The 141,447-nt window shown below is 35.7% G+C and overlaps 13 protein-coding genes, 2 long non-coding RNA genes and 9 pseudogenes across 27 annotated transcripts; 12 read left to right on the top strand and 12 right to left on the bottom strand.

Moving 5' to 3' along the window:
- The first annotated feature begins 2,302 nt into the window (after positions 1-2,302).
- On the top strand, positions 2,303-7,284 carry LOC147947776 (uncharacterized). The gene is made up of 3 exons (XR_015594523.1): positions 2,303-2,998; positions 3,140-4,026; positions 4,171-7,284. It is a non-coding gene; the product is annotated as an uncharacterized LOC147947776 (long non-coding RNA).
- Positions 7,285-12,096: 4,812 nt separating this feature from the next.
- On the top strand, positions 12,097-16,198 carry LOC104778006 (TORTIFOLIA1-like protein 1). The gene is made up of 6 exons (XM_010502361.3): positions 12,097-13,179; positions 13,562-13,753; positions 14,230-14,889; positions 14,973-15,078; positions 15,180-15,781; positions 15,874-16,198. Exons 1-6 carry the CDS (start codon positions 12,316-12,318, stop codon positions 16,063-16,065), a joined length of 2,616 nt encoding a protein of 871 aa, XP_010500663.2. The 5' UTR covers positions 12,097-12,315; the 3' UTR covers positions 16,066-16,198.
- Positions 16,199-16,390: 192 nt separating this feature from the next.
- Positions 16,391-17,511, bottom strand: LOC104778005 (putative F-box protein At1g50880; annotated as a pseudogene).
- Positions 17,512-26,174: 8,663 nt separating this feature from the next.
- Positions 26,175-27,744, top strand: LOC104779287 (putative F-box protein At1g30930 pseudogene; annotated as a pseudogene).
- Positions 27,745-30,985: 3,241 nt separating this feature from the next.
- On the bottom strand, positions 30,986-32,276 carry LOC104779286 (putative F-box protein At1g47730 pseudogene; annotated as a pseudogene).
- Positions 32,277-49,831: 17,555 nt separating this feature from the next.
- Positions 49,832-52,351, bottom strand: LOC104778003 (uncharacterized). 6 transcript variants are annotated; one of them, XR_015594521.1, is made up of 7 exons: positions 51,451-51,759; positions 51,194-51,224; positions 50,916-51,117; positions 50,626-50,730; positions 50,435-50,533; positions 50,188-50,275; positions 49,832-50,098 (listed from the first exon to the last, which is right to left on the bottom strand). XR_015594521.1 is itself a non-coding variant. In XM_010502359.2 (7 exons), the coding sequence occupies exons 2-6, from the start codon at positions 51,222-51,224 to the stop codon at positions 50,219-50,221; spliced, it is 456 nt and encodes a 151-aa protein (XP_010500661.1). In that variant the 5' UTR covers positions 51,451-52,351; the 3' UTR covers positions 49,832-50,098; positions 50,188-50,218. The 6 variants fall into 6 exon arrangements, 4 of the variants coding, with proteins under 4 accessions (XP_010500661.1, XP_010500660.1, XP_010500659.1 ...); XR_766376.2 differs by having other exon boundaries at positions 50,916-51,079; positions 51,174-51,224; positions 51,451-51,631; XM_010502359.2 differs by having other exon boundaries at positions 50,916-51,079; positions 51,451-52,351.
- A 3,053-nt stretch (positions 52,352-55,404) lies between these two features.
- On the bottom strand, positions 55,405-60,773 carry LOC104742609 (DNA polymerase I A, chloroplastic/mitochondrial). The gene is made up of 12 exons (XM_087506942.1): positions 60,376-60,773; positions 59,312-60,197; positions 59,005-59,196; positions 58,160-58,839; positions 57,509-57,980; positions 57,314-57,409; positions 57,012-57,104; positions 56,725-56,919; positions 56,420-56,512; positions 56,113-56,319; positions 55,932-56,021; positions 55,405-55,819 (listed from the first exon to the last, which is right to left on the bottom strand). The coding sequence occupies exons 1-12, from the start codon at positions 60,528-60,530 to the stop codon at positions 55,658-55,660; spliced, it is 3,321 nt and encodes a 1,106-aa protein (XP_087363068.1). The 5' UTR covers positions 60,531-60,773; the 3' UTR covers positions 55,405-55,657.
- A 1,485-nt stretch (positions 60,774-62,258) lies between these two features.
- On the top strand, positions 62,259-66,086 carry LOC104778000 (uncharacterized). The gene is made up of 3 exons (XM_010502353.2): positions 62,259-64,996; positions 65,075-65,296; positions 65,379-66,086. Exons 1-3 carry the CDS (start codon positions 62,446-62,448, stop codon positions 65,771-65,773), a joined length of 3,168 nt encoding a protein of 1,055 aa, XP_010500655.2. The 5' UTR covers positions 62,259-62,445; the 3' UTR covers positions 65,774-66,086.
- LOC104778001 (uncharacterized) lies at positions 65,948-69,688 on the bottom strand. The gene is made up of 3 exons (XR_766371.2): positions 69,525-69,688; positions 66,391-66,931; positions 65,948-66,276 (listed from the first exon to the last, which is right to left on the bottom strand). It is a non-coding gene; the product is annotated as an uncharacterized LOC104778001 (long non-coding RNA).
- LOC104778002 (uncharacterized) lies at positions 67,332-69,830 on the top strand. Of its 2 annotated transcripts, none has more exons than XM_087506946.1 (8): positions 67,332-67,634; positions 67,711-67,940; positions 68,308-68,404; positions 68,511-68,635; positions 68,708-68,792; positions 68,890-69,022; positions 69,095-69,279; positions 69,549-69,830. In XM_087506946.1, exons 2-8 carry the CDS (start codon positions 67,718-67,720, stop codon positions 69,580-69,582), a joined length of 882 nt encoding a protein of 293 aa, XP_087363072.1. In that variant the 5' UTR covers positions 67,332-67,634; positions 67,711-67,717; the 3' UTR covers positions 69,583-69,830. The 2 variants fall into 2 exon arrangements, with proteins under 2 accessions (XP_087363072.1, XP_087363071.1); XM_087506945.1 differs by having other exon boundaries at positions 67,338-67,634; positions 67,711-68,093.
- Positions 69,831-70,936: 1,106 nt separating this feature from the next.
- On the bottom strand, positions 70,937-71,628 carry LOC104777999 (uncharacterized). The gene is made up of 2 exons (XM_010502352.2): positions 71,309-71,628; positions 70,937-71,206 (listed from the first exon to the last, which is right to left on the bottom strand). The coding sequence occupies exons 1-2, from the start codon at positions 71,551-71,553 to the stop codon at positions 71,107-71,109; spliced, it is 345 nt and encodes a 114-aa protein (XP_010500654.2). The 5' UTR covers positions 71,554-71,628; the 3' UTR covers positions 70,937-71,106.
- Positions 71,629-75,144: 3,516 nt separating this feature from the next.
- LOC104777998 (uncharacterized) lies at positions 75,145-83,094 on the bottom strand. 7 transcript variants are annotated; one of them, XR_015594519.1, is made up of 23 exons: positions 82,858-83,094; positions 81,907-82,107; positions 81,762-81,792; positions 81,487-81,668; positions 80,986-81,145; positions 80,692-80,788; positions 80,440-80,609; positions 79,770-79,933; positions 79,370-79,561; positions 79,024-79,284; positions 78,848-78,928; positions 78,620-78,763; positions 78,400-78,482; positions 78,032-78,173; positions 77,854-77,937; positions 77,051-77,212; positions 76,889-76,976; positions 76,420-76,494; positions 76,219-76,285; positions 75,955-76,054; positions 75,710-75,826; positions 75,575-75,631; positions 75,145-75,477 (listed from the first exon to the last, which is right to left on the bottom strand). XR_015594519.1 is itself a non-coding variant. In XM_010502347.3 (23 exons), the coding sequence occupies exons 1-23, from the start codon at positions 82,972-82,974 to the stop codon at positions 75,367-75,369; spliced, it is 2,715 nt and encodes a 904-aa protein (XP_010500649.2). In that variant the 5' UTR covers positions 82,975-83,094; the 3' UTR covers positions 75,145-75,366. The 7 variants fall into 7 exon arrangements, 3 of the variants coding, with proteins under 3 accessions (XP_010500649.2, XP_010500650.2, XP_087363067.1); XR_015594520.1 differs by having other exon boundaries at positions 75,578-75,631; XR_015594517.1 differs by having other exon boundaries at positions 76,166-76,285; positions 79,195-79,284.
- Positions 83,095-85,955: 2,861 nt separating this feature from the next.
- Positions 85,956-86,575, top strand: LOC147947775 (glutathione S-transferase T3 pseudogene; annotated as a pseudogene).
- A 1,608-nt stretch (positions 86,576-88,183) lies between these two features.
- LOC104777996 (uncharacterized) lies at positions 88,184-88,847 on the top strand. The gene has a single exon (XM_010502346.3). The coding sequence runs from the start codon at positions 88,224-88,226 to the stop codon at positions 88,686-88,688; it is 465 nt and encodes a 154-aa protein (XP_010500648.1). The 5' UTR covers positions 88,184-88,223; the 3' UTR covers positions 88,689-88,847.
- Positions 88,848-90,974: 2,127 nt separating this feature from the next.
- On the top strand, positions 90,975-94,317 carry LOC104777995 (AUGMIN subunit 4). Its single transcript, XM_010502345.3, has 12 exons — positions 90,975-91,420; positions 91,529-91,576; positions 91,715-92,173; positions 92,335-92,431; positions 92,567-92,612; positions 92,964-93,057; positions 93,244-93,315; positions 93,391-93,449; positions 93,533-93,601; positions 93,696-93,747; positions 93,857-93,934; positions 94,038-94,317. The coding sequence occupies exons 1-12, from the start codon at positions 91,286-91,288 to the stop codon at positions 94,098-94,100; spliced, it is 1,272 nt and encodes a 423-aa protein (XP_010500647.1). The 5' UTR covers positions 90,975-91,285; the 3' UTR covers positions 94,101-94,317.
- Positions 94,162-97,046, bottom strand: LOC104779284 (calcium-dependent protein kinase 33). Its single transcript, XM_087506940.1, has 8 exons — positions 95,956-97,046; positions 95,725-95,868; positions 95,463-95,615; positions 95,252-95,367; positions 94,996-95,163; positions 94,789-94,916; positions 94,597-94,696; positions 94,162-94,521 (listed from the first exon to the last, which is right to left on the bottom strand). The coding sequence occupies exons 1-8, from the start codon at positions 96,635-96,637 to the stop codon at positions 94,447-94,449; spliced, it is 1,566 nt and encodes a 521-aa protein (XP_087363066.1). The 5' UTR covers positions 96,638-97,046; the 3' UTR covers positions 94,162-94,446.
- Positions 97,047-103,865: 6,819 nt separating this feature from the next.
- Positions 103,866-109,917, bottom strand: LOC104779281 (uncharacterized). The gene is made up of 3 exons (XM_010503641.2): positions 109,803-109,917; positions 104,314-104,360; positions 103,866-104,204 (listed from the first exon to the last, which is right to left on the bottom strand). The coding sequence occupies exons 1-3, from the start codon at positions 109,915-109,917 to the stop codon at positions 103,866-103,868; spliced, it is 501 nt and encodes a 166-aa protein (XP_010501943.2).
- Positions 109,918-113,908: 3,991 nt separating this feature from the next.
- On the top strand, positions 113,909-115,611 carry LOC147947774 (uncharacterized protein At2g29880-like; annotated as a pseudogene).
- A 702-nt stretch (positions 115,612-116,313) lies between these two features.
- Positions 116,314-117,493, top strand: LOC104779280 (uncharacterized; annotated as a pseudogene).
- A 1,158-nt stretch (positions 117,494-118,651) lies between these two features.
- On the top strand, positions 118,652-119,638 carry LOC104779279 (AP2/ERF and B3 domain-containing transcription factor At1g50680 pseudogene; annotated as a pseudogene).
- A 2,255-nt stretch (positions 119,639-121,893) lies between these two features.
- Positions 121,894-122,886, bottom strand: LOC147947773 (uncharacterized). Its single transcript, XM_087507446.1, has one exon. It carries the CDS (start codon positions 122,884-122,886, stop codon positions 121,894-121,896), a length of 993 nt encoding a protein of 330 aa, XP_087363572.1.
- Positions 122,887-127,688: 4,802 nt separating this feature from the next.
- On the bottom strand, positions 127,689-128,604 carry LOC147947772 (uncharacterized). Its single transcript, XM_087507445.1, has 2 exons — positions 128,031-128,604; positions 127,689-127,927 (listed from the first exon to the last, which is right to left on the bottom strand). Exons 1-2 carry the CDS (start codon positions 128,602-128,604, stop codon positions 127,689-127,691), a joined length of 813 nt encoding a protein of 270 aa, XP_087363571.1.
- Positions 128,605-131,267: 2,663 nt separating this feature from the next.
- On the bottom strand, positions 131,268-133,774 carry LOC147947771 (uncharacterized; annotated as a pseudogene).
- A 4,063-nt stretch (positions 133,775-137,837) lies between these two features.
- Positions 137,838-138,830, top strand: LOC104779278 (AP2/ERF and B3 domain-containing transcription factor At1g50680 pseudogene; annotated as a pseudogene).
- The last annotated feature ends 2,617 nt before the right edge of the window (positions 138,831-141,447 follow it).

The raw sequence follows: 141,447 nt of genomic DNA, 5'->3' as shown, positions 1-141,447 counted from the left end.
CTTCCTTTATTCTTTGTATTCTTCTCATTTTTAATTTTCAATTACATATGTATAATAAATTATTTTAGAAATGTAACTTTCATCCCTTGAAATTTTTATAAATAATCATTCTCACATCATCATCCACCATATCTCATATTCTAAATATTATTTGTTTTTTTTATGTTCTTGCATGGGTTCAAAACTCATGGTAAGAGTGTGATTATATACTTTTTTGGATTTCTCTTATATTTTGTTCAAATTTTTTTCTTAATTTTTAGGTATTTCTTCATTCTTTGTTTGTCTTCTTATATTTTTAATTTTCAATTACATATGTATTATAAATATTTATTGGCTGTAAAAACAATTATTCACTCTCTCCTTGGTCCATTTAGCATTTAATTTCTAAAAAATAATATTTATTTTTAATTAAGTAAAAATATAATTATGTACATTAATGTATACTTTAAATTCACAATTTACTACTAAATTGTAACTGAAATTATATAAATATGAATTGACTATTTTTCCATTTAATTTCATTCAAACACACTATAAATTATAAATGTAACTCCTCTAATTAAATTATTTTAGAAATGTAACTTTCATCCCTTGAAATCTTATAAATAACCATTTTCACATCATCATCCACCATATCTCAAATTTTAAATATTTTCTTTGTTTTGTTTATATTCTTGCATGGGTTCAAAACTCATAGTAAGAATGTGATTATATAATTTGTACAATTTTATTTCTTTGTTTTTATGTATTTCTTCCTTCCTTCTTTGTATTCTTATTACTTTTAACTTTCAATTACATATGTATATTAAATTATTTTAGAAATATAACTTTCATCCCTTGAAATCTTATAAATAACCATTCTCACATCATCATCCACCATATCTCATATTCTAAATATTATTTCTTTTGTTTATGTTCTTGCATGGGTTCAAAACTCATGGTAAGAGTGTGATTATATTTTTTTTAGATTTCTCTTATATTTTGTTCAAATTTATTTCTTTGTTTTTGGGTATTTTTTCCTTTCTTATTTGTCTTCTTATATTTTTAATTTTCAATTACATATGTATTATAAATTTTTGGTGGCTGTAAAAAACAATTATTCATTCTCTCCTTGGTCCATTTAGCATTTAATTTCTAAAAAATAATATTTATTTTTAATTAAGTAAAATTATAACAATGTACATTAATCTACACTTTTTTTTTGGGCAAACTGAGAATAATCTATATTATGAAAGATGGCCAACTCTCTCCATTTGAGTGACACATCAGTATTGGAGAGAGTGTCACCTATCTATTCTTATTAAAAGCAAACATAGGTAAACTTAAAGGAATATGAAACATTTTTTCTGTTTTTTTTTTTTTTTTTTTTTTTTTTTTTTTTTTTTTTTTTTTTTTTTTTAATCACAAACAGTTTCAATACTTACATAACTAATTTAGAGAAACTTAGAACATGTCCCAAAAAAATAGATGCATCACCAAAAGACAAAAATGCATCGGGAGTGAATCAAAGCACCACTTCTTCCTTTTGGCGTAAACCATGAATGTATTGGCATATGGTTTAAGCATTACAAATTTGTCAATAGTTTGAAAAGTTGCAATAGTGATAGAGATATTGGTTAGTTGAATAAATTCATGACTGTTGGTTTTCCTATTTTAATATTTAGAAAGTTGTCAAAAATGAAAACTGAATGAAATTCTTATTAAAAACCAAATTCTAGAGTTATATTAAAAAAATTGAAGAGCTGACATAAAAAGAAGATGTCTATCTTAATTATATCTATTAAAGAGTTTAGCCAATCTACAATTCTTGATAAATAGAAAATATTTGTGTATCATAGTATTTAATTGAGAAGCTTAAGTATGAATATATCTAAATACTTAAGCTTTTTTTTTGAATGAATGTAAAATTTATTCAACCAAAAAACTCTTTGTTACAAAATATGCATCTTTAGATCAATCTTTCATTTAAAATATTTTCTTTTGAAGTTTTAGACAAGAATTGTAGAATGTTTAAATCTCTCAAGACAAAGTTGTTCATACATGTATATAATAATTCAATTACAAAATGAGAAAACCTATGTGAAGTATTAAAACAATCAACTTCAAATTATATTTTTCAAGATTTTCACAAATAAAAAAAAAACAAAGATAAACTCTACATAAAAAACAAATTAGTAGCAAATTAAATTATTTTAAAAACGGTAAACCATAAAGCCCGCGCATAGCGGGTATTCATCTAGTATTAAGAAAAGAAACGGAACAGAGTTTACACTCCACGAAGGGAGGAAGAGGTATCTGCCCTAAGGGCACATTTTGATAGAGCATCTGCCACAACATTGTCCAATCGAGGGACAAATTTGAAAACAACAGCATTTAACTCCTTGGAGTATGCTTTTGAGATCAGAGAATTGATGAGGACTTGTGAGTCCGAGTACATCACCAGCTTTTTGATATGCGAGAAGTCCGGATTCATACTAAGCATAAAGAAGACACTTTGCATAGCCAAAGCTTCCGCAGCGAGGGCAGATTGAACAAATGTTCGGAAAGTGGAAAAGAAGAGAGGTGGTCGCCCAGACGGATCATACAACGTCCAGCCTTGTCCACAGATTCCCGTTATCCGACACCAAGCTGCATCAACAAAACATTTATAGGCGTCCATGGGGGCTGGTCTCACAGGAGGCTTGATTGCCTTTGGAAGCTGCTTCGGTACAAGTGCCTGAGCCCTTTCGAATTCCCCAGCTTATCTAATGGATTTGTTAACAACATCCTGAGCAGAGAAGTGACGGCCCTCAAAGAAGAGGTAGTTTCTGGCTTTCCACAGGTTCCACATTATCCAAGGGGGTAACTGGGTGGAGGTGATGCCTGTTGGGGGCAATACAGTTGTTCGGAGGGAAGCAGATAATAGAGAGTGAAAATCTGGGAACGTACCAGAGCCTATTTGCAGATGCAGCGGAGCAGCTTCCCAAACTTTCTGAGCAAATGGACAGGTGTGAAACAGGTGAAGTTCATCTTCCTTTTGTCCACACCGTTTACATTCAATAGCATTCAGTAATCCTCTCTTAGCAAGATTATTGCCCAGAGAGAGAGCTCCGCTTGCCCCTTTCCATAGAAAGGTTTTTAATTTTGGGCTAAGTTTCAGGTTCCAGATATTCTTGTTCCAGTTAAAGGGTTGATCACCACGCATGATAGGTGAATGAGAAGAGGGAGCTTTTCGGGCTAGATGATAACCCGTTTTCGTAGTATATTGACCAGATTTTTCAGGGAGCCATAGTAGGGAATCCTGGTGGTGTCGCTCACTTGTACTGATGGAGAGAATGGTATCTTCATACTGAGGTAAGATTGCTCTAATGGTTGCAGGGTTCCACTCAGTTGAGTTAGGGAACATGAGGTCCTTTACCAGTAAAGAGGAATCATCTCGGTTCGGTGGACCAGTGGGTGCTTGGGGACTGAGACGAGATAACCAAGGACTTGCCATACCCGAACAGAAGCTCCATCACCAATAGACCAGCCAAGGCCTTTCCTAAGGAGGTCTCGGCCAATAAGGATCCCTCTCCACCCATGGGACGCCGCAGCTGGGGTTGTGCATTCTAAGAAATTCACAGAGTGGCAATACTTACCAAACAGGATTTTAGCCAGAAGGGAATCAGGGTTGGTGTGGAGACGCCAAGCAATTTTTGCCAGGAGAGCATCATTAAAGGCTTCGATATCTTTGAATCCCAAACCTCCTTCAAACTTTGGGAGAGTTAGTTTATCCCATGCGACCCAACTCATCTTACTCTTTTCCGGTTTATCATCCCACCAAAATCGAATGAGAGCTGACTGGATTTGTTTACAAAGAGAGCTTGGTAGTTTAAATCAGGACATTGCATAAGATGGCATTGATTGGAGCAATGATCGAAGGAGAACCTGTTTTCCTGCGCCAGAGAGAGAGCGAGAGGTCCAACTGTGGCCCTTTTGTCTGATTTTGTCAACGATACTGGAGAAGATATCGCGTTTTTTCCTGCCAAAGTGTTCCGAGAGACCAAGGTATTTGCCAATACCTCCTTCCTGATTAATCTGCAAAGCTTGCTTAACTTTCAGTTTCGTTTCTCCTGACGTTTTGGATGAGAAGGTTATAGCTGATTTAGCCAGGTTGATGCTCTGACCTGATACCTTTTCATACTGATCCAGAATATGCGAAAGAGCTGCACAACACCTCGGGTTTGACTTACAAAAAAACATTGTATCGTCAGCGAAGAGGAGGTGATTGATGGGTGGACTAGCTCTTCCACTTTTATTCCTGGTAGAGAACCTGTTCCTTGTGCCTTGGAACATAAACCAGAGAGGACTTCAGTGCATAAGATGAAGAGATAAGGGGATAGGGGATCCCCCTGTCGGAGACCTCTAGTGGGTAGAACTTGTCCCTTTGGTGATCCGTTGATGAGAAACGTGTATGAAACTGACTTCACACATGCCATAACCCACGAGATCCGCCTTGTATGGAAGCCAAGTTTTGTAAGAACCTCTTGGAGGAAGCCCCATTCAATGCGGTCGTATGCCTTACTCATGTCGGTTTTGATTGCCATTGAGCAATATTTCTTAGCTTAGGACGTTCGGAGGAAGTGGAGAACTTCATGAGTTATTAGAACATTATCTGATATGGCTCTCTTGGGGACAAACGCCGACTGGTGGGGTGAGATGAGAGAGGAGAGGAATGGTTGTAGTCTCTTAGTGAGGATCTTAGCAATGATCTTATAGTGGACAGTACAGAGGGCAATCGGTCTGTAGTCTCCTACTCTCTTTGGAGCTGTGATCTTTGGGATCAGGCACACATGTGTTTTGTTGTGTCGTTGGTTCAGTTCGCTTGATTCAAAGAAAGATTTGATTTCCCGAGAGACATCATTGCCGATAATATGCCAATACGCTTGATAGAATTTGGATGAGAAGCCATCTGGTCCTGGAGCTTTGCTTGCATTGATGGAGAAGACGGCTTCTTTTATCTCTTTATCCGTTGGCAACACTATCAGAGCTTCATTCATCGTTTCAGTCACCTTACTCCTGAGTACTTCCCCAACAGTATGAAAGTCAGTGTTCCCGTTTGAGGAGAAGATACCTTGGAAAACTCGGGAGAACGTGTTGGCTATGTAATCTTCTTCAAAGAATTCATTGACCTAGTCGTCTTCTATGACAGAGAAGGCATTCACAGCTCGTCTCACTCTGGTGACTGCATGGAAGAAAGCAGTATTTCTGTCTCCACACTGTAGCCAACTTATACGACTTCGTTGGTGCCAATAGTTCTCCTCCTCTTTATAGGCCGCTTCAAGGGTTTTAGTGATTGAGTCAATGAGGTCCTGGTCCGGTACAGAAGAGGAGAGAGCTTTTTCCAGCTCCACTTGGTTATGCTTAATGGCCTTGAAGCTGTTCACATGGTTTTCTTTGAGCCATTCTATATATTTCTTCTACAAGTGTCAAGTTTTGGGATTGTATACGGACTGAGATCTTGCTTCCATGATTCCTTGATTAGGTCTGTGACTGCAGGTTTCTCTGTTAAGTTGCGATCGAATCGGAACATACCTTGTCTTTTACGGTTAGAGTCATTGAAATATGTAACTAAAGGTCGGTGATCCGAGCCCTCAAAGCAGAGGTAACGACAGCGCCCTGATGGGAACGCTTCAGACCATGCACAATTGGCAAGAGTTCTATCCAGTCGAGATTGGATAAAATGATTATATCGCTTCCCTCTCCAGGATAAGGGGTTACCGGAATGCTTGACATCCCAAAGGCCCTGTTGCGATACAAAGCTCCGGAAGACTAGAAAGGAGCCTTCCCATCTCGGCGGACCGCCTACCTTCTCACTGTTATCTAAGATGTCGTTGAAATCCCCAGTGAGCATCCAAGGGCCTGTTTTCAGCTTGTGGGGCACCATAGAGAAAGAAGATGGCCGAGAAATTTTTCTTGAACTTCACATTAGTGTCAATAACATTGGTGGATATGGAGAGAACTTCAATATCAATCCCATTTTTCCACAGCAGTGCCAACCCACCACTGAGGCCAGTGGGAGGGACAGTGAACACATTGACAAAGCCCATTCCGAGAAGAGTGTCTGATACAATAACATCATCGTTTTTATTTTCCATGAGAAACAAAAGGTCTGGGGAAATCGTTTGGTGGATTTCCTTTAGACGATGAACTGTTAGGGTGCTCCTCAGCCCTTGACAGTTCCAGCTCACTATGGCTAAGGAAGAGAGATCTTTAGGGACCGAAAATCCCTTTGTCCCTCTAGGGAGGAAACGGTATCGGTCACTAAAGGTTGACTCAGGGGAGCCACATTCTGAGGGAGGGTCTCCTCTTGTATCTGATCAGAGGAGGATGGAGCAATCCGCAACTTCCTCTTTGGCGGGTTCTGAGATCTAGTAGCTCTGGTCTTCCTTGATTTAGTACCTTGTAGAGGGCTTTTTGTACCTCTGCCTCTTGGTGGAGGTTTAGCTGTTTTCTAGACGGTCCCTCACCTGTTGAGTTTGCTTTGGTTTGTCTTGGTTTGGTTTTCTTCTTTCTAGCGCTAGGCGAGGGTCCCGCTGCAGGGAAGGGTCCTCAATGAGAGCAGAGTTATCCGACTCTGGGATTCTTAGAGGAGAACGTCGTTGGTATTTGTAGGCTCCAGCTGGCCATTTTCCTTTCTCCAGTCGTGAGTAGCGGTTCGACATTGTGGGGTCAGTGGGGGAAAACGATTTAATGAGTGTCAAGTGCTTGTTTTGTCGGAATACGAATCCGTGGTGAATGGGTCCAAGAGGACAGTAGAAATCCTCAACGGTGAGGTAATGGGGGAGCCGGGTCACAAAGCCTGCATAAAGCAGTAAAGAGGGTTTGCGGTCCCTAGAGCCAGTAGCTGAGCACTACTTGACAGTACATGAGTATAACAGTCAAATAACAGCTAGTCTCCAGGGGCTGGGAAAGAATTATGGGGCTTAATTCTCAGGAAGGAAGGAGAGCGGGAGAGGGTGGGGCCACCCCCAGCGAGGGCTGTAAAAAAGGGAGAAAAAAAATTTTTCCGGTGAACTTTTCCTCATAGACACGGCGGAGACAGTGGGTGAATGCGGCTGTGAAAAGTAGTTGCGGTGGAAATGAGTAGAACGGAAAGTACGTGAACTAGCATTGGGAGACGTGCCTGAGAGAAAAAAAGTAGTACATTGTTCTAAATGTTCATATCTTTATTTCTAATAATTTTCTACGTTAATCAATACTCTAAATTCATACTTTACTACTAAATTGTAACTGAAATTACATAAATACGACTATTTTTCTATTTATTTTCATTCAAACACGCTATAAATTATAACTGTAATCCCTGAACATCGTTTGTCAAATATCTAGTTCTTCTTACTCTTAGGATAATATTAAGATATTATGGATTATGTTACTAATTTTTTGTGTATTTTACAGAGAATGTGGAATTCTTTCAAAATTTGAAAAAAAAACAAATATTTAAGAGAGAAGAGAGACGTGTACTGGACCATTGAAGACGAAGAAAGAGGAACTCGATATTTGGATGATTTTATCTTGTAAGAATGGCTGGTAGATTAAAAATGTACGTGAGAGTTGGGAAATAGAAGGAAGGCTGTGGAAGAAGAAGCAAAGAAAATAACGTGAGACAAAAAAGAAATGAATTGAACACCAAATTTACCTTAGATGGAAAAAATAAACATCCCAGAGCCAACGATTAGTTTGTGGATTTTGTTTTGATTTTTATTAATCGTAGAAAATGGTTTTGGTTTTTGTAAAATAGTACTGTAATATATAGTTAAAAAAGTGAAAAGTAGTTATTGTGTGAATATGTAGACGATCATGGAGGTACGGGAAGTTATAAAAATTACTTACGATTAAAAAGGATTTTTTTTTTCATTTTTGCCCCACAATCACTTTTTGTTTTGTATATTTTTTTAAGAAAATAATTTAGTTTTACTGACATGTCAAGTTTTATTGGTACAGTGACTTGTGCTTTATAATATAAATGATTTTGTTCATTTTTTTAATGTATTTCTTCCTTCCTTTTCAATTGCATATGTGTAATAAATTATTTTACAACTGTAACTTTCATCCTTTGAAATCCTATAAATAACCATTCTCACATCATCATCAACTATATATCAAATTCTAAATTTTTTTTTTTGTTTTGTTTATGTTCTTTCTTGGGTTCAAAACTCATGGTAAAAGTGTGATTATATATTTTATTAGATTTATCTTATTTTGTTCAAAATTTATTTCTTTGTTTCTATATATTTCTTCCTTCTTTCTTTGTCTTTTTATTATTTTAAATTTTCAATTACATATGTATAATAAATTATTTTAAAAATGTAACTTCTATCTGTTGAAATCTTTTTAATAACCATTCTCACATCATTATCCACCATATCTCAAGATCGTGAAGCTAAATATGAAGAGATCGTGAAGCAGGTTTCTTTCGTTACCAAAACCATTGTTATTTTTATTTCAGTGAATTTCGTCAAGATAAGACAGATCTATTATATACTGAAGATTATGAAACTTAGGCGGTTAAAATATGTCGATTCCCTGATCTGAACTTTGGAGTAAACAGTTAAAATTTTTAACCATGAATAGATGTTGCAGCTCATTAAAGAGATTTCCGAAAGTTAAAACACGTACTAAGTAAGACATATACTGAGCCTTTGTTTTTGATCTTTTGCAGTTTCGTGAATACAAGGTGTCGTTTGATGCGGTTCTACCAAGCCTCCAAAAAGGTCAAGGCAGTTCTGACTGAAGCTAAATGAAGCATAATGAAAGAGGGGTTCTCATCTCTACGTACCTCTTCTTGTCTTAAGACGTCTTAAGCACTACAATAAAATATCACTTATAGCTTACCTCACAGCTTTATCCATATGGGGGAGAAGAAAGCGATTGACAAGAAAATATCAAAAACGAATGCAGTGCCAATACTTGGGCTTAGACCAATCCATGTCCTTTATTTACAGCAAAATTTCCTTCTGTTTCTTTCCTCATACACACAAAGTCTATAACAAGAAGAAAAGAATCGTTAAAACAGTTCCAGTCCATTACGAAAATTATCACCTACACATGTCTCCTTGTAAGGTGTAGTAACAAATTGAATAATCATTCATTCTTCTTCTGTCCCTAATTTTGATTGACAAGGTCACAAGGCTTACCTCTCAGCTTGTTAATCTTAGATCCCTCCCCAGTCCAAGAACTGCTTCACTTCATCATAAAAAATCCATCTCTTCCACAATGGGTAAGAAGCCAATCCAGCAAATGTAGTCACAGCTTGAGCCCTCCAAAGTATAAGCCACGTACGGTGAATAATCACACCATGTAGAGATACAGGTAAGCCTCTATAGATTCCTCTAACCCCATCTTTCTTGTGAATCGTCGATAAGAAATGATGGATTCCTCTAAACTGACGAGCGTCAAACCAAGACCCAATTCTAATTGCAAAGAGACCCTGTAGACATTCCAATTGTGGATAGAGAAACAAGAGAGGAAGTCCCAATTCGCCGGTGGTGGGATTGGAGCAAAGGAGCGGGGAAGAGTCAGTTCTGTTTCAAATTTGATTTCAGGATAGTAAATAATTTTTTTTTTTTTTTGGTGAAATCTTTTAAAAATCTACCTCAAAAGGTGTGATTTTGAAGGAGTTATTTTTCAACTAGAAAACAAAAAAAAAAGTTTTATAGAATCAAGCCTTTATAAAAAAGTTCTAAAATTTTAAATAACACTAAATTTTAAGACAGTTTTGTAAATCATTGATTGAATAACAAGAGATTGTAAATGATTTTAAATGATTTTACAGAAATCTAAGTTGAATAACAAAGGATTTTAAAAGATTTTACATGAATCTAAGTTGAATAACAAAGGATTTTAAGAATATTCTAAAATCTTTTAAAATACCAAGTTCAATACTCTGTCCTAAGACTTTACCGATTTTATAATTAACAAATTTGATATTGCACACAAACCAAAATAGTAGTGCCGACTACGTGCCAAAATCGGATATGAAATTAAGTAAATTAAATATTTAATTTTATAAATTGTATAAAATAAATAAATTTTCCACTATTATTTTGTAATAAACAAATCCAAATTTATATAAATATTTTCCCTGGTCACTATCTAGTGATGAGTGCAAATTGTCAAAACAAAAGTTTATATCATCTCTTCAAATCTTTGTGAAATAACTAGGTATTAGTCCACGCAATGCGTGGTTGCGTGCATAATATTTTTTTTATTATATTTCTGAAAATTTTAAAAAATAAAATATTGTTCTTTAATTTTTTATTAACAATAAAATTAAAGAATGATTTTTGTTTTTTTCTACTAAAATATGAATCTCAAATTTCTTATAGAAATAATGTGCAAGTTAAACCCTACACTTGTGTCAACATTTTTTGGTATGGTTATTTATTATACCGAAATTAACACATACTAAAAAAGAATTATTACACAAATTGATATATATATATTAAAAAAATTCCTAATATGAGTGAATCTATGTTTATCATGTTTTGTAGTGGTTAATAGCTGATTTAATGAGTTTTTCTTAATGCCATTGTAAAATTTAGTAACTACATATAAAATTATTGTGTATAAAATATTTCTCATTTCAAAGTTTAAAGCAATATATATATATATATATGACTATAGCTAACCAAAATAATTAAAAAATATTAAAATTTAACCAAAAACATTTTCTTTTGAAAGAGAAATAAGTTAGTAGGAGGAATGGATTAATGTAGAATTATTGGATTGGAGTTACATTTGAGTTAAATGTAGAGTTAAATGGAGTTTCATGCCTTTAAAAGTGTGTTAATTATAAATAAATATTTTGATTTGTTATAACTTAAACTAAAAGGAATACCAAGTGGTCCAATCAAAATTCACATGATTTGGTTGTTTGTTGATATAAACTCAACAATCACACATAATATTTCAAAATAAAAAATATTACTTTTGAAGTGACAAACTAAATTAGTTTTCTTATAAAATTATATGAACTTCAATCTCAAGAATTTTTTAAAATCCCAAGGATAACTTATATCTTTTTGGTTTTTGTTTTTGTTTTTCACTCATCATTTTAATTTATAGTGCTAGATTTCATACTAATGATTTCATCTTGAGAGAATTTAGTTAAATGTTATTTTTTAAATTATATTATTTTTTTTATATTTCACTTCGAGTTAAATATGATTTCTTTTTAGGATCATTTTTCATTTTTGATTAAAACACAAAGACCAATTTTTTATTATGTTCTTTTTATTTTCAAGAACCTCAAATCATAAATAAAATAAATATTATATTGATATTTGCAGATTTATCTATTGGATCTCAAAACAATAATGACTTTATAAATAGAGTTGATAGACTTTATAAATGGATAATTATATTGATCTTTAAATATTATATTGATCTTTATAAATTATTAAAAATGATACATGAATATGTGAGAGAACCAGAGACATAATAGATAATTAGATATGGATCTTATTGTGTGGTGAATATTGTAAGAAAGTATGAAAATTATGACTTATAAGATGTTAATATAAAATAGACAATGGAGATAAACCTTTTAAAACATTAAAAAAACAATATAAGATATACATATCATACAAACTCTAAAACTAAGCTTTTACAATGATATTTGATTTGATTTTTTTCAACCCATACAACAACAATAACAAAAAAAACACACAAAAAAAAAAAAAAAAAAAAGAGATTTGAGATATAGTGGATGAAGATGAGAGAATGAAAAAGTGAGAGACTAACAGAATAAGATAATGAGTATTTATAGGAAGAGAAGTGATGAAAAATTACATTTAGAAAAATGAGAGTTACAATTCTAATTTATTGTTTTGTTTAAATATAATTGATTAATACAACTTAGTGGAAAAATAAAGTTAATGCATAATTTATAGGGAGAATTTATATGATTTCAATTTTATCATATTATGTGAGGTAAATGTGATTTTTTTTTTTTAATTTGTGTTTTAATAGAAATATTTTTTTTTGTTAAAAATTGCATTGTCAAAAGGACTAATAAGGAGAGAGTGAAACCTTACTTTTTTATATATACGATTGCTAATAACTTATTAGAATGACACACATCTTTGAAAAAAAAATATATCAGTGTAATTTTTTAACCATTCCAACAATTAAGTTTATTTAAGGTTTGACCATTAAAAAAAAAACCCTCTATTTATTTCGTAATGACAAAATAATAAAAAAAAAAAGTCTTTAAGCTTTTGTGATTGGCTTAAAACTAAATTTAAAATGGAATATTTTCTGGATTAAAAAAAGAAAAAACCAACGAAGCAAATGACATGGCAAAGACGTGGTCTCCACTCTCTCAAGACTCCTCCCCAACAGAAAAAAATATTAGCAACGTCGCCGGAAAAACCAAACGTCTTCTTCTTCTTCTTCAGTTCTTCTTCCTTCTGGTCTATTTCTTCTTCACATCATCATCCAATGCGATCACCAACCTTTATGAAACCTTCAATGAAACCTTCTTCAAATCCATCTTCCTTCTCCGTCAGATCCTCCGTCGCTGTCTCGTCACACTCAGCAACGGTGGAATTGAAACAGAGGATCTTAACCTCTCTCTCTCGTCTCGGTGATCGCGATACTTATCAGATTGCCGTTGATGATCTCGAGAAAACAGTCCTCTCCGTCTCCGATTCTCCCGATATCCTCCTCCCCGTGCTTCTCCATTGTCTCTTCGATTCCTTCTCCGATCCTAAAGCTCCGGTCAAGAGAGAATCGATACGGCTCCTCTCCTTTCTCTGCCTCACTTACTCCGATCTCTCCTCTTCTCAGCTCGCCAAAATCATCTCTCACATCGTTAAGCGTCTCAAGGACGCTGATAACGGTGTACGCGACGCTTGTCGCGACGCGATTGGCTCTCTCTCTGCGCAGTTTCTCAAGGAGAAGGATGATGGAATTGGGTCTTCTTCTCCGTTGGTTGGGCTATTTGCTAAACCCTTGTTTGAAGCAATGGCGGAGCAGAACAAAAGCTTACAATCTGGTGCTGCGATTTGTATGGGGAAGATGGTGGATTCAGTTACCGATCAGCCTCCCGTTGCTGCTTTTCAAAAACTATGCCCTAGAATCTCCAAGCTTTTGAATAGCCCCAATTACATTACTAAGGCTTCACTCTTGCCTGTTGTTGGAAGCTTGTCCCAGGTTTGTGCATTGTGGTTTTTATCAAAAAGTACAATGCCTTTTTTTAACTTAGATTAAGATTCCCTTGCTTGAATTGTTCAGCTGCTTTTAGTTTGTGCTTCGTCTCTAGTTTTGGCTACTTGTGTTTCTATGCTAAGAAGATTGGGAAGGGCCCGAAGGGGTATGCTCAGACTTTTGGAATCTTGATTTATGTAATCTAGAAATGTTTTTGTGGCACTGGACTAAGAGATAAGCTATGTTTTGGTCTCCATTACTAGAGAAATGAGATGAAAGCAAACCTTTATGTGTCTAAAGTTCATTGTTCATCTCTGATCTGCTTGATGGACAAATCTAATGGGTCTTCTCTATGGATTACATATTTTGAGCTATGAAATTGTTGCAGGTTGGAGCTATTGCACCCCAGAGTGTGGCATCACTGCTACACAGCATTCACGAGTGCCTTGGATGTACGAATTGGGTTACTCGTAAAGCAGCTGCTGATGTCTTAATCTCCTTAGCCGTCCATTCTAGCAGTTTGGTAGCAGACAAAACAGATTCCACTCTTACAGTTCTTGAAGCCTGTCGCTTTGATAAGGTACACTCCAATTTCGTTTCTTTTCAGTAAAATTATGTTCTTACAGTCACGTGAATCTCTGTAAAGAAACGGCTTTATACTTTTTTGTGGATTTACCATCTTAGCTTATAACTGTTAGCATAGCTATGGGTTTTTTTCTTGAGATCTTCCTGGAAGAGGAATCATTTGCCAATATTTAAGGTTAGAAAGGAGATTGACACCAGGAAAAGAAATGCAGATTACTCTAATGGTTATGATAAAATAGCTCTCTCCTTGTCTTTAGAACCTTATAAGTAAGCTAATCGTGTTAGCCGTGTTTAATTTTTCTGATCAACTAAACAGTGCCAAAGGTATACAAGCTAGACTTGGATAGTAATAAGAATTGCGGATGTTCTTTATATTCTACAAATCTACTGGGTCTTCTCTATGGATTACATACTTTTTCCGACATTTCTTGCATCATTCTGAAAAATGACTATATTTCCTTTGGCGTGCAGATAAAACCTGTTAGAGAAAGCTTGTCCGAAGCATTAAACGTCTGGAAGAATATTGCTGGAAAAGGTGAAGCTCGAACATCTGACGAACAGAAGGATGTGTCATCTGAGCAGTGTATATTAGAAAGGAATGGAGAAACTGATTCATTAGCAAGCGACGGAGCAGGGATGGTGATTCGAGGCTCTTCTGATGGTTTGAGCAGTAATTCAGATTCCATTTCAAAAGCAGTTCTCATTTTGAGGAAAAAAGCACCTCGATTGACTGGCAAAGATCTTAACCCAGAGTTTTTCCAGAAACTGGAAAAAAGAGGTTCTGATGATATGCCAGTTGAAGTTATTCTTCCCTGTAGGCAAATGAATTCGTCGAACTCAAACACAGAGGATGAATCAGATGCCAATACTTCAGTCTCGAGGAGTAGGTCAAAAGGTTTGTGCAGAACAGCTGGTGTCCATCCCAAACAAAGACATTTTGGAGACTTTGCAAGAGAAAAATGGGTTGATGAAAGAATGAACGGAGGCGAATCACGGTTGAGAGCATGTGATGGGGATCAAACCGAAGTAATCCAGGCAGAGGCATCTGAAAACAGAGAGAATTGGCCACCTTTACAGAGACAGTTATTGCACTTGGAGAGACAACAAACCCACATAATGAATATGTTGCAGGTACTGTTTTGATTTCAAATCAATATAGTGATTTGCTTTGAAGAAAGTTTCACTCTTAAAAGGTAACTCCTTTACCATTGCAGGATTTCATGGGTGGTTCACACGACGGCATGATAAGTTTGGAGAACCGTGTTAGAGGTCTTGAGAGGATTGTAGAAGAGATGTCAAGAGAAATTTCCATACAATCAGGTAAGTAAAACTGTTTGATACGCCCAGTTAAACAACTGCAACTTGTTGCATCCATTTGAAGAAAGATATTTATTAGTCACCAAAACTTAAATTTTCTTCAGGTGCGAGAGGAAAGACGGCAGCATCATGGAGGTCTGATGCAAATGGATGGGATAGTTCTAAGAATGGAGCTTCTTCTAGAAACACTCAGTCCAGTACAAGAAGGACACATGGCACTGGTCCTTCGGACTCTGAGCATTCAGGTAACAGCAGAAGAGCTTGGGACAAAAGCTCTGTACCCATAAGACTAGGTGAAGGACCTTCTGCTAGAAGCGTATGGCAAGCATCAAAAGATGAAGCTACGCTTGAAGCAATACGTGTGGCTGGAGAAGACTGTGGAACGTCAAGGAATAGGCGAGTATCTATTCCCCAAGCAGAAGCAATAATGGACGAAGATGATGATGAACGTGGAGGACAAAAGGGAGACCTTTTCTGGACTTGTTGGAGCAATGCGATGCACGCACTTCGAGTTGGTGACACCGACTCTGCATTTGCTGAGGTATTATCTACGGGAGACGATCATTTGCTTGTCAAGTTAATGGACAAGACCGGTCCTGTTCTTGATCAACTCTCGAGTGATATTGGAAACGAGGCTATCCATTCTATTACACAGTTTCTCATGGATCATACTCTGTTTGATATCTGTCTATCTTGGATTCAACAGGTAACAAAATTCTTCATTTTTTCTTACCAAGATTCATGTTTTTACCTCAGAACTTTTTGAATTAACCTGATCGTAATTAATTAATCTATCAGCTGCTGGAAGTAAGTGTAGAAAATGGAGCAGACTTTATAGAAATACCGTTAGAGTTAAAGAAGGAGCTTTTGTCGAATCTACATGAAGCTTCGTCGACAACAGATCCTCCAGAGGAATGGGAAGGTCTAGCTCCCGACCATCTTTTGGTCCAGTTAGCATCTAACTGGACCATCGAGCTCCAACATTTTTGACCCGTAGGAATGTTTGGAAGACATTTTTCATTGTACAGATATATGATTATTCTTACACTTGTGAAGCACTAAAAAAATAAACATTGAATATGGTACTTTTGAGTCAATGAAAGCAACTATACATCTGATCATATAGAATAATGGTGCTCCTTAGTGCATTTTATGGTTTGCAATATTGCTTACTATTAAATCACAAAAGGACATTAGTAATGAGATAGAAATCCTATGTAAGGAACGATAAAATTATTCGACAAAAACAAAACAAAAAAAATATATAATTAACCTTAAAGTTCCATAGGGAAAAAAAAAAAAAGATCAAATGTTGTTACAAAGCCAAGAGACTCTCAATGTTAAAGCAAGTATGTAACGGATATAGATGTCCGTTTCCAAGTCCATTACTGAGCATAAAGTCAGCACCCGCGACTCCTTTGAATTCGACTTTTCTGGAGCTCTTTTTCTCCGGGTCATAATATATAATATAAAACGATTGGAGACTGTCTGGTGGTACAAAAACAAACTCACCATCATCAGTGATACCAATTATTCCGCAGGGTGATTCAAAAAATGGTTTAGTATAGTGTTTGCACAACCATTTAGCATCCTCCAAAACCCAAAGTGTGATTTTCGTATGGTTCGTGTTAAGACCAACACAAGCTAACTTACCTTCATAAGGTATAAGCTTACCCCACCATTTATTACCCCATGGCATTTCTATCACATCATGGAACTTTTCAGACCTGACATCAAAACTTTTATAACGCCAACATTGGATTTGTCAAGGCTGGCTTTATAATATACAACACCGTTGATGCATCGCCCATCATTGCCATTTAAAAATTTAATAAAAGGTTGATGCTTATGGTTGATCTTGATGCTTCTCCATTTTTTTGTAGCTGATCCTGTTAACGTAAGAACCCGACACTCATCAGAAGCTCTATCACGAGGCATGGACACTACTTTGTGTTCACACGCCACGGGATCGTATCCTAAAAACACTGCTATACGCTTCCAGGTGGTTTTGGGTTTGGGCAAGGTTGAGAACTTTCTAAAGGTAGGGTTCCAAATGACGGGTGTTGCTGCTCTCCGGAAACAGATCAAGCCCTGGACAGATTCCGTGAAGGAGAAGCGACAGTACTTAGGGTATTTCATTTGATAACTATCCACTTGCTGATCAGGCTCGTTCGGGTTCTGAATGGAGAAAACAAACAGCTTTCCTTTTGTTTTGAACAAGAGTAGAAGACTCGATGAAGACTGCTTTGGAAACATGTTGCTAATGAAATATGGATCGGTGCTGATCGAGGACCATTGCTTCGAAACGCAACGAGATCTCAAAACTGATTTTGCTGGCAGCTTTGAAAGTATCTTCGACGTTACATCCGAAGGAATTGATGGCGATGACCTGCTTTTCTCGATTTTTCTCATTTTCTCTTCTCGTGATTGTTCCATCCTTTGCTTAAACCCCTATAATTCGTTCTCTTATTATATATATGGGAACCCTAACAAAGCTGTGATTTGCTCTCTTTTTTTTTCAAAATAAAATAACTAAAAAAAATCCAAAGATATTATTATTATCCTTTCGGAGATTTATGATAAAATTGGAACGATAATGACAAGATTAGCATGAATAACAACAACAAAAACCGAACGATATTGGAGCTAGATTTGAAATACAACTTGGAACCCCTACATGTTAGAAACATAAACATTAATTTGGTTTTTTAAATCTATATATGCTTAATGTTCCCATGTGCATTCATGTTTTGTAATTTTTTGTTTGACAGCTCACTTTGTAAATTATTTTACTCAAAGATCACAATTTTTTTTTGGTAATCTTAAACATATGAAAATAGCCATAAGATTACAACTAAAATGTAAAGACATGAAACCATAGAACAGTTCAGTAACTCATCTTACCACTTTCAAACTTAAAAATCAATCTATATTAAATAAAAGTAAGAGCTATAAGCTCCTAAGACTGTCCACATAGGATTTAAAACATCAATCCAAACTCGACATGTCACTGGTTAACATTTTTTAAATTTCCAGAATTTTCTATATTAGGATATTTTTTAAACGACCAATCAGGATTTGAAATGTCATTCATTAACATTTTTTAAATTTACAGAATTTTTAAGAAAAAGGAAAATTTTAAATTTATGAAAATAAAAGAACTATGTACAATATCCCACATCGGCTAGAAAATTTTTAGACAATGGTTCAGAACCAGTATAAATAAGATTAATATGCTTCTAACAACGAATAAGTAGGAAATCTTGATTTATAAGGCGTCCAAGTTTAAAAGTTTTATTCGGTTTGATCCGGTTTTTTATTTGATCAAACTAAAACTTTAAAAAGTTTCAAAAAAAAATATTATAATTTTTAAAAGTTTAAATATTATTCCTTTCACTGGTGTCAGGTTGATGGTTCTTGGAAAGGTTCGGATCCTTTTCAGGGTTTGGGCTGGTGGTGTTGCAGTGCAGAGGATTCAACGCTTCTTTTGGGAGCACGAAGTCACTGAAGAGGCCTAACTCCCTTACATGTGGAATTACAGGCCCTGATCTGGGCTATGGAGTCTTTACAGGAGGTTGGAGTTGATTGTCAGGTTTTTGAGACGGATTGTGCCGAACTAGTAGAGATGGTGCAATCGCCGGAGGATTGGCCCCCTTTTTCGAACCTGCTGGAGGATTTTTCATCGCTCCGGACTTCCTACCCTTCCTTCACCCTAGCTAGGATCCCACGAGATCTCAACAAAAGGGCTAATTGCCTTGCTCGGTCTTCAAGACCTTTACTTTCTGAATCTATTTTTGTAAACTGTTATCCTCCTGTTTGGGTCACCAATCTTGGAGTTCTCTTTTAATTTTATTAATGTTTGGTTGAAAAAAAAAAGTTTAAATATTGAAACATTTAAAAGTTCTTACTTTTTAAAAAGTTTTTAAATATTATAATTTTAAAATTTTAATTGTTTAAAATATTATAAATATTGAAACTTTTTAAAAGGTTTAAATATTATATTTCAAACCTTTTAAAAGTTTAAAATATTATAAATATTGAAACCTCTAAAAGTCTTAGCTTTTAAAAGGTTTCAAAATATTATTATTTTTAAATTTTAAAAATTTCTTAACATTTAAAAGGTTTTTTTAAAAATATAATTTTTAATTTTTAAAAGTTGAAAATATTATAAATATTGAAACTTTTAAAAGATTCAAATATTAAAAATATTTAAACTTCATAGAATGTTTTAAAATATTACAATTACTTAACCTCCATAGAAATTTTAAGATATTATATCTATACTAATAGAAAGTTGAAGCTATAAACTCCTAAAGGTGTCTATATAGGATTTTAAAAAAACTAATAAGAATTAGATATTTCACTAATAACATTTTTGGAAATATAGTAGTAATCTACATTATTAAGATTTTTTAGAAAAAGAAAGGAAAATCTATAACAATTAAAAAAAAATATGTACAACATCCAACATCGGCTAGAAAAATTTTAGACAATGACTGAGAACCATTATAAATAAAACTAATATGTTTTTAACTATAAATTTATCAGGTTTGCTTGATTTATGCATATTTATCAGGTTTCCAAATTTAAAAGTTTTATTTGATTTATTTTAGCAAATTAAAAATTTTAAAGGTTTAAAGATTTACTATAGAATGTTTAAAAAAATTATAAATACCTCCATAGAAATGTTAAAATATTATAACTATTTAAACTCTATAAAAGTTAAAGTGTCATTAATATTTAACTCTAAAAAAAATGTTACAAATATTTAAACTACATCTAAAGTTTTAAATATTTAAAATATTTAATCTCTATTAAAAATTTAAAAGTTTAAGAATTACTAAATATTATATATCAAATTTATTAATATCTTGAAAATATCTTACTTATCTTCGTTTGTGCTTTTTATCTCTTATGAGCTGTAAAACATGTTTTTGTATATGACTTTACAGATTATTTGATATTTTTGCAGTAAAATATTTATTTTAAAGTCAAAGAAAGAAGGATTGACGTCGCAAGACCTTGATTTGATGTTATTTTAGTTTAAAGAAGAAGGATGGATGAAAAGCACAAATATTGTTTTAACTATAAAATGTGTTCATATTACTTTCTCTGCAAGTAAGAATTTTGGTTTGAGAAGTTTCAATACGTGTGGATCTAAAACCGAATAAGTATATGGATTAAGTTATCAATAATTGGGTGTATGTGTTGACTATGATGGTCTTCATGAATTGCACAATTTTTATGAGAAAATAAATGATTTTGGTCTTGGAGCTTGATGGGTTAACAAGTTGTGTGGTAGACTAAAAAAAGGTTTTCTTTGAAAGAATGTGAAGAAGTTAACGAGGAAGAACAATAAAAAGAGTATAACGAAGAACCGGATGGTAAAAGTAAAGATGAAAATTAATATGAAATTTGACAATGAAAATGACAAGAAAGAATATGAAAAATAAGAAAACATTAAATAAAAAACACGAAAATATAGGTGATATCAATCAATTAAATATGAAAAACAAGATAAATTCATGATTATAAAATTGTTTCGTTTTTCTAAAAGCCAAAGAAATGGTTTAGGATATGTGAGGTCACTAGTTTGATCTGCCTCGCCTGGACGTCGAGTTAAATTCATGACTTTTTTATCAGATTTGATTTTAAAACACAACTAATTTTTATAGTTTTAAAAATTATGTATCTGAAATTTAATATTTTTCTTAATAGTAATTTAAAGTTTTCTATAAGATAATATTTCATTACCGTCAACAATCATATATAATTTTTATCAAAATATATCAAATAAACCCACGCTAACCTAGTTCATGATAAAAGTAGAAGCTATAAGCTCCTAAGGCTGTCCACATAGGATTTTAAACAACCAATATTAATTAGTCATCTCACTAATTAACATTTTTGCTTAAAGTGTCCACATAGTATTTAAAACAACCAATATGGATTAGACATTTCACTTATTAATATATACATATAACGTCCCACATCTGGTAGAAAAGTTTTAGACTAATATGCTAAATAAGAACCATTATAAATAAGACTAATATGCTTCCAACAATAAATGAACAGGAAAGCTTGATTTATCAAGCGTCCAATTTTAAAAAGTTTATTCGGTTTAATCTAATGTTTTATTTGAGCAAATAAAAACATTTAAAAAGTTTCTAAATATTATAATATTTTTAAAAGTTTCTAAATATTATAATATTTTAAAAAGTTTCTAAATATTATAATATTTTAAAAAGTTTCTAAATATTATAATATTTTAAAAAGGTTCTAAATATTATAATTTTTAAAATTTTAAAATGTTTAAAATATTATAAATATTGAAACTCTTAAAAGTTCTTAGCTTTTACAAAATTTAAAAATGAACAGGAAGCATGATTAATCAGGCATCCAAACTTAAAAGTTTTATTCGGATTATTTTGGTTCTTTATTTTAGAGAATTTATAAATTTTTGCCGACCAAAAAAAAAAGAAAAAGAGAATTTAAACATTTTAATATTTAAACAATAATAAAATTTCCAACAATTTAGATTACATATACAATTGATTTCCGGTTCTTTATTTTAGACAATAATAAAATTTCCAACAATTTCCATCAAAAAGTAAGTTGTGTAGTACTTCAAAACAAAAAAATTTGAATGATTATTCAGTGATAAAAAATAAGGAAGCGGACGAGGACGAGGAAGAATAAAAGTATAACGAAGAAGTGGATGAAAGTTATGTGTTAATTTTTAAAAAAATTGTTCTCAACGATTATCCAGTATAACGAAGAAGTAGATGCTGAAAGTAACGATGACAACTACCATACAAAATTGAAAATGAATATGACGAGAAACAATATAAAGAGTAAATGAAAAAAACACAAAGATATAAGTGGTGGTGTTCCATTGAATATGAGAAACCAAAACTGGTTCATGATTCTTCTGATCAGAATTGATTTTTAAACACAATTGATTTTTATATTTTTTAATTGTGTATTTAAAATAAAATTATTGTCTTAATAATAACTTAAATTATCAGAATATAATATTTCATAACTATCATTAATTATATATAATTTTTTCTAAAAATATTTAAAAATACCTACGCTGGGTTCAAAACCTAGTAGTTAAGAAATAATATTTGAATTTGTTACATATTTTTACGCTTGATCACATTTATTGTTACGCTGAATATTTTAGTTTTCAAATAAATTCCAGAACTATTTTTAGGCATGATCACATTTATTGTTATCAAAATCTAATTAAATTTTTTTGCTTAAACAAAAAATCCAACTAATCCCATAATATATGGAATTGCCTTTTGTTTACGATTCCGTTTAAAGAATGTAATATTGCTGATTTAATGTGTTAACTTTTCAAATAAACCCATGAATTAATCTGTTTAGTTATATGATTAATTGTCTTTACTACCTTTAATCATTCTATTTTGTTTGTGCTGTCTCTTTAAGAAAGCGTTAGGCGATATCTGGGCGGTGACCCAGCGCCTAGTGCCTAGAACGCTTAGTCGGAGTCTAAACGGTTTTTAGGTGGTTTAGGCGTTTACAACATAAAATATTATATATATAAGATTATGTAAAAATATATGTTAGGAAAGTAAAAAAATATAAATTATAAACAAAAGTAAAAAAAATACATTTGTTTAAGTTATATTAATAACATATAAATGTTTATAATTACGTATACATATAAAACTCAATAATTTAAATATATGTAGTGAAAAATCAAAAATAAATAATAAAATAAAATTTATGTTATTTTAAACGGTTCATGCGGTCATCTAGGCGTTTGCTGAGCGCTTAGAGCCTAGGCGGTCGCCTAGACCACTTCCGTGAACACTTCTAATGACATTTCAATGTAATTTTTTTATATTTTAAATGTTAGTTTCTTATCTGTAATTAATAAAAATCATAAAAGCTGCATGAATAAAGTGTGTCACTATAAGAAATAAGAAAAAAATATATGAAGACGTGAAGGTTTCCATGTGATTGGGGAAATATTGGATCTCACGCAGGGGCCTCTCTCCGGTCTCCAAGTCCATAGCGTTGTCGAAAATCATAATCTGCAATCCCATTGTACTCGACTCGTCGAAATGTCTTTGTCATTGGATTAATAATATATATGATATGAAGATCAGATTTGAGCGCCGTCCTTCGTAAATAAATCAATTCACTATCACCAGTGATACCTATTAGTTTGAACTTGTTTTTCAAACCCCGACCATAGTGAGAAAGAGGTAACAAAATATGATTCGACCATTCGAATTGTTTTGCATCATTCAAAACCCACAGTGAAACACTATCATGGGTGGAGCCAAGACATACTAACCTTCCTTGATTAGATACCATCATCACAGGCCAATACTTATCCTCCCATGGTAATTTGCATCGTCAAACTTTTCAGATCTTACATGGAACCTCATTATAACCCGATCAGGCGATCATAATCAATATCGGCTCGATAATATAGGACACCATTGACGCATGTGCAGTGTCCATAATCTTCTGTGCGACTGCCAGTGAAAGGGCTGTGCTTGTAGTTGGTTTTGACATCTCTCCATTGTTCTTGAGCTGGTCCCAAAGTTAAAACCCTACACTGATCATCGGATTCTCTATAATCATACGGCATGTACACAGCACACTACTTTGTGACCCGTAGAATGTTCGGAAAACATTTCATTGTACAGATATATGATTCTTTCACTTGTGAATCACTAAAAAACACATTAAATACATATGATACTTTTGAGTCAATGAGAGCTACTATACATCTGATCACATACTGATATAAATATCTTAAACTTCAAAAAAGGTATAAGAATGGTGCTCCTTAGTGCATTTATGTTTTGCAATATTGCTTACTATTATTAAATCACAAAAGAACAATTAAGTTTCAATTCATAAGGAAAAAAAAACAATCAAATGTTACAAAGACAAGAGACTCTCAATGTTTAGGCAAGAACGGACCGGATGTATAAGTGTGTTTCCAAGTCCATTACTGCGCCTAAATTCAGCATCCATGAGTCCTTTAAATTCGACTTTTCTATAGCTCTTTTTCTCCGGATCATGATATAAAATACAAAACGGGTTCAGAACCTAAGGTAAATAAATAAACTCACCATCATCAGTGATACCATGTATTCTGCAAGTTTCATTCAAAAGCTGATAATATGGATCAGTAAAGTGTTTGCACAACCATTTATATGTTTCGTAGCGTCCTATCCAAAACCCACAATGTGATATCCGCGTTGTTGTTCGTGGTAAAATTAACACAAGCTAACTTACCTTCATAAGGTATTAGCTTACCCCAACACGGATTAACCCATTTTCTATAACATGAAACTTTCCAGACTTGACATCAAAACTCATTATAATGTCAACATTGATCAAGGCTGGCTTTGTAATAAGAACACCGTTGATGCATCGCCCATTATTGTAACGATCGAACAGGAAGATGCTTATTTTTGATCTTGATGGTTCTCCATGTTTTTTTAGCTGATCCCAATTCTAGAACTCGAGACACTCATCAAAAGCTTTACCACGAGCACGAGGCATGCATACGTAGTTAGTAGGGTTAAAACCCTAATTCCATGATAAGAAAGGCTGACTTTTAGAGGGGTATTGAACTTAGATTTTAAAGGATTTGGTAGGATTTTAAAATTTTAGAATTTTAAAAGAGAAGAGCATTCTATTCTAGTATTATCTTAAAAAATTTAGAGATTTCATCATCTCCCGTTCATAATATTTAGAGATTTTTTTTTTTTTTTTTAAATGGCTCATATTTAAAAGAGGACAAATAATTCAATTAAAAGGTTTTAATAATTGAATTAAAATGGTGTTAATTTTAAATTATCTTACGTATTTTGTGACGAAATATATATTACCATAGAAATTTTCATAGATTTAATTTGCGATAACCTATATGATTATACATATGAAATATATGGCAACAGTATATACTAATTTGAGATGCCTCTTGATAAAGTACAATATACTTTTAAACACTGTTTATTATTAAACATTTGTTGGCTATTAAATCGTAATTAGACAATATAATTGTTGCAAAAATTATTTCGACTGAAAAATAGTGACAAAATATAGTAAATTTAGTATATCTAAATAAATAATTTAATAAACATTATATATTATGTTTTATGAACACTATGGTTAAAAGAATTAAAAAAATATTTCATCATTAAATTACATATCAAATAAAACGTTAATGACACATCAATCACCTTTATCACAAAGGCATAAAACAGAAAAATAATTCAAAAAGTTTTTCTTATTGTTGAGAATTTAGTGTTATATCATTTTTAATGTTTGGAAGATGGGATCAAATCAACAGAGGCTTACACAAAATCATTTTTCCTGCAAGAAACAAAAAATATATATATTAAAGAATATAGATATAAAATTGGTTAAAACGTAAATCAGAAAGAAAAAAACAGCAGGTTATTGGGGGATATCGGTCGGGTTTTTACAGGATGATTATTGAAACAAATAAATTTTGCAACAGTCCTCACTTAAATGATCATACAGTTTACTACTTTGTATACCATGCATGTCGAGAATCTTAGGTTTGATGTTATGAAGACAACATATGTTGCAACATCTATACACCTACCAGAACAGAGCACATCAACATCATCTAGAGAAGATCATCAAGTGAAGACTGTTCATATATAACACGATCGTCATACTCAAAATTTGATGCTGTATTTTTTTAGAAGATGAATAAAATTTTCATTAATTTAAAGTATTTCTATTGTTCATTACTTATAATTTTCATTAATTTAAAGTATTTATATTGTTGGAGTTACCTTTATAGGTTAAATAGTCTTGTAGATCACGTAACCAGCTATATACATACAGTCTACAGAGATGCTGCACTTGCTTGGCTCAGCGCTATCAGCAAGAGGCACTACTGAATGTATATTTTACTTTTACTTCTAAAAAAGGCCTTAAGAGCTGGGCCTTTATTAGGTTAGTGCCAGCTCCTAATTAGATAAATAAATAGGTAATCTATTTATAGGTCGAACTTTAAAAAACAACTAATCCAAAAACTACACGTATCTCCTGTTCGATCGATCATGGTTAGTGGAAAAACTTTTGATTCCATTCCAGATGAGCTCATTCTCGAGATATTCTCGAGATTGTCTACAAAATCAATCGCTAGGTGCCGCTGCGTGTCGAAGCTGTGGAAGTCCTTGGCTCCAATCAGGTCAGGATTTCACCGTCATGATTTCACCGAGTTGTTAACTAGGTCCTCGGCTCGTCCACGTCTCTTAATTGGGGTAGCAAAAGACCGTGAGTGGAGCTTTTACTCAACTCTTCAGCCTCAGCCTCAGAATTCATATGAGAAGTCGTCTTCTCCCGTAGTAGCCGCCACCGAGTTTCATACCAAGTTCTCTAAAGGGACAAGCGGATACAACTGCAGCTGCAGCTATGCCTCTGAATTGATTTATTTCCATAATATGCGCATCCCAAGGGAAGATAAAGATCTAAAGCACGTGATATGTAACCCTCTCACAGGACAGTATGTGATCTTACCTGAACTTAGAGGTGAATCGTATAGCTATCTAGGGTTTGATCCGATTGACAAGAAATTCAAGGTATTGTTCATGACTAATCCTGAATTTATAGCTTCTAATGGTGCAGATCATTATATCTTGACACTAGGAACTGGGGAATTGATGTGGAGGAAGATCCGATGTCCTTTTACACATGAGCCTTTTTGGGAAAGGATTTGCATCGATGGTGTTTTGTATTACTCAGCTGATATTGATTATTATGATGGAAGAAGGTCTAATGTGATAGTTTGCTTTGATGTTAGGTCTGAGAAATTCAAGCTCGTTGACCCGAATTGCCGTTTTGATGATTTGATAAACTACAAGGGGAAACTATGTGTGATTGATTTGAAGTATGGTTATGCTGGTGGATTTCCCGTTAAGTTGAGGATGAGGTTCTAGAGGATGTCGAGAAGCCTGAATGGTCCAACTATGTCTACTCTTTGTCGGCTGATCAGAGTGAAGTTGTTAAGGTCAAACAGAATCTATCCGTTGTTGGGGTGACTGCTTCTGGTGAAATTGTTTTGTCAACGGGTTATCCATTTAATCCATTTTATGTTTTCTACTTCAATCCCGAAAGGAACACTCTCCAAAGTGTTAAATTCAAAGGTGTTGGAGGAGCTAATTGTCGTTTAAGAGTTAATGTCTTTGTAGACTATGTAGAGAATGATGCAATGCAACTCAAGTCAAGCCCTGTACAACTAGTAGGCGAAAATATTAAGTCTATAGACTATGTAGCGGATCATAGTGTTAATGATGCAATGCAACTCAAGTCAAGCCCTTTACAACTAGCTAGTAGGCGAAGATATAGTTCCCAAAAGGCCAGAACCAGAACGACGTAGGCATACATCTGCTGACCTCTCTAAGTCTTTTCATTCTGTGAAGAGCAAGGAGCCTAACAAGTACGAATTATCAGCTAACCTACTCTTACGCTCTGCTGGCTTAGCTATTTTGTTTGTTGTTTTGTTTTTTTGTTTTTCGTTTTGTTTAGCTCTATCATTCTGGTGGCTTTTATTTAAACTAGGACTCAGACTCCCGCAATATCGCGGGGAAGTATTTTAGAAAAATAAATTAAATTTAAAATTTAAAATTATACATTGTGAAATTATTTGAAAGTAATAGAATAGTTTGAATACATGAATATTAAACATAACTGTTAGTAAAAACACAACCATCAAAATTAAAAATTATAATAAAAAAAAAAGTATTTAGTAAAGAAACGCAACTGTTTAAAAAAACATTTTTTAAGATATTAGAAATATAAAATATTTTATGAAGAATTATGGTAAAGAGCTACAATTAAAAAGCTATTATGACAAAGTTGATGAAGAGATAGAATATATAGAGAAATCAAAAGATATGACTATTTAAATAAATATACCTATTAGAATAAAAAGTTGTGATAGAAAAATATGAATAAAATATAGTGAAAAAATACAACTCTACCATGAATAGATATAACGGTATAATTTAAAAAAAACATATAAAAACAAAGTTTTTAGAAAAAGGTACAACTCTAGAATGAACATATGCATTGTTTGAACTAGGAGTTATAGATGTCGTCTAGCTAAACATCTCTCTTCTCTCTCTAAAAACAACAACTCTCAGATCTAGGGTCCGGAGAGGGCGTCTCTTCTCCTTGTTCCTTCTGTCATCGCCGTCTCTTCCGGTGAGGTGGTCCTCCGTCTTCGTCTGGTCACTCGGGTTGGTGGCTTCCGATGAGTTTCCTGGCGCGTGAAGCCAAGATTCCTCTGGTGGCGGCTGCTGGTGAAGGTTCGGTGCAGATGCTTGAGGACGGCATCGAATCTGTGGTTAGAGCTAGCGGATCTGGTATGGAATCTTAGTGTGTCGGTCTTCTTCTTCCGGGGGGTTTGGTGGCTCTAGATGAGTGGTGAGGGTTCTTCTTACTCTAGCCGAGACGCTGCTTTGTGGGATGGGTTTGGTTTCGAATGACATATAAGGAGGGCAGCGCTTTCATGTAGGCTTTCGATCTGCAAGAGGAAGACAGAGGTGGGTGGTTCTCTACTCCGGCAGCTGAGGTGTGGTTATGGCTCCCAATCGATGCGACTGTGGCTTCGTTTTGGCGGATCCAAAAACTCCTGATCAAGTCGCGGTGACTCGCGGTGGAGTTTTCTCGGGGCTCATCCGCCAAATCCAAGCTGCGGTTTGCGGCGGAAGTCGGCTGGGAGTCAGGAGGGTTGAGCTGCGTTGTCATGGTGGTTAACCATGGAGGTTGGCTTCTGGGCACTCGTGGGATTCCGGGATATGAAGGATGGTTTGAGCCACCATCGTCTGTAAACCGCCACGAGTTTTGTCTCCACCGGACCGGATTGAAGAGTAACAACCTAAAAGAAGCGATGGCCGCCAGAGCTAGAAGGGGGGTGTTAGATCCGAGTGAGCAGGTTGCTAGGAACGGGACTTGACTTCGCGGGACCTGAGATCGGTTGTTTGTACTGGCCGGAAGATTTGTAGTAGGTCAGGTGGTCTCGCCGGAGAAGAAAACCTGACGGTTCTTGGTTGCTTCCTTCATGGGTATCGACCTGGTGAAGCCGCTACAACGCCGTCGATTTTGCAACCACCGGCGATACAGTTCGAGCATCTGTCTTTAGGAGTGTCAGCAGGATCCGATCCACCTTTTTGGCGATGGCCTCGACGTCATTTTCTTTTTGTTGTATTTGTTGGACTCTTGTTTGTATTCCAAAGGCCAAGCCCAATTTTTTTGGGAAGGCCCATTAAGTTTAAATATAAATATAATTAATTTAAAAAAAAAAAAAAAAAACTAGGAGTTATGTTTTCAACTTTTAGTAGTTAAAAGGTTCAACAAAACTGCCTTGTGTTTTTCTTGGCAATGACGTTGGAGTTGTTGAATGCCCTGGAATGGACTTTTCTGAACCTAAAGACTCTTTCTTTGTTGCTAAGGTATCGTTCTGTGCCCACTCTTATGCCTAATTGTGACTATAGACAACTCTGCACTGAATCATATTGATTATTTTCCCCGTCCTCATTGTTTCGACTTTCTAGTCAATCTTGAGGCAACAAACTCCTCATTCTCTTTGTTATCTGTTGAATTTTCTGTAGATTGTTCTTTGTTTTTAATTTCTGAGATGAAACAAAGAGTAAGATACCTTTTTTCTTAAACTTCTCTCATTATAAAAACATACATCAGATAAACATCTTTTTCATACAAGCTTACTGCTTATATTCAAAAGCAAGCTAACAACTCTCTGACACACTACATGTCTTTCTTACACACTAAAAAGGCACTTCTTCTACTAGACAAGTTTATTCTTACACACTAAAAAGGCACTTCTTCTACTAGACAAGTTTAACTTCATACAGTCAAGTTTCACACCTAAAGCAAAAGGTTTAATCATGAATTTTACCAACCACATTGACTTGTAACTACTAGTTTTCTCACTTGGTTTCTCTGATTCCTTTAGTTTGGTTTGCGTACAAAAAGGCATCATTCCCCATTAAGAGCTGTGTTTGCTGGAAAGAAGAAAACTTGGTCAATGAATTAATCAAGCGAAAACAACAGAGGGAGATTGCGAAGAAAACATGTCATGAAGTGACGAAGAAATTCGCAAGAGCAGAAGCTGAGTCTGCAGGAGATTCAAATTAAGAGGGAGAAGCGAGCTTACCAAACAGAGATGCTGGTGGTGGTTTGATTCACAGGAAGAGACGAACGAGGCTTTAGGTTCGTCGTAAAAGAGACTGAGATAAAGTTTCAGATTGATTGCTGATGGAGAAAGAGATGCTCGCTCGAGAAGGAGGATGAGATCACCAAATAGGTCCCCTGGTTGAAATCGGCGGCGGAGACTTCACCGGTGGAGAAGTGGCTGGTGATCGGCGAGAGTTGTGGCTCCGGCAAGAAGAGCTCCTCCGACGATGGAGAGACCGGTGGAAGATGCTTTTTTTTTCTTTCTAAAATCCTTCAAAATTCTACCTTATACCCTATGATTTTGTATGGTTTACATATGTGCTCTAATAGATGTGATTAAATTTTCTAATAAATTAAATTAATTAAAAAGAACCAAACTTTGATGGCAAAAAGCATTTTAATTAAGTTTTCAACCCCTAAATGCTGGAAACATTACATTGTTCGTATTTTTTTGTTTCTTTGATTCAGCTAAAGCTACTAACTACTATACATATAGTATCGTCATATTCAAAGAAGGTATATGCTTATTGTTTCCATGTGCATCCATGTTTTGTAATTAGAGATCGCAATTTCTTTTTGTTGGTAATAATTAATTAGAACTGGATAGAATATATCATAACAATATGAAAACAGCCTCAAAGTTACAACTAAAATGTAAAGACAACACTAAAGATTAAAAATGAATAAAGGTGTCACTACAAAAATAAGAAGAAAACAAAGAAAAAGAATTATTAAGATATGAAGGGTTCAATGTGATTGGGAAAATATTGGATCCCACGCAGAGGTCTCTCTCCAAGTCCATAGCGTTGTCGAAAATCATTATTTGCAATCCCATTGTACTCGACTCGTCGAAACGTTTTTGTCATTGGATTGATATATATGATATGAAGATCAGATTTGAGCGCCGTCGTTGGTACATAAATCAGTTCACCATCACCAGTGATACCTATTAGTTTGAACTTATTTTTCAAACCCCGACCATAGTGAGAAAGAGGTAACAAGATATGATTCGACCATTCGAGTTGTTGTGCATCCTTCAAAACCCACAATGAAACACTATCATGACTGGAGCCAAGACATACTAACCTTCCTTGATTAGATACCATCATCACAGGCCAATACTTATCCTCCCATGGTAATGTCATTGCATAAAACGTTTCAGATCTTACATCGAACCTCATTATGACACGATCAGGACCAATAAGGGCTCGATAATATAGAAAACCGTTGACGCATGTGCAATTTCCATAACCTTCTGTGCGATTGCCAGTGAAAGGTTTGTACTTGTAGTTGGTCTTGACCGTCCTCCATTGTTCTTGAGCTGATCCCAATGTTAAAACCCTACACTCATCGGATTCATACCAATCATACGGCATGCACACTACTTTGTGTTTACCTTCGATAGGATCATACCCTAAAAAGACTGTTATATTCGTCCAGCTCTTGTTAGGTTTGGTTAAAGGTGTAAACTCTCTCTTAGTAGGGTTCCAGACTACTGGAGTTGCTGCATATTGTAAGCAGATCAAGCCATGGACTGACTCGTTTTTGATGGTGAATGAACAATAACTTGGAGAGGTGATATGGTAAAAATCACTGGTCGGTTGAGAAGAGGAGTAATAAAAAGAGTTTGGGTTCCTATTGTGTTGATAAAGAGAGAAAACAAAGAACCTGACTCCAGATTTGAAGAAGAGTAGAAGATTTTGTCGAGTTTCCAACGCGTTGGTGAGTGATGACCAAAGCTTCGAAACACAACCAAGCCTCACAACAGATGTCACTGGCAGCCTTAAGAATATGTCCAAGGTTAGATCGAGAGGTAAGGAAGGTAATGATATTGACGACGACGACGACGACGAAGACGACGACGACGAAGACGACGACGACGACAACGAAGACGACAACGAAGACGATGAAGTTTTTCTTCTTCTGTTTCTTTTTCTTTCGATCTTGTCTTTTGGTTGCTCCATTTTTTTTTTTTTTGTCGAAAACCCTAATTCACTATCTTTCCTCTATTTATCTCTTTGGTGGCTATCGATCGGCAAATTGGCATTAAAGGTTCTCAATAGTCAAGGCTTTAATAAAACAAATCCAAATATTTTTCTAGTTATATATTTTACCCAATCAAATTTTGAAGGATTCTAAAGCCCAAATTCCGTCTCACAAAATAAACTCATAGTCATTTTTTATCTTTTTTTTTTAATCCAGAAAATTACTATATTAAATGAGTGGAATTACAAAGGTCAGAGGAAAAAAAATGTTTAGTGATTTTTGTTATTGATCGAAACTTTTCGTTTGTTTAGGGTTGTTAACTAGATTCGATTGAATTAGATTTGTTGACTCGTCAGAATGAATTAGGTTTAGATCGCTTGACAAGTCGGTTTCCTTCACTCAATACAATCAATTTTTTTTTCAAAATAGTATTGTTGAGACCATAACATTTTATTAAGGGAGAATTTCAAAATTATTTATTTTTTCTTAAACCACTTTCCAAAAATGTCCTATTTATAAATCTTTATAAAAAATGCTTCTAGAAATTAAAAGAGAAAACTAATAATTGTACCATATTCGCAGTAGTTTCTAAAATACCATATTCCTTCCATTCTTTTTTAATATACCACAATAACAAGTTAAAATGACTATTTTATCCTATTAAAGTTGAGCGTGAACGACGAAGTTACGAGAGTTGACCCTATTATTAAAACAATCGCAAAATCCAAAGTAAAAAGAATCTCTCTCCACCATTTTCTTCTTTTTGTTCTCTCTCCACGAAAAAATCAACGATATGATTCCTCTGAACTCCTACGTCGCCAAAATTTTAACGTCGCCGGTGTTGAAAAAATAGTAGAAACAAGAGAACAAAATAAACCTTATAGATTTAAGAGGCCTCATCGATGTCTCATGCAAGTTCATAGATCCAGCCACAAGAAACCAGTAATGCAAGTTCATAGCCTCTCCATCTTCTACAAAAGAGTGTCTAACTATAGTTTAATCCTCTACAAGATTTTTTCTAATAAGAGTACCCTGCTCGACATTTGCGTCGTTGTAGCATGGAATGAGTCACCAGCTACGACCTCCTCAACAATGCCTCAATCACAACAGTGCCTCAATCCCAACATCGCTATTGCAATCTGGGTAAAAAAATTTTAAGGGTCTGTTGAAGTCATAGAAAAATCTAACGGTTTAGATAAAAAGAAAATTGATTTTATGGTTGAAAAAAGTTTATCCTTCTCACCCCTTCGCAGCCAAGGATCGTCCACACGTTCACACTGTTTCCTTGAAGCATCACACTCCTTCGATTTCTCATATATTGTGAACTGCTACGTTCAAGCATCACACTCCTTTGTTCTCTCGTATATAGAGACTCCTAATTAACAAACCCTGTTTTATTCTTTTAAAAACTTCACTTTGCATTTACCTGTCCACTAATTGCTTTGTTGTTCCGGTTATCGTAGTTGTGATTTCCCCTTTGATTCGGTAGAGATACCACTGTCGATTACGATATTCGAAGTGTTCTTTTAGTCTCCAGGTAATTTGTCGCTTTCAATTTCATGGTTCTCCTCTTTGAGTTTTACTGTTGGTCGATAATTGAGTTTTAGAGTCGCAACGTTTTGAAGTCGTGAAGTTTTGGTTTGTGTCGTTTCATTCAAGAGTCACAAGTACAAAGAGACACAACTCATTATGATGTAGTAGTGTCTGTTTGTTTTCTATATACCTCAATTTTATCGTTGATGTAAATAACAAGGTCTAGTTAATTAAAGTTTAATTCTCATTTCTTGTCTTCTCTAAAAAGAAGACACAAACGTCTCTTACTCTGTTACAAATTTCAGGTGAATCCTTGATGTGACGACCTCTCGGTTTTCTAATTTTTCGATTTTGTGGGAAATGCTCAATTATTTAGATTAGATTATCTTAAAGTTTTGATATTTTGCTCCTTTTGATGTTGTTTTTGTAACACTTTCTGGTAATTTCTTCACTCGGAATTGGATTGGTTTTAAATGTAATTTAGCTTGGTCATTGTAAATTTCTCAACTTGCTGACTCTATTTTGATGTAAATGATTGTTCATTGTTACTTGTTTTCTTTGTCTCCCATTTTCCAGTGCATAAGCTTTTGACAGGAACAAACAAAGTCTTGGAAAGATCTTCTTTAGAGTGGTTTCTTGTGTGATCTACAATGAAGTAACAGGCCATTCCCATGGCGACAACCTCTCTTGGAGGAGCTCCAACAGAGAGTGGTGATTACGTTATGACTTTGGATCAAATTCCACGGTGGAGTGTGTTGAGAAGAGGTCATCTTTGGAGGGTGAAACAGGAGATCCAACAAATTCTAAGCCGCGTTATGCAAATCCGTTGAGGATTTAAAGCATATGGAGACTAACGGAGTTGATAAACATGATCGTAAAAATGCCGTTGAACATATGGCAAATCCATCGTGCGTTTTGTTAATAAGAACTTGAATACTCCTTTATTGATAAGAACTTGAATACTACCTCCCATGTATTCTCATGTGTAGGAAGACCTTTCCACTGAACCAAGGCTTCTAACACCCCCTTTTCATTGTATCGAGTTTCTAATACCTCCTCTGGTTCGACTACCAACTCCTATGCATCATTAAATGTCTCTGGTAATGGCATTACTTGATGATGATAACCCAAAACTTTCTTGAGTTGTAACACATGAAAGACTGAATGAATTTTTGATCCATCTGGTAGTTTCAGTCGATAGGCGGCCTTCCCAATTCTCTCCATTACCTCAAAAGGTCTGTAATACTTAGTTGCTAACTTTTGACAAGCCCTTTTTGCAACAGTTTGCTGCCTATATGGACGAAGCTTTAAAAACACCCAATTTTCGATATCATATTCAATATCCCTGATGTGTTTATTAGCGTTATTCTTCATCAATTGTTGAGCATGGATCAAATGGTTCTTGATTTGTGCCAACATTAGATCCATGTTCTTCAATATAAATTCCAACTTAAAAACCTTAGTATACTGCTCCTCGAATCGCATTATAGGTGGAGGGTCTCGCCCATACATAACTCTGAACAGTGTGGTCTTCAAAGAGGTGTGGTACGACGAATTGAACCATAACTCGGCCCTTGACAAGTATTGATGCCAAGTATTCGGATGAGATGTTGTCAAGCATCTATTCAGAACCTCTGTTAGGCCATCTGTTTGAGGGTGGAAAGCAGTGTTGTACTTCAGTTTTCTGCTTGATAATCTGAAGCAATCCTTCCAAAAGGCACTTAAGAAGGTACTTCTTTAATGAATAGTTTAACTACATCAGATGCTTCAAAAGGGTGCTTCAAGCTTAGAAAATGGCTGTATTTGCTCAATCTATCCACTACCACCAAAATGACATTCCTACCTTGAGAAGTGGGTAACCCTTCAACAAAATTCATGGAAATGTCCTCCCACACCTGTTGTGGTAGTGGTAATGGTTGCAATAAACCTTCAGGTGATAGAGTAGAATACTTGTGCCATTGAAAAACTTCACACTCTGACACAAATTTCTGTGTATCCGATAGTAATCATTCTCAATAAAATGACTGTTGGATCCTTTTAATCGGTTTTTAAAACTTTTGAGTGACCTCCTACTACTCCCGTGTGACATTCCTCCAATATCAGTGATTTAGCCGTTGAATTCTTTGGTATTACTAAACTGTTTTTGAACCATAGGCGACCATCCTTCACTGTATATTTCTTAGTCGCACTCTGATCAGACAAACAACCTTTTATTTTCTTTTGAATGTGATCATTCTTGTCGATCTCCTCATAGATATCTTGGAGTTGTAAAATTGTCGGTACTGTGAGTGCCATTAGTAAATGAGCAGATAGTGATCCTTGATACTGAGTCATTCTCGATAATTGATAACTCTCTAATTTATATGTTTTTAGCATCCTTTTTTGTCCATATTTTGCATTGTTCATACCTCTAACTTAGCATTTTTAGGTCATTTACTGTAGGAATCCACTTTTAGACCATTTAGGGTGTTGCATTTCTGCATTTGCATATTTTGGATGAAAACAGGTGCTAAAGAGCCAAAAATGGGAAAAAAAAAGGACAACCTGAGCATGTACCCGAAGGAGCCATCAAGCTGCAAGAACAAGTCCAAACCGCAACACGATCGAGGAGGATCCAAGAGCATGAAGAGCAACCCGAAGATCTACCCGAGGAGTAACCCGACTTCACCCTCTTGTACCCCTTCGATTAGACCATCGGGCAGGTCTGGGAAGCTAGGTCAAAAGGGTTTCCATATATAAATCCCCTCCTCTCCTAGCTCGCAAAGGAGCACGCCGCATACCCTCAAACCAGAGAGCGAGAGCTTCTTTGAGAGAACTGAGCGACTCAAACATTTTCTTTTTGTTTTGCATTTTTATTTTGTATTTTTTTTTTAGATTTCTATCTTGTACTCTTTCTACTCTATTCTATCTTTCAATACAATGTCATTTTCATTCATTTTCGTTGCTTTGTTATTCGTTTCTATGTTTGAGTAGTGTAATAAAGTTTCTATGTTAAAGGGTTATGATGCCTTAGTTGATTGTAAATGATTGATAGATTTCCTTCTAGGTTGGTGTTCTTAATGTTGTCAACAGACCGAAAGGTTGAGATAAGATCTAGGACGTTTACAAATGCTACAGGCCGAAAGGAGTAGATAAAATGCTTGATTTAGCCAATGCTAGAGGTTTACTTGACTCTGAGTAAGAAATTAGATGAGTTAAACTTTACTGACAATAATGAATCGTTCTTAATGCCTGCTTGTTCATATTGCTAGTGTGACGGTGTGGTAATGTGTTCAAGGTTGATTGTTGCTAGTGCGAAAGTGTGGTGACAAGGTCTTAGAGGTTCATTGTCTAGGAAATAATTGCTTGAGGCATGTAAGACATCCGTACTGGTCTAGAATACTTAGGATTCGATTACCCCCATCCTTAGGAACTTTCGTATTTTAATTCTTTGTATTTTTTTTACTTACTCGACTACCTACCCAATCAGGTACACGATAACCTGTATCGAGTAATACCTCGAGCTGTTCATATCTCACTTGCATACTCGATCACCCCACTCGATTGCTTGCATCGAGTGCTTAGGTCGTGTGGTTCCCTTGTTTACATTCTTTTATTTTGTTTATTTTAGGATTGTTAGAACCAAAACCTTATCTGCTTGGCTTGACTTGTATTGTACTGATCATATCCTTCCTGCTAGCAATAGACAACCATTTGGATTGATAACCCTTTGTACTACAACTGCATAGGGGATTGATACCCTGGGTGAAAACCTGTCTATCAATAATCCATATGCTGCTTTGTTCTCTACTCTAGGCTTATACAAAATCTCAAAGTCATAGTTCAGAAATTTAATAAGCCATTTCTGATAGTCTATAGTAATCTCTCTCTGTTCCAACAATAATTTCAAGCTTTTATGTTCTGAATGTACCACAAAATGTCTTCCAAACAGATAATGCTTCCATTTTTGAACTGAGAATACTATAACCATCAACTCCCTTGCATACACAGGTTTCAAATGTTCTTTGGCACTTAAACTATGACTAAAATATGCAATTGGGCGTTTTTTTTGCATCAACACTGCACCTAATTCGAATCCTGATGCATCAGCTTCAACAACGAACACTTCATCAAAATTGGGTAGAGATAACACCGGTGTTGTAGACACAGCTTGCTTCAATGTGTCGAAAGCCATTTGAACTTCATTATTCCAGTCGAAGTTGTCCTTTTTTAACAAGTCAGTGAGTGGTCTTGCCAGGACACCATAACCTTTTATAAACCGCCTATAATAGCCCGTCAAACCTAAGAAGCCTCTAAACTCTTTAACTGATGTAGGAGTGATCCAAAGATTCATAGCTTTTGTCTTGACAGGGTCAATTGAAACACCTTCTTTGGAAATAATATGACCAAGGTATTCAATTTGATTCTGACCAAAAGAGCATTTCTTCTTATTTGCGAACAGTTGGTTCTCCTCCAGAATCGTCATTACTACACATAAATGTTCTTGATGTTCTTTCAAATTGCTGCTATAGAAGAGTATATCATCAAATAACACAAGAATAAACCTCCTTAAGAATGGTCTGAAAATCTCATTCATAAGGGCTTGAAAAGTTGTCGGAGCATTTGTCAAGCCAAATGGCATTACCATGAATTCATAGTGGCCATCATGAGTTCTAAATGCAGTCTTTTCTATATCATCTTCTTTCATTCTTATCTGATGGTAACCAGCTCTGAGATCCAATTTAGAAAAGATAGTAGACCCATTCAACTCGTCTAACAGTTGATCTATCATTGAAATTGTGAATTTATCTGGCACTGTGGCTCTATTCAATGCTTTATAGTCCACACAGAATCACCAGCTGTTGTCTTTCTTCTTCACTAACAAAACTAGACTTGAGAAGAGGCTTTAGCTAAGTCTTATGATGCCAGAGTCTAGCATTTCTTTTACCATCTTCTCCATTACTTCTTTTTGCGCATGCGGATATCTATATGGTCGAACGCTTACAGCTATAGTTCCTAGAGCTAATGTGATAGAGTGTTCTCTTCCTCTTAATGGTGGTTGGGAAGTGGGAACCTCAAATACGCCATCAAATTCTGTTAATAATGGTTGAATGCCTTCCTCCACAAGTTCCAATACTGGTTGAGTAACTTGCTGATTACATAGCTCTAGTGCTACACCTTTCGATTTGAGTTCAAAGCCTTTAGACAATGATTTCAGTGACATTTTGGAGATTAATAAGTCGGATTCTCCTTTTGAAGGCACCCTATTCCCATTGTGTAGGAAGGACATTTCATTCTTCTCCCAGTTCACTTTGCAATCTCCTAAAGTTCTTAACCAATATACTCCAAGAATCACATCAATCTGTCCCTAGAACTATGAAATCAGTTGTGAATTCCAGATTCTGAGCAGAGAATGTCACCTTTTCACAAACTCCCAAACCATTCACGATTATGCCTACCCAATTTGACATTTAAATTTGGGTCTTCTCTACATTTACGTCTCAGCTTTTTCACTGTAGCAGGTGATATGAAGTTGTGGGTTGCCCCACTATCTAACATCATCACTATTCCCTCTCTACCAACAGATCCTCTTACTTTGGTTGTTGTGAGGCTTGAGATCCCTCTGAATGAAGAAAAGGATAAGGACATGCATTCTCCAACAGGTTCCTCGATTAAATCCACTTCATTGTTACCATCTAGCACCTCTACTTCATAGCCATTGAATATAGTCATTATCCTTAGCTCCTTGTTAGGAAATTTATGCTCTCTTGACCATGGACCATCACACTTAAAACAAATCCCTTTTCTTCTCTTCTCATCCAATTTGGCATTTGTACTATGCCGTTGAGGTCTCTGTTCCACTCTATTTGTTGGTTTCTCATTTTGGATAGCTTCGTGTCTATGGTCTTCATCTTCCAGCTATTAGGATTTTAATGAGAGTTTCCTTTATAGTCAGAACAGTAAGTCTCTCGATTCTCTTTATTTGCTAACATCAGTTCTTTCTTCACCACACTTCGCATGATACTTGATTCCATGGCTCTCGCCTCTGCCACAATTTCTGGTAAGTTGCACGACTTCTGCATATGAAGAAGTTATTGGATTTCGTGTGATAATCCATTGAGGAATATTCCTTCAAGTTTCTGTTCATCCAATCCTGATACTTGTGAGGAAAGGTCCTCAAATCTTTGTATATACTCTGCTATAGTTCATGTTTGCTTGATACAAAATAAGCTCTGGATTGGTCCACACAACTTTAAGTTGCCAAACCTCAACATCAAACTTGACTTAAACTGCAGCCAGCTCCAAAATTGTCGTGTGTTTACCACCCAGTTATACCAACTCAGCGCCTCTCCGCTTAAACTCATAGATACCAGGGCCAATTTTTCTGCATCATTATAACTGATAATAGGATTTTTGTCTTTATCCTAGCAGGTTCAATTAACTTTATGCAGTTGTAATACTTAAGGTGTCAATCCAGTTGGGAAACTTTACTAACAATTGAGATGCAATCAAGGAATCACAATTCAAGCCAAGTCAAAGAGTGGTTTTTTGTCTAACAACCCTAGAATGATCAGAATGCAAAACGGAAATGAACTATAGAACTAGAAACGAAAATATATGACAAGAAGTAAACATTAGTGAAAACGAAAACGAGTCTAAGCAAGACCTAGATAGCAAGATCAGAAACGGTCTCAGGAATGCAATATCAATCAGGAAGATAGAAGTCCTAAGGATGGGAGTAATTGATGTTGACGGAGTATCCTAGTCTACAGAGTGTTTAACATGCCACAAACAAACTATCCCTAAACAATGAACATCATGACTTAGCTAATCCAATCTCTTGACAGAAGCTACTCAGACTCAACCACTTCCAAACCTAGCTCTCTCTAGAGAAACATGATCAAGCAGGCATGACAAACAAGTTCATTCATGTCAACAAACATCCTAGACAACTAATCTCTTAGGCTAGGAATGTAAGTCTCTGGCACTAGTTGGTCAGACATTTCATCAAACACTTTTTGGGTTTGGAAATGTCTAAGCCCTAGTCCCAATTGATCAGAGAGAAACTAGTAATTCTAACTCTAATCCAGAAGAGAATCATACAAATCTAAGCTTAAACACCCTACATACTAAACAATCTCACTCAATTGATCGGACACGTCCGCTAGAGAAGCTTCGTGTTGTTCCTCCTCCGATCTACCTCACCATCTTTGCGCTAAGCTTCGTCTTCAATTTTGAAAGCCCCAAATCCTATTGTCGTCGCGTTTGATATTATCCCCATATATTCTTGTCGCATGCCATCAAATATGTTTATATTTGAGTCATGTTGATTTGGTTGAATCTATATATTCATATCTCATTGAATAATAGAACAGTTTGTTAAGTGGAAATATGATTAATCGTCAATGTTTTGATACACGAGATATTGAAAATCTTTTGACGCTTATATTAACAAATTAAAAATTCCTGATCTATAACTATCATTGTAAACCTGTTGTTCCTTGCGGTGGATTTTTTTTACTTCTAAAAGAGAAACTGATTATGTTGCTCTTGGTTATCTTCGTTAAGCTTTGTCATCTATTATGTGTTCTCCCAAACCTTAATAGAGGAAACTGTCACCCCACTGCATGGTGTTGCCATCATTCATTCGTGAGGAAATAAAAGATATTAAGCATTTATGTTGATATTTTTGTTGCCGTGTTATGAGTTGTGTTGCGATCTACTAATAAGAAGGATTATCTAGATTGTTCACTGGAAGGGGCATTCGAACAGAGATGAGGGAAGGTTTAGCCGCAAAGAGATGTGAGAAAAGAAAGAATTTAAGCGGGGTGTATTCAAAATAGGATTTTGGAGGATTTATGATATTTTGGGTTTTAAGAGATTTACAATAAGTTTTTAAGGTAGTTTGGTGGATTTATTATTATTTCTATTTTTAAAAAGAAAAAATTGTTTGTAATTTGATGAGATTTGGTGAGACTTTAAATGGATTTTTGGTTGATTTTGAGAGATTCTCACAAAAAACACATTGTTCATCGATTTCTTAAACACAATCATCATCAGGTACATAATAGTCATATTGGTCTAACAAGTCGTAGTGATGGACAATAATAAGTGAAAGAAAAACAGAACACCTCTTGTTGCTTTCGTGTCTTCTGAACATTCTTATTGCCAAACCCATATTATTTATATAAATCATAGTCCAAGTGTACTAAACCTAACTGTTTCAATTCAAGTCCAAAACAAGAGGTGTTCATGGCCCCAAATTAAACGGGAGGTGTTCACGGTGAGTTTGGTGGTCAACAAGAGAATCTGTTTAGTTAGGCCTGGGCAAAATACCCAACCCGAAATATCTGTATTGGAACCGAACAAAAAAACTCCGGTTCGGATCGGGTATGGATCTTCCCCAATATATTAGTTAGATCTTAATTGCAAATATTCTTGGGTATCGGGTATTACCCGATCCGAACCGATACCCAATTAGTACCCATGTATATCCGAACCTATGTTGTTTATCATTTCACATATATAATCCTTATGTGTGTTTATCAGTTAGATTGCATTGAAGAAGAAGAATCGTATTTATCAGTTCGTCTCCACTCTCCACTACCTATATGGCTATACCTGCGGAAGATTTGTTTTTCTTTATAAATTATATAACTCTAGTCCACAATTTGAATCTGGATTCTTTAAATTTCTTCGCTTCTTCTCCTGAATCTCCTCTTTCAGAGACGTTAAAGACTCATTCAAAGGTAAATCTCATTGCTTAGTGAATTTAGTTCATCAATTGACACTTATATTGCATATGGAGTTAACCACAAGAGTTTGATGCATTTAACCACGAGTGTTTGGTACTTTAGTTCATCGACTGATTCTTTAGACTGTATATAGAATTGGTTTAGTTATTTTGGTATGATAGTTTTAGTTATAACTTCATGAAATTTGATATAGTTATTCAATTTATATATAGGGTATTTTAGTTATATATGGGTATTTTGGTTCTAAATGGGTAAAAAATACTTATACCGAACCGAACCCAAAACATATAAGATATATTTCGGTATTCCAAAAAAATACCCGAACCGACCCGAACCCGAAAAAATCCGAACCGAACCCGAACCGAAATTTCCATAATACGTATATGATTCTATAAATTATAAACCCGAATTACCCGAAACCCAAATTACCCGAACCGATACCCGAATGCCCACCACTATGTTTAGTCATGCAATCTACAAGTATTCACATGAGCCATCGTGATCATCAAAAACAGAGAAATTCACCGTGAATGATTTAAAGATTGAGAGAGAAAGGTACAATATTATTACCTCAGAGGGAGAGTCCAGAATTTGTTTTTCCCTTAAGGAACCAATCCTTCAAAAACACACTCCCAAAGGTGAGATTTTTTTAATAGGATCTCCTTTACAAATATGTATCTAAAGTCTCTCACGATCACTATTATGTTTTTCTAAAAAAAAAAAAAAAATTGGTTTTGAATAACAGATGATTTGTTATGATTTTTGCAAATTGTTGATTGAATTACAATGGATTGTGAATGATTTTGAATGATTTTTAACAAATTTCATAATCAATAACAGTGAATTTGAGATGTGAATTTCAAATCAATAGTTGAATAACAGGGGATTTTTAAAAAAATCACAAATCCTCCAAAATCCTGTTTTGAATAATGTTGAAAAAGTGGAAGTATGTATTATCTTAATCAGCGAATTATTTGAAATTTATAGTGAGATATTTGGCACGCAAGAGAAGAAAATTAAATGGGCGAAAAATACAAGTTTATTTAGAGGTGACCTTGGGATTTTATTTCTATACCTTTTTCTTCGTTTGTGTTCCTTAAACTTTTTCTCATACACCAACACCATCGAGCTATGAGATGTTTACTCTTCACATCCTACATTCTTCCCATGTTGAAGTGATATATCCTCTTATAATTTTTTTCGTTGATAATCTTCAATTATATAGCATATGTTGTTCTCTCTTAAATCTTTCAATTTCCCGTTGTGATTATCATTTTTATTGCAACATCGTTAGCACTCAAAATTTGATATATTGGAAAAAACTAAAGCCAACAAAATATTTGTCAATTTCTTTTTAAGAAGAAAGTCGTTAAAAGGTTATATAATAAAGTTTATCCTCCAATATACAAATGGGCAATTGAGTTCGGGGAAGATATTTTGGGTTGGAGTTTTCTGTTTGGAAACGTAGCATTTGCTCGGGTATATTTTAACTTTCTAGTCGGCTTCGGTTAAACACTCACTGAAATTGGATATTCTTGGATTATACTCAAAACTTTGAAATATATTTTGGGTTTGCATCAGCTTTGGTATATTATTTTTAATCCAAACCAAAGTAAAAAAATCTGAGATCAATCCGAATGCAATGAAAAAAATAAAATCATTCCAAATTGTGAATAACGTATTAAACTAAATAAAATGAATGTAATTATTAATCTATATATAATAGCAATCCGAATAAATGCCACCAAAAATTGTATTTTTTTAATCATATCTTTTGGCTAATTTTCTAAAAAAAATTGTAAAACAAATAAGTTGTGTGTTTTACAAAAAATTGCAATTGTTCATCGTAACGATTTTTTGTAAAATTGCAATTGTTCATTGTAGAGTTGTGTTTATTTGAATATTCGTATCTTTTAAAATTTATATATATTTTTCTGTTTGAACTATTTTCATTTGAATATTTGCTCTCGTGCTGATCCTAATTCCGGTGGAGTTTCCATGGACACTGATCTTCCTCCGGTGGCTGCGGGTGCACCTTCGGTTTTGCTTGACAAATCACGCAAGGGCAAAGGCTTAATGGGCCTAAAGGGTGTGGGCTCAACGAAACTTAATGTGTATCTAAGGGGTACACCTCGCAAGAGGCCCGCTCCAAAGAACGGTGACCAGGCTGGAGAGCCGACTAACTCGAAGCCGAAGGAGGAGGATAAGGGTGCAGCAGGTGGATCCAAGCCACCACTTCCAAAAGTTGATAAATGAAGATTTTAAGTTGGAATTGTCAAGGGCTTGGTAACAAAGCCACTATTGGGTATCTTAGGGATTTATGGGGGAAACATAGGCCAGATTTTCTGTTTCTTTCTGAAACTAGACAATCTTTTTCTGTTTTAGAACCTTTTGTTGGTCATTTTGGTTTTTCAGATTTAAAAATGGTTGAACCGGTTGGTTGTAGTGGTGGTCTTGCACTATTTTATAATAATAATAATAATAATAATGTTTTCATTTTATTTGAATTCAACAGAATTATTGATGTGGAAATTACATTTAAAGGCAAAGTACTTTATCTCTCTTTTATTTAGGGTGACCCGGTTCCAAAAAACCGGGATTTGGTTTGGGAACGGTTAACAAGGATTGGTTTAAACCGAGATTCTCCTTGGTTTTTAATTGGAGATTTCAATGAATTAAAAGGCAATCATGAGAAGCGGGGTGGTGCCTTGCATCATGCTTCTTCTTTTGTGTCTTTTAACACCATGATCCGACATTGTGGATTACTTGAATTCCCTGCAATTGGGGATAGCCTTTCCTGGCGAGGGTGGCGGGATAAACAACCAATATGCTGTCGTTTAGACCGGACTTTAGCAAATGAGGAGTGGCATGATTTGTTTAAGAACTCGTTTACGGAGTACTTACCAATGATCGCGTCAGATCATAACCCTCTTTTGGCTGTTATTGAGGATAACACTCGAAGGGGTCGGAGTGGGTTTCGTTTTGACAGACGTGGATGGAAAAGGAAGGTTTTTTAGGGGTGGTTGCTGACGGTTGGGGTCCTCCACCGGGAGAAGCCTCCGCTTCCGCCCTGGTGGACAAAATTTCAAGCTGCCGATGAGCCATATCTCGTTGGCGGAAGGAGCAACTGCCTTATGGGCGGGAGACTATTGAGGATTTAAAGGCTAAGCTAGCGGTGGCCCAGGAAAATGATGCTACTACGGTTGATGAGTTGACGGAGCTTACTTGGCGATTACGGGAGGCTTATAGGGACGAGGAGGTATATTGGTATCAAAAGAGCAGAAGTCGGTGGATGTGGTTTGGTGACCATAATACCAGTTATTTTCATGCGCAGACGAAACAACGACGTGTTCGGAATCGTATTGTTGGTCTTCATGACCAGCATGGTACTTGGATGACGGAGGAGAGTGATATCCGAAATATAGCAGACTCTTATTTTCAGGATCTATTTACGCCTTTGGACCCATCGGATCCTGCGGAGATGTTAGAAGAGATTCAGCCATCCATTACTGTGGAGATGAATGACCTTCTAACTCGGGAGGTTACCGAGCAGGAGATTAAGCAAGCATTATTTATGATGCATCCGGATAAGCCCCCGGTCCGGATGGTATGACTGCTCTTTTCTACCAGAAAGCATGGGCCACGGTTAAAGCAGATTTGGTCTTAGAGGTCAATTCCTTCTTGCAGAATGGGGATTTTGACAAACGTTTAAATGTGACAAACATATGTCTTATCCCTAAGGTTGATAAGCCAACGAGGATGACGGAGTTAAGACCCATCAGCCTGTGTAATGTGGAGTATAAAATTATTTCGAAGGTTTTGTGCCAGCGTTTACGCACTATTTTACCGTCCCTCGTCTCGGAAACTCAGTCGGCATTTGTGGAGGGTCGGTTGATTTCGGATAACATTTTGATTGCTCAAGAAATGTTTCATGGGCTGCGAACTAATCCTTCTTGTAAGGGGAAGTTCATGGCTATCAAAACGGACATGAGCAAGGCCTATGATCGGGTGGAGTGGTCTTTTGTTGATCACCTACTTCGTCGATTTGGATTTTGTGATAAGTGGGTATCCTGGATTATGTGTTGTGTCACGTCAGTTCAATATAAGGTCCTGATTAATGGTCAAGCACAGGGATCCATCACTCCTTCCAGGGGGCTGCGTCATTGGGGATCCTTTGTCGCCCTATCTTTTCATTCTGTGCACAGAGGTACTCATTGCACAGTTTCGAAAGGCCGAACAGATGAAACTTCTTACCGGCCTCAAGGTTTCGACTGCTAGTCCAGCCATCTCCCATCTTTTGTTGTTGATGACAGTCTTTTTTTTCTGTCGGGCCACGCGGGAACAATGTGAGGTGGTCTTAGGAATCCTGCGAGAGTACGAACGAGTTTCTGGTCAACAAATCAATTTTCAGAAATCTTCAGTCCAGTTTGGTATACTGTGGATAATGATTTGCGAGAAGTTATAAAAGGGGTTTTGGGGATCACAAACTTGGGTGGCATGGGATCTTACTTAGGAATTCCGGAAAGCCTGGGTGGGGCTAAGACAAAAAAATTTTCGTTTGTTCAGGACAAATTGCAAGCAAGAGCAAGTGGATGGCCGGCTAGACTGTTATCGAAGGGCGGAAAAGAGATTATGATTAAATATGTCGCTACAGCGGTGCCTACTTTTGTCATGTCGTGTTTTCGGTTGCCTAAGAAGGTTACGCGGAAATTGACGAGTGCGATTTCTAATTTTTGGTGGAGCTCGTCTCCACAGTCCAGCGGGTTACATTGGGTGGCGTGAGATAAGCTGTGTCATGCTAAAGATGCAGGGGGTATGGGTTTTCGGTGCCTGGATGATTATAACACCGCTCTGCTGGCAAAGCAGCTTTGGCGTTTAATCACTGTTCTGGATTCACTTTTTGCACGGGTGTTTAAAGGACGCTACTATCGACATTCTGATCCATTGGATCCAATTAAATCGTATTCGCCGTCTTATGGGTGGCGAAGTATAGTTTCTGCTCGCTCTATGGTTAATAAAGGACTTATTAAACGGGTAGGATCTGGTGCGGCCATCTCTGTATGGACTGACCCATGGATCCCTGCTCAATCCCCGAGACCAGCACTGAGTACAGGGTTACCTTTTGATCCTAGGCTCCGCGTTACAAATCTTATTGACAGGAGTTCCAATTCCTGGGATATGGTCCAGCTTACGGCTACGTTTGTACCGGAAGATGTGGCTATAATATCTGCTTTACCACTGCAACAACCAGATAAACCGGACTTGTTGCGATGGCATTTTACTAAGTCTGGTAAATACTCGGTTAAATCAGGGTATCACACTCTTCGCTCTCACTCGATCGCTTCAGCCGGTCCGAAGATTTTTGGACCGACTTCGGTACCCCTTCAAGCCTTTGTGTGGAAAATTCGGTGTCCTCCAAAACTTCGGCACTTCATGTGGCAAGTGCTTTTGGGTTGTGTGGCGGTTACTGCTAATCTACGAAAACGTGGTTTGAGTTGTGATGCTACCTATGGGCCCTGTGGTATTGGGGAGGAGACGATTAATCATACCCTCTTTGAATGTCCCCCAGCTTGTCAGGTTTGGGCCTTGTCGCAGTTTCCGACGGCGCAGGGTGTTTTCCCTTCAGAATCAATTTTCACAAATATGGATTTTCTTTTCTGGAGATTCCCAAATGTTCAAAATCAGGAATATATTCCATGGATTTTGTGGTATGTCTGGAAAGCCCGAAATGATAAGCTTTTTAGTAATCTGGACTCCAATCCCCTAGCCATCTTGCGGTTAGCGGAGGATGAAGCAAAAGCATGGGCTCTGGCTCAGACGGATGATGTGGTCTTAACACCGGCTATTGCCGGTACGGCGGTCCCCTGTGGGAGGATGAGTTTTGGGGTTTCTCAGCCTTTCTCAAGTTATGTTTGTTATGTTGATGGTTCGTGGAAAACAACAGATTTTTTTGCGGGAAGAGGATGGTTTTGCATGTCGCCTTGGGACGATGCCCCCACCATGGGTGTTGCCAACTTTCGCCGCAGTCTCTCTCCTCTTCATGCCGAGGTTGAAGCCCTTATCTGGGCTATGCGATGCATGATTGGAGCGGATAATCAATCTGTCGTTTTCCTCACCGACTGCTCTGACTTAGTGAAGATGGTGTCTTCGCCTTCTGAGTGGCCAGCTTTTACACCATATTTGGAGGACATCCAGGCGGATAGAGAGGATTTTGTCTCCTTCTCCCTAGTCTATGTCTCTCGCTCTCAGAATGGTAAAGCGGATAATCTGGCGCGACGTGTTCGCACTGTTCCGCACCTAGTTACCTATGTAAACAATGTTCCTTCGTATTGCCTCATTTGAGCCAATCTTGTACCCTGTTGTCAAAAAAAAAAAAAAAAAAAAAAAAAAAAAAGAACTATTTTCATTTTTTTGCCATGACACAAAATAAAATAAAATTTCAATCATAACTGTTTTTACAACTTTCTAAATTATTCTCTAGCATTCATTCTTTTAAAAGTAAAGAAATTCCTTCAATTTTTTATTTAACAAAATATTTTTGGAAAGATGAACCTAATTTACAACTTTTAGTTGATTTTAAATATAAAAATTCAATAAAAATACCTAGAGTTTTTTTTTCTGAGAGTTAATGGATTATATAGTAAGTTTTTGAATTTGACTTTTGAATATGGTAATAAAGATATCTTCTATTTAAAAGCAGTTTATATGGGTTATTAGGTATAAATATAATCAAGCGTATACACAACATTTGTTGATTTTTCATAGTTTCGTAAAATTTTTTTTTTTATTTGTTTTTGAAAAAAGAAAAAAAATTAAACGGTTGTATCTGTTCATTGTAAAATTGTGTCTTTTCATAATATTTTATTTATATTTTTTATCATAACTTTTCGTTCCAGAAGATGTGTCTATTTAAATAGTCATATTTTTTTAACTCTCTTTATATTTATTGATTTATTATCTGTCTACATTTATTTTCATTATAATTTAATATATAAAAATTTGTAGATAAATGAACCTTCACGAGGTCTAACCTCCAAAGTAAAGTTATTGCCTTAATTAACCATAGACTTGTGAGAGAAGTAGTAAGAGTACCTCCATCAAAGGTTGTAATAAAAGTATCTTAAAACAGATTTTATTCTTAATTTTGAATAAAAGTAAAATTAAAAACTTTTTAAGAAACTTTAACATTTCATAGGTCTATTGAAGGTTGTTAAATTTGAGTTTCTTAAAAATATTTTTTTTTGTAATTGTAAATTATTATGATATTTTGTGAAAATTTATAAGACTTGTATACTCTTAAAAACTTAAAAATATTGCATTCAATAAAAGTTTAAACAAACATGACATAAAAGCATATTAAAAATAGATTACAAAATGATTAATTTTAATTTTGATTTGTACCAAACTTTTCCCATTTTGATTTTATCTTTGGCACTGCAATCTGCGTTATTGTCGAGCAGTGTCTTAACAGTTGAGATATCTTTGGAAGTTATTGAGTACCAAACCGCAAGGTGCAATGGTGTCATACCGTTCTGCATAAAATATCCAAACCAAATCAGTCCAAGCTAAATCAATCAAGTAGAACAGAGAGACTGAGAGAGAGAGAGGGAGAGGAAAGTACACTAGCTTTAGCTTCAATAAAAGCACCACTCTCAAGCAGCTTCATTACAACCATTCTTGGCTGCCATGTGCAATGGAGTCTCACCATACTGAAAGAACACAGTGAAGGAACATTGATTAAAATTGCAAAATCAAAAACCTTCAAGAATCAGAGAAAGAAAAAACATAAAAAACAAAAGAATCAAATTTTGTTTCACTCGACCAAGGTGCTTTTAAGAACAGAGTCAATTCAAAAGAGTAGAACTTACTGTTGCAGGATCAGCCATGAAAATCCTTGATATTAGATGTCGACATTCAGGTGAAAGGTGTAAGTCCTCTGGGATTGAGTATGTGACACTAAGGATTCTCTGCGTTTTAGGATCAACGAAGAAGCAAACTCAATACAATCAAGTTTGAAGGATAATGAATATAAGATAAAGAACTTAGAAGAAAGCTTTACCTGTATTGTCTTTGGATAATCTCTTGTCTCTTGTGGATCCTCAAATGGATAAGCTCCAACCAATATTACATATAAGGTTACGCCACATGACCATACATCTGCAAGCTGGGTATTGTAACACCACAAAATTCAAGGAGATATGTACTAACCCAAGAGATGGCATTAGCTTTAAACATTGTATCAAAAGCTTTTCTTGTATGTATGCAAAAAAAAACTAGAAAACAAGATCTGAATTCAAGGAGATAACAAATAAGATGAGAAACACCAAGTTTGAAAATTATTGTTCTTACGATCTCAGAGAGCAAGTCAGCCCCAAGGAGACCATCAACATCCCAATTGTCCAAACCGCTATATATTATTGGAGGCGTAATCTTTGACAACGAGTCAGAACCAAAGGGCTGCAAATTTCTGGGTAACCCTCTTGGACTTTTTAGTGTTTTGCCGGCTATACTGCCTGGTGCACCGTGGTTTAGTCGCAGCAGCAGAATAAAACTAAATCAACATCATGGATGAAGAAGAAGTTGAGTCCAAGAAAGAAGATACTTAACTATATCAACTTTACCATTACCAGCAGAAACATGAAGTGGCTTATGATACATCTGCAAAAATCCCAAAATCAAACAAAAAAACAAGATTTTTGACTCATGGGCATGCGATTTCACCAGATTCGAATGCAAATTCACCACCAAAACTTCAAATTCATTCACTAGTCTAAATCGATACGGTACCGAACCAAACACATATCGAAATCGGAGTTTTTTAAGTAACAGATTTGGAATTCAGCAACACAACACAGAAGAAAAGAAAGTGGGGGAGGGGACATACGACGGGATTGCGTTCATTTCTTCTGATCTCAGCCGTTGTCCACCGGAGAGAGCACAATCGTGAATTGTGGTGGGTCTAGCTGATCTCAGCCGTTGTCCACCACCTTCTTGTCGGTTCATTTCTTCTTCTTCTTCTTCAATCCCACCACCGCCTTGTCGGTTCATTTCTTTTTCTTCTTCTGTCGATCAAAGGAGAGAGACGAGAGACGAGAGAGAGAGAAATATAATTAATAAAAAAATAAAAGAAAATTTTATTTTTCTCCACCCAATCAAAAACTGACACACCCCAAGTATCTAAACATACCAAAAACATCTTACCTAAACAACGATTCTAAACTAAATCATACCAAAACAATTAAATTTAATCACATATAATACTTTAGAAACTCTTAACAACTGCTTAAATCCTTTGATGGAGATACTCTAAGTTTGTGTTAGTGGCGTAGGTGGAGAATTGAAGTACGCAACTCAACATTATCACCTTTTTCAGCTATAAAAGGAGATGTTTAGAAGAGGTTTTTTACACTGCAACACACACAAATTAAATTCTTCCACAATATCGCATTTTAATAATTTTTTCATCTTTTTCTTTCTTTTTTATTTTGAAATCTTTGTGAGAAAAAATGGCTAATGTTGGAAACACTAGTGTGGATACTCGTCTTGAAGAGCTGGATCGTGAGAGCACAGAGTTGAAAGGTGAGATTGAGAAGCTCGGTGCAGAATTAGTCCGACTTCATCATCCAACTGGTCGAGTACCTGATGTTGGGGCCATTCATGAGGTCAAGAGGAAGCTCATCGATAAGCAAGGGAAGTTGAAAGAGCTCTCCGAGAATATGAAAGAAGTTAAGAAGGAGATGGAAGAAATTAAGAAGGAGAAGGAGGAAACCCAAGAGTGATAGGTTACTTTTACAATTCCAGAGTGAAGCTCTCTTATAAATAAGTAACTGAGATATTGATCTTGAGGGCGAGTGAAATATATAGACATGTTAATTTTAATTTTTCTTGAACTATTTAAGTCCAGGGAGGCTTTCTTGTAAGTAAAATAATTGGGAAATTGCTGACTCTAAACTCATCTCTGATGAGTTTTATATCCTTATAATATAGGAAAAAAGATGACTAGCTACAGGAAGTATTGGTGAATACATGGTCACACATGCCAAGTATACTATTGTATACTCAACTACACAAAGTATATGTATTATATGGCCACATGCATGAACTATATAACGTTATGCGGTCAACATCATAGACACATAATTCAGTACACCGATCAATTGACTCCGGTGAAGACCGACGTTGACTCCGGCGTTGACCAACACTTAAAAAAAATATCTAAATTAAAAAAAAATTATTATAGTAAATTATTTATGGGTTTTCATGATTAAAAGAAATTTTCTATTCAATATCCAAATATTTTTTATATATCTCTAATATATTCATTCTTATAATTAATTACTTTTTATTTTTCAAGCTAAAGTAAATAGTTAAATAAAAATAATTTATAATTATTTTCAAGATAAAAAAATTCATTTATAATAATCTTCAAGATATAAAATCATTTATAATGATTTTCAAGATATAAAACAGTTTATAATTATTTTCAAGATATATATATATATATATATATATATATATCTCATAATCAGATTATTTGATTACTACAAAATCAATAAAATCAAATTCAACTACTTTCATTAGAAACTAATATGCAAAATATTGAGTATATGACTCTTTACTCTAAATTTTGCATGGTAAATGTTATAAAAAAATTTATACACTCTTTACTTTAAAATTTACATACTCAAAATAACATATAAATAACAAAAAATTAACAATATTTACTTTTAACATATGAACATTTTCATCTTTACCCTCTTTTACATAATTACAATATGTTAAATTAATTTTTAGAATTTTTTTTTAAGGTTTGGGTTCTCTATATTACATTTAGGATATATTTAGGAAATAGATTCAAAATATCTTTAGATATTGAATTAACATATAAACAACAACAAAAACAAAAAATTCACAATATTTACTTTTAACATATGAACATTTTTATTTTTACCCTTTTTTACACAATTACAATATGTTAAATTAATTTTTAGAAATTTTTTTAAGGTTTGGGTTCTCTATTTTACATTTAAGATATATTTAGGAAATATATAAAAATATTTAGATATTGAATAGAACATTTTTTAATTAATAAAAACCATAAATGATTTAATATAATAATTTCTTATTTTTAATTTTTAATTTTTAATTTTAGAAATTTTTTTGGTCAACGCCGGAGTCAACACCGGTCTTCACCGGAATTAATTAATCAGTGTACCAAATTGTATGTCTATGGTATTGAACACATGACGTCATATAGTTTATGCATGTAACTATGTAATACATATACTTCGTATAGTTGAGTATACAATAATATAGTTGGTATGTGTGACCATGTATTCACATATACTTTATGTAGCTATCCATCTTTTTTCCTATAATATATGCACGTTTGGTTCTGCATTTCTTCTCTTCTTGTTCCTTATGAGTCACACACTCTATAATTGAAACATATATTCTCATTTCTTGATCGTTTATCGTGTTCTTGGGAAAATACTCATAAAAGATTTGTCTCAATCGCAATCAGAAGTTTAACTTTTGAGGTTTTTGATATTCTAGCTATATATGTTTAATCCTACAATTTATTACAAATTAAAGAAGATTAAAATAGTTCAACCGACATGAAGTGGTCTTGACCGATGAAAGGAATTGGGGATAAAAACAAAGCACTACTATTTTTCTTTCCTTTCCTTATATGTCCATTGAAAACTTCAAATTCTTTACTAAAAGAACACTCTTGGTAACACGTTTTCCTTGGTCGTAATTACTAGATTCTTTGTTTTCGTTTAGCAATAAGATCCCTTAATCATGAACTCATATTATCAATAAACAATTCTCTATATCTCCAGAGAGAAAACGTAACGCACTGTTTTCTTATATTTGTGTGTGTTAAATGTTAACATGTTAATGCTTATCACTAACAAATAAATAAAGACGTCTTGATCAAACATCCAGAGCTTAGCCAATCATACATTAGGTTAGTGCAGGAAAGTAACATTTACATTTTATATTTATTTATACAATATAAATCACTCTATAGGGAATGTTAGGTGCTTATACCTGAATATATAAATATCATTGTTGTAGGGTCATGTTCAGTTTTAGTTATTTCAAAAACAAAATATTGACAGTAGATCCAAACCTTAGTCCTATATTAAGGTAGAAGCGTACAGCGTACGTGTCCATTATACTAGATCCAAACCTTAGTCCTATTAAGGTACAGTAACATTTAAGGTAAACAAAATATTGACAGTAGATCCAAACCTTAGTCCTATTAAGGTAAAAGTGTTGGGTGCTTAATACAATAATATCTTAGGAGCATGTTAGTTTAAAGTTTAAACTGGTGTGTTATTGAAGTCTTGGCAATGGAACTTGATATAATTGCTTACATATGGTGAATATAATTGCTTACATATGGTGAATACCCAACATTAAGCACCCAACACTTTTACCTTAGGAGCGTGTTAGTTTAAAGTTTAAACAGAATTAAGTAATCAACTTATTTGTAAGCAATTATATTCACCATATGTAAGCAATTTATTTGTGTAATTAACTTGGCAATTTTTGTAATCAACTTATTTGTAAGTTAATTACAAATAATTAATTAACTTGGCATTTTACACACCCAAAATTCTTCCGCCATATTAAGTAATTAACTTATTTGTAAGCAATTTTATAAGTTAAAAATATGTAAGCATTTATATTCACCATATCACCTTTTTCAATAGAGATGCATGCATGCATGCTTAGAAGAGTGTTAACATCCCAACATATTACATTACGCGGGAAAAACTGAATCATTTGGTTCAGGTCAGCTTAATCGGACATACAAGAGAGATCATTGTAGAAGAATTTTACACAAACCGATCCAACGTTAAACGTTTTCATGGTATATCTGAAGTCACTTAGATCACTTTTGCAGACATTGTTAAGTTAGAGAATTAGTAGTAAAGAAAGCAATTTACACAGCCCAAACATTCAAGGCTTTCATAAGATTAACAAAAACGATAGGCCGACATACCAAACCTTAATATATATGTACCCAAAAATGGTCTTCCTTGAACTGTTCTCTCCTTCGACCGGTCTCTTAGCTCTTATTTGGCATAATACCAGTTCGGAGCACATTTTGCATCTACAGATAAATCGACCGAGAGGATATTCTTTCCGTTAAACGGTTTAGCCATACAGTCCACAACTATGTCCTTGGCAATCTCCGCTGATTCCAATGGTCCTTCCAAGATTACTTCATCATGAATCTGTTTCCCAAAAGAAGTCTTATTTTTCAAACAAGTACAGCCCAATATGGTTTTTTTGACAAATGTTTAGTCTGTGGATATAAGGTTATGGTAAGATTCATGTGTTGTTTACCTGTAAAAGCAATCTCCAACCAAGCTTCTTCAACTGTTGATTTGTTGATATTTCCAACATTGCACACATGGCAACATCAGCTGCACTTCCCTGTGATGCAGATCAACGATGCTTATAGTTGAGATTGGCGAATAGAAAGGATATTAGTATATATGTTAAAATAAAAGAACAAAATGGAAACCTGCACTGGGGTGTTGATCGCTGCTCTTTGGATATGATTCTTCTGAGCACGTGAACGATACGTCGGGAATCTACGATCTCTTCCTAATAAAGTGCGTACATACCCGTCTGTCAAAGCTTCTTTCTTACGCATTTCTTGCCATTTCCTTACTTCTTGTCTGTCATTGTACCACAGATTGACTGTGTCTTGAGCTTCTTCTTTTGAGACCTTTACATGGTTAAAAAAAATGGCATTCTTGTAGATTCATCACACATGAAAGCATATGCTTATATCAACCACACAGATTTAAAAAGTAATTTTGTATTACCTTCCAATCTCTAGAAAGCCCAATCGCTGTTTTCCCATATGCAATTGAAAAGTTAAGCATCTTTGCTTTTCTTCTCTCTGACCCAAAAGCGTCCTGAGTATTAAACATATTTGCAAACTGTAAAAAGAATCTGGGCACAGATTTCAAGTTCTTTGTGTCAACTGTCAACGATGGGCTCTATACATTATGCAGAGATGTCAATGTGTTCTTAGCTACTCAAACCACTTCCTCATTGTCAGATAACAATCAAAATCCAGGATATATGATCCTTTAAAATCCCAGTACCATTTTAAACAAGAACGCACCTTTAACAATGGCACAGGCGGCTTGTCTTCCCCAGGTTGTGGATGCCATTCAAGGATAACTTGGCCATTCTCTACAGCTTCACGAATATGCGGATACATATTCATGGCTGTCCTTGAGTGGAAATCTCCGCCTGCTTTGAAAGCTTCCATCATGCTTTTACAACCAGCAAGATGTGCCAGAATTCGAAGTTCCAGCTGAAGAAGATAAAAGAGATCACAGTCAACGAGTGAACCAGCATAATACCCTTACGTATGTTTCTACGACTACCAGAGTATCGTATTTTCACCTGCCCATAATCAGCCACAATGAGTGTATTTCCAGGTGATGATACAAAGGCCTTACGAATCTTGTACCGATCCTTCTCCAGAGCAGGTTGGTTCTAGGCAGATAAGGAGAACTTTAGTAACACATTGTAAAATGCAATTACAAGACCATAAGTAGCATACTTACGATTGACAAAAATAACTTGACCATTTCAAATAAGATACTGTAATAGCTCTTGGTAACACAACACATAATTTCAAACATAACTATATCACTGCCGACATAATTTTCAAAATGTACCAGTAGATAACAATAGAAACTTACCTGCAAATTTGGCCTTCTAGCTGATAAACGCCCAGTTTCTGTGTTGATATTTAGGGAGCAATGGACACGACCATCTTTGCCTGATACATTACTTCCCTGACAAACAAGAAAAAAAGATTCCATAAACATCAATCTGAAGGGTAAGGGATTAGCAGCTAAAAATTCAGATAGAAGCTGTTCCGAAAAAACAATTACCTGTAATGGAAGAATAAAATTTGAGATCAAAGAATCTATAGAGCAAACTTCACATAATGAGGCAATAGCATGACATGCTTCCTTTCCCCTTTCACCGCCTCCAAATCCAACATATGCTGTTCCATAAGAAGATGTGTCGGTTTCAACATCGGTCTTCTGTATTTTTGAAGTTTGATCTAGTAGCTGAGCAGCAGTCTCATCATCCTCAGAAATGTCTTCTAGAGAAATATCTGAGATGTCCTCCATAAAGTCATATTCAGCAGAAACTTTCCCAGCTAAGGCTTTCAAAGCATCCCCACTAATAGAAGGCCAACCAGTAGCAGTGAACGTTTCAGTTGCAAGTGGGTTATCGCTGATTCTATGCAGTTTGATATTTCGGAACTTTGTCGGTGTTTTTTTGCCTTCTTCAATAACCTTATCAACATTGGGAACTTTGAAAAGTTTTTCAACTGGAAGAACCTCACGATTCTCACTGTGAAAAAAAATAAACAGAACTTAAAATCCATAAAGCTAAGCACTAAGAAACTAATCATGTAATTCTTGTTACAATTTACCAAGAGTTATGACTATTTTCCCTAATTAGTAATAACTTTTGTTTAACTTAGACAATACACCTGTTAGAAATGCCACAAAAAAGTAGGATAAAGATACCTGTTAGAAACGCCACCAAAAAAGAGCTGACGCAATTGTGTGTCGCTACCAACATTCATATGCTTTGCATCGGGGCAATACTTAGAGGCCCAATTTCGAAACCTACTAACAGCAACTTGCTGCTCGACTTTGGCAACTTTCTCTATTTCAGCAAGATACTCCCTATCTACAAGTATCCCTTCTGCTTCCATTTTAACAAGAAGTTCACCAAAGGGTCGCCAAAACTCATGGTAAAAGTCTAACATTGTTCTTCCCGATATTAGCTTTCCATCAAGGCGCCATTCTTTCAGTTGCAGTTTCTTTGACATGCTTTCGTAAAGCTTTAGTGTGCTTATCGCATCCAAGGCAGAGTATGAAATCCAAGCCTCTCGATCTTCTCGCTGAAGCTCTTCAACAGGGGGAATGACAACCATCTTCCCTTCTGATCCATCTTTTTTCAGTTTTCTCTTGCCAAAAATAGTCTTCATCGAAATTTTACCAAGGAACTCTGCTTCCTCTTTCGTCTGTGTGGCCCCAAGAACTTTTGGGTCACTTGTAAGCGCTTCAAGTGAATAACCACCCTCTGTCCGTCGTGCAGAATCCCATAATCGTGCCATGTGCATAGTGTCGGCATGAAAACCAGAAATTTCAATTCCATGGTTCCTAATGATGTGGCTATCGAAACTGTAGTTGTGCCAGACCTGAAACGAAGAAAGTCAACCTATAAGGGTTTAATGAAAGGAAACGATCGCTAAAAGGTGTTCGCAGTAAAAGCACATAACAAGAAAGTGGAATAAGAATTAGAACGATCCAGAAAATGCAAATGTCAAAGAATATGAAGAAACAATCAAGATTTAAAAACTTACTTTTCTGATATCAGAGTCTTCAAAATACGATTTAAACTCGGCCAACACCTCCCTGCCATTTTCACCAAGAACATCAACCCAGATGCACGATTTTCCATCACCAAAATCTGCTTCTGGTCCACAGTAGATACTGAAACATATTAATTCACCATGGTCGACAGGAGTTTCTTCCTTCACCTCAATCCCGGACACCTATAAGCATTGAATAATCAGAAAGAACGAAGTTTCGTAAGAAAAACAGTTTGCCAATTGCATAAATATGTCTCAACTGTAATGATGGCAACGTAAACAGAAAAATGCAGCACACCTCTGTATCGCAAGAATGGACAAGATTCCTGTACTGATTCACAAGCTTAGCCACGGTACTTTTTGCAGCCGTTAGATTATCAACAACGAGAACCTTATCATATATTTTCCTAAGGTTTTCACGGACTTTCGAAGTGTCACTGCTTTTCTCCACTTTGGAAATGGTATCATCAGTATTTTTACTGCTGATTTTGGTACCAGAAGACTTCCCGCTGCTTCTACGAGGTCTCAGTTTTTCCTCTCCTTTAGGATTCACATCAATACTTCCCCCAACCTCTAAACTCTTGCTTGGCAATGTCACAACAGGTCCAGATGGCGTAACGTCAATCGATTCTGTATTGAGTGTAGCAGCAGTACCGCTACCTCTGGGATTGAAACCAGAATCAATCTTCTGAGAGGTTTCAATAGTCGGAGCATTAGATATAACTGGGACAGAGCCGTTGAGATAACAACTGTCATCGAGGTTTCTAGCAATTTGACAATTTCTTTCCCTAACCTTCTTCGCTTCTTCTCTCCAAGCACTAACACCACCAGGAACTCGATGAGTTTCAGCTACTTCCGATTGGTTTCCCACCTTGGTAATCTCTGGAACCATTCTAAGCTCATTTTGCTTTTGAGTAACGGGTTTTAACCTGCTTTGTTCTAGGCTCAGCTCATTTTCCCTCCAAGCACTAACACTCTCAGGGACTCGATGAGTCTCAGCTACATCCGACTGGCTTCCCACCTTGATAATCTTTGGAACCATTCTTACCCTGTTAGATTCTGATCGAAGTTCCCATTCCCCATTGAAAACAACAGAAGATGAGCGTTGCTGACCCGAATGTTGAAATCCCTGACAAACTGTAGTAGTCGAGTAACCAACATTTCCCTCAGTGGAAGCTACTCTCCTGAAGAAAATTCATAAAGCAGTCACAATCAGAGCTTGCAAGCCAAACAAACACAAGAACAAACTGAGCCCAGAACAAAGCAGGTTGAAACCCAATACTCATAAACAAAAAATGACATTAAAAACAGGGCAAATCAATCCATAAGCAACTAAACTGAGCCTAGAACAGAGTAAATTACTCGATTTGAAGGGTTGTACGGCGAGGGAGGAGGAAGGAAGGAACCGGCGAAGAAGAAGAGAAGCGAGAGGAACGAGAAAGCAAGGAAGAGGAAGGAGAAAAGTGGCGGCGAAGAAGAGGGTTATTGTGGGAGGTAAGAGAAACCCCCATGGCCATTATAAGACAACTTAATCTACCCAGCTTGAACTCGTCGGAGATAAGGATATATAAAGGGTTTATGGAGGCGAGTTTTGTCGTGATTCAAGCAAGTGGGTCTGCCTGAGAAGGAAAGCTAAGAGGAGCACAAGATTATTGTGGCTCTGGCCATCGCTTCAGAGAAGACGCAGTGTGTGTGTTTTATTAGCCCCCAGCCTCTCCTCTTAAACCCTTGTTTCTATTCTTCTTTATCTTTTCTTTTTTTTAATTACTGTAATCATTATGTTAATTATATACTCCTAAGCAATAGTCTATGTAACATAAGATAAAGTTATCATTTTTCTATGAAAAAAGTTTCGAATTATTTATTAGGTGTGTAGCCTCTTTGGCCATTATCTTCTTCTGTTAAACAAAGAAAAAAATACCCTCCCTTCACCTTATTACTTATTTAAACCTTGAACTATAATGATTTAAGTAAAATTATTATCCTTTTATGTTTATTTATTTTTATTTTTTGGGTCAAATACTAACATCATCAGGAAGAAGGCAAGCAGATAAAATTATACACTAATATTTAATTGGAATTGCATCAGTATGCATAAACTAATATTTAATGGGTGATATACACTAATATTTAATGGGAAATATGGATTATTATCGAAAATTATTTTTAAAATTTGGAATTTCACTCTCTAGGTTTCAGATTAAAAACAAAAAGATTTTGAGTGAAAATGGTGGATAGAACAAACTAAGCTATTAATGAATTTGATTTCAAAATGAACAACAATACGTCATATACCAAATTTGATTTCAATGTAAAAACGGTTTATAATACTAAAAAAAAAAATTGTGATTGATCACAAAGTATAATTCACGAATAATAATTAGAAATGGTGATTGAATACTAAAAACGTTTTGTGTCCTTCCACCATCGCAACGACTCATCAGATCCTAATCTGAAGATATGAACGGATTCTACATCATGCCTTGGTAACGTAATACACCATTTTATGGGGAGTTTGACAGCAAAGCATCACAAATCCATTGGGCGCGTAAACTACAGCATTATTATTCATATTGACATGATTGATATTTTGATAGCCATTCTGAAAAGTATCATCATTGCATAATTTATTATTAATTAACTTTCTTAGTACTTTAGAGAAGGTAAACATTGTTTGACTATTGTGTGTAGATTGCATTGCAATTTCTTTATTAACCAAATCATGTTTACTTGTTAATTATCAACTGATATAAATATTTATTTGATTGTTATATATGCTTATGCTGTTTTAACTTTTAACCAAGGAAAAAAATGGTCATCCCCATTTAACTGATGATTAATTTTACTTTTGAGTTTTGCTGGTTTAGTTTAACTAAGGAACATTGCTTAGTTTCTTCGAGTATAATACCTAAATAGAGCGTTTGCATTTGCATCCTAAATACAGAAAAATGGCAATTTTTCTGATGAGATTACAGAACAAGAAGATAGTTTTTTAGGATCATCATATTGACAAAACAGAGTTGTACGTCTCATATGATATGCTCAGCTTGGTTACTTTCCTGTGTAATCTAATTTTCAGTAAATGGAAACTACAAGGTGGACATGAATTTGTGAATACGAAGTACAAGACCATTCCATAAATATTGTCTTTAGTCTAGTTGTAAAGATTTTAAATTTGTGAAAGAAACTAGTTATGTAATTATTCAGAAAACACATTTATTACATTTCTTTGGAAACTATTAATCGTGGAACTTTGCTCGTTTGCCATTAAAAAGCCACTGTTCCGTACAGTCAACATTTTAGTCTACCCCATCTTCAACAAAAGATGCCATCTTTTTTAATTTTCCATTCATAGTAACTGATCCGCCAAGTCTCCGTCTTTTATCTTCAAAATCCCTAGTTTTGTTGTTTGCCTCTTCATCGTCTCGAGAGATGAAGAACAACACATCGTCACCGTCACTCACTGAGAGTGAGAATCTTCTCACTGAAGAGAGAGAAGAAGCCATGGTTTCTAAGAAAGGTTGTTCCTTGAGCAAAACCCATTTTCTAAAACCCTTCGTTACCTCCATCGGTGGCTGCTCTGTAGCTGAGCTTCCCCGTCGTGAACAAGAACAACGTCTCTCTGTTTCATCTCCGCGGATTTCCTTCTCTGGTGTTAGGTTTGCACAGCCTCTCTTTGTTTCCTGGCTTGAAAAGTTGGAAGCTTTACACGCACCCACTTGGAAAAAAGCTGGGATCTTTGAAGCAATCAAGGCATCTAAATACAATATCCATGTAAACCCATCTATGATTCTCCCCATTGCTGAGAAATGGTGCCCTGAAACCAAATCTTTCGTCTTCCCGTGGGGTGAGGCAACGTTAACGCTAGAAGATGTTATGGTGCTTTTAGAGTTTTCTGTTTTAGGTTCTTCCGTTAATGCACCTTTAGAAAGCTCAGAGATGGTAGATTCAGTGAAGAAACTGGAGAGAGCAAGAGTTGAGGTTAAGGGTAAGACTAATAGGGTGAGTCAAGGTTCATGGATTCGGAGCTTCTTTGGTCGAGGTGATCAGTTTGAGCATGAAGCTTTCCTTGCATTGTGGATTTCGTATTTCGTTTTTCCAGATAAATCTTTTTCTATCTCTAGAAAGATTCTCCCAGTCGCTGTTCGTTTGGCTAGAGGTGAAAGGATTGCTCTTGCCCCTGCTGTTCTTGCAAGCCTCTACAAAGATTTGGGTCAACTTACCAGAGGTAAGTCCACTAAAAGCCGTAATCTCACGTCTTTGTTTAAATTAGTCAGAGTTTGGACTTGGGAGAGATTCAAGAACTTGAGACCAGAAGCCAAAGAGATACCTAAAGGCGAACCAAGAATTTCTCGATGGGATTGTCTTCGACATAAATCTGAGAATGTGAGATTTGGTTTTGATGATTTTGATTGGCGTCCTTACACTAAACCGCTTAAAAACTGGAACCCACTCCGGTTTTACCTTGAGGAAGCTATGTGGGTGACTGTTGATGACAAACTAGAAGATGAGTTTGTTTCGTTTGCTCGTTGTGTGAGGAGTTCTAAGCTTGTTGGTATTGGTTTTGTAGAGGATTATTATCCTAATCGTGTTGCAATGCAATTCGGGCTAGGGCAAGATCTGCCTGGTTTGGTTGCTCATCAGAGCAACTTCACAAGAAATGAAGCTTGGGATGATTACAATAAATGTCTTGATGGTTTAAAGTTGTACATGCCTTCTCATCTTTCTACAAGTTCTGTTACTGCGAGATACAGAGACTGGTGGCTGAAATCAGTTTCAGAGTTTTTGGGTTCTAAAGAGGTGCAGAAAGAGCCACGTGAAACTTTTAATGCAAGGAATACATTTGATAAATATGATGATGGTGATATTGATGTATCTCTCAAGGCATTGCCTTTGATTCCAGTGGTTCAGAATTTGCAAGAAGGTTTTACTGTAAAACGCCGAAGATCTAGGATGCGCAGCTTAGCAAAGATATATAAGATAGGTGCGTTGGTGAACACTCTTGTGTCTTCAGGTTGGAAGATGAACAAGACAAGTGGGGATTTGACAAACAAGAGAAGCAGTTACGAATCTTTGCACATGAAAACAGCTTGTGGCAATGGTAATGAGAGTTCTATGGATGAAGAAGATGTTAACATGACCATTTCTCAAATCATCAGATGTGGGAAGAAGTATAGTGATGCAGATAAACCAGGAGGAGATGCTTCTGAATCACTCGGAAAAAGAAGTAGAAGATATCTGGTGGCGGACAGTGATGATGATTTAGGGCCTTGTCAAAATAATGCTTCGAGAAAACTAGAACAAAGGAGTGAAGAGGATGATGAAACTGCAAAACAACCAGAAAAGACAAGGCAAAGATGTGATGATGTAAATGGAAGTAATGCAGAGAAGAAGACTATGATTGATGACAGAACGAAGGAAGCAGAGTGTTGGCTCCATAGAGATAGAGAAAAGCAGAGATGCATTGAAAAGCTTTGCAGTGAAGTTAAGACGGGAGAAGATATTGATGAAAGATTGAGGCAGAGAAAGCTTGCAATAAAGGAGATAGGAGTGAAGCTGGAGGCACGTATTATGAAGGTGGAGAAGAGTTTGGCCAAGATTAGAAAATGGAAAACCAGACCTCATAATGGTCACCGGAACAATTCCTCACGGGGTGCAGCTTGGAGTGATTATAACAAACCTATCAGTGCAATCGAAGTATGCATACCTTCCCGTTCTATGATACCTCGTGTTACCACGGGGTTCTGCGAGTGGTGGAGGAAGACGTTTCCAGAATTCCAGAAGTATTCTTCTAAGGAGAAGGGTGTTGTTGAATCAGCTGAAACATCGAATGCAAGAAACATCATTGTTCCTTCAGGCTCTAAGATGAACATTGCAAGCAATGATGAAATGGATATAGCTGAGTGTTTAAACAAGAAACGAAAAGGCATGGAGGAAGCTCGTGACAAGAGACGCAAGTACTTGAATCAAGCTCCTGAAACAGGTAATGATGAATCAGCTGGAACATTGAATTTTAAGAAACATCGTAGGTGATCATAGTAGTTTTTGTTTTGGTTTCCAGGTTCTAAAACAGTGGCTGGTGAAAGTGGAAAGAATATGGCATTGATCCCATTTTTTGGAAACAAATCTTCAGATCCTCCCCTTGGTGTTAATAAAAGAGCACTTGACATTGTTGTGTATGGAAGCAATGCTGATCTGATCGATGATGGCAGCAAGAAACCAAAGTGCATGGAGCAAGATCGTGACAAGAGACGCAAGTACACAAGTCAAGCTCTTGAAATAGGTAACAATGAAGTGAATCAGCTGGAACATTGAATTTAAGAAACATCATAGGTTGGCTATAGTATTTTTGTTTTGTTTTTCAGGTTCTAAAAGTATGGCTGATGAAAGTGGAAACAATATTGCATTGATTCCATTTGTTGGAAACAAGACTTCAGATCCTCCCCTTGGTGGTAATGAAGGAGTACTTGACATCACTGTTGTGTATGGTAGCAATGCCGATCTGATCGATGATGGTAGCAAGAAACCAGAGTGTTTGCTCAAAGAAGATGGTATCATAGCAGGACGCTCAGATGAGAAGTTGTGCAGTAATGAAGCTGAGAAGGAAGTTGATGACTCATGCGAAAAGAGATTTGAAGAGCTGAAAGTGATGTCATCAACGTTAGAAGAGACTATTAATAAGGTATCAAAGAAGGTGACATTGATGAAAGAAAGGAAGGTCGAGAAACTGAGAAAAATTGCAGCAGCTCGTTTCATCTAGGAGGGTTCGAGGTTGTTCTGGGAAGTCCAATGCAATTATATAGAATAATCAAAGATCAACCTCACCTCTCTGAGGTTTTGGTTTACTATTATCTTTAAATGTTTCATTTGAATTCAGTTATGAGCTAGTAGCTTCTTGGTGTGTTGCAGATCAGATACTTGTTACTGGTATATGCATTGGTATAGGCATTTGTTATAAGTTCCAGACTTTGAATCATAAGAAAGCCAGCCAGCTCCCAACAATTCATTGTAGCTCTGTTTTATCATAACTTTTCTTACAATAGTGAGTGCATGGCTAGTTTTTGTCCAGCAAATGAGCTCTTAATCTGATCAGTAAGTAGACATGGAACACTTGTTTGCTGTAAGTGTTTGATTTGAATCTTTTGAACACAGTAATGAGCTAGTAGCTTCTTGGTGTGTTGTAGATCAGAGTTTTGCTTGCAGGGATACCTCTTCATCCTTATATGGAACAGTCTGATTCCATCAAGTGAAACTATGAGGAAACTGGAGCAAGTATAATCAAAATCTAAGGGATCAATTTAATGAAGATAATTAAAAAACTGATCCCAAGTGATTCCATATAGGTAACATCAACTGAAAAGATGATTAATGAAGTACCTGATCTCAGCAACCAAAACCAGCGACAGGCATAATCTTCAGAGTCGTTTTCCCATGACTAGTGTGGGAGTAGCTGTAATATCTAACACTGTTACGTTGTTATATATTACAAGACATTTAGATGAGTTGTCAGTCACTGCCAAATTCATGAGAGAGTTGAGAAACTGTAAGGTTCTTTGTAAGGGAATGTTTTGAGTCAATGTTGAATGGTCACAGAAACACAATCCCATTCAGGCATTAGTACTCCGATATAGACAGTCTTAAAAGTTCAATAAGATACTGAGATCACATCTCAACTTATCATGAGCAATTAGATGTGAGACCAAGATCTTCTTACAAACCCACTTCATAGTCCAAGAAGATCTATAGAACAGCAAAAAATATGAAGTGAATCAGTTTACATATTTGAGAATCATAGTTAAACTCATCGATCTACTCAACAAGTCCGATTGATTCGGTGTTTCTTTCTCAACGGTCTCTAACTGCTCTCCCACTTAGACCATATATGATCTCCATTATACCCTTAACCGAATCCTTTACCCTATAAAGCATAAGTCACATGTCCAATAAGGTTGTGCCACATCAGATTCTTTTCAATTAAATTTGTAAAAAAAAAAAAAAATCCTGAAAAAAATCTCCACCAATCGTGGATAAATAATTCTGTAAAAAAACAAATAAAAAACTAACAATGAAATAAAGCCACATCAGATTTTGTTTTCTTTTATAATTATTGAAAAAAAGTAAACCAGATGGTGTAAAAAAAAATAGGAATCTATTATAAGAAACCGTAATAAATCTGTGGACTATTAAATAGGGTTTTCATTTGCTGTATAAATGATATTAAGCCCAAGAAAAAGGCCATAAGCCCAATTTTTTGTTAACCTATAAGTGGGTTTTTGGCTTATGCACAATATATGAAGCCTACAAACATACTAATAAATAACCCTAAGCATCAAAACACTTGTTTTTATCTTTTCATCTTCTCTCCTCTACTCGACGAGAAGCACAACTCCACTAATAACAGATCCACGTTCATGGTGGTTACAACAATTCTCATCTTCTATATAAATTTTCTTCAACTTTCTCTAAACACAATAAAACACACCTCAAAACCTCTTCTATTTTGTTACCCAAAAAAAAATCTCTTCTATTTTCAATTACCAATGCACCACCAGATCAAACACAAAAACCTCTTTCAATTTCAGAAACCTAAATCCCGTTGAAAACAACAATTATCTTAGGAGGTAAGTTCTTTAGCTTTTGTTCATATCTATTACTTTATTCTTCAATGCATATTAATTATGATTTCTATTGTTTCAGATTGAAAATGCCTCTCGATTTTACTTCTCTCTCAAATCTAAATTCTTTAAAAAAAGAATGGAAGATCAGAGTTCTAATAGCCAGGACATGGAATTTTTATCCAAAAGACAAACCTGGAGTTATTTTGGGCATTGAAGCAATTCTCGTGGATGCAAAGGTTAGTACAAGGGAACTGTACATCCTTACAAGATTTTGTGATATCATGAACTTTGAAGTTCGTGATAACTTTGGTGAGTACAAGGGAACTGTACATCCTTACAAGATTAATTTCATGTTTACTACATGGGTGAAGCCGTGTGATCAGATCCCAAATATATCTCGCTTCAACTGTAAATCTTTCTCAGAGATTTCAATGCAATCTAATGTGGATAACGTATTCTTTGGTATGTTTTTCTGCTATTCTACTGTCACTTTACTCTAAAATAGATTACCAAATATATTATCGTTTTCAAGTGGAGCTTAATCTTTCTCAATAAAGTTTAGCCTCTTTGTTTATATAAGATTTCCGTTTATCATTATGTTAGTAGTCATTAGATCTGCAACGCTGGCTTGATTTCACAACATATAATTTGGTTCTATTTCCATTTTTTGTTTCAGATATTATTGGTGAAATTGTTGGTATGAGTCAGATTAGTGAGAAAGATTGTTCCGGACAGAAGTCAAAGCTATTGGATATTCAGCAAAGAGATCTAAGGTTAGTGATCTTTGCTGAAGAGTTTGACACTTCTTTATGTCTCTGTTTATATACTTTAACTTTTGCCTTTGTTCACTTTCCATAAACTATTTGATGTCTCTTGCAGTGACACTATCATGGAGTGTACTTTATGGGAGAATCACGCTGAAGATGTACATTCTTATGTTACCAAAAAAGCTGCAGGTCCTATAATATTACTTGGGAGTCTTATGAGAATCAAAAAATTTAATGGTAAATTCAATCTTATTACTAATATGAACTCTTCTCTAAGCGATCTTTTAACAAAACATTTTTTTTATATAGGTAAAGTATCTGTTCAAAATTCTAGATTCTCTACAAAGTTGTTTCTTGATGGAGACCTATCTGAGGTTGCTGAATTTAAAATGCAGTAAGTTTTTTCTTTGTTTTATATTTTATAAGCAAATTCATTGTTAAAAGGAATAATCTTGACAATATCTTCCCTTATTTTCAACAAAACATTGCAGGCTGCGCAATAGGAACTCAGATGATGTTTTTAAAGTTTATCATCTCATGACATCTGATTTGAGCAACAAAGTTGAAGATTCTTTCCCATTAAGTAGCTGGGAATCTATTGATCAGATTACTAAAAATTCTCAGGTATTTGTTTTCATGGTCAACTCTATTTTATATAAACTTGATATGTACTTATCTGATTTTTTAAATTCTCAGGAAAATACTTGCGTTACTTTTGCAACAATTTTGGAATTTCGAAAAGACAAGGAATGGTACTATGTTGGATGCACACAGTGTTTCAAGAGGGTCATGCCCTTTTTTAATCTAGAAACAGAAGCAGTTGACCTCAACAAGTATTCATGCGATCATTGCAACAAGGACGAAACTTCAACAAGTATAAGGTATACAATAAAAACGGGGGAGATCTAATAAACCAAATCGAGTATACAATAATTGAGATTACGGAGAACAGTCATAGATCAAAATAATTGATAACTGAATAAAATGGAATGAAACAGAGAAAAGATGAATATGGAGGAGAGTTGCAAATAAAATAAGAGTGTTATTCCTCAAGTCAATTACTTAGTTGTCAAATTTAAGAAGTGATTCTTACCAAATTAGAAAAACTTATAAGAAAGGAAATTACCTGAACCCGATCATGCATATTCAGCTCATGTATAAAAGAGAGAGAGAGAGAACGGTGATGAAAGGAAAGAGGTATGGCGAAATAACGGTGGCGAAAGAGAGAGGAAGGTATGGGCGGCGCTGGCTCACATCGCAATTAGGTGGCATAGTATCTTTCCTTTTTCTGAATTTTTTGTTTTAACTCATCTCCTTTCCTTTTATTTATTTTACGGTAAAACCAAACGAGTTTTCCTAGAAAACAAACTCTAAAAAATACACTGGAAAAATTAATTCCTATAGTTCAAATAATAAGTGTAGTATTTTTTAATTGATACTTTTAGTTTAGTTTTACATGATTATAAAATTTATATTTTAATATTTTAAAATATTTATAACTACATTTACTTTTAGGACTAACATAAAAAATTAGAAAAATTCAAACAAATTATATTGTAAAGCACTTATCAATATATTAATTTTAACAAATTATTGTTACTTTTAGTATTAACATATAAATTGATAATATAGTACCAAATTCTATTGTTAAAATTATTAAAAATAAATTGATAATAAACACCAAATTATATTGTAAAAATTATTAAAATTATATTATATTAAATTTCACAAAAAATTATTCCGTGCGTATGCACGAGTCAAAATCTAGTGATAAAGTTGAGTAGATCGATGAGATCGACAAGATCCAAGGGTCTGAGATGATTAATCAAAATTATGGAAATCATAAAGATTTGATTACAGAAGAAGTAGACAGGATGTGGAAAAATGTCAATATATTAATTTACGTAAATATATGATTAACCTAAAGTTTCTTCATCTAAGACAAAAATAAATGTTGTACATTTAGAAAAAATGATAAACTTCCTAAGTGAACAAATTGATCGGATCCTTCTTCCTAGGTTAAACTTTATTACCAAGTAATTTATGACAGTGTTGTTATATATATAAGTGTGTGTGGGTATGCTAATAGAGGTACATAGCACGTAGAGATCCTTCAAAAAAGTCTATTTGCCCCCAATATTGTTTTTTCAGAAGATTTCAAGAAAGATGGGTTTTTTCTCGAAGATTTTTAGTTGTTTCAAGCCATCTTCAAAGAAAGGTTCTTGCAAGGGTGGTGTACGTGTTCTTATTAAGAAGCCTAATTAAATCTTAACAAGGATGAATTTGCTACTATGTACTAAGTAGTAGTAGGCTTCAAAGTTATTATTAGTATCATATTCTTTTCAATATTTATGTTTCTCTTTTCATATTATTGGCACTTTATATTTTAGCTTTGTTTGACAAGTAATAATAATACTCTTCTTTTTCTATTGGCAATTCGATCTTCCACAAAACAAAAAAAGTTGTGAATATATACCTCAATACAAAACATATATTCGTCCTTCTATAAAAAGAGATGAAGCTTAGAAATCATTGTAATGATTTGAAAGTTACGTATAAATAATTGGATGATACGAAATCTGATATAGGAGCTTATATCAATAACTTAGCATATAATGATCGATGCACTTAAAGAGATATAAACTTCAATGGACAAATAAAAAGGGAGTAAAACATAAAATCACAAGTACTCAAATATATAGTTACGTTTAATCGGAGTCTTCCTCCTCTTCTTCACCTTGGAGCGACTTGAAGAGTAACGATGGAACCAGAAAATTTGTTACCAAATACATAGAGATCATTGCTCCACTGCAATAATTAAGTTCAACACATAAACCATACATTTTGGAGTTATCTTTGTTAAGTTGTAAGAAATAAATAAAGAAACGAAGACAAGTAGAGGAGACAGACCTTACTAGGAGGAAGGTACTGATATCACCAGAATCAGAAGGAGGCACAACACTCGCGTTTGGTCTCTTTAGTCTACTAATCCCAGTCTGGGGATAATTACTGATTTGCCATTGATGGTTACTTAAGCTTATAGGAGATGAGGATAAGAAAACGGAGAACACTTGTTTTCTTCTGAGACTCTCTTCTTGCCGATTCAAGACGACGGAGCTGGCTGGTAATGGCTGATGATAACATGCACACCACATTCTCTCAGTTTCAAAGATTTTGTCGACCCCAAAAAAAGAGAAAAGAAAAAAAGTGTTTGTTTCGTTGAGTTATCTAATAAGGGATTGATTGTTCCTGACAAAATTTTCTGAAGATAGACCTTAAGCCAATCTTGTGTAGCCACGTCACCGTGTCTCTAAAATGAGAAATTCTAGTTTTCCTAGAATCTTACCTTCTTCTTTTTCAGCTTATGATAAATGTACTATATGATCATCCTATGCAAGATGCCTTAAATAGTATTTTTAGAATTTGATCTAACCAAAACTATCATATATCAAACAATAATTTTAAAACCTTCATTTAGGTGTACCATATGTAATTAATTGAAAATTATTGTCACATATAATACAACATATTATTGGGATATCAATGAGATTAACGGAAATCAAAGATCAAACAGTTGAGATGAATAAACGAGATTATTATGGATTGACAAAAAAAAAAAAACGAGATTATTTTGAAAATCATTAAGGACATGTTTTCTAATTGAACATATTAAATTTTTATATTATTAAGATCGAACCACAATAACCACCAATACATCATTATGTGCATGCATACTAAGAATACAACCGAATCAAACAAAAGAAACAAGAAGCATAACATAAGATTATGCATATAGTAATACCAACCGGCGGAAGCTTTCTTACGTTTAGATTATTATTATACTACCAAAGAAGATATTACACAAGATGTTTTATCGTTAAATATATATATACTACTACAATTTGTACCCACGCACATGTAGAATTTTAATTAAAAATATTTTTTACCAATATAAAATTTTAAGCTATAATTATTCAAAATTTCAAGTATAAATCAATATAAACATTAAACTTAGTTTACTAAGTGATATAAAACATAACTACTAAGTGATTTAAAACATGATAATGTTTCTTTGACTAATAAATACTTTGATATATATCATGTTGTAGTTAAGATCACCTTAAAAATTTGGAGGAAGAATAAACTACATTGATGACTAACTCATAATCTTTTCTATTTAAGAAAGTTTATTTCTTATTCATATTCTATGAAAACATTCTTAAAAGATTTTGATGTTGATTATCGATTGTTGATCTAATTGTATATATCATTTATTATTGGATGTTGATACTAACATAATATTATTTTGTATAAAACAGAGCCGTCATCCCATCAGGACCTGGGGTTTTCTCCGGATGCATGGCAAACAAAGCTTTTCGGACTTTCCCTTCCGAGATGTCCCGAGTTAGAGCTCTATTCATACTATCCGTAATAATTGGGTCAATTGCTTGAAGCATCTTTGGAATATCCCGACCATCTGATTTCTTAAAAAGATCACCAAAGTATGTTGTGGCAATATGCTCCATACCCAAAGGTGATTCATCCCATATGTTATTGACATCAAATAAACCAACAATCCTATTACTCACCCGCCTTTGTTTAGTAGATGCATGAAAATAGGTAGTATTTTTATCACCAACCCTTAACCAGAATTTTCTGCTCTTTTGTTGCCAATAAATCTCCTCATCACGATAAGCCTCCTTCAATTTCCTCTCAATACCCCGAATTTCCTCTTGCGAAATCGAATCATCCATCTTTGTATCCTGCAGTGCAGTCTTCAAAGAGGAAATAATCAATGGGCCGATACATACATTATTTTTCCTCCACCAGGAAATCGAATTCCTACAATTCCTTATTTTATCGACGAAACCCGGAATCCGAAAATTCTTTGTCCGATTCCACCCTGACTGCGCATCCACTAGTCCCTCTTTACCCAACCATCACTTATCAAACCGGAATTGCCTCTGCCGTCTTCGGACCGTAGTGAAACAAGTAGCTAAAATTGGACAATGATCCGAACCAATCATCTCCAGATAATCTACTCTCGAATTTGGAAAATAACCATGTCAATCCTCATTCCCTAAAGCTCGATCAAGGCGACACCGAACCACATGATTATTACAACGATTCCCTCTCCAAGATAATTGTTCCCCGTAACAAGGAAATTCAAGCATCCCACAATGTTTAAGAATTGAAGTAAAAGGGTTAAAGTAGGCAGCTGAACGCAAGGCACCACCCTGCTTTTCATGATTACCAACTAATTCATTAAAATCTCTAATTATAAACCATGGATCGATGCGAAATGATCCAATATCCATTAATTTATCCCAAACTTTTCCGCGATGTTGGGGGATCGGATCCCCATAAACAAAAGACATGAATACCAATTGTTGCCCAAAGTAGGCATGTGTATCAATAATTCGATCATTATCAAAAAGGATAGTAAGATTTATTTCATCCTTATAAAATAAAGCCAAACCATCGCTAGTCCCGCGGGGTTCAAAAGTAAACAATTTATTATAACCAAACTTATTTTGAAATTTTTGCAAATAAGAAAAACATTTCTTTGTCTATGATAAAAATAAAATATCTGGCCGATGTTTCCTCCACAAATCACCCAAATAATTCTCTGTCAGATCAGCCCAATGCCCTAACAGTTCCAGCTTATAATCTTCACGTATGAGCCGATGGTTCCGGGAGAGCCACCATCCCCTTCTTAACTGGTCTTATTCCAACGCCAGCAGATTTGCCATCCATGGCCTTATTCCCTTGTTTCCCCATCCCTTTCTGATTGCTTCCATCACCTACAGATTTAGATAAAGATTTAGCTAGCAAACGTTTACCGGGAGATGCTAAAACCGAACCAGGGTTTTTAACGAGTTTCCTATACTGATAAGTAGACCTCCTTAACACCTTATTCACCTTACGACCTAAATTAACCTCTTGCAGCGCAAAACTCACTATATTCACATCCAAATCAATCAATAAGGATGATGAAGAAATACCTTTTAAGTCCTCCTCCGCGGAGGCAATACTGCCCAACTCCAAACCCACCAAGGAATCAGTAGTGTGCCCAACCGTAGCATCACTAACCTCTTGTAAATTACCCTCTGGGCATTCCCCATCCTCCAAAAGATCATCAATAGCTTCGTCAAAATCCGAAACTACAAGAGCCTTATCAGTCTTATGTGGAGGAGAGACCTCCATCCCTATATCCCGCTGCGACTCACCAAAATCTGAAACCGCAAGACCATAACCAACCACCTCCTGAACCAACTTATCCTTATAGTCTTGCTTAGCTTTGTATAAAGGCTTAGGCCAAGCCGACCCAATGCCCTTCCTGTTGAGTTGAAAAGAAAGAGCCTGACTCGATTGCTTACCAGTAGCAAACTGAGGACCACGCTTCCCACCATAGTTACCCAGCTGAGAACCATGATGTCTATTCTGTTGATGTCTATTCAAAGGTTCTGGTCCTCTCTCAAAGAGGATTTAGTGTTTTTGGTTAAAGAGTTTTTTAGAACTGGCAGTTTTGATCCACTTTTAAATGAGACTAATATTTGCCTCATTCCTAAAGTTGATTCTCCGCAGCGGATGGCGGAGTTTAGGCCTATTATTCTATGCAATGTGAGTTACAAAATTATTTCTAAAGTATTGTGCTTCCGATTGAAGCGTTTATTGGGGTAAGTGTTATCAAATTTATTTGGGTGTTGCCTTTAATCAAATACACTTAACAAAGAAAGTACCAATAACGAGAACATTATTTTAAATAGAGAATCTAAAATTTATACAATCAATACTCAAAACTATATCAAGTTATTTTCCCATTTCCTGGTTCTTGTTATTATGACACAAAATCACAAATATATAGATGATACCTAGTAAAGTAGAAAAGAGTACTCACTGACTGGATCCAAGTCCAACAATCTCACAGTTGGGATCATACAATTTATCTAACATTTCATTCGGTGTCATAATTGAAGCGCTTTCTTAGTCGATTCGATGTACCTATCGTTGGCACCCAAACAACCTTTTGCTGTTTCAAGTAGTCTCAGGCAAACTTGTGAGACTTTCTCATTCACCTGCACATTCATCAAACATGTCACCAATCCAGCTATAAATAATAATGTTCAATCATGCAGGAATGAGAAAAATGCAAAACTCAGGAAAATATAGTACAACTAGTGCTGATGATATGCAATTGCAAGCTTCGAGCGCCATATTCCCGCGAGTATTCTGCAGTAATATATAACCTCGAGTTAGTTAGAGAACAAAATCAAAATGTTTCAGTAGTAGTGGTATTAGTTTTTTTACCTGTGAAGACTCTTTCTCGATAGCATTTAATAGTTCACCTAGTACTAGCTGAGTGAACGAGACAAGTTCCTGCTTGTATGATGAATCATCAAAGAACAGCAAATCGTTTCCAATTATCTGCATAAAAATAAGTAAAACCTAAACTTTAGGTTTTCTAATCAGAAAATAGACTGCCTAGACTAAGGAATTTCGGCAACTCAACAAACGTTTTGCATGTAATAAGATGATGAGAGGCAAATAAATACCTCTGGATTGGCAGAATGGTACGGTAGAACATCCTGAGAAAGTGTTGAGGACACAGAAATAATGGCACAGAATATCTTCACCTTCAATCTCGGCATTGCCCTACAACATTACAATGTCAGAAAACCAAACAGGCATAAGGGATCGTAAAATGTAAGAGATTATAAAAAGGCATTAAAACAGCAGACGAACAAGCAAATGTATGTTCATTACTCATATTCAATATGTGCTTGGAGGTATGTACTAGATCTTTCATATAGGCATACCATGAACTAGAGCAAGTAGCATAAAAGATGCTTTTAAGGAACTCCATCACGCCTTTCTCGGGATTACCTTTCCAATGGAATATATGAAAAAATAAACTCATCTATGAAGCTCTGAATAAATATGGGGAAAAAAACAATTTGGTGATAGAGAATCAGAACTATATTTTGAGTAAGAACTATCCAACAGATTCCACAATTTACCTGGGACCATGACCAATAGGCTGCACAATTTGCATACAACCGAGGCCATACTGTCTACATCAATTGATTTTAAACCTGATAGAGAAAAAAAATGTACACGATATTATACCATCAAGTTAATGGCATCAACATATCTGATGTAGACATAATGAACAGTAAGGCACATACTATCTAGAGAAAAAATAAAAGGCCCTAATGAACAACCGAAAATGAAAAACAAATGAAGCCTACAAAGCTAGAGTGACGAAGAACAAAGATAATCATCTATACTTGAAAAAAATTCATATAAGTTAACCAGTGCATGCGTATCGCTGACCTTAGAATCATCATTATAAAATTTAAAGCAAGTGTTCTCTTTACAATAATTGGTTTTATGGTGGCAACATACGTCAGACTAGTTTTATTGCTTCTCACTTGATAATCTAGTATCCAGTAGTTAAATTGAACATTTCTAGACAAATAAACTCACCATCTGACACCGGTACATTCTCTAAATACTCAACAGCTGAAGTGACCAGTCCATCTGAATGAGAAATTAAACCACCTAGAAGTGCAACCTGTAAAAAAAAAATCAGTACGTATATTACTCTGAAGTTTGAGTTTAAAGGACTGAAAAAGACAAAAACATCACCTCAGCAGTTTCAAGATAAAGATTTAAGTGTTTTGTGGGAGTTGAAACAGATGGGATGGTCACTTCGCTAAATGCTAGGCAAGATTTTACAAAGTTGATATGCTTCTTTCCTGCTTTTAAAGCTTTTACTGCCAAGGTGTTGCTTGAACGGACAAGTGTCTCCTGCAGCCAATGACCATAAGCAGGAAAAATGATCACAACATCAAGCCAATCAAAAAATTTGATAATTTTTCTTTGTGTCATGCTCTAATGCAAATAAACGAAAAACACTGCATATGTGCTTCTTTTCTCATATATGTACCGTACAAATGTAGCTAAACTTTTGCAGTAATCTATAGAGTTTCACCTAATTCATATTATGTTGCAAATTCTTGTGCACAGACTTGTGCACTTGCCCACCAGATAAATTAAATGCAGTTATTATGTATAACTTGGATCATGCACCAGATGGCATGTACATTGCTGCTTGGCCCTCAAATTCAAGGACACGTATCTGTCTTGACCAAGCAAGAAAGGACTACATAATAGCTATGCACATAATTACATGATTACCTCATAATCAAACTATTTTTAAGAGGTAAAAGAATGCAGAAGATGATTTTGCAACTTTCCATATATAGAAATAGAAAGGGATGTTTATGGACAGACATTCCCATTGATTCTGAGTTTTGGGGCTGAAAAAGCTCGTCGATCCAAACAAATGAATCATTTCTTCTGGTACAGGAACTATACAGGGTTTTCCTCAGGTATAACAGTATTATAAGTTAAAACTGATACCAAAGAACAATTAACTTTTTGCTGACCTTAAGTTCATGTATCCCATTAAAGGCCTCACGACACTCTGCCAAAAACATCAAATGGCGTTCCATTTCTGCCCTGTAGTCAACCTAAGCATCAAAAGTGAAGTAAAAATCAACTAACTTGACAAAAAGAACAAGTACTCATTGGCTTCGTAAATAATGTAAGTGAAACTTAAGGTACCATTTCAACAAAACGAGAAATTAAATGTGATGTCTGTCTATTGTCATCATCCTTTATGTTAACGAAATCTGTAGCATCATAAAGAGCCTGAGAAACTTCAAAGAGCAATTGCACTATTGTTGAATCACAAATGCAGCCACTCCTGCTCCAAGGGAAAAAGAAACATGTATACTTTAACCAAGAAAGAACAAGAAAATTCAATACATCAACATAAGGATCATAACTATATACAAATCCCTACAAATAGGATCCCCAATAACTTGAAGGGAGCTTGTTTCTCAACTTTACAATGGTCTATGTGCCCCCATCCAGTATGTGTGAGATTTGCAATTCACATTAAGAATGATGGAAAAACTAGCAAGCCTTACCTAATACCGATGGTAAGAAGATGCATGTTTACACTGCTCTTTGAAGTCCCAGACATAAGATCCAGAATCTCGATGAAATGATTCTAGAAGGCAACCAAAGAAGTTGTTTAACTAGTTAATGATATTAGCCAAACGAATAGACAATGCCTCTATTTGAATGCTGCGTATTGTTTCCTGAAAGCCTGAAAGTAGATAAAGGAAAGAGAGAAGAAAGTATTACCAGATTAAGTACTTCTTGCAAGTTATCGAAATGAGAGAGCAGCTTCAAAATTATGGATTGCAAACTTGCTTGTTCTTCTTCAGAAAGAAACTCGTCGCAAGCTAGACTTACAATATCATCCAAGAGAGCATCCAGATGATTTTCCTAACCATTACAACAGATTAATAAAATCTAAAGAAACAATATCAGAGAATTCTCATGAGTACACACAAAGCACTTCAGCCTCACCATCTTGTTCTGCAACATAAGATCCACATACGCATCCATAATTCTTAAGTAGTCACACAGTGACTGATACTGAGAAGCAACCTGTTATAATAGTTACATATAAATGTCAGTCTGTTGCAATAGTCTCATCACCATCTTTTGTTTACATATTTAATGTGCAAAAAAAGGAGTATTACGCAAATCCGTAATCAGGATAGAGTGAAATGGAGCTTTTGGTAAATGATGTGTATATATAGATATACAGTATGTAAGTTTGTCACCAACAGCGCAGGCACAAAAAAGAAAAATGAAAAATACATGAGAATGAATTCCTAATTATGTTGAAAAATAAAGGAAAACACCAAAACCTGAATAACTTCAGTAATGAGTGAACTGAGAAAACCTTCTTGATATTTTCCTTCAGACAATCTTATTCCAAGTAACCTATAATTCAAAACCTGCTCAACAAAGCAGTTCAAAATAACAGGAAGGGTTAGAGTCAATAGAGTACATATTTTATTTAATCTGAGATGAGGATAAAACCTGACTAAAGGAACAATCATTGCTGCATTTAATCATATCCAGGATCTCCATAGCTAGTGAACTAACTAATTCAGATGGAAGTTCCTTGAGTAAATGGTGAAGTAAAATGGACACATGCGAAGAGTTGTAAGACGACTGAAGTTTTTTTCTTCCAAATCCAAGCTCCTCAAGCATGCCCAAGACATTGTTCTCCTGTACACTAACCAAATTTTTAGGATAACAATCAATTCATCACAAACCATGGGACGGATAATTAAAAGCCTGGCACGCATACTTTCGCCTCAGCGACGAGTAATGCAAAACCAACAACACAAGTGCTTACTGAAGCTCACTAGGAATGGGTAAAAAAAAGTCGACAAAAAAGCTTTCAGTAACCAACCGATCAAGAACAGTTACTAACCTGACGTCCAGTCAGAAATAAGCATTTCATTATATACTCAAAGGCTGGTTCCATTAAACTAAAAATCAGCTTTTTATCATCTGTAATATAGGAATACCCCTCCTTGTCCACTAAAACAGGTGCCAATACATCTTCAATATCCTTGATACATTTGATTAAATATCCTGTTATATCATGGTCAAACTTATTTATCAAATGTCTTCCCAACGAAAGGAAAAAAAACATTTCACATAAATCTTTTTTTTTTTTTTGTTCAACAACAATTCACATAAATCTAACCGTTGGCAATTGGCATGTAAAAGCCTAACTTCAAAATTTTCAAACTGGAGGATTCTAACATTATGCATCATCTTGCTAATAGCAAAAGGATAGGAGAAACTTCATCTACATATATTCAGTCGTGATGGAATGATTTACAAGAACTCCCTTGTTCTATACTCAAGTCAAACAGATTTTCATACTCTCTTCAAACTACATTCACTAATGAAACGTATGAGATAATAATATCCAGATTATTTTCCATAACTAGCAAGAAAGTGTGACTAGGGTAAAATTCTATTTTTATTTTGATCTAAGAAAGCCAAGCTTGTTCTGCAAATTATAAACCATTATGACTTTTCAACTAGTTGTGCAATATCATTTTGCTGAAAGAAGAATAGAATAAGGTTACCTGAATTGCAGAAACCGAACTTATGCATGCGATGCACCATATAAAGACGACAATATAAAGATGCCAGTGGATCTGCGAGACCTCTCACCATCATGACTAAACGATCCAGAACTTCCATGGGTTGATTAATAAGGAAACGCCAGCAGGGTAAAATCGCAAGCTCTAGATAACTATGGGCATACAAAGAAAGGCCAAAGCTAAGGCAGAGGAAGGTAGGGAGAATAAGAAAATAATAACTGATAGAGGCTTTACATGCGAGGCAGAAGTTCTCGAACAGAACCAACTTTGCAAAACCAGTTATAACAAGTTTCTCTAGCTTCAAGGCAAATATCACTTGCTTGGAAATCATCTGTCTTTAGCACAGGTTAGAAAATAAATTATATGCTGCAACTAGAAGTAAGGGTACATGTTGGGCATCAAATGTATGTGTTTGATTGTAATTCTTAACAGATGCCCAGGTCACGTAATTCCATTTTCGATAACACTATGCTCAAGACTATATATTATTGCTCGAAAGAAACACACAATTAGAATTGAAATACATACTCAGTAAGGAGCAGATCACTGTTCCATCCACATCAAGTTCTGCTTTCTGTTTGATCCGTTCCCACACCATATCCCCAAGCATATCTAGCATGTCAGTGACAATGACAAAGACTGTAGGATAAAACTGCAAAACTGTTGTATCCATCAGAAGTTTTGAGACCTGCAGAATGGAAGATATTATTGAACCATAAAATTATAATAATCCAGTTAGTTAGGAATAGTTCCCTACAGTTAAAGCGCACACACATATATATATTTCCAAGAAACTGCTTCTAACGTGAACAAGTATTGAACACACAGATTCAATTGAACATGAGCTTAAGATAGAACTATATACTGGATATCTCAATCTAATGAATCAAATTTCGTTATTCATACGGGCAAAAAAAAAAATTACACGTTAATGATAGAAGAATAGAACACAAATTTATTTTCTTATTTTTCTGCAAACAAACCCTCCATCTTTTGTAGCAAACCCATTTAACTAGGGAGGAAGTTAACCTTTATTGATAACTTTAACGATGCTACTCGATCTTCAGCCTGCCAAGCGCAAGTTATTCCATCTCTTAGCTCATGCAATTTGGCTATATATTCCTGTTGGTTGATTATTTTGGCAGTCTCTTCCAGAGAAATTTGTTCGCTGCCGGTTTCCTCCGAATGGGAAAGAGCAGAAGGGGCCTCAACTACTCATTGAGGTGAGAGTTGTTATGATATGCATCCACGAGTTTGGGAAACAATATAGCATTACATATTTACTAAGCATAACAAAGATATACCTTTGGAACCTTTCATTATTATATTAGATATCTGTAGAAGATGGGTAAACAAGTTAGAAAATATGAATTAGGGAAACAACAAATGATCTTTCTAGCTGTATGATCAGTTTTAACCAAAAGACTTTATGCGAAGAATATACGTAACTGGAGAAAATGAAATAACTTTGGAGACAGGAAAACGCTGCATCAAGATTCTTTTAAGTGATTTCCACTCCTTTATTAGATCATGAGTCACAGCTTCAATGGATTTAGAAGTCTCTTCAACCTTCTCTTCCGCAGAAGCATTCACATCCAATCCCCTCAATGGATCAAAGAAGTCAACATCGCTACCTCTGATAGTGTTAGCCTACATATTTTATAAATCAATTTGTCAAGTCTTATGATGCATTAATCCGCTTCAAGAACTTGAAATCAAAAGAAAAATCGTTTCTATCAAGAAAATGATTACTTTGTACCAATACAGAAAAACAAAAAAAAAGTCGAGGAAATATGAGTTCTATCTTGTCTAGATCAAAATCTGAAACAAGTAAGTAAACTCAAAAGCTATGAACTTTTGTACTCATCACAATATATATACACAAATGTGTAGCAACAGTAAACAAATATACTTATATCAGCCTTTTTTGTTCTTGTGTTCAAAACTTTACTCGATGTTCAACGCATAAATTCTAAAAATCATCACTAGAACACAAATTTGACCGCATAAACTAAATAACAAGAAATCTCTTACAACACCTGTAGAAGAACTGATTACTGAGTTCAGTCACTGCAAACTTAACCCAATAACAGAAGTACACTAAAAAAGTAAACTCACAAGTAAACAGTAAACCCCTAGTAAACTAGCATTCTGTCTACCACAAACTTTAAGTGATTCAAGAGAGAAATCAACGAAATGGAAAACACCACTTTGATTGGTACACAATCTCTATTGTTCACTAAACATGTACATACATAAATAATCATCCCAAACAGTCAATGCATTGAGGTTTTCACACATTCGCAAAGTCAAACCCTAAATTAGTCGCTGCAAGAAGATTACTGAATTGGAAAAGGGAACCAAATGAGGGAATGAACTCTAAAGAAGCGTATCGCAGACCTGTTGTTGACGGGAAACAAGTGTAGAGGAGAGAGGATGCTTGTGAGCTTGTGATCGAGGAAGGAGTTGAGATTCATACGTAGCTCCGTAGTCCCGACGCCGGAATTCGAACTCCATGGCTTTGTGATTTCTCTTCGTCGTCGTCGTCGTTGTCTCCCCCAGAGACGACGATCTGCAATCCTGCTTTTAGACGACGCACCAAAACGCTAACAAAAGATGCCGTTTTAATGAAAAGTCAAATTGAAGTAAGACACTGACGTGTCCAAAACAAAATTCTAACCCAAAAACATACCGAATCGAACCAAACTACTAAACCAAATTATTTTCGTTTAACGTAACTAATTTTGGAAGTTGCCCACTTATTAGTGCATGATAGCAATCTAAGATTTACTAATTTTGGTGTTCTTCATTTTCAGTTTTTTTTTCTTCTTTTTTCAGCTCATTTGAGCAATATAATCAATTGTTGATGTGTTCAAAGAGGTAGTTTATTTTGTATTCAACAACAAAAGGTTATAGCTGTTACTTTCACTTTTTATTGGGATGATGGGATCATTGACCTCAGTTCTCTTTCCTTTTTTTTTGGTATCAAAAGAAAATGATCAAATAAGCCTGCCTTGGCACTTGTTTTTTTTTATAAATCCTATCGGCTGATCCGGTCAGTCTTGGTAGAAACGCACCGAAGTGTTTCAAAGTAGACTTCTCTCCGAAAAGCCACCACAATGTTTGTTCCAAATTTGGAATGTTTTCCGACTAATGCTAAGGGATAGTCAAACCGCCTCTATTTCTGATTACCAGATAAACCAATTGGGCTAAAGCCCAACTGACAGACTTCTCGCACAAGTGTAATTTTTGTTTCCAGAATAATTAGAACATGAGTTAGTTCCTCTCAACCCTTCTCCAATTCCCCAATTCTCTCTTAGCACTGAACCTGCCTTGGCACTTGTTCGAAAGAAAAATTCAATATTTGATTGTTCACGCCTTAGATCGGTTAAAATTATTTCGGACATTTAATTAGACAGTTAGATTATTTCGGACATCGTCATTCGGATTGATGTTATCTGTGGGATACATGCAACACTATTTAAATGTAGCACTTAATATATATAGCATAATAATATTAAGGACCTTAATATTAATGGACTTTTCATTAATTATATACATAGTGAATTTTTATCGCCACACCTATTACTAATCATGAGAAATTTCATTTCAAAAGCTATTTAGATGATAAATTTGACTCTTATGTCAAGAATCAAGATAATTTTTTTTCAAAACAAAAAGAAAATCAAAATTAATAGTTTTTTTACCTAATAATTACAATTTAAATTATTATGACATCTAAAATGAAAATCATGAACTATAATTTAAAAAGGTATATTAAATCAATGACATTTATAAATTAGATTTGAATTTGATTAAAAAAATTATGTATTACGTCTTTTTACGGCTTACGTAAACCCCATTAAAGTGATAATATACCTAGTACACTAGGCTAGCTAGTAGACTTGTAGTAGTTAGACCTTCTTTATTGGCAGTATTATATAGGGTTTTTAGTCTTTTGACTCAAAAAAATAAATAAGAATAAAAGAAAAAATTCAAGGGCGTCTCTAATATAGTATATCCGATTATGGTTTAAGAGACTATACGTGTCGGGTTGTTATTGGTCGTAAAAATAATACAAAGAAAAAAATGAGAAGCTCGATTTTTTTTGTTTTCCTCTCTCTCGCGATCGAAAAGGGGAAACGCCGTGTGATATGTAATCGATGGATTTGGAATCTGGAGGTTTGGAATCGAAGGATTTGGAGATGAGTAGCTAGGCGATTGCACAAGGCGGAGGCCAATCGCGATAGACAGAATCGAATCCGCGATTTGGAGATGGATCCAAAATGAAGTTGGGGTCGGTTAAATAGGAAGAGATTGATTCAATTGGTATCCGAAGGTAAGTTTCTCAGTACAATAGAAGAAAATCGCATATTGTTTTATGATTAGGGTGCTTTTAATTTGGGCAAAAATTGGGTAATTTGATGTTAGACATAAAATTAGGGTTCTTGGTGTGATTTTGTGTTCCGGTATGATCCCTTTTTACTCTTGTTAGAGGTGAATCCTTAACTGTTTGACCGATATTGTTAGAGGCGAATAATTGTTGAGTTTTGTGTATACATACATATATAATCACTTCAGACTTTTGATTTCTCTGTGTTTTGTTTTGAGAAAGTCATCAGCTATTACTTTGTTAATCTCTTATTTGTATTTGGAAACAGGTTAAATGATTGTTGAGATGCTTGGATGGGGATTCGAAGAAGGGAAAACCCTTTTTGGTTTTGGTTATGATTTCCGGCAAAGCAACAGGTTTTAAAAAAGTATATCTCTTTTGAGTTTGATTGAGGCTTTGATGAAACTGTGAGTGATCGGTGCATTGACTTTTCTTGTGTGTGTTGCAATGGATTTAGACTGCAGGAAACGTTGGACCAATTTGCTAAAAAGTTGAAACCAGTTTACAAAGCTTCAGGAGATATCTTATATATTGTTTGAATGGAGCATGCATCAGTTGGTAATGATCAATTAACAATAGTCCTATTTGGTCATATATATTGTTTGAATGATCTCTTATAGTGATTGGTTGATATAACTTCTCCCTTGTTTCGTCTACTGTTTCAGCTTATTGAGTGTCCATCATGTTTTATAGTTGTGCAGAGAGAAACAGAGCAATGATGTGTATGGATGGATGCTACATTTTCGGAGATGGAGGAAGGTAACTATTTATCCTCTTCTTTCTTCATTTATATGGTGTTAGTGTAAGTATAAGTCGAGTCACTCGTTGATGTTAAAGTTTTTGCTTGTTGGTTGTGATAATTATGTTTGGTTATTGATTGTTTTATGCTTTGTGTAAGTTGGTTGTGAAGATGTTAAATGTTTGGTTGGTGTTGTGTAGGTAAACACTTAATTTCAAAATTTAAACCAACTATTTGTGAAAGTAAATTACATCTAAACCTTTATAAATTGAAAGACTTATAATACAACAAAACACAAAACCTTCTCCTTAAACATAACTCACATAACTCCTTCATCCTTTAACACACACCAAACAAATTTCCGATATGGATTCAGAAGACTACATGGATCCATATCGTCCCTCCTATGGCTATTTAAATCTGTCACAAAGCCAGCTTGATACCCAAAACCTCGAATACACTCCTTCACCTAGTCCATCTGAAGCTCCATCTGAACTTCCATCCTCTCAAGAAAACCGCAAGACAAGGCATGCATGGTTACCTTCTGATGATATCATGCTTGTCTCGGCTTGGCTCAACACGAGCAAGGATCCGGTTACATCAAATAAGCAAAGACAAGGTGCCTTTTGGGGAAGGATTGCAAAGTACTTTGCATCCTGTCACAATGTTGTAGGATGGCCAAAGAGGGAAGCGAGTCATTGCAAGCAGAGGTGGGGGAGGATAAACGAATTGGTGTGCAAATTCGTTGGCTGTTACGATGCTGCCACGAGAGAGAAGTCTAGTGGGCATAATGAAGATGATGTGATGAAGTTAGCATATCAGATATACTTCACTGATCATGGAGCACGATTTACCTTGGAGCATGCATGGCGAGACTTAAGATACAATCAAAAATGGTGTGCCTCCACTTCTATTAAAGGTAATGGAGTGAAAAGGGAAAGAGTGAGTGATTCGGTTTCTGAACAGGATGCACACCATCCGATTGATTTGGTTGAGAATATTAGGGCAAAATTTGGAGCAAATCAGTATTAAAATTAACCCTTCTCTCTATTTATGAATTGCACTTCTATTGTAATATGTATTAATGTTTTTATTATGTTTTGTATGTTTGAAAATTAAATAAATGCAATATTTTCTATTTGTAATATGATACCACTTATATTCTATTTACAATTTTTTAATTTAAAAAAAACAATATTTTCAAAAATAAGAGACCCAAAATTAGAACCTACCATTCGATGATTAAATTTTTCCTAAGAGCTCAAGGGCTCTCATATTCAAAATCATTCACAATTAATTCATTAAATACTCAAACAGTGTTTAACAACCCCAAATTAAGATACTACCAATAATCTTGCCCTAAAATGATACGTTCGACGACAAGCAAACCTATATGTACGCGAATATCAAATGGCACGTTCATTTCATAATAAACAAATCCAAGTAATTATAGGCTATCAAATTAACAAAACAAAAGAAAAATTCACAAATTAAAGACATAGATCGCAATATATATATGTTAATCATGAATAAAACCTAATTAATTTCTTTCATATACTTTTCATAATTTTGTAATTAGTTTTCTTTAACCAAAACCGTGGGCAAGTTCTCGTTGATTAATCTCCCACCATTGTTAACTGAATGAAAATATACTGCCACGATGTTAAGTGATAAAAGGATTATTCAGTGAAAAGTAATGTTATTATTATTCGGCCGACGGTGTACGAGAGGGCACAAAGACTTGGAACGAAAGTCTCCATCGATTAGGGATTTAATTAACGTTGCTTCGCCATACAGCATGCCTTTATTTTCTCGTCCAGCCACACTTTTAACGTCACATTCCGGCTCTTCCTTAATAACCGCTTTATCAATTTTTTTTTTTTTCATTGATCAAGCGATTTATGTTTAAATCAAGTTGATCATATTAGTGTTACGATTATTATAATAATGGTATAAGGGAGAAGTTTAAACATTTTTTATCGTAATTATAATTGAGTCTTAACATACGATGAGTTATATGATGAGTATACGAATAATCATGGAAACTTACGAACTTGTATTATACGAACATATATGATACAATATGTTATGGCTAAAACTAACTCGTCGTGCTTGGTTGTATATAACCATTCATTCAATTCTTTTTTTTGTGGCTACTGTCAGATGCATCAGTAAGATATGATTAAAGCTTGAAACCCAAGAAGCATAACATATGAATATAGTTATTGATCCAATAATACAGAGAATATTATAAGCGATTAGAGGAAAGAAGAGAATATATATTAGTATACATATATGGTTCCTGCTTCCTTCGTTCACAATTGGATCTCAGATAATAATAATAAGCAAGACCTAAACAAATGTACAAACTTACGCTACCAAACAAAATAGTTGTTTGAATATAAACTTGAAATGTCCAAATTCTTGGAAAACTAATTACAAAATTTTTGGACTTTGTGATAAAAATATTCAACATTAATGAAGAATTATTTGAACGTACTCTACTCCTTTTCCATCACATGTATAGCTACTACAAAATAGAACGACTCCTCAAACTTTATATAAACTCTACTTCCTTCGCCCTTCACATATACTTCACGCCCCCCAAATCTCTCTATAGCGACGAAAGTTTCCATGGGGCTTAAGAATATCATCTTCGCAATATCTCTTACAATCGCCATAACCATCATCGTACTGGTCTCTACAGTGTATGTTAGCAACAACAAAACGGAAACACAGATGCAAACGCAAACGCAGACGCTCATTACGCAGAAGCCTCATAGGGTGAGCCGTTTCTTGGCGCAGAACTTGAAAAACGGTCGTAACCCTAACGCTGCAGATCATTGTAATAAGAACGAGGAGATATGCAAGAGTCAAGAAACATACAACTCCACAATGTCGTGTTGTAGCAACAAGTGTGCTGATGTGGCTTACGATAACGATAACTGCGGCGCATGCAAGAACAAATGCACGTTCACGCAGACTTGTTGTAGAGGAGAGTGCGTTTACTTAGCTTATGATAAGAGGCATTGTGGAGAGTGTAACCATAGTTGTTTGGTTGGTGAGTTTTGTGTCTATGGGTTGTGTAATTACGCGTGATATATGTTATTAGTTAGTTTCTATATTAAACTTTGGTATTTTTACTGGTATTCCAATATGGATTTATAATATAATGTCACTGTTTAGGTTTGTTGATTAATGATTCAGAAATTTGAATCAAGAATTTAATACGGATAGATTTTTTTTTTTTTTTTCTGATTTGGGTTTGATATTACGAAAAGGTTCGAAGAAATGGAGAGCATAATCACTGGTCACTGATGGTGTTTTATACGTCGAACTAGGTTATAAGTTTCGACGATAAACGTTATCATCTGTTTTGGAATGTAGTATCGTGAAAAAGTTATGTAATTGTAAAGGTCAAGATATATGATTCACTAAGTTAGAATAGTGTTTTGTGCGAAAACTAGAACATAGTGTGTGTTAGGGATGAACGAATAACATTGAAGTTTATTGATGAAATCAAAACAAATATAAATGTCATTTTAACATCAATAACAATTGCTACAAACTTAATATCTTAAAAATTAGTTAAAATGTATATTGGACCTTGTGCTTTTATAGTTGTCTAAACGATATATGCATGAAGTTAAACGAAGATCTTGAAGTAAATCTTAAAAATTCTGGGACAAAAGATGATTATTGGAATTAATAATGGATTATCGAGCAAAGAGGGTATTAAAAAAAAACACATGCAAATGCTTAATAAGTTCACAAATCACAAGCAGCAAATGACACGATCCAAGAAACAGATAATAGAATAACAGAAAGTAAAATTGTTGTATTCGAAGTTAAAATCGCTAGATCCTAAACTTGTCTAGATCTAAATGAAGTCAAATAGTATAATATGTCGAGTTTTCACACGCAGTACCTCTCTCAAGTTTTCCTCACTAGAAGTAATCTTCATACTACGTGTTAGCAAACAGCCAAAATTTTGCTAAATGGCATTTTCCGGGGATCTTAAGTCTTAACTATAGTTGATTTTCGTTATACTAATCTGGAGGTGATTGAAGACGCTTTAAGTCAAAGAAGTATACATAGATATAAGATGTTATTATTAGTTCATAAATATAATTTTTAAAAAGTTTGAAAAACAAAAAGCATTTTCTCATGGTTGGAAGGCATCTCGACAGGTCAAGAACTTATGAGAAAAAGGTCTTGGTTGGAGTGTGGAGAATGGTTCTTCTATTCGGATTTGGTCAGACCCTTGGATGTCTACAGAAGAATTAGAGCATTGCCATCCCACATCCTTTAAAATTGGGATTTCAAATTTATTTTATTAATCTTTTAATACAATAATATTATCTAATTTAATTAGTTATTTTTTTTAAAAAAGTAAACCAATCAGATTGTAACACAGAAGCGAGAGAGAGTCAGAAGAGTGTCTCCCTAGATCACCTACCAAACGTAGTGTCTCTTTTTTTCCTCAGCTTTTTATTATTTTTTGTTTTTTTATTAAAAGATATTCCGACAGGATGTGGGATGGGAATGCTCTTAGCTTCTTCCTTTTGGCCCTCCCTTGGAAGCTAGTTCATATATATATATGGTTGTAGAGGACCTCATTTCTCCGACCACTAGTGACTTGGACTTGGACGCCATTCGCCTTCACCTACCTCATTTTTTTTTGGACATTAAAAGCACCATTTCATTAAGTAAAGATTACAGTCATGAGACTTTCATCTAGGTAGAGCCAGACAAGACCTAAAGAGCTTACATTACATGTGAATAGAGATAAATACATGTAGCTATGCTACTAACTTTAACCTCACCCGGACAAAGGAACAACAAAAAAACATAACTAGTATGAGGCTCCCATTTGCAATCACATCCGATGTTCTCAGAAGACACATGAAACATTGGTATGGTCAGCTGACAAATCAGGATATTTCTCATACCGAGCTATATCATGTTGTATTATGAACCTTTTGCTTCAGTTCAAGTGCTCAACATTAATAAAAATTAGGAAGAAAAAAAAAGAATTAAAATATGAACATTTGAAAATATAACTTTTAAAGGACTTCATGTCTAATTGTTTATTTTAAATTATGTTATGTGTTCAAAACCCCATTTTTTTTCCTGATTGGGTTGATTGATAAAATTTTGCTTTAACCAAGGGGGTGTATTCAACTTGACATTTTAAGTGATTTGTGTGAAATTTACAAATTCTATGTTATTCAATCATGAATTTTAAAAAGTCTATTAAATCCACTGTTATTGAACTGATGATTTAAAAATCTACTTTAAAATCCATTAAAATTCATTGTTATTGAACTGATGATTTAAAAATCTACTTTAAAGTCCACTGTTATTCAAAACATTTTGTGGATTAGGATTTTAATAATTTTTAGGATTCTGGAGGATTCTTTTAGTTAAAAATACAGAAATCTAAATCTCATGGTTTTCGGTGGGATTTAAAAGAATTTTACAAAAAATCATATGAAATTCCCTAAAATATATCAAAATTGTTAAGAGTTACTACTTCAGCAATATGGTTGCATTGCCCAATTTTATTGAAGACAAGATAAAATAATCTAGTGAGACTCGACGTATATTTTTAAACCAACAGTCGCGGCAAAGGAGGTAGATATCGAATCAGATCTCTCGCCGGAAACGTCACGCCGCCGTATTATATTTATCAAATGGTGAAGGCACTGCAAGGCGCGGCTCAGAATCTGCCGGCCGATGTCAATCAATTGATCGATCAGTTAGAGCGTCACTGCTTAGCTCCCGATGGATCTCTTGTTACCAAATCTGCCTACTCCGATCTTCAACTCGTACGTAATCCATCTCTTACGACGATTGGGTTCCGGTTTTGTTTCCCCAATCTCCTAATTATTCTCTTTGTGATGTGAGACTCTAAAGTTATTGTACCGACATTGCAGGCGAGAGAGGAGATGTCTCGGGAGAGACTTCGGTACTTGGAAGCTATGGTAACACTCTTCTTCTCTTCTCCTTTGCCTTCATCTCTTCAGAATCGTTTTTGGATTTCATTCAATTTCAGGATTTGAGTTAGGGTTTTTGAGTATTTTGTAGTTTCATTAGCTTACAAGATATGTGTGTTTGTTTAGGCTATTTATTGTGAAGCTGTAGCTATGGTAGAAGAGTATCAGCAAGCTATTTCAGTGGCTAACCATGGTGGGATTCGGGATGTTCAGAGTCTATACCCTCAACTTGGTTTAAAGAATTCTCCTCAGGTTTATGAGACTCTAGAGCATAGGTTGGTGGTTGCTGAGGCCGCTCAGAAACTGAGGCTACCTCTTATCTCAGATGATGGTGAAATCCATGAGGAAGAAATTGAGAAATGGAGTATCCTATCAAGAAGCTCTCTTGATAGTGCAACCACGAGTTTTACGATTAGCTCCACTTCTAACTCTGTCAACTATTTGAATAGCTCAGCAAACAGCGTTGCTGGTGGGGCTAGTCTTAGTGCTGTTGATACTGACGTAGTTGGTGGTGTGCCAAATCGCTTTCTTGGAATAACTCCTGCTTATTTATCCTATGTTCAGCTCCAAAATACTATTTCCATGGTAATGTGAGATCATACTGTGCCTCGTATTGCTTTCTTTATGACTATATTGTGTGCCTTCATCTGCTGATTGCAAAATAGTTTTGCACTAACTCTTATGATAGATTGGGTTATGGATATCTTTGGGTATCTAATTTTTTTCTTTTAAATAAATTTGCTTAGGACATGGCTGACTACCAAATGTTTCTTGCCCGTGAGATAGAAGGTAGATTGAAGGACAAATGTGATAAGTTGGCTGATGCCATTGTTGATGACACGGGTAAGATCTTCATTACTAGCAGACTGAGAAAGAGGTCTTGCGTTCCTTTACCCAAATTCATTTGTTCCTGTCCTTAATGTTAAACTGGGTGCGGATAATGACCAGATTTTTCTTATGTTCTACATTTTATGACAGATTCATCCACAGGAAATAGAAATTCAAGTGCTAGGCTCCCAGAAAGGTTAGCTTTATCTTTATGGTTTAACTATGGCTAAAGACATGTAAAAAAAAAACTTGATTACCTGATTGTTTTAGTGAAGACTGATGGCAAACTGGCCTTTCTAGGGATATATCCTGATAATTTGATATACATGTAAACAAATTGTAGCTATAAGCCAAGAAACTGCAAATGGAAGCCTTTTTTAGATGAAAGGATCATACCCAAAGAGAAAAAGTTATGTTAGTGATAGGTATTCTGTTTCTCTGTAAAGTTTGTCCAGAAGTCTTGAAGGAGCAGATGACTTTCACACACTTAGCTATCCTCTTATGGTCTCTAACATGAATCAGTAACAATTTTTTCTTGCATCTCCAGGGTTAAGTTTATAATTGAAGAGATTGAAAGGGATGAAGCAGCTCTACGAGAGGACCTCTATTCGGCTGACAGGAAGTTTGCAGAATATTACAATGTAGGTGAAAAGAAAACTCTTAGTCTGCAAAACGAAAATCTAGTTACTGGGCTGTTACATGATATTTTCTAAGTATGTTTTATAGATAAGTTTCTACATGTATATCAATGCTACTGTTTGTGAATTATCCTTGTAGCCCTTAATGCTAGTAAGTTCTGATTACTGTTTGTTTTTATTTTGAACAAGGTCCTGGAACAAATACTCGGGGTGCTTATAAAGCTTGTGAAGGATCTAAAGTTAGAACATCAACACAAATATGTAAGGGTTTCAGTGTTTCCCAATTGATTGAATTGCTGCCTGTTCACATTTAGCTTACTCTTTATATTGTTACAGAATGACATGCAGAAGACTTGGTTGTGTAAGAGGTGTGAGACCATGAATGCCAAATTGAGGTATCATCTCATCCTTTACTGTTTAGGATCCAAATTTCAGGCTATTGCAGTAGTTAAGATATCTTATTTGTCTCTACTTGAAGGGTTTTAGAAAATGTTCTCCTCCTTGAGACATACACCCCTGACTCCATATCAGCTCTGCACAACATCAGGTGCGGAAATTTATTTTCCAGACATGTTTCTTGCCATGAAGTTGATGAACCCATTACCCCGTCTCTCACCTGCAACCCTTATTGTATTTTTTAGGAATTATCTAGTCGAGGCTACCGAGGAAGCTTCAGCTGCATACAACAAAGCGGTTTGTGTCTTTATCCTCTCTTCCATTGCTTAGCTCTAAACCCTGTTTTTCTGTCTTCATTGGCATCTTACTCCCGGTTAATTAATCGAGCCTGCAAAATGACGCACAGGTTACACGGCTTAGAGAATATCAAGGAGTGGATCCACATTTTGATACAATTGCCAGACAGTACCATGACATTGTTAAGGTATAAGCAAGCCATCAATTACGTCATTTCACCTTCTGGAGTTGATTTGACTTGTGGGAATGCAATAACGCAAAATTATGATGAGAGCTTTCATGTTTTGCAGAAACTGGAAAATATGCAGTGGACCATTCATCAAGTAGAAATGGACCTCAAGTCTCAAGACTGATCAGTAGTTTTGTTAGCTCTTGTGACATATTAGCAAATCTGATCCTCCAGAAAGATTGGACTGGGAGAAAAAAACAGTATTAATTTAAAATACATCCAGTTTATGTGATCCACTACATGTAATGTAATATGCTTAAATTGTGCTATATTCCTTTGTTATATACTTATATTGGTCCTTACAAACTAATGAGATAACCAACCAGTTTAACAGTACGAAACCAAAACCTCAAAAGAAATGAAACAAATCTCTTTTTCCAACGAATAGCCCTCCCTAAACTGCCTGAACAAATAATACAACTCTTTGTCTTTTTGGCTTCGATTCCGACATAGAAGAAGTGTAAAATGTGTTAGAACAGTCTTGGTTGTTGTGGATTCCCACTTCTCATCATAGCACAAAACTCGTCATAGTTGATTTTACCGTCCTGTAACAAGAAATATAATTTGAGGTTAGAGATTGAAAACAAAAACGTATGAGTGAAGAACTTTTTTGGCTTTACATTATCGGAGTCAACATCAGACAAAATCTCTTTGATTGTAGCATCATCTCCCATTCCATATTCCTTCAAAGCAGCCTCTAGCTCGTCTATCGTAATATATCTAACAAACACAATTCCAACAAAAAGTCTCATCCATCATCCTTACAAACCTATTTACCGTTCGTATCAAAAACAAATAAAAAGATCACTCACCCACTCCCATCTTTGTCAAAATGTTGGAAGGCTTTGTAGAGGCTTTCATTACTTTCAAGCCTATGTCTATGCATCGTTGCAGTAATAAACTCGATGTAATCTATCGACCCGTTTCCATCAACATCAGCCTGAATCACATAAAACTCGAATATGAACTTTTTAAACATCCAAGGAAAATGAAATATCTTTATCTTAATCCAAACTTACAGCATCCATGAGCTGTTTCACTTCGGCTTCAGTGAGTTTTGATCCCAACTTGGCTAATCCTTCTTTCAATTCTTCATATGTGATTGTACCACTATTGTCTGTATCTATATTAGCAAACATCGCCTTCAAGCCTTGTATCTCTTCCGTGTCAATATTCTCCGCAATCACCTGTTTCAAAATTTAAGCAGTAAGAAGCAAAAAAACACAAAAGGTCTGTCAGAATTTAGCAACAATGCATCAAATCTTGGATCTAAACCTTTAAAGCAAGTTTCTTTAGCTTATTCATCGCTCTAAATTGTTTCATCCTTGAGAGAACAGCACTATCAATAGGTTTATCCGATGCTTCTCCACCTTCTCTTAGCCATGGATGCTCTGCAAAAAAGGCAAACCAACCACCACATTTTCAACATTCAAGTTATCATAACTAAGAAAGGTAAATCTCTGTGGAAAAAGATCGTTGTACTTACGAAGAACTTCAGCAGCAGAAACCCGTCTTTTAGGATCTTGAGTCAACATTTTACGTACCAAATCCTTAGCACTAGTGGAAATAGAAGGCCAAGGTTGGGTATCAAAGTCGATTTCACCTTCCAATATAGCATCAAATATCCCTTTCTCCGTTTCTACATTCCCAAAAGCCAACAAAACCATACTCATATATACATCACCAACTACACTCTTCTCAAATATATAACATGAAACTAAAAAAAGACGATAACAGTATCTTATTACCAGCCCAAAATGGAGGTACACCGCTAAGTAGAATGTAGAGTATAACTCCAGCACTCCATATATCGATTTCTTTACCGTATCTACGCTTCAAAACTTCAGGAGCAACATAATATGCACTCCCAACTATATCTTTATACACTCTCCCTGCAAAAAACAAACCCAACATGACTCATTCAACAACAATCTCTTCCTTTCATCAATTCTCAACAAAAGATGTAATAATATATATACCTTCTTGGATAAAGACTGATAAACCGAAATCAGTGGCTTTGATAAGAGCCTTGTCATCTTTGCTAGACAACAAGAAATTCTCAGGCTTTAAGTCTCTATGCATCACACCCATGAAATGACAAATGTTGACAACATTCACAATCTGTCTACAAACAGAAGCAGCTGCTCTCTCACTGTAATGTCCCTTGGCTAGAATCCTATCGAACAATTCGCCACCAGCACAAAGCTCCATCACCAAGTTCACAGCTTTCTCGTCTTCGTAAGCGCCTTTAAACTCAACAATGTTAGGCTGTCCACTCAAATGCTGCATGATCTGAATCTCTCTCCTCATATCCTCTTTATCAGCTTTAGTCACCAGTTTCTTCTTCGAAATCGACTTGCAAGCGAATCTCTTCCCCGTCGACTTCTCCGTGCACAGATACGTTACCCCGAACTGGCCTCGACCCAGTTCTTTGCTCAGCGTGTACAAGAGTTTCACGTCTTCGTACGGCTTCTCGAGTATAGAAGCAGCAGCACCACCAGTGTGTTTCTTCGGCGGATTACGCCACGGCGGTGGTTGATTCGTTCCGGTGGGTTTCTCAGGCGGATCTTGGTGGTTACTACTCCTTCCTCTGTTCTCGATCTCACCGTTTTGTTGTAGTTTCATCACCAATCCGTATTTCTTGGCTAAGCAGTTTCCCATTGCTTTCTCGTCTCTGATATAGCTTAGATCAGCTCAAAATATCACGACCCAGAGACCAAAGATGGAAACTTTCCTGAAATTTTTTGCAGAGAATCAAGAAAATAAAACAGAGAAATATATGCAAAGGTTTGATTTTTTTTTTTTTGGGTGGGTTTGTTTATATACTACAAGAAGAGCGAGTACTGTATAATCAATTCAGCAACGAACTTGTTTCATCAAGCAATGATTTTGTGAGATTTGATTTATTGGAAACTTGAATTGCAGAAGAAGAATCATGAAAAAGGTTGGGGAAGAAGAAAGTAGTGGAGGGATCCCCTAAAAGGTCGGCTTTTTGGGCAGCTGTGTGTGGACTGTGGAGTTTAGTTAGTTGGTGTGACATCAAATTTAATAAGACAAGTCAACTGTTTCCGCTTTGATTTTATCGATTTTTCTTTAATATTGAACATTCTCAAGTTTTCAATCGTTTCCATGTGAAGCAGCAACATTGACCACGATGAAGGTGATGATTAATTTAAAAAGCTTATTTGGCTTCAAAGCAGTAACGGCTTTCATCCATAATCCATAACAATGCATTATGCATAGCACGACATAGTTGGAATCATTTAAAAATTAGCATTATTCTAGAAATTGTCATAATGAAGGAAAAAAAATGCCATGATCAGAAAAGTATATAATCAAAACTTGGCTAAGTACATTTCAACACTTGATGATACTATGACCAACATGAGAGATAGGTGATCAGTAACGTTTTAATGTCTTTGCTCCTACATTAATGGCCACTACGCAGCACAGACCTAACCTATATATCTAACAATCATGGTATAGGTTTAACATCGTAGACCCTTGTATCATGTCGCAAGATAAATTAGGGATTTATATACTGAGAGATTGATTGTCAGAGTTTTACATTTCTAGTATTCTCTTTTTTATTAAATAAGTCTCTAGTGAGAAAGACAGTAGGGGAAGCTAAAGATTGAGCTCAGCGGCTCTTTAGGTAAGAAACATTTCACTCTTTATTTCTTTAATCTGATAGGTTACATCACTTGTTCTTTTATAGTCACTATAATCTTAGGGTTTTCTCTAGGGACACATTATCAATCCAATCATTAGTCACATGAGTCCAAACACTGAAATCTGTTATGCAGTTGTATTGGCTCCGTACGGTCCATCGTTCCTTTTGCTTTGTTGACTGTTTTGTCTGTGTGCAGGTGGAGTTAGCCATTAGAGTTTTGGAGAAGATGGATCCGAAGTGGGCTTCTCTCTGTTGGGCTGATTTGAGGAAGCCTTGTTGGTCTTGGCGTTAATGGGCTCTTTAATGGGTTTGTGGAAGACAGAGCCCATTAACCCTTTAGTTCCTTCAGTCTTCGAAGAAGCCTTTCCATCTTCTTTCTTCACCGATTCTAATTCACTTGAGATCTTGACAGTCGGAGCTGCGATCTTGACTGTGGAAGTCGTAGCTGTCGGAGTGCTGCTGATACTCCTCCGTAAACTTTGTGTGGGAGGGAGGACCACACCGAGTTTGTATCGGAGTTCGTTGAATGGTCAGAGAGGGAGCAACTTCGTGAAGATATCTACGATATGCTGATGACCATGTATGTGCTTCACCAAAACTGTTCCAAGAGCAACCTTCTCTCTCACATAGTGATAGTGATTCGAGAAGTGTTTACTCCTTTTATGAAATGCAGGATTTGCAGTGAGGTACACAACGGATAAGTTGTCACAGTATAACTCTGGAGGTTGATACTGAGGAATTCCCAGCTCTTTAAGAATGTTACAGATCCAGGAGATCTCATCAGCTGCGACGGACATCGCTCTGTACTCGGCTTCAGTGGAGCTTCGAGCCACAAAATCCTGTTTCTGAGATGCCCAAGAGATCAGATTGGTACCAAGGTAAGAACAATATCCGCCAGTTGATCTGCTTGTTTCCGCACACCCACCATGGTCACTGTCACTGTAAACCCTTAAGGTAATACTTGTGTTCTTGTTAAAGTTAAGCCCCATTGTGACTGTACCTTTTATGTAACGCAGGATCCGTTTGAGAAGATGGAAATCAGCAAACGTCGGAGCATGCATCTTTTGACACACAAAGTTCACCGCAAATTGAATGTCGGGTCTTGTAAGTGTCAGGTATTGTAGCTTTCCTGCCAGGCTTCGAAAATATGATGGATTTGTGAATGGTTCCTTGTTCTTAGCTCTTGTGTTTTCTAGTTGTTCAGGCAAGGGTGTGGCAACAGGAGAGCACTCACTCATAGCTGCAACAATCAACAGATCTTCAGCATACTTTTGTTGAGATAGAAAGAGACCTGAAAGATGGAAATGAGCCTGAATGCCGAGGAAGTAATGCATTTGCCCCAAGTCTTTCATGCGGAACTGAGTGTTGAGAGAGTCTAGGAAGGTTGTCATAGCCGGGGAGCTGTTTCCTGTGATGAGCATGTCATCCACATAGAGTAAGAGCACAATGACTGCTCCATCCCGTTTGTAGACGAAGAGAGATGGATCTGGTATGCTACAGGTAAATCCAAACTCCAATAAAAAAGTGCTGAATTTGTCGTACCAAGCTCGCGGGGCTTTTTTTAACCCGTAGAGTGATTTTCTCAGTCGACACACATGATTTGGCTTTTTAGGATCAACAAAACCAGCTGGCTACTTCATGTACATTGTCTCTGTGAGATCTCCGTGAAGGAAAGCATGTTCAACGTCCATTTGCTTTATGTCCCAACCCATTTTGGTGGCCATATCCAATACGGCTCTGACAATTGCTGTGCGAACCACATGACTGTATGTTTCTAGGTAATCAATTCCCTCTTCTTGATTAAAACCTTGAGCAACCAATCGAGCTTTGAGTTTCTGTAGTGATCCATCCGCATTTCTTTTTGTTCTAAACACCCATTTGCTTCCTAACACATTCATATTTGGTGTAGGAGGTGTCAAATCCCAAGTGTTTGCTGTTTTGCAGTTGCCCATTTCTGTTCCCATGGCTCCATTCACACCAAGATGCGTAAGAACTTCAACTACAGGTTTTGGTTCTGGATGAGATATTTTATGAGACAATAGAGCATATCTCGGATTCGGCTTTCGTATCCCATCTTTTAGCCTCGTTGTCATTCTGTGAGTTGGTTGAACTTATTTAACAGGTTCTACTTGTGATGATTTTGCAGAGACCTGAGGAGACTGATCAGATGACACAGAAGAAGCGGAGGATTCACCTGATAGTTGAGTTAGAGTACTTGAACCAGATTCATCTGAGGTAGATGTGTCTTTTGTTGCTGAGTCTTGTATTGCATGAGTACCTGTTGTGGATACCTGAATCTGAACTGGTGTGTTGTTGACTGCAGGTGTTGAAGAAGGAGTTGAAGTCACAGGAGAGCTGCAAGTTGGAGTCACTGAAGAAGAAGTATGATCCACTGTTGAATCAGAACTAGCAATGTCTTGTAGAGGAGTATCCGTCCTGATGGGAGAGAGAGGACAATTGTTACCAATAGAAGCAGGATCAAAGCCTGTCGTACACTCAGTTCTATCCTCTACTCCTTCAGTGGACACAGCCTGAGAACTTGTGCTTGGTAATGGTGGAAAATCCTGTGGTGAGAACAGTGAATTATTCTTGTGTTGTTCATCACTTGTTTTCACTGACTCCTATATCTGATTCGTACTTTGATCTTGTTGAGGATAACTCTTGTGCCATACGTCCATGAGAAGAGTACAACGTTGAGAGTTACCAACCAAGTTTGAAAAAGGGAAGACATCTTCATCGAAAATGACATGTCTGCTGATGTAAACACGCCCAGTGGAAGGTAACAAACACCTGTATCCTTTATATTTTTCATTATATCCCAAGAACACACATTTTAAAGATCTTGGATCAAATTTTGTTGTAGCATAGTCTCGAAGCGTCGAGTAACAAGCACATCCAAATACTCTGAGAGCCGTGTAGTTAGGAGCTCGACCTGTCAAGGCCTCATAAGGACTCTGATTCTTCTTCAACGCAGAGGTAGGCAGAAGATTGATGAGAAAGTTAGCCGTGTAGAATGCTTCTACCCAGTACTTTTGAGGTACTCTTCCTTCAAACATCATAGACAATTCTAACTCAACAATATTTCTATGCTTTCTTTCAGCTAACCCATTTTGTTGTGGTGTGTGTGGGCAGGATATGAGCTGTCGGATTCCGTTTGCATGCAGATGAGCCGTAAACTGCTTGCTAGTGAATTCACCACCGCCATCACATTGAAAGGTACCAATCTTGCGTTGATATAGATTTTCCACAAGTGCTTGAAAACCGTAGAATGTTTGTAGAAAATCTGACTTGAGCTTGAGAGGATAGAGCCAACAAAATCTTGAGTAGTTATCAATAAAGATCACATAATATTTGAAACCTTGAACTAATATTATTGGTGAAGGACCCCATAGATCACAATGTATTCATTCCAGGGATCTAGTTGATACAAAAGTTGAAGCAGAAAAAGGTAATTTAGCACTTTTCCCAAGTTGACAAGCTTCACAGATATTGGTTGTGCTTTTATTGTTGATAACAATAGCCTTTATTGCAGATAGTTGCTGGAGAACTTGCATGTGTGGATACCCCAATCTCTTATGCCAAATATCGCCAGTAGCTGCTTGTTGTCTTGACGAGAAATTGACTTGAAGTGAAGCTCCACCATGTATGTTCCCTTTCCCAATGTATACAGCCCATTATTGTGTCTGCCCTTTGTTAACAACCCCCTTGTTGCCTTATCATAGATACGCACATCATCACAGTCAAATTGAAAGCCACAGGGGTAATCGGTTGTAAGCTTTGAGACAGATAACAATGATTTAGCAATACCAGGACAGACAAGTACATCGTTAAGAGGTAAATTATCAGAGGTTGAAGGGAGACTTGCTGATCTAGTATGAGTGATTGGTAAGAAACTACCATCTCCCATCATTACTGCTTCATTGCCTTCATATGCTTGTGATTGGTGCAGATGATGAGGAGAACTAGTCACATGAGAAGTTGCACATGTATTAGACACCCATTCACTTCCGTTTTGATCAGTAACATATGTTATCTGAAGGGCAGCTAACGCTTGAAGAAGGGTGACCTGGTTTCCCACAGATTTGACACAACCTTGGTAAGTCCACTTGTATCTTGAGAAATTTGCTGATGGAACCCACGACCTTTTGTTGTAAAGTTGTTTCTTCCACGATTACCACCATTTCTTGAGTTACCCCTTCCTTTGTTGTTGTTGTTGTAGTATCCTGAGGAACCTGGGGCAATTGTGTTGAAAGCCATGTGTGGAGAAACCTCTGAACTACTGTTGTAACTTGCAAGACGGTCAGAGTAACTGGTAAGGCGTGAGACCACAACATCTAAGGTCATGGAAGGTTGAGTATCCATGGATCCTTCCACTGAGGTCTTGATAGGTTCGTATTCTCTACCTAGACCTTTCAAAGTGGCAAAGATCTTCATTTGTTCACTAACCGGACTACCTATTGAGGCAAGTTGTTCACAAACTCTCTTTATCTCCCTAAGATAATCATCCATCGACTTGACTAACTTTTCAACAGTTTGAAGCTTATGTTGCAGTTCAAATAGTCGTGAAGCTGATACCTTATTGAAGTGTTGTGCTAGAGCTGACCAGAGATCTCTTGTAGTGGTGGTATGAACAACATCACGAAGAATATCTTCAGAGAGAGATCTAAGCAATCATGCTCGAACAGCCTGATCTGCTCTATGCCATGACAGGAAGTCAGGATTTGGGACATAACCGACTTGACCATCGATAGCAGGAACTGGTATAGATGCTAGCGGTTGAGTGAAAGCACCATTGACGAAGCCGAGAACATTTTGTCCTGAGAGAAAGGACTCGAACTGAGTTTTCCAAAGGAGATAGTTCTTCTCCGTTAGTTGCACGGTAACACAATTTGAGATATGAAGCGCAAGAGGTGAGTAGAGTTGGATAGCTTGATCCATGGCTCTGATACCATAAAGATTGAGCTCAGCGGCTCTTTAGGTAAGAAACATTTCACTCTTTATTTCCTTAACCTGATAGGTTACATCACTTGTTCTTTTATAGTCACTATAGTCCTAGGGTTTTCTCTAGGGACACATCATCAATCCAATCATTAGTCACATGAGTCCAAACACTGAAATCTGTTCTGCAGTTGTATTGGCTCCGTACGGTCCATTGTTCCTTTTGCTTTGTTGACTGTTTTGTCTGTGTGCACAGGTGGAGTTAGCCGTTGGAGCTTTGGAGAAGATGGATCCGAAGTGGGCTTCTCTCTGTTGGGCTGATTTGAGGAAGCCTTGTTGGTCTTGGCGTTAATGGGCTCTTCAATGGGTTTGTGGAAGACAGAGCCCATTAACCCTTTAGTTCCTTCAGTCTTCGAAGAAGTCTTTCCATCTTCTTTCTTCACCGGTTCTAATTCACTTGAGATCTGGACAGTCGGAGCTGTGATTTTGACTGTGGAAGTCGGAGCTGTCGGAGTGCTACTGATAAGTTTTGTTTTTTTCGAGGGTGCAACGAACGTTTAGCTTGGAAAGGTATCTCACTGTGAGAAGCGTCCTTGGCCTTAGAACGTGACATTGAAAAGTATATCCCCCAATTAGCTCTCACTAGTTCAAGTTATGTCTACTCATCATCACTGTGTTCCTTAACGTAGAAATCTTGCTAGGTATATATAACCAAATAAAAGATACAAGCTACCAAAAGACTTTTTTTCAAAAGCTAGCCAATTAAGTAAACAATTAAACTTCTATTGCGAGATGACTTGCTGAGATAGAGGACCTAACAAATATGAGTACTCAAGTAGATGACTTGCTGAGATAGAGGTTAGGTCTGTGCTGAGTAGGTAGATAATGTTACATACCTGAAACTAAACCAAAATGAGAGGTATATATAATCCATGACGTTTCCCTTGATTTCCTCCTATAGTTAGAAGAATTATGAACATAATGGGAGATTCCCACAAAAATGCAGCCATACATATTGGCCTCTAGTTGCTCCTCCTAAACACAACCAAAACCAACTCTTACTCCAAAACACATATCAATGACAGCTTATTGTACATACTTACTGATGGATGATTCTATAAACCGATACTAGCAAGAGATGTTAGATGATATGCATCTTAACATACGGAAGATAGAGGAAGCATCATTGACATTCATGGAGACTAGCTAGATAGAACTATAAACATAACAAAAATATTTCATAGCTTAAATAATTACCAATCTAATAAAGATTATGGTTTACGGTTGACACGGTAGACGGTAGACCGTTACATTCCATGGAAGGTTGCTAACGGTAGCTTGAAAACATATGGGGTCAGCAGTTAGAGAATTAGCATCTTTGGCCTCAAAAGTGATGTACAAAGTGCGTTCCCCGCCATAATGCCAATTAGCCTTGACAGCTCTCACAAACTCAAGATTTATCAGATTATCAGCATTGAGTTTCTCAAGAGCCATCTTGGATAACCGGTGGACCAAGTCTCCGTCGGTTTCGGGTTCATCAGCAACATCGTTATCCTCGATGTTAACAGGATAGCGAATCACAAGGATTCTTTGTTTTGTGGTGTCAAAGTCGTAATCCTTTTTTTTTTTTTGTGAAAAAATAAAACACAGACAAAATCACACAACCCACAAAAAAACAAAGAAAAAGAGAAGCGGATGGAGGAGAGATTAGATCATTGTTACATACCCCGCTTCTTTTGTGTTCTTCATTGACCAATCGTTCATCTTCCGAATGGAAACTTGTTACAGGAAATTCCCAGGTGAGTTAGTTGAATAAATTGGGGGGTATTATGCGAATAAAGGAGTTTTTGGAGGTTTGTTTGATAAAGTATAAAGAGTGAATAAGGTGGTGACGCGTTTCTTCAGTGGAATAATGACACATAATGTCGGTGTTTTTGGAATGGAGTGAGCACGTGATCAGAGTGAGGTAGGAAGAAACTTAAAGAAGAGTGAAGAGTCATCGTTTTGGATTATTACGAAATTTGTTAAGAAAGTTGATTTTGTAATCGTCTCTCTTTTCTCTGTATCAGTGTTGTTGCTCTTGCTTATTGGAGTGGTTTCTTGTTTATCAAACTCTTGTAAGCTTGGGAACTGAATCTTTGTTTATTTACAAACATTGATTCATTTTGGTTGAATAATTTCTAATAAAATCTCGTTTATGGTTATCAAAGGTATCAGAGCTAAACGACCTCGGATGTATGGCGGAAAATCGTTCGCAGTCGATTCTGAAGGAGACGGTGGCTCGCGAAGCTGGAGTTGTAGTTCACGAGACAGAGGAAGTGCTCAGTTCTCAGATCTGCCGTGTGATTTCGAAAACTGAGGCACTGGAGGAGAAGCTGATGGATCAAAACAGAAAGATCGACAAGAATATCGAGGAAATGTTCACAGCGATTCGCTTGTTGTCGAGTTCCAAGGATTTGGGTAAGGAGCCGGTTCAAGTGGATCTGGTGCGAGATCTGAGTCCACCACGGGCTTCGACTTCTCAGAATGTTGGAGCGGAGACGAGGAAGTGTGTGGAAGATGAACGAGACAAGTCTCCGGAGTCCCATGGTGGTTTAACTCGACTCGGTAAGCTCGATTTTCCCCGGTATGATGGTAGTGGAGTTAAGGAATGGTTGTTCAAGGTCGAATAATTTTTTGAGCTAGATAATACACCACAGTCGAGGAAGATAAGAACTGCAACGGTGCATTTTGACGGTCATGCCGCGCACTGGCACAAGGCGTTGGTACAGTCGAATCTTTACTACCATTTGCTTCGAGATTGGGATTCGTACAAGATGAAGCTCAAGGAGGGGTTTGATGATGTGTTGGAGGATCCGATAGCTGAGCTCAAACGTTTACATAAGACTGATGGCATAGTCGACTATCATCAAAAATTTGAGCTATTGCGTATGAGGGTGAACATGTCAGAAGATTACTTGGTAAGCGCTTATCTTGCAGGACTCCGAGTGGACACATAGATGCATGTCAGGATGTTTCAGTCGCAAACTGTTCATCACTTCTTGATGCTGGGTAGGCTTTATGAGAAAGCTCATCCCTGCAAGACTAATCAACCGAGTAGTTTGGTGAGTAAACTTCCGGGGGGCAGAATTATAACAACAAAGGTTTGCTGGGCTCTGCGCCAAAGAAGAAGTATCACTCAGAGAAGAAGGTGGGAGATAAGGGGGATAACTTGGGTGCTAAGAAGTTTTTGTCCAATGCTGAGATGAGTGAAAGGAGAGCTAAGGGCCTTTGTTACTTCTGTGATGAATAGTATACACCGGATCACTACTTGAAGCACAAAAAACAGCAGCTGTTTCTGATTGAGGTAGGAGATGGAGACGAGTCTGACTCCGAGGAAGACGAGAGTGATGTTGAAGGGCGAGTTACTCCTCGTGTATCAGTAAGTGCAGTTTCGGGTGTTCAAGAGTATGATACAATGAGGGTTAAAGGTACTTACAGGAAGAAGTTAATCTTTATGTTGATAGATTCGGGATCCACTCATAACTTCATGGATCCTAGATCTGCAGAAAAGTTAGGTTGTGCAGTTGATATTTCTTTGATGTCTCGTGTGATGGTGGCTGATGGTAGAAGGTTAGACGTGAGTGGAGCAGTCAATGGGTTTCAGTGGAAGCTGCAAAATACGACTTTCACTGATGATTTCATGCTGATTCTGCTAGGTGGTTGTGATATGGTACTCGGTATTCAGTGGTTACAAACTCTGGGAGTCATATCATGGGAGTTTAACAAATTGGAGATGAGTTTCAAGTATGGAAGAGACCATGTAATGCTTCACGGCATTAAACCGAGGTCGGTCAGGGAGATATATGCTAAAAAATTAAGAAGATACGGGAGAGTGAGGCACAAATATCCATGATCTACACCACTGCGGCAGGACAGTTGGATGAAATGAGTTTGGGTATGGTGGCAAGTGATATACAACAACATGAAGAAGTGAGTGAGATTGAAGTAGTAATCCAGGAGTTTGACAAATTGTTCAAGGAGCCGACAGCACTACCACCTTTCAGGAAGAATCACAACCACAAGATTCCTCTTAAGGAAGGTGTGGACCCGGTGAATAAGCGTCCTTATCGTTACGCGGTGCAACAGAAGAATGAAATAGATCAGTTGGTTGGAGAAATGCTTAAAGCATGAATCATTCAGGGAAGCTCTAGCCCATATGCATCTCCAGTGGTATTGGTGAAAAAGAAAGATGGTACTTGGAGATTGTGTGTGTATTATAGGGGGTTGAATGAGCAAACTGTGAAGAATAGGTTCCCCATTCCATTGAATGAGGACCTGTTGGATGAACTGGGTGGGTCTAGTATTTACTCGAAGATCGATTTAAGGGCTGGTTATCACCAGGTGCGAATGGAGACTGAAGACGTGTATAAGACGGCTTTCAAGACGCATAGTGGCCACTATGAATATCTGGTGATGCCGTTTGGCCTTACGAACGCTCCTGCTATGTTCCAGAACTTAATGAATTCGGTGTTCAAACCTTATCTAAGGAAGTTTGTGTTTATCTTCTTTGATGACATCCTTGTCTATAGTGCAACAATGGAGGAGCATATAACTCATTTGCGAACAGTGTTTCAGTTGATGGAGGAGAATCATCTGTTTGCTAAGAGAAGCAAGTGTAATTTCGCGGTTGACAAGGTCGAATATTTGGGGCACTACATTGAAGGCAAGGGGGTGTCGACTGATCCTAGTAAGGTTGCAGCAGTGTCCGCTTGGCCAGTTCCTGTTACTTTTAAACAGCTTCGTGGATTCCTGGGCTTAGCTGGTTACTACATGCGTTTTGTTCAAAGTTTTGGTTCGATAGCACGACCATTAACAGCACTGACTAAGAAAGAAGCGTTTGTGTGGTCGGATGAGGCGCATAGTGCATTCAACAGTTTGAAGAAAGCTTTGTGTGAAGCACTAGTGTTGTTGTTACCACGTTTTGACAGACCTTTTGTGGTGGAAACTGATGCTTGCTCGCAGGGGATAGGGGCTGTGCTGATGCAAGACAGTCATCCGCTGGCCTACATAAGCCGTCACTTAAAGGGGAAGCAGTTACACCTCTCCATTTACGAAAAAAACTGTTGGCAGTAGTGTTTGCGGTGCAGAAGTGGCGACATTATCTGTTAACAAGTCATTTTGTAATCAAAACTGATCAACGCAGCCTTAAGTACCTCATTGAGCAGCAGTTGAACACACCTATTCAGCAGCAGTGGTTGCCTAAGCTCTTAGAATTTGACTACGAGATCCAGTATAAGGAAGGTAAGGAGAACTTAGCTGCAGACGCATTGTCTCGCATGGAGGGTTCGAAGATTTTGCACATGGCCATGACGGTGGTTGAATGTGACTTATTACAGACCATACAACATCAGTATGGGGAAGATGGTGACCTTAAAGTAGTGATTGACGACCTAAAGAAGGATGGAAATTCACGGAAACACTATTCTTAGGGGCAGGGCATTTTGCAGAGAAAGAATAAGATCGTAATCCCTGCAACGGTGGAGTAAGGGAAAAGATACTGCAGTGGCTTCATTGTTCTGGCAGTGGTGGTCATTCGGGGCGAGACGCAACCCATCATCACATCAAAGGCTTGTTTTACTGGAAGGGAATGTCTAAAAATATCCAGGAGTTTATTCGGAGTTGTGAAGTGTGTCAGAGATGCAAGTACGAGACTGTGGCTTCACCTAGGCTGTTACAACCTCTTCCTATTCCGGAAGCCGTTTGGTCAGACATTTCGATGGACTTTGTTGAGGGTCTACCAGTCTCTGCGGGGCAGTCAGTTATTTTGGTGGTTGTTAACAGGTTGAGTAAGGCGGCACACTTCATTGCTTTAGCTCAGGCTTTCATGGATAACATCTTTAAGCTTCACGGATGCCCTCAGTCCATTGTCAGTGATCGTGACACCGTATTTTTAAGCAGTTTCTGGAAGGAGTTGTTCACTTTGCAGGGAGTGGCATTGCAGTGTTCTAGTGCGTATCATTCTCAAAGCGATGGACAAACAGAGGTGGTGAACCGGTGTTTGGAAACGTATCTGCGTTGCATGAGGAGTGATTGACCGTAGGAATGGAGCAAATGGTTACCTTTGGCGGAGTTCTGGTACAATACCACGTATCATTCTGCTACCCAAGTGTCACCATTTGAAGTGGTATGTGGTAGACAACCTCCCATTCATCTACCATATTTACCGGGGAAGTCTAAAGTGGAGTCGGTAGCTCGCAGTTTGCAGGAACGTGAAAACATGATTTTGCTGTTGAAGTTTCATCTGATGCGAGCTCAAAACCGGATGAAGGAATTTGCTGATAAGCATCGTTCAGAGAGGAGTTTTGAAATTGGAGATTATGTGTTTGTGAAGCTGCAACCGTACAGACAACAGTCAGTGGTGATGCGGGGAAATGATAAGCTGGCTCCAAAGTATTATGGTCCGTATAAGGTGATCGATCGTTGTGGAAAGGTTGCGTATAAGCTGCAGTTGCCGCAGGGATCTCTGGTGCATCCAGTCTTTCATGTCTCTCAACTTAAAGTGCTGGTGGGAAACTTCCATACTTTGACTGAGTTACCTACTTTAGTGAGTGATGTGTTTGTCAAGGAACCGGAGAAGATTCTCGAAAGGAAAATGGTCAAACGCCAGGGCCGAGCTGTGACTAAGGTTTTGGTTAAATGGACTAATGAAGAGGAGAAAGACGCTACCTGGGAGTTCCTGTTCGATTTGCAGAGGCGCTACCCATCCTTTCGACCTTGAGGACAAGGTTCTTTGAAAGGGGGAGTTTTGTTACAGGAAATTCCCAGGTAAGTTAGTTGAATAAATTGGAGGGTATTATGCGAATAAAGGAGTTTTTGGAGGTTTGTTTAATAAAGTATAAAGAGTGAATAAGGTGGTGACGCGTTTCTTCAGTGGAATAATGACACGTAATGTTGGTGTTTTTGGAATGGAGTGAGCACGTGATCAGAGTGAGGTAGGAAGAAGCTTAAAGAAAAGTGAAGAGTCATCGTTTTGGATTATTACGAAATTTGTTAAGAAAGTTGATTTTGTAATCGTCTCTCTCTTTTCTCTGTATCGGTGTTGTTGCTCTTGCTTATTGGAGTGGTTTCTTCTTTATCAAACTCTTGTAAGCTTGGGAACTGAATCTTTGTTTATTTACAAACATTGATTCATTTTGGTTGAATAATTTCTAATAAAATCTCGTTTATGGTTATCAAAACTACACGTCGAGTCGCTGGACGACGACATCTCTTCGCACTTCTCCTCCCGCTTATGACGCTTCAGATTAGGCTCTTGAGATTTCTTATCGTCGACGACCTGTGGATCCATAACCAAGGCAGAGAGACACTCCAAACCCTAATTATGAGAATGGTCACTTTTTTATTTGGAAGCCTACGAGGGTCAACTCTAAACCAAAATTAACAACTTTGCGTGAAAGTATAAACAGTTATATCCCTAAACACATGCCATTACATGATATGAAAGATACTTGATAAGTGATTTTTCCCTTCTTTCAATTCCTCTACAATGGCTACTACTTTAGAATTACCACAAATATTCAAACTTTTATTTTCTTTATGTTCATAGTTTCGGGTGCTTCACATATGATGATTTCTTTTAACAAGTAGAGAGTCTGAGCTTGAAAAGGTCTGGGCTGATCAATATATATATCAGAAAGCGTACTTAATTAGCAGCAATTCCAACTAGTTCTCAAAAATTAAAGATTTTTGTTCATAAGACTTAAGATGAGAGGATTCATGGTAAGACATAGCAAAACTAGTTGATGATCATTTATATATTAACATATTAACCTTATCATCATTATATTTGTTACTATGAGTCACTCCGTGCTACGCACGGATTTAGTTTACATAGTTTTTAGATATTTTTTGTAATTTTGAAGATTGTTAGTTGAATAAATATTAATTATATAAAAATAAAAATAATATGTAAGATTTAAAATAAAAATAATATGTGTATCTTTCTATTTATAAGAGAAATTGTAGTTAAGAGCATATGAAAAAATTATTATTTAATTGGATAATAAATACACTAATCTTTATATCAATTAGGTAAATGTAATTTATACTTTTTTCTGGTTTTTTACTTGTCGTTTAAGGTTTTTTCACACAAACAAAAAAAACTATTAAATTGTCTGTTTTACCTTTTATTATTATATTTTATAAAAATTTCATTGGTCAAAACTTTAAAACAGCAGGGATAAAACTGGAACATTCACCAAACATTTTCATTGAAAACTTAAAACAACAACTAAATCAAAACAAAGAGAGTATTTCATTGTTATAGGAGTCACATAAACTATGTGAAAGTTATATATATGCAATCATTACATATTAAACTTTTTGTTATATATATAATATTTTTAAAATACTATTATTAATCATTCATTGCATTGCTATAAATATTATGAAAGTTACAAATATGAGAGTTAGTACAAACGTGTCAGGTTTATAAAAATACATTATTGTGAATTAATAACTAAATTGTCTATTGTTTTAAATATATTATAAATATAAATCTATGAACGGGCATCATAGCTAATCAAATCATGAATTTAAATATATATTCGCTTCTCTCTTTAAACAGAAATATATTCAGTTAACTCTTTATCAAAAAAAAAATATTCAATTTTAATTTAGTTATTTAGAAATTATATATTAAAATGTACTTTAGTTTATTTTAAATGGATTGAAAATGAAATAAAATAATGTAATATCAAGGTCATTTGAATTATTTATATTAAAGTGTGGAAATTAAACAGCCAATTATTACTTGACATTATCCTATACAACCCAAATATTATAATCTTATATCCTTAAACTATTTAATCATCAAATTATTTGTTAATGGAATAAATTTGTTATACTATAAATTTAAAGTAACAAAATGACACTTGTGAAAGAAGAGAGCATCAAATGACAATCTTTTGTAACTTTCCAAAAGAAAACATTACTTTGTTATTAGATGATATAATATAGTAAGGTTTCTTTAATTTCAACTCTTACTCTAAGAATTTGACATCCAACATAATTATATATTAAAATTATTTAAAAATCAAATACACATGAAATTATTTATTTTCTTTTATAAGTATTTTAAAATGATTGCATAAATCATCAAAAGATGAACAATGTAAAAATAATTTACATTTGTGGAAAAAATATTTAAGACTTGGTAAGATAATATAAAGTTAGGAACTTTCCAAAAACGGATGATCCGAATAATGATACTATTGTTACCGGTGTTTTGTTGTTTATTGGAGATTGAATCGAGGATGGAATAGAAAGTAAATGTTTTAGTCTTCACCCTCTAATGGGAATCAAGAGGAGTCTCCACCCGCTCGTTCGTCTTCTACAGGAGCTTCTACACGTCTCAACAATCTTACCCTCGAAGAATTACTTGATAGTCCTGGGCGTGGAGGTTTACCGAAGCTAGACCTGCGTCGACCTCCAGGAACTTTCTGGTAAGAAAGTTTCATGAACCTTGTGTAACCATTGAATAGGAATCAAAGTTGCATCTTGAATCCGAATCATTCACTCCTTTCATGTTGTAATTTGTTTGAAGGTTTGACCAAGATCCCTCTGTTGCTTCTACTGTACAAAGCATCTTTGAAAGAGATTTCAAAGAGCCTCATGCCAATTGGACACAGACGCCGACTAAAGTGGTAGACCGTTGGTATGAATCTTTTGCGGTAAGTCTAATTTGTCTGCAATCACACAATATGTTTTGTTTGTCATTTTTAAACATATACTAATTTACTTTTTTTTTTTTTGGAAGCAACTATACAATTGGGACCAGTCCATCAATGATAGAGTTAGGAAGGAGTTTGAAAACAAGCTTAAGGATAGGATGTGTGATCAAGTGTCTAGGTGGAAGTTAAAGTGGAAACTCAAAGGTGATGAGGCAAAGCCACAGTGGATTGATCCTCAGGTATGGAGTGGTCTTGTTAAATATTGGCTTGATCCCAAATCAGAAGTCAAGAGTACCAACAGCCGGAATGCTCGATATCATGATCCTGATGGCACCGGCATATATAAGCACCGATCAGGCCAAACCTCTTTTAAATCCAGTGCTCGAAAACATGTAAGTGTTTAATCATCTCTCTTTTTCTCATTTTCATATCTCTTTTTCATATTAACTAATCATCTCTCTGTTTCTCTTTTTCAGTCTGAGCTAATTGGTGAGTTAACGCCTGATTTTGTATGCATCCTAGAAGAGACTCATCGAAATCCTGATGGGTCTTTTACGGATGGAAAGTCGGAGTCTCTGTTCAATGAGGTGTCGTCGAAGATCTAAGAGTTGGAATCTGATCTTTGCACGGGGGAGAATGGAGAGAGCACTGCTTCTAGTGGGGTGCCAATTCATATCAAAAACAAAATTTACACATCGGTAAGTTGTCTGTTTTATATACTTTGAATGTATTTGTTTTTGTTTGAGTTTTGTGTTTGTCTTTCTTTGAAGTTCATTTGTGTTTTATTGTTTTGTTGGTAGGTTGCTCCCAAGAAGAAAAACAGGATCTATGGGTTTGGTTCTTTGCAGTTTGAAGCATCCTCTAGCAGTAGTGGTCCACCACCGTCGTCTTCTCCGGCTAATTATCCGGTTCTTTTAGCTTAGAAGCTAGCTGCAGCTGAAGAATGCATTCAAACTCAGGCGACTCAAAACCAACAAAGTGCAGAGAGGATGCAAAGCTTTGATATATACTTCGAGTATCTCGCTGAAAAGGATCCGGAATTTGCTGCTAGGTTTCGAAACCCGACAACAACCAACCCAGACGCCGGAGAAGGGCGCAACACCGATGATACAGTTAACGCCGATCGTGGAACCGGAACCAGAAATATCACCTCTCTCTCTGAAACTTTTTAAACTCTTCCTTGTAATGTAATTTTTTTTGAAGACAATTTAAGTTCAATTTCAGTTGGAATTTATTTTTTGCGATTTTATTAAGACATTTTATTTTATTCACAGTTGTGAATTGAATTTAAAATTTTATTTAATTTCAATTTAATCTCAATTCTATTCCCAATTCAAATTTAATTTAATTTCAATTCAATTCTATTATCAATTTCAATTGAATTCAATTTCAACTAAAATTAAATTTCAATTTAATTTGCGATGAATTCAGTTTCTCGCAAATTGCTTCAGAGTTGCGAGTCAATATGTTTCTCGCAAATTGCTTCAGAGTTGCGAGTGAAATTGTTTCTCGCAAATTGCTAGTGATTTGCGAGGAAATATATACTCGCAAATTGCGAGGCATTTGCGAGAGACAAAAGTTCCTCGCAAAATTTGCGAGGGATTTACGATGTTTGAAATTTGCGAGATGCGATTTGCGAGGGATCGTAGTATCTCGTAAATCCCTTGCGACTGTTGATTTGAGAGGGATTTGCGATGATTTCTTCCATCGCAAATCGCGTGTTTTCTTGTAGTGAGAAGATGTGGTTGTATGGTAATAGGTTGTTTTTAGAAAACTAAACTTTATACAATGTTTGAGCCTTTATGAGAGAACGGATTGAAATCAGATATTAATGATCATAAATTCACAAGTGTTTCAAAATAATAAGTTAAAAATTAGAAGTAATATAAACAAAAATAAAAACTGAGGAAAATAGTGGGTAGATATAAAGCAATGCATAAAATGATGGTATTCTTTCAAATTAAACCTAAGTAATTATGTTCATACTTTAATTTATATAAACAAATTTTTAAAAAATATATACTAATTTACTTAAATAATTCATCCCACCATATTACTTAAATTTGATTCCGCTTGTCCCCGTGAAAATTATATAAGATTCAAACATATAAATTAAACCCAATAATTGAAACCTATTAATTTAATTTAATGTTGGTATAGTTCCAAGATGAAACCAACGATAGCTGATACAAGGGGGCTCTAGATTCTTGAGGGCTGCATATGTTTTTGATTAAAAAAGGGAGGAAGAAAATGTTGATATTTTTTTTTTGGTTTGATGGACTTCTAGTTAATTAGGTCTAATTAACTATAGGTAATTAGGTCCAAACAAAAGAAAATACAGGTGTCAGAAAAATAGCAAACCAAATGTCATCTTTTTAGCAAAAGTTGAAAAAAACATTTCTCATATTATATTAACATTTCTTGTTACTTTGGTGAAGTCAAAATCGTAACCCTTTAAAAAAAAAACATAAACATAGATTAAAATTAACAAATCCAGATTCGGAAGATCTAAAATAGTCAAACTAAATCATAATACCTCTCCCCTGTGGCAATCATATAGGCGACGAAATCTCTTTGCTTTGTTCACCGAGGTTCAATTTACTGCGACAGATAAAGTATGAGATATATTTTTGAAGGTAAAAAATTTAGACTTAAACTTGAGTATAGCAGGGACGCTTAAGTATAAAACTAACATTTACACCATCTTTTTTAATATATGTAGGCTCATCCACTTAAAACAGCTTTGCGTGATGAACCATTTGAAGATTTTGGGCACTTAAGAACTATATTTGCAGTGAACTGCAACTGGACAGAATGCTGTGGGTTTAGGCGATGTTGTTGATACAGGTTCTTATCAAGTTAGAGAGAGTGATGGGATACATGATTTAAGTCATGTCCAAATAATGGATGACGTAGACGATATACCATATGAAGAAAGATCTGTGCATGACGTTTTTTCTGCTTTAGATGAAAGCAGGTTAGGAAAGCTTCCTTCACGTAAGAAAGCTAGAACTGATGCAAGTAGTTCAAACAAGGCTTTCGATGAAGTGAATACGGTGGCAGAATTTGGTCATCAAATTTTTGGTATGATACAGAAAAGATGGGAAAAAGAAACAGAAGAAAAAGAAGCTGATGACAAAGCTAATAATGTGTGAGATGCTATCAAAGAAATTCCTGATTTGACCGATAATATGCGGTATGAGGCCATGACATTGGTTCACAGCTTAGGTATAAAATATGGATTCGTGCATATGTCCATAGAAGAGCGTAAAGGATGGATTATACGTAACCTTCATAAACCAAGCCAATGAAGTTTTATGCATCAATATGGACTGAGGATGGTTTTTTTATTTCAGTTTGAGTTTTTTTTTTCTTTTTGGTTTTTGGCATTAATTTAAAAATATATTATGGTTTTAGGTAACATTTAAACAATACTTTAAAATATTTTATGAGATTCATTTTAATAATATTTTCAGTTTGAGAGTCAATTGTTCTTCTCTTCTACGTATAATCAACTCATTCCATGATCACTTGAAATATATTATGTTAGATTACAAAAGAGAAGAGCCACTGAGTTGTGTTGACTCGTTTGAAAAGAGTATAATCCCTCATCAAATTAATAAATAAACAATGGTACTCCCCTATATTTTTTTGGCGGGTAAAAAAAGGTTGGAGGCAAATTTTGGAGGGTAAAAATCTGGAGGCTACATATCTCTTATATATGTGTAAATGATATTTTCCCTAATATGTGTAAAAGAGTATAATCCCTCATTTCTTATTCTTCTCGAGAGTTACATCATCACCGCCGCTAGCTTACTGTGAGGTACTCTATTTTTTTTATAATATCAAATACGTAGTTCTTAATATCTTTTAATGATCATGTGCCTTTTAGCCTCCCTGTATGATTTGTATGTAGTACTCATAATAGAAATCAGAGTTTTAAGTCGTGACTTTTTCTGGGTTTTCATCCAATGTTTTTTGTTTTGATTGTATTACTGTGTAGACTTTTAATAATGGATCGTATTGTTCAAGAAAGTGAAGAGATACAAGCAAGAAGAAAAAGAAAAAGAATGAGGAATTTCGAATCGGATGTTGACATAATGTTATTGCTTTTGTCCATCATTGCAAAGATCCGATATTTTTATCCACAGATTCAACGCCAGATCAGAAAACCAACAACGAAACTTGGTCATGAATACATACGATATGCGCTAGTTAAAGATCATGACCAATTCCAACGGCTATATTGTATGTATCCGGAGCCATTCCTAAAGCTATGCAACATATTTAGAGTGAAGATGGGTTTAAGAGACACAAGAAATGTTTCAGTTGAAGAAATGCTTGCAACATTTTTGATTATTGTTGGTCAAAATGCGAGGTATATCAATGCTGAAGCTATATTCGAAAGGTCAAGATTCTCAATAAGCAAGAGTTTTAACACAATTATGAAGATGTTAAATGCACTTGCTCAAAGCTACATGGCAAAACCCGGGCTTGCAGTACCCACAAAAATAAAAGACAGTAAACGATTTTATCCTTATTTTAAGGTATGCAATTTCTTGTTCTCTCTTTTTTTTTTTAATAACTCTCAAAATTTTAATATTTTGTTTTCATTTATTTAAGCATTGTGTGGGAGCTATTGATGGAACACATATCCCTGCAATGATAGCTAGAAAAGAAACAGCTCCTTATCGTAACCGAAAAGGACAATTATCGCAAAATGTTTTAGCTGCATGTAATTTTGATTTAGAATTCATATATGTTCTTAGCGGATGGGAAGGTTTAGCTCATGACTCAAAAGTTTTACATGATGCTTTAACAAGAAGCACTAACAAGTTAAAAGTTCCTAAAGGTATGTTATTTACATTATGATTTTAAAATCAAGACTTTGTTATTTATTTGATATTTATCTCACTTATATTTGTGTGCTTTATGAAATTTCAGGAAAGTTTTATTTAGTTGATTGTGGATTCGCTAATCGTCGTAATTTTTTAGCTCCGTTTTGAAGTACTCGGTGTCATCTCCAAGACTTTAGAGGGCAAGGAAAAGATCCCGTAAATCAAAATGAGTTGTTCAACCATCGTCATTCGAGTTTGCGAAATGTAGTAGAGAGGATTTTCGGCATCTTCAAATCAAGATTTCTTATCTTCAAATATGCACCACCCTTTCCGTATAAAGCACAAGCGGAGTTAGTTCTTGCGTGTGTTGTTTTACATAACTATCTTCGTAAAGAATGTCGCTCGGATGTGTTTCTTCCCAAAGAAAACGATGTTGAAGAAAGTGGTGTTGACGAAAGAGATGATGGTGAAAATAATGGAGATGAAGAGATTCATGGTACTCAAGAACAACAAAGAGTTCATACTAATAACTGGAGAGCAACAATAGCTGCAGATATGTGGACCGATGCTATGATTATGGGGGCATGATACAATAGAGTGCTTTAATTTATCTTTAATTCTGTTTTGTACCTTTCAATTTGTTATGTTATATCAAAAAATCTTTTGAGTTATGCGATCGTAGTCATTCGTTTGGCAAGTGTAAAAGCTTTACTTTTGGAAAGTCCTCTTGTTATGAATTCTCGTTTATGGACTTGACAATCTTCTTAAAACCCACTTAAAATCTCACCAAATCCCATCAAATCACAATTTTTTTTTCAAAAATGGAAAATAATAACAAATCCACCAAACTACCTTAAAATCTAACTCAAAATCTTCTAAAATCCAAAAATTTATAAATCTTCCAAAATCCTTCAAAATGCTGTTTTGAATACACCCCCTTAGATGTCTTATTTGCCAATCACGGAAGCAGATGCATATAACCCTAATTGGTCCGATTGTGGTGATTGCAAAACCCTAATTGTTTTAGGTTAATAAAACGTACGTTTTGTTAATCAATTTTTTGTTTCCTTTCTCAAAACTCGCTAAAATTTCTATGTTTTACTTTTACATTGAAAAATATTGTTAATTTACCGTTTGTCTTTTTTCAGTTGACTTATTGGAAGAGTCAATAAAAAAACAAGAAACAAATAAAGGGAATGATTAAAAAAAAAAAATATACACAACAGCATGAGATGAGAAACGTTTTGTTAATTGATGATTTACTTGATATTTTCCTGCGGCTCTTAGTCCCACGTAATTCCTTTTTTTGTGCACAATCAGATATATCAAAAAGTTAATGAGCCGACAAGAAATGGAAACTTTCGCCTAATATTTACTCTCTCTATATAATCTCTCTCTGTTCCTCATTGTTTCTCTTCATCGTTTTGTTTCGCTTCTGATTTCTCTCTTAATATTTTCAATTAACGACGACGCAATGACAGAGACCGAGACTTTCTTGCCTCCTAAGAAACGCATGAGACTGAGTGACGAACCAGAAAAATCCCTAGTGGTTGCGTCTGCGACAAAGACGGTTACCGTTCTAGGCAACGTCAAGTACAAAGGAGTGGTTCAGCAGCCGAACGGTAACTGGGGGGCTCAGATCTACGCAGACCACAAAAGGATTTGGCTTGGAACTTTCAAATCCGCTGCTGAAGCGCCCACCGCTTACGATAGCGCATCCATCAAACTCCGGAGATTCGATGCCAACTCGCACCGGAACTTCCCTCGGTCTGATGTCACTGCCCACGAACAGGAATTCCAAGATACCTACGAATTAGAAGCTGTGTTAAACATGTCAAAGACGGTTCTTACCAGAACAAATTCAGAGACTTTCTCAAACTCCGATCTCAGATGGTGGAGCGTATCAACGACGGTGGATCAAAACAAGTCAGAGGAGAAGCAGATCAAGAATCGGACAAGTGCTTCTATCGCACGCAGCAGCAATTTCAGAAGGAGTTGACACCGAGCGATGTAGGGAAACTGAATAGGCTTGTGATACCTAAGAAGCACGCAGTGAAGTATCTGCCTTACATAAACGATGATCCCAACGAGAAATTAGAAGAGGGCGAGATAGGAGGAAGATGTGGAGCTTGTGTTTTACGACAGAACAATGAGACAATGGAAGTTTAAGTACTGTTACTGGAAAAGTAGCCAGAGCTTTGTCTTCACCAAAGGTTGGAATAGTTTCGTGAAGGAGAGGAAACTCAAGGAGAAGGATGTCATCAGCTTTTACATATGTGATGTCTCCGACAATGTCAAGACATTAGAAGGTCAAATTCAAGACAAGAACTTCCGGATGATTGATGTTCATTACTATTCAGAAAACGGTTCCGTGGTCCCTAAAGAAGTAAACATGAAAACAGAAAACTTCGTTAGCTCCAAGTTAAAAGATGAAGAAACCAAAACAGAGGAGAAAAAAGGAAGCTTTATGCTGTTTGGTGTAATGATCCAATGTTCTTAGCGACTTTTAAGAGATTTTTTTCTTCATTTTGTTTAGATGATATAATCAGTTCTGTTGAACTGCAACACTATTAAAGATTTAGTAACTAATACAATACAATACTGAACTCTCTTTGACTCATTAAAAGAGTCTGATCAGTAGCTTTTATGATATCTTCGATCTTTGACTGAGATAAAAGCACAAACAAGTAGCAGTTTTCTTGTGAACCAACTGAAACTAATAGTTATTAACAAATGAAGCAAGGGGACTTCTAGTTTTCTCCTACACAATGCAGGTTAACCAGACCACCAATTACTTAATTGGGGATCATGAGATAATTACAACAAATTGTGCCTTGTTCTGCTTCGTTAAGTCCCCAAAAGTATCTTTCTTAAAAAGTAATATTTCTTAGCACCTAGGTTGATACAGGAAAGAAGGGTTAGATGGAGAGAAGAAGAACATACTTAGGACGTGGCTGACGCTTGGATGTTTTGAAGAATCTGATTGAAGGAAAAGGAGCCAATGACGTGGTGTGCATTGGTGTTGTTGACCATTGACGACGTTGAAGTATAAAGAGGCAGAGGAGATTTGCAAAGTTATGAAAAGAATCATTTGATAAAAAAGTTATAAAACTCTAAAAATATCTGAGACTTGCTAGGTTTCTCTCATCCAAGTTTAGTTTTTCTCAATCGAACTCAACTCCTCATTGCAAGCCTCTTTCCATACGTCTAGCTCTTTTGCTTCTTCATAGCTTCTTGGTTCATCATCTAATGTTAACAAGAGTCGTACTGCTTCTTCTTCTGCAAACAGTACATAATCATTCAAATAGTTCGGTCTTACACTAGGTCGAGTTGATCTTCTTAAGACAAGTGGAGCTGCTTCCGGTTCTTGTTCTGAAGTCTCCACTGTTACTTCGACTCTATCCTTAGAGTTATTAGCTGGTACGCAATCTGCTTCAATTTCTCTTAAACCATTGTTACCAAAATCTCCAAACGTTACAGTGAAGGACCTGGAGACTTCTATTGTATCATGTGTATCACTCCAGTTCCACTTCTTAGCTTCATCAAAGGTTACATCTCAACTTACTGCAATCTTACGCGTTGAAGGGTTGAACAAACGATACGCTTTGCTTCCTGATTCAGTTCCAAGGTGCACCAATGCACGTGATCTATCATCTAACTTCCTTAGATGTTGTGACTCCACTCATGCATAGCCAATACATCCGAACACACGCAAGTGTTCTAGGTTTGGCTTTCTTCCCTTAAACATCTCGTACGGTGTTTTTTCATACAAGGATCTCGTAGCTACTCTGTTAATTAGATAGGTAGAATGTCTCACTGCCTCTCCACACAAGTAATTTGTAACCTCCATGTGTTTTAGAATGCTTCTTGTCATCTCGAGTAGGGTTCTATTTCGTCTTTCCACCACCCCATTCTGTTGTGGTGAATAAGGAGCAGTCAAATGTCGTTGAATTCCATGATCTGCACAATAGTTCATAAATTCGAAAGACACAAATTCACCTCCCCTATCAGTCCTGAACACTTTGATCATTGTTCCACTTTCTTGCTCAGCGAGAGCTTTGAACCTTTTGAAAGCATCAAAGGCGTCACTCTTGTTCTTTAAAAGCAGAGACCACATATAACGAGAGTGATCATCAATGAGCACAAAAATATACTTATTTTGTGCTGCTGTTACAGGCGAGATAGGACCACATAGATCTCCATGGATCAGGTCAAGTGGTCGTTCAGCTTGGAACCGTGTTGCCTGTGGAAACGTCTTCCTAGTCTGCTTCCCAAGCAAGCATGATGAGCAAGTCTTCTTAGCAAAATTCATATCTGGAATTTCGATGATGAGCTCCTTTGTAACCATTGATTCCATTGCCTTAACATTGATATGACCAAGTCTCTCGTTCCACCTTGTGGGAGGATCCTCTTCACTAACTTGCAGTAAGTTGCTCTCAGCTTCCATACGAACCTTGTACAACCTGTTTTGCGATCTAATTGATTTTACCAGAAGTTTTCCATCACGATCATGTAGCGTCAAATAATGTTCCTTCATTCTAACTTCACACCCCGTTTCTGTTGCTTGTCCAAGACTGAGAATATTGCTCTTGAGGTCTGGTATCCAATAAACTTGAGCCAAAATCTTCCGGTCACCCGACTTGGTGACAAAGAGAATTGATCCTCTCTCTTTAATGTCGTCTCGCGAATCATCACCAAACCTGACCTTACCTGTAATAGTCTCATCGAGTTTGGTAAAGTAGCTCCGGTTCCCAGTCATATGGTTACTGGCTCTGTTATGGAGGTACCACACATCCACACATCATCTCCAGCGACTTTTGTTTCAAACTTCTTTGGATGAACCTTCTTTTCATTGAGGAAAACCACCTCATGCATCAGCAAATCCTCAGTGTCTTGGTTTTCTAAATCAGTTGTGTCTTGAATCTTCTGAAGCTTAAGCAAACTATCTGGGCAGTTAGAGGCATAATGACCATGTTTGTCGCATCGATAACAGACAATCAAGGACTTGTCTCTTTTCTGATAGTTGCCACGACCTCGTCCTCTGCTTCGACCTGTAAAACGTCCTCCTCTTGCACCTCTCCTTCGTCCTTGATCATAACCCTCCTGGTAATTACTCACATACATAAGCTTGGTTTGATCATCCTCTTGATCTTCCTCATCTCGAATTCTTTCTTCATAAGTCTTAAGCCGACCAACTATATCCACAAAGCTTGTCTTGTTAAGGTCAAGGACCTGTTCCAAAGCTGCAATGATGTGGATATACTTCTTCCTTGGCAGGCTATTCAGAAACTTTTTAACCAACTTAGGTTCTTCTATACTTACGCCTAAGGCTCCTGACTTTGATGCAAGTTCAGACAATTTTCCCACAAAATCGTCGATTGTATCAGTAGTTTTCATCCTCATCCTCTCAAACTCCAACATCAGAGTTTGTAGCCTCGCCTCTTTCACCCTCTCAGCTCCAACGTAACGCGATTTTATTGCGTCCCAGACTTCTTTAGGTGTAGCTAGAGTACCGACTTGTAGGTTTAGTGTCTCCGGAATAGACTGGAACAAAAGATCCTTAGCTAGATCCACCTTGTCTGCATCAGCTTCCTCTGTTTTAACCGTTTCCCATACTTTGTTCACCCTTAACATCACGGTCATCTTCATCGCCCACACCGTATAATTAGTGGTGGTAAGCATCGGACATTGAAGGGTTGACGTGCTGGTCTCCTTAGGTGTGGATGTCACAGCAACGATATCTCCCATCTCTCTTGATCAAAGATGCCTTAGTTCAAAGACAAACGAATTGTGTTTTTTTTTCAAAGATTCAGTAAAGCTCTGATACCAAATATTGAATCAAACACAAAGTTTAAACAAATAACTCTTGTTTATTGCTTTAGAAACTTCTCAAAACTAAAACACCTTAATCTCTCTAATCTCATAAGTTGTGCTACATATTAACACCTCCTTATATATAGACTTTATTTCCAAAACACTTTTGGAAAACCAACTCTAGATATCTCCTAATGAAAGTAAAACTAACAATTTGATATATATATATTTAGATCCTCCTAAATATATTCTGTTTGGTCTCCAAACTATTTCAAGCTTACAACAACAGAAACAAAAACATAAGTTTGATTTTTTTGTTTGGAAAAATGTTTAAGGACTTTTAAACAAAAAAATATACACCAGGGTACTTATTTTGAGGCCTATTAGTATGATTTAAAAAAAATGTCTATCAAACATTTAACAAAATAGGAAAAGGATTAAAAAAATAGAAAATTTGGTCGTTTTCTGTTCGTCATTTCTTTCTGAAATGCCTAAAGTATCTACTCATTCGGACATGTCTCGTTCCGATTTAGATTTGTGATACAAAATGAGAATGATTTGTTCTGCTAGTAGGGTATATAATTTATATTTATATTGTATCTATTTATTAAATATTTGATGTTTTGTAAATAGAGAAATAACTAAATTTTCTGGTTGTTGTGCGGATAAATATTTATATTACTTTTTAACCCGCAATACACTTCATAACCATTTGTTTGTTATATTTAGTTTGTTTTGTTTAGTGTTTGTGATTCTATTTTGATTTTTAGTTATTATAACATAAAATATGAGATATGTTGTAAACTAAAGAGTTCAAAGTGTAGAACCAACTAACACAAAACCTATTGGTCGATGGGCCTTATTGTCTTGGACGGACACGAGCCATGAACGGGCCGTGTATGGGCCTGGTTATGGAGTCCATCCGATAAGTGGTTTATAACACTACCCCTTGGATGACATAACCATGCCGATGCTAAGGGATCGATGAAATATGTTAGGGGGTTGCTGCCTCATTAAAACCTTACCAGGAAAACCCAACGGGACAAAACCACGGTGAAGGAAAAAGAGTACAGCATGCATTGCTCCCCCTATTTCAAGCATCACTCTAAGTCCTTAAGCCTCCTCATTCTAATCTGGTGCGTGAGCTTCTTGAACGTTGTTTTCGGTAATGCCTTAGTGAAGAGATCGGCTGAGTTATCGCATGATTGCACTTGCACCACTCGAACTTCTCCGGCCTTTTGTAGTTTGTCTGTGAAGAAGAACTTCGGTAGGATGTGCTTCGTCCGATCTCCCTTGATGTAACCTTCGTTGAGGTGTACGATGCAGGCCGTATTGTTTTCATAGATTACGGTTGGCTCTTTGTCTTCGATCATACCGCAATTCGCCCTGATGTGTTGAGTCATCGACCTCAACCATACACTTTCTCGTCCGGCTTCATGAATTGCTAGGATTTCTGCATGGTTAGACGAAGTGGCCACAATACTTTGCTTCATAGAACGCCACGAGATCGCCGTACCATCATGTGTAAACACATAGCCGGTTTGAGACCTAGAGTTGTGCGGATCCGATAAGTAACCTGCATCAGCAAAACCAACTAAACCTTCTTTGTTATAGTTAGTATAAAATAAATCAAAGTCTGTCGTTCCTTGTAGGCTAGCCAAGAACATTAACGCTCCTATAGCACTGAGGTATAGCATTTCAGGTCCGAGAACTTCTTCATCGGCCTTCTTTAGACCAAATGGATCTTTATCCAAGTCTAAGCTTCTAACAACCATTGGGCTGGTCAATGGGTGAGCTTGATCCATATTAAACCTCTTGAGTACCTTTTCTGTATATGCCTTTTGATGCACAAGGATTCCATTATTTATGTACTCAAGCTGTAATCCCAAACAGAATTTTGTCTTGCCTAGGTCTTTCATCTCAAATTCTTTCTTTAGATATTCGACTGTTTGGGCGATTTCCCCAGAGGTCCCAAGGATGTTAAAATCATCCACATAAACTGCTATAATTACAAACCCTTTGTTTGCAAACTTCTTTATAAATAGACATGGACTGATTGGGTCATTCTTATAGCCTTCTTTAGCTAAATATTCACTTAACCGGTTATACCACATTCGACCACTCTGTTTCAGTCCATAAAGGGATTTGTTCAGCCTAATGCAGTACTGTTCTCGAGAACCACTCTTATCTTTGAGCTCAATACCCTCTGGTAATCTCATATAAATCTCATTATCCAATGGACCATATAAGTATGCGGTTACAACATCCATTAACCGCAAATCCAGTTTTTCTCTTATAGTCAGACTTATTAAGTACCTAAATGTTGTTGCATCCATCACAGGGGAGTATGTCTCCTCATAGTCTATTCCTGGTCTTTGAGAGAATCCTTGTGCTACAAGCCGTGCTTTGTATCTCACGATTTCATTCTTCTCATTTCTCTTTCTTACAAAGACCCACTTATGTCCAACTGGCTTTATTTCAGGTGTTGTCCTTAAGATCGGACCAAACACACTTCTCTTCTTTAAAGAGTTTAACTCCACGTCAATGGCTTCTTTCCACTTTAACCAATCTTTACTTTGAGTGCACTCTAATATAGACGTGGGTTCATGATCCTCATTTATCTCAAGTGCTACCTTGTATGCAAATATTTCATCGATGTTGAAATCTTTACGGTTCCATTGAATTCCAGACATGATATAAGTGATTGAGATCTCATTATTATCAATACCTTCAGGACCTTGAGGTTCAGCGTCCCAAATCTCATTTGGTACCTTAGGATTTGCCGCGGCCATGTCTGTCTTTTCTGCATTTTCCCTAACCTCGGTTTGATTTGCACCTTTCTTAGATTTCCGAGGGTTCTTATCTTTGGAACCTAATGGTCTACCTCGTTTTAAACGTGGCTTATAATCTGTAGCAACTTGATTATTGTGTTCCTTCTGAACATCTGCATTACAAGCTGGTATGTACGATTTTGTTACTCTCTTTGGGTCAGCAAAGGAATCTGGCAATTGTATAGCTAGCTTTTGCAAATGTATAATTTTCTGGACCTATGCATCACATGCTAGAGTCCGAGGATCTTGCCAATTCAAGGATGTTTGATTTCATGTTAATTCTTTAACCAGCTTGCTAGTCTCTCCACCCAACATAGGGAATTCGGATTTTGTAAATTGACAGTCCGTGTATCTGGCCTTAACTAAATCTCCTGTTGTTGGCTCAAGATACTTTATAATGGTAGGAGACTCATATCCAACATATATTCCCATCCTCCTTTGAGGTCCCATCTTAGTTCTCTGTGGTGGAGCAATAGGTACATAAACGGCACAACCAAATATTTTGAGATGGGACCTCATGTCTGGCTTATGACCCGTTAATAATTGGTATGGTGAATATTTGTGTTCACTAGATGGCCTGATGCGTATAAGTTCTGCTGCATGTAAAACTGTGTGTCCCCAAGCCGACACAGGAAGCTTCGATCTCATTAGCAATGGTCGAGCAATTAATTGTATTCGTTTAATGAAGGATTCAACTAATCCGTTTTGTGTATGGACATGTGCCACAGGATGTTCCACACTCACCCCCATGGACATACAGTAATCATTAACCGCTTGGAATGTAAATTCACCAGCATTGTCTAGACGTATAGTCTTAAGTGGAAAATCTTGAAAATGTGCTCTTAGTCTTATAATTTGAGCCAACAATCTAGCAAATGCTAGGTTCCTTGTGGATAGCAAGCAAACGTGTGACCATCTGGTTGATGCATAGATCATAACCATAAAATATCTAAATGTCCCACAAGGTGGGTGTATTGGTCCACAAATATCACCTTGTATCCTTTCCAGAAAATTTAAAGTCTCTTTATTGACTTTTGCTGGTGACGGCCTTATGATAAGTTTCTCTTGTGCACATGCTACACACGTGAGATTTTTTTTTTAGGGATAACTTTTCTCTCTTTAAGATTGTGCCCATTTGAACTATTAATCAGTTTACACATCATGTTCGTACCCGGATGGCCAAGCCGGTCATGCCATAGAGTGAACTGTTCATTGAACATTTTATTCTTTGCCAAGTTAGCTTCTATCATGTTAATCTTAGCATGGTAAAGACCAGTGGCTAATGCAGGTATAGTCTCTAGGACTTTTTTATGTCCTTGAACAATTTCGGTAATGTATAGAAATTCTTTGCTACCTTCACCCTTTGTTTCAATATGATAATCATTCAATCGAATGTCTTTAAAGCTCAATAAGCTTTTCTTAGAGCTGGGTGAGTACAAGGCATCACTAAGTTCAATGTGTGTGCCATTCGGTAATAATATATGAGCTTGGCCGTAGCCTTCAATTCAGTTTGCTATACCCGTGATTGTACTAACATTGGCATTTTTCAATATGAGGTTTATGAAATATCTTTTGTCTTTCAATATTGTGTGGCTGGATCCACTGTCCACCACTAGTACACTCATATCCTCGGCCATTTCTATAATGACAATAATTTTGTTTTAAACTTTAATAAAACAAGCAAATAAATATTGAAATAAAATCATTGAATTTAAACCAAAATAATTATCCAATACATAAACCGAAATAAAGCATAAAAGCGTAGAATTTAAACCAAGGCCGTAACATAAAATTAGTTATCTTCTTTAAAACAATCGGAAGTCTCATAGGCTAGTGAGTCATCATTCTCATGGTCGAAGTCATCTTCATCATCGAGATGCACATAGTTGGCTTATGGGTTCTTCTTCAAGACTTATTGATATGCATCAATAAGATGCTTAGCTGTTCTGCAATTCTTGGCCCAATGGTTGGACATACCACATCGGTGACAAACCGATTTAGCCTTCTTTTGTGGTTTAAAGGACCCTCGGCCCCTACCACCACGGCCACGGCCTCCACGTCCATAAACTTCAAAGCGGCTAGCTTGGTACTGTCCACGACCACCACATCCTCTACCACCATGGCCACGGCCATAGTGTCTTTCTCTGTGGACATAGTTGGTCTCCTTGGGCTCTTTAGGCTCTTTAGGCTCATTAGAATTTTGCTTTGCCACATCTACCTTGTGTGCTTCTGGTAATGGGGTTATACCAGGAGGTCTCATAGCACTATTCATCAACAAAAGCTCATTGTTCTGCTCAGCTAGTAGCAAACACGAGATTAGGGCCCCATAGGTTTTAAAACTTTTTTCACGGTACTGTTGCTGAAGTAGTATGTTGTGAGTGCTAAAAGTAGACAATGTCTTCTCTAGCAACTCTTTCTCTGTCACCTCAGTACCACACAACCTAAGGAGTGAGACAATCCTAAAAAGCTCTGATTTATACTCATCCACGGATTTGTAGTCCTGGATCCTTAGGTTTTTCCAATCGAATTGAGCCTTTGGTAGGAGCACCGTTTGTTGGTGTCCGTATCTGCGTTTAAGCTCTGTCCAAAGGTCAAGAGGATTCTCTATGGTGAGGTACTGATTCTTGAGACTCTCAGCAAGGTGATGGCGCATATGCATAATGGCCTTGTAATTTTGCTTATCGGATGGTTCAAAACCTTCCTCAATGCACTCAAATAAGTCCTTTGACTTCAGCATGATCTTAGTGTCCAATGCCCATTGCAGGTAGTTGTCTCCAGAAGCATTCAAGGCAGCATAGTCTAAGTTGTTAAGCCTTGACATCTGCATAAAACAGAAATAGACAACCAATCATTAGCATGCGGTGTTTGAGACCGAACCATGCAATCAATCAATAGGTCATGCGGTATTTGAGACTGAACCATGCCATCAAATTAAACTCAGGTCATGCAGTATTTAAGACCGAACCATGCCTTGCCTTTACTTATAACATTTTTTTTTCGGTTTTAGTATGCATGGAAAACAAACAAAACTATATAGAAACTAGCATGCAACAATTTCCTTTTATTAAGTAGTTTTGAGTTTTAGAAAATTTCCTTTTTCTTAACTCTTCCTTTTCTAATTAGGAATTTAAACAAATAATTTAGGGAACTAGACTTTCTCTAGGTTCCGATTTTGATTTAGGGTTTAGGGTTCTTAAACAGCCAAAAATAAACAAGGAAAAATCTATGCCAAATTCGATTTAATTTCAAGGATGCATGCAGTTTCATATTTTAAATATCCTAGAACAATCAGATTAATATTTCACTTATGGAACTCGATTTTAACAGTTTAGTTTTAGGGTTCTTATGCAGCAAACAATCAAGCAACAATAAACAACAATCAACCGGATTTAAGCTTGACATAGTTTGGTGCAATTCACAATCAATCTAACAATCCTAAACATCCGATTTTAAGGTTTCATAGGATTTAAAGGATTTAAACTTTGTTAGATGTGTACTTGCATGTTTAGGGTTCAATAATCTTAAGATCAGGTTCGATTATATGGTCCCATAAGATTTCGATTTTTCCTTAACACCAAAGGGGTCTGACCGGTTTTGATCTGGGAGCTAAAGACCTCAGATATCTCTCACAAACCTCGAACTTGGATGGACCACGAACCTCGAACAGAACCCGAACAGGACTCACCCCGGACCAAACTCGGATGTATCTTCGAGTAAGGACCGATCGCCGATAGTAACCACAAACAAGGGAAGGATGCGGCAGCTGTTAGGGTTTATGGGAGAAGAAAGATGAACGGCAGTGATTAGGGTTTTTAGGGTTTTACTCAGCTGGATCTTTAGAAACGATCGTGCTGATAACGTGTTGTAAACTAGAGAGTTCAAAGTGTAGAATCTCTTGTTCTTATTATTGAATAAACTCGAGGTTACACATGTATATATAGTAAAGTACATAACCGACTAACACAAAACCTATTGGTCGATGGGCCTTATTGTCTTGGACGGACACGGGCCATGAATGGGCCGTGTATGGGCCTGGTTATGGAGTCCATCCGATAAGTGGTTTATAACAAGATCTAAATACATAATAAGTAATTTATATGCTGTGATTAAGTCACATTTTCCTAATGATTTAGTTATTTTACACAATCTTAGTTACAATTAACTTGATTTTATGTCAGATATTCTAATATTAGTATGAGGATTTAATTCGTGTTAACACAAATTTAATAATATTTTATTAATTCAAACATGTTTTCTTTATAACTCATCTACTATATAACCACATTATATAGTATTTTAAACTTTTTAATTTTATATATTTGTAATTAAAAAGCCTACTTATAATTTCTATTATATTTTATAAAGAATGATTTATTATTATAATAGAAATTTGTATATACACTGCGGGTCAATTTACATAACTAATAATTTGGTTTATAATAGATTTATATGCCCGCGATCACGGGACTATATTATATAAATACTTATGGTTTATAATATACGTATTTTAAAAAACATTCTTAACATTTTTGAAGTATATTTTGTGTTATGCCATTTTAGTTTTGTTTATTTAAAAAGTTATTTAAAACATTAACCCCTAAAAAAATTCTAAAACTAACATTACTCTAGATTTTGTTTCCTAAATATTTTACATTTTATTTCAATTAAAAAAATAACAGCAATCAATATGGAAATAGAAACTATCATATGCTGGGACGCCTGTTTTTTCCCCCCTCTACATATCGTATTCTCAGCTTTCCACCCTATACTTTTTGGCTCTGAGAATAACAACTTAAACAAAAAAATTCTACACAGAACAACTTAAACTTTTTTTTTACCCAATTAACTACGCATCCCCTTAAACCAATAATTACGATGTATAAACCAGAGTTAATCATGAAATCGCGTTTACTGTATTGTGTTTAGATAAACCCGATCATAAACCTTACAACCCGAATTTAAACGACGTTGTTTTGTTTTTGGGTTCAAACTTAAGAAACAAATCGAGAAAACAAATCCTGTTTGTTCCAGTGAATTCTATGGTGAGACGACGGAGACGATGGAGACAACGAAGGAGATGGCGGAGCTGAGCGAGAGAATGATGAAGATGTTGATGGAGAGGTTGAAGCGACAGTTACTACGGTAAATCAAAGAAAAAGGAAACAAAATAAAGCAATTGTGGAGAAACCCAGAAAATGAGAAAAAAAATCTCCGGTGAATGATGATGAAACTGATGAGAGAGAGAATAATGGAGGAAGAGATGGTTAAGAAGATTAAGAAGATGTTCATGTGAAGCTGTTTTTGTTTAAATCGTTTTTGTTGTGCAAGACATGTTTTAATTGGGTTGAAACTGAGAATGAATATATATGAAATTTTAAAATTCAAAAACAGAGAGAATGCATCAAGTTTACAACATCCAAAATGAGAGAGAAACCAAAACAGAATTCTGAATTTCATCCAAAGAAAAAAAAAACAACACTTGTTTCACATGCTTTCTTGTATGAGTGTGAGTGTCTCTGGCTGAGATTTTTGTGTCAATGTGTCTGGTGGCTGAGATGTTTGTGTGACAGTCTCGGGTCCCTGAATAGTAGATCCACCAGCCTGAAACACAAAGAGAAATATATGACCAAATAACTCAACCAAACATCATTTAAAACTTACCTCATCTTTACTCTTTTTGCTCTTCTTCTCCTGAGGAAAATTCTTACATCCTGCTGCATTGTGCCCTGCTTCACCACATGAGCGGCAATGCATTATCCTTCCTTTCCTAGAAAGTTTGAGTATCTTTGGTTTGTTTTTTCCGTTCTTCCTCTTCTTCTTCTTTGGGGACTCAAGCTTACCCTTGATTCGATCATAGTTCTTTTTCGATCCTTTCTTTCTACCAGGTAGGATTGGTTCTGGAGGTGCTTTTAACAAGACGTAGTTGTTTGTCATCCAGAACCGTTGACCTCTCAATGGATAAGGACCTGTTTTGTATTGTTGTAGCCATATGTCAGTAGTAAAGTATGGAGATACAAAATCTTCAACATCCTTACCAACATCTATGATTGCTGCATAAACATGCATGCATGGAATCCCTGTAACTTGTCATTTACAACATGAACATTCCCATTTCCCTGATGTTAAGTTCAGCGCATTTGAATTCCCATCAACCCATATCTCAAAGGTACCGTGGGTTCCTTTTGTGACTTCACATCTAAGAGCGTCTTCCTCCTCCTTTGCCAGAATATCTGAAACGTATTCAGATATTTTTTTCTTCCATTTGAGTATTATATCCTTTCTCTTGGTTATACGTGCCATTGCTTGCCTTCTTATTGTCTCCATCATTGGAACCAATGCTTTTGCCCTTGCTTTGATGACTGTGGCGTTAAAGGACTCTGTTGCATTGTTGTCTACATCCTCACAACAACTGCCAATCTTGAAATAATGTCTACACCATGTCTTTGGTTCCTCCTTCATGACATCTTCATACAAAGATAAACTGTATGCTCTCATTGCATTCAAGTTAATCTTATATTCAGCTTCACTATAACTCCAAGCTAAGTTCCACACATGCTTCTTCAAATAGTCTTTATTGGCATGTTTCTTCTTCAAGTTTTCAACAATATGCTTCACACACGGTCTGTGCTCAGCATTTGGTAATACACTTTTCACCGCACTAATGATTCCCTACATAAACCAAACAAATAAGATAAAACTTGTATTATAAACGTTTAGTAACCAAAACAAACGAAATAAGGGACTAAAAGCTTACCTTGCAACGATCTGATAGGACTACATAATCACTCCCATCTTTTAGATTCAAGTCGGCCTTTAGTTGATTTAAAAACCATAGCCAATTGTCTGTATTTTCAGATTGCACAGTTGCCCAAGCAACAGGGTAAATCTGGTTATTAGCATCATGCCCAATAGCAGTCAATAGACACCCTTTAACAGCATGCTTCAAGAAGGTTCCATCAATCCCAATGATTGGTCTACAATAGTAGAATGCATTCTTCATTGCTCCAAGACATACATATATCCTGTCGAATACATCTTCTCCAGCAGCATTAGAAATGGTGTCAACAAATGCAGTTGAATTTTGGTTGGACTCTTTGAGTTCAGCAACATATCCTCGTAGGTGAGCAAATTGTTGATCATATTCATCCTTTAGCCATTTCAGTCCTAGAAGTCTTCCTCTCTGAACTTGTCCAATGGTACTTACTACTTTCCATTGCTCCTTTATATGGCGTTGAATATCAAGAGGCATGAAGTTAGGCTGCAACCTTAGTTTGTCCATGTACAATCTGCCAATAACTGCACTCTTCAGAAGCTTGCATTTCCCATTAGAGCTACACGTATGATCAGTGCATCTAGTTCTCAAAATCCACAGTTGCCTAGAAGCATCATATGCAAAGTATACCCTCCAATCACATTTCTTCTTTACAGCACAACTAAAGCTGATTTTGTTCTTCTTCCACCTATTTTGTTTCAGGTTTTCTCTATTCTTCAATGCATAATGCAACATAGTCTCTTTGATTTCAAAAGCAGTGAAAAATGTTCTACCAATAGCCAACTTATCATGCGTTCCCAACCTAATTTTCCTCTCTCTAGTAATTACTGGATCCTCATCCTCATCTGAGCTATCTGGAATCTGGTTTTGGTGAATCTGATACTCATCAATCCAATCTTCTACAACTTCCTCTATTTCGTACTCAAACCTCTCTAATATGTCTTCTTCACTTTGCACTTCATCATCGGCTTCAACATCTTCATCGTCTCCATTATTCTTTCTCTCATCAGTTTCATCATCATTCACCGGAGATTTCTTTTTTTTCTCTCTTTCTGGGTTTCTCCACAGTTGCTTTATTTTGTTTCCTCTTTCTTGGATTTACCGCAGTAACTGTCGCTTCAACCTCTCCATCAACGTCTTCATCATTCTCTCGCTCAGCTCCGCCATCTCCTTCGTTATCTCCATCGTCTTCGTCGTCTCTCTCGGCCTCCTTCACCATAGAATTCACCGGAGATTTTATTTTTAACTGTTTAAAAAGCTCTTGCATAAACATTATCTCCTTGACGTCTTTGTATCAGAAACCTAAATCCTCAATTTGAGAACCCTAAGTTTTTTATGTCGATTGGGGATGGAACAAACGGGATTTGTTGCTTAAGTTTGAACCCAAAGCAAAACAACGTAGTTTAAAGTCGGGTTGTAAGGTTTACTATCGGGTTAATCTAAACGCAATACAGTAAACGTGATTTCATGGTCAAATCCGGTTTATGCATCGTAATTATTGGTTTATGAGGATACGTAGTTAATTGTGTAAAAAAACAGGTTTAGGTTGTTTTGTGTAGAATTTTTTTGTTTAAGTTGTTATTCTCAGAGCCAAAAAGTATAGGGTGGAAAGCTGAGAACTTGCCATGTAGAGGGGGAAAAAACGGGCGTCCCTATATTTAACCATATATTATGTTGTGTTTTGAAGATATTCTATATCTGAATCCTTTGTAAACAAAGAAGAAGACAATTTGATTCCCATTTTGTTTTCCAAAATCTGTGTGCTTTGATTCTTAACGTAAGAAAAACTTCGATTGACAATTATTTAAATATTATAATTAACATATATAAACTTAATAAAAAAAATTAATTATTACGAATATGTAAAATTAAAAAATTCTAAAATACTATTTAATGTGGTTATATAGTAGATGAGTTATAAAGAGAACATGTTGAAATTAATAAAATATTATTAAATTTGTGTTAACACAGGTTAAATCCTCATTTATTTATTTATCAACACTACTAATATTAGAATATTTTACATAAAATCAAGTTGAGTTAACTAAGATTGTATAAAATAATTAAATCATTAAGAAAAATATGACGTAATCACAGCGTATAATTACTGATTATGTATTTAGATCCCTTATTTTTGTTATAATAAATAAAAATCAAAATAGAAACTCAAACACTAAACAAAACAAACAAAATATAACAAACAAATGGTCATGAAGTGTATTGCGGGTTAAAAAATAATATAAATATTTAGCTGCACAACAACTAGAAAATTTAGTTATTCATCTATTTACAAAACATTCAATATTTAACAAATAGATACAACATAAAATACAAATTATAATAGAAATTATATGTCTGCGGTGTACCGCGGGTTAAAATCTAGTATAATTAAATTATAATAGAAATTATATTCCCGCGATCATATAATTTTTATAAAGAATGATTTGCATATGAAATTAAAATGTTATTATTTCTTTCTTGAATGATTTGTTCTGCTAGTAGTCCATCCTTAGGGAGTTATTTGCTCACCCTATAGGAATCCTTTCCATCCCAAATCTTTTCAATCAACTTTTTGAGAAATTCTGGCAAGTTTTTCAGGTTCTGTAATTTGCGGATAATATTGCAATAATGATTTCTTGTCCTATAATAATTGGATGATATAGTGAAATACTTAAATAATAGAGAGATTATCAGATTACCACATCAAATGATCCCCCAAGCATAGAAGTTCCAAACTCTCCAATGATTTCTAAAGCAATGCTATCAAACAAAAGAAACTTTGTTTCACCAGTATTGTCCATCACTTTGACATAAAGCATGTACCTGTAAATGGCGAGTTAAGTCAATATATTTTGAGAGTAACGAAAATTATGATTAGTTTACCAAGATTCTTAAAGTTTCATCGGCCAAGATCAACTCTCCATAAAGTCTTGTAAGGACGAATACATATATCTCTCAAAAATGCAAATGAAGCAGCCATGTCTATCAATTGCTTTGTAGGCATGTGGTTTCTGTGTTTTGGTTTGCGTATTCCCGGGTGTAAGGACTATTTATATATGAGCCAACATGATGAGCAAAAAAATTACAATCCATATAATATAATATTCGTTAAGATTTTTTAGCTTCGTTATTTTATAATATTATCTTACCAAAGAAGAGATCCATAATTTAATGTATTTCCAAAATTATGATACAATATTTTGAGAATATTACTTGCATTCTTGACGCGAAAGACTCAAAAATAGTATCGTATTGTTTTAATTTGGTTGAGAGTTGTGAGAGAGATTTTAGGAATCTTAATGATTACATACAATTGTTTGATTTTTTTATGGAAATGGTTTTAATTAAAACTCTGTTTATATATATATATATATATATATATATATATATAATTTGTTGATTTTAGAAGTGACATTTATTTTGTATATAGATGGTAGAAGGTTTTTAGTAACTATATTGATTGTGTTTTTTTTAAGGAAGATGATAGAGATATTTTAGGAAGTGTTTTGATAGTGTCGATTTTGGTGATTTAATTTAGAAATTTTTTTGTTTAAACGATTTCCCATGATTATGGATTTTTTTGCAAATACGTAAGGATCAATTTTGTAAATAAAATTTTAAATAAGCAAAACTAAAAGGGTAGCACCCAAAATGTACTTCAAAAATGTATATATAGGTTAATGTTTAATGTTAAAATATAGGATCAAAAACTCCTAAAAATATTGGATCCAAAATATTAGGAAAACAATGGATTTGGGTCTTCGTAAGAGAGAGTACTTTGGACAAACCCAAGTTTTACAAATTTTTATTAAATTAATAATTAAAGCAAATGATATTCTTTGTAAATAAGTTGGAACTTCAGGATTTATATTATAAGTTTCTCCAAAAATGTATATATATATATATATATTTATTTTATAAGTGTCTCCAAAAATGTATATATAGATGTAGTGTATTGTAGTTGGAAATGCTCAAGATGATATGTATTGTATTTTGAAGTTTCTATAAAGTTTTATTTATATATTATGTTTTTTGCAAAAGCTGTATATAATATATGTATAAATTATGGATTTGAGCATAATCAAGCTGGCGTGAAAATATATTATAGCAACAATATATAGTTACAGTTGACAAAATTATAATACAAATATTTGGCTAATATTAATTATAATGTGGCAAATAGAAAATGTTACTAATAAACTTAATATAGTGATAACATACAGCTATTATAGAGAGAGAATTTTTTTTTTTTTTCTGAACAAAGTTATAGAGAGAATTACTAGCACATGGAGACTCCATGGGTTTCTCTTCATTTCAGTGGAACTAGTTCTCTTTAATCCAGTTCTTCAAAATGTGTTCCTGTTAATCAAGCTGTGTTCCAAGATAGGGGGAGACGATAGTGATCACTGTGGAATTGTTATTCGAGAGACCTCTTAACCTTGTTGCCTCTTGGTGATGGTAGCTGCTTTATTGGACAAGAAGCGTCTCAAGACCAAGACCACCAGATTTGATTTTGTTCTCAGTCACATATCCCTCAAGTTCACATAAACGCTTTTGTCATTAAAGGAAGTTATGGAAGACTTACACATGTGGAGTTATTCATGTCCAAGAGTATTATTAATTTATTAGATATCATATGTACAGTTCATTAACACTTGAATGAAAATATTTTACAATTGTGTTTCTCTTTTCGGTCTAGTTCATCATGATCTCAAAGGATGAGAGAAACTGATAGTACGTTTTGTTGAGTCTTTCCTTTCTTTTCCCTTCTCAAAATTCGCTAAAATTTCTAGGTTTTACATAGAAATTTTTTTTGTTGATTTATCTTTTGTTTTTTTTAGTTGACCTTATTGAGACGAGTCAATTAAAAAAAAAATAAAGGGAAGAAGAAAGAAAATATACACAACCGCATGAGATGAGAAACGTTTTGTTAATGATTAAATTGGGGGTAAACATCAAAAAAACCCCTAATTTACTTGAGATTTTCCTGCCGTTTTTATCTCATGTATTTCCTTTTTGTTTTGCACAACCAGATTATATAAAAAAAGTGAATAAACCGACTAACAAATGGAAATTCCATATTTTTTTCATAATTTTCTTAATTAATAGAAACAACAACAAAATAAAAATGGAAAATATTAACTTTATAAATACTCAACAATAAGAAACCTAAACATAATAGAATCGATCTTGGAATTGTTTCTCTTGCTCGTTTTGTTTCGCTTCTGATATCTCTCTAATATTTTCAATTAACGACGTACGACGCAATGACAGAGACCGAAACTTTCTTGCCACCCAAGAAACGCATGAGACTTAATGACGAACCAGAAAAAGCCCAAGTGGTTGCATCTGCTACAAAGACGGTTGCGGTTCGAGGCAACGTCAAGTACAAAGGAGTGGTTCAACTGCAGAACGGTCATTGGGGGGTTCAGATCTACACAGACCACAAAAGGATTTGGCTTGGAACTTTCAAATCCGCTGTTGAAGCGGCCATGGCTTACGATAGCGCATCCATCAAACTTGGACGCTTCGATGTCAACTCGTACCGGAACTTCCCTCGGTCTGATGTCACGAAACACGAACCGGAATTCCAAGATCGCTTCACAACAGAATCTTTGTTGAACATTATCAGAGAAGGATCTTACCAACAAAAATTCAGTGATTTTCTCAGGAGCCGATCTAAGATTGTGGCGGGTATCAACAGAGGAGAAGCAGATCAAGAATCGAACAAGGGTTTCTCTCGCACGGAGCTTTTTCAGAAGGAGTTGACACCGAGCGATGTAGGGAAACTTAATAGGCTTGTGATACCTAAGAGGCACGCTGTGAACTATATGCCTTCCATAAGCAGACCAAAGGAGAAAGAAGAGGTTGAAATAGGGGAAGGTGTGGAGATTGTGGTTTACGACAGAGAATTGAGACAATGGAAATTTAGGTATTGTTACTGGAAAAGTAGCCAGAGCTTTGTCATCACCAGCGGTTGGAAGAGTTTCGTGAGGGAGAAGAAACTCAAGGAGAAGGATGTCATCAGCTTTTACACTTGCGATGTTAAGACATTAGAAGGTCAAATCAAGAACTTCTTTATGATTGGTGTTCATTACTCTTCAGACAACGGTTCCGTGGTCCCTGAGGAAGCAAACATGACGGTTCATGATAGTTCAGAGGAAGGAATGAAAACTGAAAAATTCGTGAGCTCCAAGTTAAAAGATGAAGAATCAAAAACAGAGGAGAACAAAGGAAGCTTTATGCTGTTTGGTGTAAGGATCCAATGTTCTTAGTAGAGATTTTTTTTCTTTCTTTCTGTTTAGATTTGAAGTTATCAATTCTGTTGAACTGCAACACTTTTAAAGATTTAGTAACTAATATAATACAATACTGATTCAGTTGGTAACAATTACTCTCTTTATATCATATCATCTGTTTTTAATGAAATCATATCATCTGTTTTTAATGAAAACAAAAAGAGTAAGACAAGACTAGAACTCTCTTTGAACTCTCTTTGACTCATAAAAAGAGTCTGAGTAGCTTTTTGTACACTGATGGTCTCGCGGATGTTGCGGTCGACCTAGCTTATCTTCGATCTTTGACTGAGATAAAGGCACAAACAAGTAGCAGTTTTCTTCTGAAAACACCTTGAAATTAATAGATATTAACAAATGAAGCAAGGGATCATGAGATAATTACAACAAACTGTGCCTTGTTCTGCTTGATACGTCGTTAAGTCCCCAAAAGAGCCTTTCTTAAAAATTTAATCTTTCTTTGCACCATTATCAATATATCCAATATGATTAGATGACCATGTTAATCATCTATAGACTCATTAAAACAGAACAGAAACACAAACAAATCCTGTAGTTAACCAAGAAATACTAGATTAATCATGAAAACGAATATCTTGGCCTTGTGAGACCAATCTATAACGAATTGCTAATATTTTCATCACTGGAGACAAAGAGGCTAATAAATACGAATCAAACGATATTGAAAGAAATAGCTGACAGAGGAAAAATAACAAAAATATATATAGCCTTAAAAATCAAGCTAGAGTTTTTTACTAACCATTGTTGATTTCTTCAAACTTTTAGGGTTCTCTGCAATTAGTGTGGGATGATGCATGATGAGAGGGGATAAACAAAAATATATATATATATATATATATAATCAAGAGAATTCTAGTTATTTTTTATTTATTTTTTTTTCGTGTAAGAATAAATTTAACAATATAAATTAGCTGTTTTTTTTTGTTAAGCTATCTTCTATTTGCCTTTGGAATTTTATTTTTGGGGACAGAGAGAAAAAAAAAGAAGAAATACTAAGTACTAAATTGAATTTTCTCTAAATTCAGTAGTTTTAAATAAATTAATTAAATCAATATATAATTTTTTCTAAATTCAGAACCTGGTTTTGTTATTAATAATTTTTAAAGAAAATAACACAAGTAAAATCATCCAAAAAAATATATAAATATATTTAGCAAAAATGAAAAAGGAAATTATTTGATATTGGTTGTGTTGAGGATGACACCGTAAAAGCAAAAAAAATAAGTCATTGGCTTATAATTATGGCGAGACATCAGACACCTCACACCACCAAAAATCAAACGTCAACATTTTTATGTGGTCATTGAACATGGTCTTGTTCCGATTTTTGTCCAACTATTGGCTTCTCAAAGTGATGATGCCCGTGAGCAGGTAAGATATGTGTCAATGGTTTTTGTTCTTAACAAAGTATCTGGTTGAAAGGACGTGACCCGTTTCCTTTTTAATTAATAAATATTAAATAATAATAATAAATACACTACAGCTAGTGGTCACATACCCATTAGTCACCTGGTCTAGATATTTAAAAGAATCTGGAACTAACTGATTTCTACCATGGCCATGTTAACATCTGTAGACTCATTAAAACAAAACAGTAACACCAAAAACAAACAGATAGATTCCTATAGTTAACCAAGAAATTCGAATCTATAACAAATTGCTAATATTTTCATTAGTGAAGACAAAGAGGCTAATAACTACGAATATATCAAACAAAATATTGAAAGAAATAGCTGACAGAGGAAAAATGACGAAAAATATATATAGCTTCAAAAATCAAGCTAGAGTTTTTTACTAACTATTGTTGATTTCTTCAAACTTTTAGGGTTCTCTGCAATTAGTGTGGGAGGATGCATGATGAGAGGGGAGAAACAAAAAGAATAAAGATATATATAATCAATTGTAGTTTTTTTTTTCTTTTTTTTTTGTGTAAGAATAAATTTAACAATATAAATTAGCTTTTTTTTTTGTTAAGCTATCTTCTATTTGCCTTTGGAATTTTATTTTTTTTGGTGACAGAGAAAAAAAAAACAGAAGAAATCTTAAGTACTAAATTGAATTTTCTCTAAATTCAGTAGTTTAAGAAAATTAAATTAAATCTAAATATAATTTTTTCTAAATTCAGTGTACCTGGTTTTGTTATTAATCTATACTAATAAAAAGTAGGAGCTATAATCTCCTTGAAGACGTCCACATAGGATTTTAAATAACCAATAGAAATTTGACATATCACTTATTAACATTTTATACAATTTCCAGAATTTTCTATATTAAGAATAATTTTAAACAATCTATCATGATTTTACATGTCATTCATTAACATTTTTTAAATTTACTGAATTTTTTAGAAAAAGGAAAATTTTAAATTTATGGAAATCAAAAAACTAAGCACAATATCCCACATCGGCTAGAAATTTTTTAGACAATGGTTCAGAACCAGTATAAATAAGATTAATATGCTACCAACAACGAATTAGCAGGAAAGCTTGATTTATCAGGCGTCCAAGTTTAAAAGTTTTATTTGGTTTGATCTGGTTTTTTATTTGATCAAATTAAAACTTTAAACAGTTTCAAA

This window comes from Camelina sativa, chromosome 3, assembly GCF_030686135.1.
Source record: "Camelina sativa cultivar CO46 ecotype springtype chromosome 3, ASM3068613v1".
Taxonomy (NCBI): Eukaryota; Viridiplantae; Streptophyta; class Magnoliopsida; order Brassicales; family Brassicaceae; genus Camelina; species Camelina sativa.
This window is presented reverse-complemented; position numbering and strand designations above follow the sequence as displayed.

Coding starts and splice junctions, on each gene's coding strand:
- LOC104777996 (XM_010502346.3), top strand. CDS start 88,224: ATGGGGCTTAAGAATATCATCTTCGCAATATCTCTTACAATCGCCATA.
- LOC104777999 (XM_010502352.2), bottom strand. CDS start 71,553: ATGTGGTGTGCATGTTATCATCAGCCATTACCAGCCAGCTCCGTCGTC. Junction 71,207..71,308: donor AGTACCTTCCTCCTAGTAAG/GTCTGTCTCCTC, acceptor TAATTATTGCAG/TGGAGCAATGATCTCTATGT.
- LOC104778003 (XM_010502357.2), bottom strand. CDS start 51,614: ATGAACCGACAAGGCGGTGGTGGGATTGAAGAAGAAGAAGAAGAAATG. Junction 50,731..50,915: donor CTGACTTGCTCTCTGAGATC/GTAAGAACAATA, acceptor TACAATACCCAG/CTTGCAGATGTATGGTCATG. Junction 50,276..50,434: donor TCATGGCTGATCCTGCAACA/GTAAGTTCTACT, acceptor GTGTTCTTTCAG/TATGGTGAGACTCCATTGCA.
- LOC104778000 (XM_010502353.2), top strand. CDS start 62,446: ATGAAGAACAACACATCGTCACCGTCACTCACTGAGAGTGAGAATCTT. Junction 64,997..65,074: donor GAATCAAGCTCCTGAAACAG/GTAATGATGAAT, acceptor TTTGGTTTCCAG/GTTCTAAAACAGTGGCTGGT. Junction 65,297..65,378: donor AAGTCAAGCTCTTGAAATAG/GTAACAATGAAG, acceptor TTTGTTTTTCAG/GTTCTAAAAGTATGGCTGAT.
- LOC147947772 (XM_087507445.1), bottom strand. CDS start 128,604: ATGTCAAGGCTTAACAACTTAGACTATGCTGCCTTGAATGCTTCTGGA. Junction 127,928..128,030: donor TAGTGCTATGAGACCTCCTG/GTATAACCCCAT, acceptor CTATGTCCACAG/AGAAAGACACTATGGCCGTG.
- LOC104777998 (XM_010502347.3), bottom strand. CDS start 82,974: ATGGAGTTCGAATTCCGGCGTCGGGACTACGGAGCTACGTATGAATCT. Junction 81,793..81,906: donor AAGTTATTTCATTTTCTCCA/GTTACGTATATT, acceptor CATCTTCTACAG/ATATCTAATATAATAATGAA. Junction 76,055..76,218: donor GCTACTTGCTCTAGTTCATG/GTATGCCTATAT, acceptor GTAATGTTGTAG/GGCAATGCCGAGATTGAAGG.
- LOC104778006 (XM_010502361.3), top strand. CDS start 12,316: ATGACATGGCAAAGACGTGGTCTCCACTCTCTCAAGACTCCTCCCCAA. Junction 13,180..13,561: donor TTGTTGGAAGCTTGTCCCAG/GTTTGTGCATTG, acceptor AAATTGTTGCAG/GTTGGAGCTATTGCACCCCA. Junction 15,079..15,179: donor AGAAATTTCCATACAATCAG/GTAAGTAAAACT, acceptor AATTTTCTTCAG/GTGCGAGAGGAAAGACGGCA.
- LOC104779281 (XM_010503641.2), bottom strand. CDS start 109,917: ATGGATCCACAGGTCGTCGACGATAAGAAATCTCAAGAGCCTAATCTG. Junction 104,361..109,802: donor CGACTCGACGTGTAGTTTTG/ATAACCATAAAC, acceptor TAACAAGTTTCC/ATTCGGAAGATGAACGATTG. Junction 104,205..104,313: donor AAGAACACAAAAGAAGCGGG/GTATGTAACAAT, acceptor AAAAAAAAAAAG/GATTACGACTTTGACACCAC.
- LOC104778002 (XM_087506945.1), top strand. CDS start 67,718: ATGCCTCTCGATTTTACTTCTCTCTCAAATCTAAATTCTTTAAAAAAA. Junction 68,405..68,510: donor ATTCAGCAAAGAGATCTAAG/GTTAGTGATCTT, acceptor TGTCTCTTGCAG/TGACACTATCATGGAGTGTA. Junction 68,793..68,889: donor GTTGCTGAATTTAAAATGCA/GTAAGTTTTTTC, acceptor AAAACATTGCAG/GCTGCGCAATAGGAACTCAG.
- LOC147947773 (XM_087507446.1), bottom strand. CDS start 122,886: ATGGGAGATATCGTTGCTGTGACATCCACACCTAAGGAGACCAGCACG.
- LOC104777995 (XM_010502345.3), top strand. CDS start 91,286: ATGGTGAAGGCACTGCAAGGCGCGGCTCAGAATCTGCCGGCCGATGTC. Junction 93,058..93,243: donor AGTTTGCAGAATATTACAAT/GTAGGTGAAAAG, acceptor ATTTTGAACAAG/GTCCTGGAACAAATACTCGG. Junction 93,748..93,856: donor CAGCTGCATACAACAAAGCG/GTTTGTGTCTTT, acceptor AATGACGCACAG/GTTACACGGCTTAGAGAATA.
- LOC104742609 (XM_087506942.1), bottom strand. CDS start 60,530: ATGGCCATGGGGGTTTCTCTTACCTCCCACAATAACCCTCTTCTTCGC. Junction 60,198..60,375: donor CGTACAACCCTTCAAATCGA/GTAATTTACTCT, acceptor AATTTTCTTCAG/GAGAGTAGCTTCCACTGAGG. Junction 56,920..57,011: donor TTGTGGCTGATTATGGGCAG/GTGAAAATACGA, acceptor TATCTTCTTCAG/CTGGAACTTCGAATTCTGGC.
- LOC104779284 (XM_087506940.1), bottom strand. CDS start 96,637: ATGGGAAACTGCTTAGCCAAGAAATACGGATTGGTGATGAAACTACAA. Junction 94,917..94,995: donor TGAAACAGCTCATGGATGCT/GTAAGTTTGGAT, acceptor TATGTGATTCAG/GCTGATGTTGATGGAAACGG. Junction 94,697..94,788: donor TTTGACAAAGATGGGAGTGG/GTGAGTGATCTT, acceptor TGTGTTTGTTAG/ATATATTACGATAGACGAGC.